This window comes from Chamaea fasciata, unplaced genomic scaffold, assembly GCF_029207755.1.
Source record: "Chamaea fasciata isolate MVZ Bird 193981 ecotype frontalis unplaced genomic scaffold, bChaFas1.0.hap1 SCAF_14, whole genome shotgun sequence".
NCBI lineage: Eukaryota > Metazoa > Chordata > Aves > Passeriformes > Sylviidae > Chamaea > Chamaea fasciata.
In genome coordinates this window covers 13,993,496-14,137,674 of record NW_027094099.1, presented here as the reverse complement: position 1 = coordinate 14,137,674, position 144,179 = coordinate 13,993,496, and the positions used below count along the sequence as shown (strand labels likewise).

General features: G+C 44.3%; 1 protein-coding gene across 1 annotated transcript; it reads right to left on the bottom strand.

The window, feature by feature from the left end:
- Positions 1-63,342: 63,342 nt before the first annotated feature.
- On the bottom strand, positions 63,343-121,493 carry SV2B (synaptic vesicle glycoprotein 2B). The gene is made up of 13 exons (XM_066196430.1): positions 121,443-121,493; positions 93,769-94,608; positions 83,377-83,557; positions 82,611-82,762; positions 80,632-80,765; positions 79,788-79,877; positions 77,555-77,665; positions 76,355-76,443; positions 75,486-75,650; positions 72,800-72,933; positions 71,862-72,062; positions 69,430-69,589; positions 63,343-68,394 (listed from the first exon to the last, which is right to left on the bottom strand). The coding sequence occupies exons 2-13, from the start codon at positions 94,250-94,252 to the stop codon at positions 68,211-68,213; spliced, it is 2,085 nt and encodes a 694-aa protein (XP_066052527.1). The 5' UTR covers positions 94,253-94,608; positions 121,443-121,493; the 3' UTR covers positions 63,343-68,210.
- Between the last annotated feature and the right edge of the window lie 22,686 nt (positions 121,494-144,179).

Here is a 144,179-nt window from a genome sequence, read left to right as displayed (position 1 = left end):
AAAGCCTGCTTCTGAAATAGATCTGACCTGCATGAACCAAAGGGTTTGGTATATATGTTTCTTGTTCCAGTCTAGACATATGGACTACCTGCTATGTTTGGTCTCTCATGTGAGCATCATCATCTTTCACATCTGAGAGCTACTTTACACCTGTTCATAGAATTTATTAGCAGCTGCTTTGGAAGACTGCTTAGAAAAAAACCACTATCAGATCAATTCCTAGAGATGAGACTCAGATCTACTTCCCCAGAACCTAGAAACCTCCCAAATTTCATCTACCTGAAAACAGCACAGCCAAGATCTGCACCTTCTTTAGTCAAAGAGACTCTGCCTGTTCTTCTTATTGTCCCTGCAACACTCATTAACTGTTAAGACCAACTTTGGAACCCACGTATTCTCTTTTCATATGCACACTGCCTTCAAAAATTCATTTTCTCCAAGACTTTCCAGTCAGTACTAAGGAAACCCCACTGTACCAGAACAGCTGATGTTTGTGAGTCACACTTGCTGATCCATCTCCTCAGTCTGTGCCTTCAGCATGGAGCTGCTTCAAGGTTATTTCTTCAACTCTAAGTAACGACACATTTATCCATGTGTCTCTTGCTCACCCACAGAACCAAGAACACCTGAACTGAGCATGACTTGACCTCACTTTTGCAGAAAAAAAAATTTGAAAAAATAGTGCTAAGAAAGAAAACACATTTGCTGCCAAAGTGGTGAAGAAAAAAAAGAAACAACAAAAAACCAACACAACTCACTGGCAGCTTTCTGTATCTCAGTCTTCATCCAGTAGGACTCCCCCAGAGTCCTGCCTGCAGACCAAAAGCTGCAGTCATAAGACACCAGAAACGCAAAGTGAAAATCTTCCCCTCCTTCCTCCTCCATTAATCTCTTTGGAGGTTCCTCCTGGTGCAGAAAGATACAGTTACACCTCATCGCTCCTGCTCTCCTGAACATCGTGTCCATCCTATTGAATAATGGAGAGAACACTGCAGTCAGGAAGGACAGCATCTGTCAGCTGATACCATGTTTATTGTTTTCCCTTGAAAGAGCCCATTATTGTAGTCCTGTAGCAGGTTCACTTACAGACAAACAGAAGCTTTACTTAAAAGAGACAGGATCTTTTGTGCTGGGGAAGTAGAGACAGCTGGGCACTGGCATATTTTTGTCATCTCATGATTTTTCCTTGCTGTTATATATTCACTAATAGGATAGGAAAAGGTAATTATGTGGAATTTGAATAAATTAATGAGATAGTGGCAATAATTTTAAAAGGATGCCTGAAAAAACCCAGCATTTGCAGCACAGAGGTATTTAATAATCATTTGAGTAAAAACTCCACTTGTCTCAACATGAATTCATAGTTGAGACAAGGACATAGAAACAAATGAAATTCAGAGCAATCGCCACGCTTACATCTGGTTTGAATTTGTTGCTTTGAAATAGAAGTGTAGGGCATGAGAACACGTTTGAATACAAGAACAGCAGCAGTGATGGTGACACCCAGAAAAGCAAAATGGGCAAGGTTTTTTATTTTGGTAATTCTTTCCTTTTTTTTCCCCCTCATTCTTCCTTATGACAATATCTCACTTCCCTCCTAAAAATGGAACCTGCCCCTGTAACAGACTACAAAGAGCTTACATGAGTGAACATAAAGCATCATTCCAAGGCTTAGGAGTCCAATTACCTGTGCATAGTTGTCACTGCAATGGAGGACAGGAGTTGTGTGTCCATCTGCAGGCGAAGGATCAGCTCCTCACCCCTCTTCTGACTCCCCTTGAGGGAGCCTGCATGGGATGTGCAGTAAGGAGGGTGAGGATGAACACCTTTCACATGGTGGCTGCCTCCCACCACAGGGTGTGAGATAGGGCTGGCAAGATGTGGGTGTAAGTTCAGCACCATCCCTCTTTCAGTTTTCCAGAGAAGAAACCCACCAGCAAAGAAAAGCAGAGCCATCTTCCTCATCAGCATTACCCACACTAATGAGAATGTTTGGCTTGCAAAGCTTGACTGCAGCTGTAGTAACGGAGCTCAACTCAGACAGAAAAAACCCAGCAAGCTGCAGGGAAGGTGCCCCCAGCCCAGGCTCCAAGGGAATACCTCTCCATTAGTAATCATTAAGCACTGAAGGGGGAAATCAGAAACAGAACCCATTCTGCTTCACTTATCTATGCTCAACTCCCTGATACAATGGCTACCCAGGCTCTCTTTAGCTGCTTTTCACCAGTACTCCACTATTCTCCAGACAGGCATGGAAAGCCCAGGCAGGCTGCAGCTGCTTTGTGGGGAGCAGTTTTGTGAAGGCTCCACTCCCTAGGACTGTCCCCTTCAATAGCAGGTGATGGCTTTTCCTGCTTTGCAAATCAAAACACCTTTCTAGCAAAGGAAAAAATAAAGCAATAAGAAGGAAAATTAACCCCCTGCAGGAAAAGCTGTGTTCCTGGGCCTGAACATCTGCCTTGGACGCTTTGTGAAGCAGCCAAGTACTATTATGAATATAATCAGCCTCAGAAGCTTTGTGGGGTGAAGCTGCCTGACTTGAACTTGAATTGTCCATGAAGCCCTCAAAGCTCATTAGAAGCCTTTTTGAACCTGTTTTTCACATCTTGCTCCCCAACCACCAGCACTTCCCACTTGTCTTTTACTGAGGGCTCAGTCCAGTGCCCACCTGACCCCATTTCCCCCCAGGACTGTCCCTCCCACCTGAGGCACCCTCAGGCATCCCAAACCACATCTTGGCCACCTGTCAAAGCCCCTTTGAAACAAGTATTCCAGGCACCTGGAGCTCCCTTCCCTGCAAAGCCACCTCACCCCTAGTCTGCCTGCTGCTCAACTGCATCTCTGCAGATTTTCCCACCAGCTCTAATAACTGTTCTTCATCAGAAAGGGACCCAAGATAAATATAAACTAAAAAGCACCACTTCAATACAAAATTCAGCACAACCCTCCCCTCATTTCTACTCAGCCAATCCATCACAAAAACCCTTGGGACAGTAGGATGTTCTTTGCAGCTTGATGCTGTGGAACAGGTAGCAAAGCCTGCAGTAATGATGTGATTGACGTCAGTTATCTTGGAGAGAATACCCATTAAAAGGGTTTTTTTCAACCCTTGGTTCAGCACAAAAACAAGTCATTTCTAATTGCAGTTATGCCTGCACCAGCTCAGAGGAGTGTATAAAATCTCACTGTTCTGCCAGGTGAAGATGATTTATCTCATGAGGCCTGAAAAGTATGATAACAAAGATAATAACCAAATACAGGCAGAGGAGAAGACAGAAGTGTTTTGAGGAAGTTTAACTCATTGGAAACAAAGGAGAGAAAGTAAACTGTTATGCTTCCTCTTTTCCAGATGTGGAAGTGAAAAACCATCCCACTTTCTGGAGCTCTGCATATCACAAATGAGGCTTCTTAGGCACTGTTACTCAGCTGGAGGTTAAGAACAACTCAACAGCTGTTTAGGATTTTGAGCATCCTTAATTCCTGCTGGAGTTAACATCATGCTGATAAGCACCAAGAAAGTTTGAAAGATTATGCAAAACTTGCCCAAGTAGACTAAATAAACTCCTTTGATCTGCAAGCCACAGCAGGAAAATCACAGCAAAATCAGTTTTTCTTCTATTCCAGCACTTGTGCTTCTGGCTGGAATTAGAAAAATGCACATAAACAGAGCTTTTTCTAACCTCGAATCTTGATACTCGTCAGAATAAGTGCCACCTTAGGCCACCCTCTTGTGGCCAGGGAAAATTTTGCAGCCACCTTGTGCTGCGTTTCCCATCACACTGCTGGCCCCCACGCCCCCTAAATGGGGGTTACTGAACCCGTGCTTTGAGCTCCTTCTTGAGCTCCACCCCGCTGCAAAATGAGCCTCCCGAGGAGATGCAGCAATTCCAGCAAGGAGTTGTATCTTCACAATGCCCGTGTTTGGGACATCAGATTCCCTGGGGGAGGGTGAGTGGTAATTGTCGGGAGCAAGGGGAATCTGTGCTTCCCTCCAAGCACATCACTGCACCCTGATCCAAACCTCACCACACCGTCCCTGCTAGCTCCAGAGAGGCCAACCTGCTCCTGCCTTGGCTGGAGCTCCCTTGTGAGTAACCTGCTCCAGCTCAGGATATTCCATGGCTCCCAGCACACATTCCACCCTGCAGCAGGGCATCAGGCTGTGTGAGCTGTGTGAGCTGTTCCTCTCTAGGCTCTTCAGCACTGCAGGCTGTGCAGCCCCTGAGTCAGAGTCGGTTCAGTGGGCTGAGCTGACATGAGGAGGAAGAAAAAAAAGAAAGAAAGAAGTCTTCCAGGGGATCAGTTTCTTTATCTAATTTGCACTGAGTGGATGAAGGAGAAGCAGGGGGGGGGGTGATGCTGAGAGCTGGTAGGGCTGCAGTCTTCTGTAGCAGGGTCCTGGTTAGGTGCAGCATCAATTCACATCCTAAACCTCTGCCAGTGTCTGTTTTCATGTCTGGATAGCACACCCAATGCATACCCACACTGTCATCACATCATAAATATGTGTCTTTAGCCAAAGGCCAAAGCAAATTAGAATTTAGGACAAACAGCCCCTCTTTTTACTTAGACCTGTTTGTGGTTTTTTTGTAGAGCAATAGCAACACTGCAATCCTTCCCACAAAATACTTATTAATAGCAACAAAACCAAGTAAATAACGCAGGAGAAACAACCAGGGTATTTTATTCCATCTAATCCTCCTTTTGCATCATTCATATTTATACAGGACAGACACTGATTTTCTTGGTCTGCCAAGCATGGCTGATAGATACACTGCAAACACAGAACAGAGCCTTGCTCACAGCCAGCTTTTTCTGTGTCTCACTAGAGTGCTTTTGTTTTATCTCTCTCCACACCTTTGCAGTAAGACAAGCGATTACGGCTCAGATGGGTGGGCAATTGTTAAAGGAAGAAGAAGAAAATAAGCAGTCAGGCCAATCTGAGAGATGGATGCAGGCAGAGCTAAGGCATAGAAACATCTCTATTGGATTTAGGCACTAAGGAGCAGGTAAAGCTTGTAGACACTAACAGCCACTGGAATAAGGAATTAATGCCCAACTCCCTTTGAAAAATATGAAACCTTTGCCAAAATAAAGGGGGGCAGAAAGGAAGAATTTTGTTCTGGTGGTAAAAAGGTGATGTTGCATGATTCAAGGCAGTAGCTTTTGGCTCCCTAGTCCCCTTTGCACCTGAGGGGACCTCTGGACCATGGTCTTGCAAGTGGCCAGAACTGCATTTCTGCCCCTGCCAGAAATGGTACGTCAAGGTGCTGGTGCATGCACCTGGGGCCTCCTCTAGTCCATCCAGCAGCAAGGTCAGAACTTGTATCTAAATTCATGATGCTTTTTTCTCAGTTTGCAGTTGCTCACCCACCTGAGGTGCTCTCCCAGAAAACCTTAAAATAATATTTATTTTTCCCCCAGAAGAAGTAATCCTACCTTCTTTCCACCTTTTACTGCATATCCTTATGTGCTCAAGGCACACACAGATATTAAATACTCAGTCTTGAGGAATTTGAGCAGCAAAAAGCAAAATCCTCTTCAGAGATGTGTAACTCGAGATGTTCTCAGTCTTGTTTTGCTCTGTGTTTGATTTAAGCCCCTCACAGACAACACAAAGCGATCTGCCTGGTGCTGCAGAGATGGATAGATCTGTTTGTACAAGACTTGGACAATTGTTCAGATAAAATCTTTGTCAATACTCTCAATTGTCACATCCACATTGCATGCACAAATAAATCCTCTCTCACTGGTCCATCTTTCCTTTTGCTATTATATCTGGTATAAGGATAGAGCAACACGTGCTTTAAAAGAGCCTGCTGCAACAAATTGACACTGCCTAAACCTAATTCTCAGAGGGAAGGAGAGAATAAAGCTAAGCAAAAAAAAAAAAATTCTGATGCTTTACACCCGCTCAGTGCTCTCTCAGGAGCCCCCAACATCATGGAAACTTCACACATGGAGCAGAACTCTTGTCTCTCGTGTCAGGAGACCAAACCACACTAAGTGATAACTGTGAGGGCAGCATGTCTTCAGAGGAACAAATGCAGATTTTCCTGCTCCAGGGGTGGCAGAGCCATTGTACAGCAGCCTAACAGGGTGCTCTGCAGAACAGAAGTAAACTTGTGTTACACCATTCTTCCTCTAGACTTCATCACCCAGGATAGAAAATGGGGTCACTGTCCCTGATGTGAAACACAGCTGATTATTCTGGCACTGTTCTGTGTCAACTCCACATGTAGGGCAAGCAAAGCCCAGGATCTGCTCTCTGCTCCGGGAGGATCACCTCTTTGGGCGCTGAAGTCTCAGTCTCAGGGAGCAAGCAAATTTCCAAGAGGATAATAGGAACCAGCTGCCCAGCAGAGAAGTTAGTCAAGCCTAGACTGAGCAAAGAAATATATTTCCTATCTCCTCCATCTCAAGTGCCTAGAAAGCAGACAGCATATCAGTTAGCAACCAGCCCCAGGAGAATCCTGCCTTCCTGTCTCTGTCCTCAGGGAAGTGCAACTTCTGAGGAGGAAAGAAATATTGATGCACAAGAGCTACAGCATAAGAATAACTTGGGCAAAGGTCTCTGCTTTTCCCTCAGATTAGGTATTTCCCATTACACTGATTTATCCCTTTTGCCAAATCTCATATTCTCATTTTTCTTAATTATTCCTGACAAGTCAAAAGAGCTATGAGGACTTCCACAAAGAAATCTAAAAGAGCTTTCTCACACTGAAGAAACCAGGTTAAGTTCAGCAGGTTTTGGTGCTAGGAAGGCAGGGAGGGCAAAAGGGAGGGGAAAGAGGTATTTCTGCATTGCTTTGTAGCACCAGGCACACACTATGGACATGAGACCTGATCCCAGTTGTTTAGAGCATTATGATAGTGGGAAGATGGTAAAAACGTGGCCCTGGCACCAGGTCATTGCTCATTCCTACTCACAGGAAGGACAAGAAAGTAATGACAGTCAAAATGGCTTTACAAAAAATCTGCCCCGATAGCATGACAGCCCAGAGTGGCATGGAAATCCCCTTCCCAATCCCTGACTCTCCAGTCTAAAAAAATATCCATTCTCTGGAGCTGCTTTGGTCTAATTTGCCAGGGGCAAGCTGCACCCAGCAGCTTCAGGGGGGACTGAATACACCACTCATTCTGTCCTGGGCTTGTTAACATGGGCAGGCAGCACACACAAATCAATAGCCAGGGTCTGAAGTTTCACAGCAGGTCATCATTTGATCTGGTAATAAATCTTCTATGGTTTATTACTGGGGACAACAGAAGTAGAGGGAAAACATAGTTTTCACCCTAGCCATGACCAATGGGTTAAAGGGAAGGAATGTCCAGAGTGATGGTCTGAGTTATTTTGTTAGGGAACACATTAAACACTGATTTTGTTCTCTGCAGGAGGGATGGTGTCCAATGAAAATGTCAAAACACAGCAAAATGAGTTCAAGAAATAAAATAACCTGGAAATAGGGAAAAGGATCCTAAACTGACATTGTTAGGATATTCTTTGGCATTGGTACCACCCCTGTCCCTCTTTCCTGTCCCCTTTGAGTCATGGGGAGAAGAAGTAAGCTGTCCAATCCTCTAACCTTGGAGCTTCAGTGGAGTGAAAGGGTTTTTAGCCACCCCACTTTCCATGCTGCTACTGCAGCACCTTTACTTGCATTAAATTGGAGCCACAGCCGTGCAGCTTTCCCCCCCTTTGGTACCCCAGGGGCTTTCAGCTTAAGGTTTAAGTCACCCATGTGTCAGCACCCCTCACAGCAACGGCCTACCTGGGACAGTGTGTGCTAGGGACTCGGAGAGAAAACACAAATAAATCTCTACAAGTTTTATTGTCTCTGGAAAAGTGTTTGTTGGACAAATCTGTGTGCATGCATAAAGGTCCATTCCTTACTTAGCTCTTCAGGCAGCTTTTACAGCCTTGTTTGGATAAGAAAGAATATTGTGACCAGACAGCTGGGCAAATATTTTACCTTGGGAAAACCCCAGCTGACATTTCCTGCCTCCTCACTCGCAATAAGCAGGAAGTTTTCACGGGCTGGCTCGCCATCTCCAAAGCTGCCTCCAGCCTTGCACTGCTCACACAGAGGAGCTGCAGACCCACATGCACTACAGGGTTAAGCAGAAACCAGGCTGTAAAAGCAATTCCAGCCCTTGCTAATCCCATCCACTAAGCTATGAGTCTGTTCCCAAGGTTTCCCAGCACAGCTCACTGCTGCATGTGCCTTTATATTATAGCAGAGCACTTTATCTTTAGGCTGAATTTTTGTAGGGCTGTTGAATATAGTGATGTTTCAAGCTGCTCTGTCCAGATAAAGGACTAGGGCTGGGTTTCTTGGAAATGTAGGATTTGTGTCCCCAATCAGAGTCTTTTTCCTTCTGGCATGTGCTCAAAATGCCCATAACCTGGGGGAGCAAAAAAGAAGTTTCGAGAGTAGGATGCTCTGGATTTTATCATCACAGCTTGACCTATCTAGTGGCCTTTCTGCTGCTGAAAACAATATAGTCTCAGGTATTTAGATATGGTCCTTTCTCTTCTGGGTTCACTCCCCAGGGACTTCTCTGGCTCACAGTTCTCTTGGAATCTCCCTGACTCCTGTGCCTTCTGGACTCAGGGTAGGTGTCCCCTGGCAACCTGGTACTGGAATAACCATGCTGAGGATGCTGATGGTCAGACTCTAATCAGTAAGTGGGGAATACTGAAGGACCCAGGAAAAGCAAAGGCTGATGACTGTCTCTCACCCAGTTGATCTGGATGCTGGGGACCCATGTTGACTCAGAGAGCTTCCAAAATACTTTTTCCATCTTCTTATTCCCATATCCCTGATTGCATCTTAGTCATGGCTGGAAAAGCTGGCTTTCTTTCCTCCCCAAATATTCCATTTACTCTAACAAGACATGCATTGCACTTAATTGTTTATCTGAACTGAGGCTGTAAACTGTTTAAATGATTCATCCATTAATATTCAAGGTGGTTGCTTCTTTCACACGTTTCACTGTGCAGAAAAACAAGAGATGCACGTGTTATTTTAATGAATCAATAATTACTGCTCATAAAATGTTATGAGAATAGAGCACATCACTATTTATTAGATAGTTATTTTAGGTTGTTTTGCTTAATTTGGTGATAAAAGCTGGAATTTATCTGTGAGAGGAAGGTGCTTCTCCCCAGACCACTGTGAGTTTGTTTCTGGTACCTACACAGGGAGTGATGCACGGGAGCATCGTTAGGAGAGGCAGGATGCCGGGCCCCAGTAGTGATATGCAGACCAGCATTTTGCCAACCCAGCCTGCAAATAACTTTGTTCAGACCCAGTAGTTTCTGAAAAAGAAGAAAGGAGAGAGGGGGGGGAAAAAAAAAAAAAAAAAAAAAAAAAAAAGGACAAACAACCCCAATTTCTTGCTCAGGCACAGTGCAGGGCAGCTGGACAGCAATCATCTCTCTCAGCGCAGCATCTTGTTTCAGTCCCACTCACCCCTTCCCTCGTGCTCACTCCACACACTTGGCAATGGGACCCCTCTGTGTCCTGAACAAGGATCAATTCATCATGTGCAATAGGAGTCAAGCCCACTCTCAGGGGTAATTGCTAGGAACGTGGGGATTGAATGACTAAAGCCCCATTTATGTGACAGGAATTCTGCCTTTCATTTCAGCGTGGCCAGGATTTACTTGCAAGAAAAGAGGGGAAAGTTCCTAAGATTTCATTCAATTTGGATAAGTACCAACAGTTTGTTTGGTTATCCCAGAGCCTTTTATCTGCAGTAAATACAAAAAGAAAAGGCCTTTGAGAAGACAGATTGAGAGGGTGTTAAATAAGTTGTTACCCTTTCCTTGTTCTGAGTGCAAGCAGCCAGTTTTCATGGACAGAGGCTCTAAAAAGCTGCCTACATACAATCAAGAAGTAAATTGTATTTAAGACTTTAATGATGGAAATTTGACTTGCTGCTTCGGGCTTACCCTGGCCAAGCCAGTGGATCGATGCATGAGGGTCATGCATTATTTCAGCTGGAGTACTGTTGACAAATGGTGATGAGTTTGCAGAGAATTATTCAAGAGGCATAAGCAGCTACAGGCAAGGAGTGTTTTTCCTTTATCAGAACTTGCCAAAATTTGATTCTGAGAAGCCTGTGCTTCAGTGAAACTTTGTCTCCTGACTTCTCACCTCCAAAAGACTCCAGTTTTTGCCCAGAATGAAACTCTTGTGATGCAGACAGTGGTCTGGTTTCAGTGTAATTCTTCCCTGCTCTGGTGCCAGAGAGGTCTGGAGACTGAATCAATATTTGCAACAATTAAAAAGGAACTTTACCTTCAAGCCTTCTGAGTTCAGCTGGCTTTTAAATTTGTCAGAAATAATTCTCCACCATCCCCTTGCAGGTTTTAGATGGTCAAATCCCAGCTACCTGTGCAAAGGTGACTCTGGATTTGCATGATGCCACTTTAAAAAGGGAGTAAAGGACTTCCAAGAAGCTGAAACACATCTACACAGTATCATTTCAGTCACGTGCTCTGAGCAACAAATATTTTCATGCAGCTAATTTATTCTCCTTCAAAAAAGTCCCATGGGAAGAAATATCATACGGTTGATTGTTCATAAACATTTAAAGAGTTTCCTATCTGGCAATTCTTTCTCCTCCTGACAGAATATCAATCCAGCCATTCTGTCAGCTCCTGTGCTTTAGTTTAGTTACTACCACAGTTACTATTACAGCAGTAAAATTTATTGATCAGACATTCTTGCTTTACAAGGTAGAAATGGAGGGCTGTGACTGCTCATTCCCCTACAGCATGCAGTAACTGTCTTTGGAGGTGAAGAGCCTTGAATGTTTATGGAGCTGGAGACTGCATTTTCCAAACTGGGTGTTAGGAATGACAACCAAAAAATGAATCATTGAGCAAGCACAGGGGGAAAGGAAAAAAAAAAAAAGTTTGGGCTCTCAGTAACCACTGTTCACTTCTGGCTATGGTTATCATTGTCTCCTCCTGACTAGTGTAGAACTAGCATTGAGCTCTATGGGATTCTCCCTTTCGCTCCCTGCTTCAGCTCATTCTCTCCCTGGAAAGGGCTGCACCAGATGGAAAACCCCATTTATGTGAAGTGACACAGCTGCAGAGCAGAGCCATTGGGGTGAAGGTCTGCTCTGCTCCCAAGGCCAGGGGACTGCCCTGCAACCTGACCCAAACCACCAGCTCCATCCCCAGCTCTGCAGCCGGCACGAGGAGCAGGAGGGAGCGAGGGGCACTGCTGCCTTTTGGCAGCTGTTGCCTCATTAGTTCTCCATTAACCATCAGGAACAACATGTGATGCATTCCTACACCCCTCTAGCTGTCAAAGGTATTAAAATGCCCAGTGCCATCTGACTGGGAGTGTGAAAGGCAGTGGTGGGAAGACAGGACACATTAGGCAAACTCAGAAACCGAGGGGCCAGCTGGTGTCTTTAGAGGGTGTAATTTGTAAGGCACAAATGGGTCTAAGTGAGCACAAGGGAGGCTCTGACCCTGAGCACTGAAGCACGTACTTCTCTTTGAGGAGTTAGTAATTCCACTAAATTCATTGGCAACAATATTTTTGACCAACTCTTTTCTGTGTCTAATGTTCCCTAGATAAAAAATAGAAGTGATAATATCAGCTTGCCAGTTGTTGAGGCTTACAGGCTAAATGTGTGCAGAGTGCTTTGAGATAGGAACCTAGGAAACAAACCCAGAGGGGCCTCCAAGGGTACCAAATCTCTCATAGGCACATCCACCACTTAGTATCTTTGATAAATTTAGCAAGCTGTATCCTGAAACCTGTTAAATTTCTCACCCAAATATTTTGGCTAGCAAACTATTAACAAACGTTACCTTTCTGACGATTAAAAGCAGGGCTGTTAGTGTGGGCAAATGATGAAAAGAAAATGCATTTAGGAAAAGATTATCAGCTGCATTATGAGCCAAAAGGAACAAGTGTGCTCTGAACAGTCCATTTGCTTCCTGCCTGCTCTGGGCACTGTTCCCCTGTCCTCTTCCATGGTTTATGTCACTGTTTTCCTCCAGCCATTATTGCCCCATTACTCCTTTCTGTTGTCTGCAGACTGCTCCCTCCCCACCTTCTTCCTACCGATTTTTTGATCCTCTCCTGCTCCACCACTTGATTTTGAATATCAGAAATCCAGTCCCCCCCTTACAATCCAGCAACATGGGCATTTACCCTTCTGCACTGAGCTCCTGGAACCCTGTCAGCATACAGCCACACCCAGGGTTGGGGTCAGGAAAGCCCCTGGCTGCAGAGAAGATCCCCTACATTGCAGGAGACAGCTTTTCTTCCCTTCATGCTGGCTGATGGAATGATCTGTATGGGGTAAAAGGAGAGCCTGATGGAGGAGTGTGGGAAGAGTGGCTGTACCAGCACCCCCAGGCTGTCAATAACCATCAGGATGATGGTGACTGAGCCAGCGTTGCGAACCACAAAAGCAGGAAGGAGCCAAACATACAGCAATGGAACATTATTTTTCTTCTCTTTTCAGTAATTATTTCCTAGGATGAGAATTTTCTTTTGCTCAACATTTTAAAATTGAGGCCACTCTTTGTGCAACGGTCACAATCTGCCCAACATTCACATCTGATGGTGGGGACAGGACCTGTTCTGGATATCATCCATCAATGACAGATCCACACCACTGTGTGATGGAGGGCAAGGCAGGGAGGAAGGAGAGGGGGGGAATGGGAGGCGCAGAGGGCTGGTAAACAGCACACAGAAATCTCATTTTCAGTTGCCAGCTCAAAAACAACCCCAGCTTGCTGTGGCCCAAAGCCATTTCCTGTTGAGCGTAATGACTTTGGTTCTTGCTCTGCACTTATTATACAGGCAACCAAAAGAAAACAACAGCAAAAAGCTGTCTTTGAAAATGAAGCAGGCACTGTTAACAGCAGCTATCCATCTTAGTCTCCATTTCCCCCTGGAAACAGATCCCAGCAATTAGCAGGACACCCGCATCTTTCGTGGAAATAAATAAATAAAAAAAAAGTTAAATAAACTCCAAACCTGCTTCTGCCTCTCTGTGAACCTCAACAGAGGGAGTGAAGGGACCCTTGAAGCGTATGTAGTCCAGCCCCTCTGCAGTGGGCAGAGACATCTTCAACTTGATCAAATTGCTCAGACCCCCATCCAGCCTGGCTTTGAATGTTCCCAGGGATGGGGTATTGGGCAGCCCATGCCAGTGTTTCACTACCCTCACTGAAAAAACCCCTTCTTCCTTGCATTTAATCTAAATGGACCCCCTTTCCGTGCAAAACCATTTCCCCATGTCCTATCACAACAGGTCCTGTAAGAAGCTTTTCCCCACAGATACAAGTTTGTGCCCAGATGCTGAGTCCCCAACACACCCACCCCAAAGAGACAATCTGCTCCTTGGCAAAAGCTCTGTGACCACCCTGGTGTGGAACCCTCTTACAGCAACAAGAGCTGCCCTGCAGCAGCTGTCCCCAAGCTTCCTGCGTGAGCTTGGGTCAGGGGAGTGAACCAAACTCCCTTAATCCTGACCTGGCAGTGTTTGAGGGAGTCTCTGTGCATCTGTGCAGTTCTGCACACAGCACCTTTACTTTTTCTCCCCCCGATGAGCTCCAAATTGGCAGCCAAGAGTGACAGCGGATTCTTTCCTCGTCAAACAGCTGTGCTGGCAGTGCTGATGAATGTTTCAGGATAACTAACATCCTCCTCATCTCGGATTCCTCTGCACCTCTTAGCCTGTTCATGTGGAAATGGCTTAGCCCCGGATTTAAACAGCGCTTCTTCCCGCAGACTCACTTTCCCTGGTATTTGTCCACGTCATGGCATTTATCCATGTGAAAGAAAAAGTATGTTGAGGGTAATGGAGCAGAAGGACAGAGGGTCATCATTATTTTTTAAGCTGCCTCGAGGATTCCAAAGAAACTACTTCCAACTGACAATTATGTAGGCATTTTCATGTGGCTGTCCTGCGGGAGGAAGTTTGGCTCCACCACACCTTCCCCTCGCTCAGATTGCTTTCACCTGAATTTTAATCTTCTGAAAGACTCTTCAGACTTGAGAAAGATAAAAATCAATAAAATGTTTAATGTGGAGAGATGGCACAGGGTGACCCTGAGCGCCGTTCTTTGTGGATGAAAAATGCCTCATTTAAAGTTTTCCAGTTTGTGGATATCCCCCCAGCAATAAATTTGATTTCCTGCCTTTCGCATTCACTTTTCATTTCGGTAGAAATTGGCTCCCACAAGCAGGGCAGGGCAGGGAGATGGAGCTGGACTGACTTGGTGCACAGACACTTCACAATCACCCAAGAGAGGTGTAGCCGGTGGAGTTTTCCAGCAGCACAGACTGGCTTCTCCATGAATAGGAGCGCTGGCATGATGAATACTGAAGCTTTCATCACTACCAAAACATCCACAATAGTTGTTAATTCCTTCCCAGCTGAAGAGGTGGTGTGTAAAGGACTGGAGCTCTTCAAGAGATGAAAAGATATTTTGTCCCCAACAGAAAGCAGCTGATAATGAAATAGAAAAGCACAGCTCATACCATGCTGATCATCTGCATTTGGATTTTAATTCTCCATCCCCTTAGAATCCTTAGTTTTAGTATTGTCCAAGGGAGATAAAAAATTATGCCTTCTTTTATTATGCCTGTGAGTTTTGGGCAGCGAGCCTGTATCTTGCAAACTGATTTTCTCTCTGATGTGAGGAGTTTGGCTGCTTTGGGCTCTTGTAACTGCATTTGCTATTGGTCCAGAAGAGGCAAGAGCAAGAGAAAAGAACTCACCTTGCTGTTTCAGGTAATTGGGAGCCAATCAAACAGGCTGGGGCCCTGCCCAGAGCCTTTCACGGGGACCCAGCCCACACAGGGCTTGGTGCTCTCCTGTTCACTCAGTGCCATGATCTCTATCATGATTCCAAACCGCTTCAAATAACCTGTCTGGATCTTTTACAATAAAGGTCTTTCCCATCTTTTTATACATTGAAACACTGTGGAATAGTACTGCAAAATCTACAGCTGGAGGAAAATGATGGAAACAGATTTTTCTTCGCTGCCAAATGGAGTGAAACTCACTGACTCTTATGATATGTCATGTTTTTCTCAGCACTCAATCTCCTGCAGATGCATGCTTAGATAGAAGTCTCAGCTACAGGATTCAACAGAAAAGCTTGAATTCAATGCTAGGTTTTAGGAAGCAGAAGGTGCACTAAAAAAAAAAGTTGAAATATCACACTTTCTTGGAATCTGACTCATGTGTTAGGGATGGTGGATTCTGGAAATGGTTAATTAGTAAAAACACTTGGGATATTCTCAGCTAGAAAATCTTCTGTGCCAGGATCACCAAGGGCTAAGGTTTAATCTAATAAACAGCAGCAGTGGGAATTATGCTCCCTGCTGTATTTCAATATCCAGTGAGCCATTGCTTGGGTGTGTTTGGATACCTCCATAGCTTTGCACTTCTGGAGCACAAGGGGATTTACTTTCCTCTAAACCCAATTAATCTGTACCTCTGGAAGGCACAATGGATTTCAGTACATTTTGTTAATATACTAAAGGTTTGGGTTTTGGTGGGGTTTTTTTGTTTGTTTGCTTGTTTGTTTGTTTGGGTTTTTTTTACTTATTTTTGAGCAAATGCTCAGTACCTTCAATACTCACTGAATTTAGTTAATTGTGGTTCCTGTCTACAGAGGAATCACCCAAGTGGGGAGCACTGGACCATCAGTTCTTGGGTCTCCTGCACGAGAATGTCCCTCTTCACCAAAGGATTGTCCATCTGTTGCTGAGAGTTGTGGTTAAAGACCAAAAGATGTACACTAAATCTTATTTCTATTTTCTCAGGAGAAGTTCTGTGTGAATAATCAACAATCTGTAAGTGCAGGAGACATGTAGAAAGGCTGAGTGACTGCCAAAACTTTGGATCAATTAAAAATGTAACCAAACCAATAGAGAGTGGGTAAAAGGATTCTACTATTTTCTATATAATATCAGTTTAAAACTGAACTGCAGCAAGTGAAATAGGAAACAAAATCCTTGACAGTTCATTCCAGAGCTACCCTTATGAAACACCAATCCTGTCATTTATTTGCCTTGTCCTTGATAAATACACACAAAAGAAGGGAAGATTTTACAGCAGAAAATATCAATAATGTCTTAAGGGAGTCAGGCAAAATTGGTTTGTCTATTTACAAATCAATACATAAAACCCTCCATAAAGCTGGTACTTATTTGACTTTGATGCCTGAGCATTACTGAGGGTGACAAGGTTTCTTCTCTGTGCTGTGTAATGGCCCAGAGAGGCAAAGATGTCATGCTGTGTTGGGTTTCTGGTTTCCCACATGTCTCCTTGTGCCAGCACAAGCCAAGAGGCTCCATGGGATCATGGGTTTTGGAGATGTGCTGAACATCACTCCTGATGGGAATCCCACAGGGATATTTCTCCTCTGCCCTCCCTGCCCCTCCATGCTGCCCTGATTGCTGCACTGAGAAGTGAAACAGAAGAACTCAGGCCCTCCTGGCATCAGCATGTCCTGGAATATCAGGATTGTGTAGAATTCTGTTATCTCCTCTGTTGTATTCCCTAGGGCTTGGAAATAAGTGAGAAAGGTCACGCAGACTCAACTGGGACAAGTGAGGTGGTTCAAGACATTTACGTAAAACACGGGGAAGATATTATCTGTAAACTCTGCTTCCACTTCCCTCAGGGAATGCCCAGATCTGTCTCTGGAAAAGGGGTGCTTTTCTATCTGTGCAAGACTTTAACTGGGAAAAGATGCCCAGAAAGCCCAAGGGCACCTCTCCTGCAGTTACCAGGACTTCGAAATGTTTCCCAGGAAAGGAGTGAGTGAAAATGCAGAGGGAGAGATGATACCTTTCTTTAAATCAATGGAGCAGAGTAGTTGTGGAGCAGTGGAGGAACAGCAAAAGGCAGGCAGCCCTTCTGCAGGGCTGAGACAGCCATGGCAAACCAGATAAACACAGTCACTAAACACAGCCAAGACCCCAAGCATCAATCTAAATGCTACAATGGCAAAAATATCGCCCTTAACAATTTGAAAACGTCACTTGCAGGATGTACAATTAACCCTAAGAAATCAGTGAAAGAGAAACTGATTGGGTAGAAATTCCATAAAATGGGGGTCAACACCTTTTCTGTTTTCTCCATCAGGATTTAAAAAGACATAAAATCAGGGATATAAAGGCCAGCAGCAAGGAATAAGACTTTTTTTTTTTTCGTCAGCCAGCAGTAAACAACACACATCTTTCAGAAAATGAGACGTGTCCCAAGGAATTTGAAATGGATCATTGCCTTTTATGAAACATTAGATGTGTCTGGAAGTTAACACTGAAAATTAGAATGCAGAGAATAGACAGACCACAGAAAAACATCATTAAGTGCAATGTATTGACTTTCCTTTCACAGTGGGGATAAGAGCATTATTGTTTAGGTAAGTGAATGGGAATTCAAATGGGAGACCAGACCAAATCTACCTAGTTTTGGTTTGTTTTTTTTTTACAAGATGAAATTTCCTGCAATGTCCTGTATTACTGTATTATGCATTACTGCCTGGAGGAAAGTTTCTCTCTAAACAAATAGATGAAAATATTTTGAGAGAGAGCACAAAGGAGCTTAGAGCAATGAGCAAAAACCAAATAGGCAGTGTTAGCATGATTAATTTGTTTCTGCCTGCTCCTCCATTCAGAGACGGATGAGCTGGGGAAAACATGGTTTATTTGCAAAAGGAACAGATTCCTATCATGAAGAGAATGGGGGCAAAACTGCTTTGAATTATTTTTGTTGTCTTTTGTGCAACAAATTCTCTCACACAAAGACGTAAAACTTAAATCTCCCACATGCTGGAACGCTCTCACATTGCTATTTCCAGCAGTGAGTTGTGCTCAGATGCCTTTGTTCTCCATATCTCCCTTCTCCTCTTTGTGTGCTCTTATTTATGGACTTCTACCTGTTGGTTAACAAATTACTGTGCTACATGAATGGGAAAGACTGGATCTCTGATAAAGGGCTTCGATAAGCAGAGATAGTGCTGCTGGATTGTTCTACAAGGTGCTTCCTAAACAATTTGCGCCACAGCAGGAACAATCTCAGGTTAACAACCTTTTTTTGAGTCTTAGATATCGCTGGGAATGGTGCAAAGGTGAGGGAGATGAGTTGGAAGGTGGAGGCTGCCAGGACTCTGCCCCGCTGGCACAGCTGAGTGAGTGGTGGGTGGTGCTGAGAGGTCAGGGGCAGACTGCCCTGAAGTGGTTCACCTTCTCAGCCTGGTTTTGCTGCTGAACTGGAGGTGTGAGAACCATGCCCTGAATGCAGGAGCAGGAGCTCAGTGGTTTCAGGTGACCTGCTTTCCACCCACCCCTGTCCTCATGAAGAAGAAGCTGTGGTGTCTGACTTGGACATACTTCGTGTTGCAGGAATTTTCCTGAATCTGACCCTCGATTTGGCTGTGCTGCAGTTCCTGGGTGAGCAGAGGAGATGCTGCTGCTCCTTCTGCTGCCCAGTAAGGCTTCCAGGGCAGCAGCAGCCCCATCTATCTCCCTGTTTTCTCAGGGGGGACCTGACCTCAGCCCTGTCCCAGCACAGATCCTCCCAGGCTGTCACCATCGCCTGTGTACTTTCCTATCCATGTTTGTGATAACCTGGCATTTGTACTGACAGTGAGCGCTGAAAATATATGTGTGCTTTGGATTCCATAGGGATTTGGTATCACTTTGGTCTTTTTTAAAGATTTGCTACTCTTTTTTCGTCCTTGAGAATAAGTCCTGATTGTGCTGGTGATATGTCCAGCAAGGGCAGCTCCCAGATGAGTGGGAAAACATGTAAACGCCAAAACTTTGGAGGAAAGCAATAGATTTTTCTCAAGGTTTGTGTGCTTTTAGAAGGGCAGAACACCAGTAAAAATTTTTTTTTAAACTTTAGTTAACCTGTATGGGGTAGGATGAAAAGAGGTTTGAATGCACCAGCCACAGGACTCTGGGTTATGGCATTTTTGTTCTTCAAATCACAATATAACCAGCTCTAAAGAAAACAGAAGGACTGAAAACAGTTTTCTGGGGACAAAGTGAATTGCGTATTGCTCGGCTGTGGTTTAGAGGTTTGCTCCCTTTTCCTTCCCCCATTCATTGCTAAGTTATGTCTTCCCTCCTGGTAATTCACAATAAACACTTCAGGGACTGAGGGAATCATTGAAAAAACATGAAAACGTTTGAAAGCCTTGACTCACTGCCAGCAAACCACCTTCCACTGCAGTTGAATATCTGTTTGCATTTGAATATTTGATGGAATCTGGTCGAACTCGAATGAAACTGTTGCTGGGAGAGAGATAATGCTACGGCAATCTATAGTAATGATCTGAAGTGGTGCCATTTACAGCAATGGCCCTGCTATGGCTGCTGCATTGTTAATGAGAGCACAGAAACACACAGAGCCCATTAATGACAGGGAAAAGCCTGCAGGGAGTTGGGCACCCTCAGCTCCCATCCTCTGTGCCAGATGTGGAAATTTCCACACAGGGATTGCCACCCCCTCACACCTCCCAGCTGAGGAGCTCCTGGGAGACCTCCCTACCCCATTCCACTGTGCAAAGACTGGGATTACTTCTTGCTCCTTCTGCCAAGGAAACACCAAGGAAGAAGTTGAAAGGCAGGATTTCCTATCTCCTCTGATGGCTTCTGAAATGAGTTTGCCTGCAAACCACTAATCCCTGTGCTACTAAACAGTTTCACCCTGCCATACCACGACAGTTTTCCCTCCTGCTTTTCCCAAACAGCTACCACAGCCAAGGATGGATGAGTTATAGATTCCCTCTCAAAACATAAAACCCTAAACAAAATGAAAAACTCACTTGACTTAGTGGAAGATTCTAAGATTAAACCTGGAGCTAAAGCCGACCCAGAGGTCATCTTTGAACACCTGCAGTGGCTAAAGATGTGCATCGTTCACTTCTGAGCTGGGTGACATGCTACAGAGGTCACTGAACCGGGGAAGGCACAACTGGTGAGGTGACAAATGGTGCCAAAATTCTTCCTCAAAGAAAAGAGGAGCCAAAGGAGAAGGGTAATCACATCTTTTGAGCAGCTGGCTTCATGCCAAGGGAAAAAGAGATGTTAGCCTGTCACCACTTCCTGCAGCACTGCTGAACGGGTACTGGCAGGAAGAAGAAAGCAGGCATTGCCTCACAAGCTCACCTTGATCTTCTGAGTGCTTGCATTTCCATGAAGTGTCACTTCCTGCCAGCTCACAGGTGTTCCCATCTGGGTTTGCTGCCTGAGCACTCAATGCCCCTCAAAGGGGCTGGTTGTGGAGCTCCTCTCATTGAGCTGCTGCCAGGTTGAAGGGAACAATTCTTAGTTTCCCATCTTTTCTTCCTGCCTCCATTCCATGTACGGCACCACCAGTAAAATTGCTGGGAAAAGCTGGGACAGGGGGCTCTTCCCATTCGGTGTTTGTTATTGGCACTGTAAACAGATGTGGGGAGTTTTCCCCTCCAACTTTCCCTGGATCCAGGAGAGGATTTAACCAGCACAGCAACTGCCCAAAGGGAGATGTTCTTACCTCAGCAAAGAGCTGGTACTGTACCTGGAGAGAGTCCATAAGAAGGTCACTTACAGATCTGCTCCTTGAGAGGCTTCCCTGTGTCTTTTGAAATATCCAGGCTCTGTCCCTCTCCTGGCTGGGAATCTGAGATGAGACAGGTTCTGGTCTTAGCAGATCTGGCTATTTGGGCACTGGTTCCCAACAGCTGAGACCTGCCATCAGAACCAAAAGATGACATTTCTTTCAGCAGTGACCATTTAAACCCAAATTATTCATTTAGGGAATTTATAAATTTAAAGAAGAATTTGTTGGTCGATCAAATTCTGAGAAATAGCATTCACTCAGGACTTGCAATGCTGTTCTCAGCCTTGTGCTGGCATGTGGGGTGTTTATTCAAGCTTGACCCTTGAAAAGGGTCACCAAGCCCCTGTCCCAGGGTATTTCTGTTTGCTTTCAATTGCAAATGAACATTGGATAAGGACTTAATCTCCAGTTTGCCTTGTAGAAATTGATTTATCACTTAATAAAACCCTTGCTGTGATGGGGAGAGAGCAGGCAGAGCCTGAGCAATAGCTCTATTGTGCTGTCAGTATAAATTAGAGTTAAAGATGTTAGTCTTTAACTACCAGCTTTGGGGTTTCTGTTTTTTTACAAGTGCAATTTTCAGCTGACAAAAGGCATCTTGCACAACAGATTCTTTCCTGTTTAGGGTTTCATCCCACACACTTTTCACAGCCTTGCTGCCCTCTGAATCTCCTGCAGGCAGCAACATGCAGAGGAGAGGGGATCAAACTATAGGAAAGGCAGAGTCTGCTTTCTGGGCTGGAAATTGTAGTATACAGCGATTGATGATAATTATAGGGAAAAGGCTCATTGATTTTCACTCTGCTTTCTGAAAAACTGAGGTTTCAATAGAACCAGGGAAAGGAAAAAGTAATAAACTTAGACATCTGTTCTACTTTATCTGTTATTAGAGAGGATAGAGCTGGCTTCAGGTGTCTGAGAGAGTCATGTTAAGCTCCAAGACAGAGTTAAGTCTGAAGAAGGAGCTTTACTTCTAAAGTACAGACTGGCTTTGCTTTTTTTTTTTTTTTTTACTAGGCTCTCACCCCAGGCTGAGCAGCTGAAATCTGGAATGAGAATGCATCAGCTCTGTAGAGATGGCCTTGTCCTGAAACAAAGGTTCAGCTGGAGCCAGGAGTTAGAGCAGGGTGCAGGGACCATGTCTGGGTTTCATCATTTGAAAATTGCCTGAATGTGCTGTCAGTCTCTTCCTCTGTAAAAAGACTAAAAGATGATACAGTGAGTAATGCTCAGTCAGTAATATTGAAATGCCAGATATAGATAGATGGAGTGGTATCAGCTCTGTCTAAAGCTGAGAGCTCTTGATCTCCTGCCTGACTGCAGATGGAAAGATCCTGATGTAGCTGTTGGTACAGGCTGGACATCCAAGGGGACAGGGAGTGTGGCAGTCTGGTGTTTTTATGCAGAGGAGCTGAATTAACATGAGTGGTGGCAATGAATCCAGGAGGCCAAGTCCAGCTCAGGGGTTGTCCACATCAGAAGACTCCTGTCTTTCTTTAATCCCGCAGCTTGTGAACATCAGTTTTGTCTTTTGCATTCAGCTTCTGCGAAGTTCCCATGAATTGTAGATTCCATAATTCCTGATTTCACCCAGCCCAGGACTTGGGGGTGGCTTCAACAAGCCTGTGATTCCCTTGGCACAAACAGAAATTCTATAAAATAATATCAACCAGGGCCCATGGGGTTAACTCACTATGGCATAAAAACTCATAGAGAAGAGGAAGATTTATTTATAAGTTAACATTTTTATATACTCACATACGCATATATATATTCATTAACTTGCTAGAATGTATATTGGGAGCATTTAATACGTTCTTCAACAGCTGAGAAATTTCTGTTCAGCTCATGAATTCATCACCACAGTGAGTGATAATGAGCCTTTTGCTGTAGGATGCAAATCCTACAGCATCTCTGCATCCCTGGTGAAGGACAGAGTAGGAATCCAGACTGTCCCTGATACTAAGCCTAGACTGAAAATGCAAAAAATAAATTAACCCTTGTCATTTTTGCTAAGTGTGTCTATAATGAACTGTATTAAATTTGAAAGGTAAAAGTATTTTAAATAGAAACAAAAATGTGGATGTGATATACTTGATTGCCGTTAATCAAAGAAGAATTAAGACTAAACAAAGGTTTTCTAACATTTTCTTAAATCTTTCCTACAGTTTCTTTGCTCTGGCAGGACAGAGAACAAAATGTTAGGAATATCTTCCAAGTCAATTTATTCTAGAAAAAAAAAATTGAACTTGAATATTTTTTGCCACTATTTCACAGCACTTGCAGGATATCTTATTTCATTCCTTAGTTATTTCATTTGTAGCAGCATCTTTTCTTTATTCTTGTAATGATTCACATCACGGTGATCTTGGAAACAGTTTTCAAAATCACTTTGGTTATCTTAGTCACGACTTACCAAAACTTTTGCATTCAGTGCATATTCTAATCTACAAATTAACATTTAAAAAGCATTCAAGATCTTTTATACAAATAAAAAATAAATATGTGAGGGTGGGGGCTTTGTGTGTCAAAGGCGACTTGCTTTGTATAGAAGAAAGGAGAGGGCAGAGAGAGCTGCCCAGAGAAGCAGCCTGTCAGCAGCACCATTTCTTGCTGTTATGACCACTAGTGACCAAGATCCTCCAAAATCACACCTCTCCTACTGTCTTATTTTTCGAACAAAATGAAAATCTTATCTTTTAAAGATGGCTTTACTGGTGTCTATGATCGTTCCCTCCTCTTCCATTTATTTTGAAAGGAAAACATTATTTCGTAATAATAATTAAAAAAAATAAATTATTGGAGAGATACAGATTTGTATGCCAGTATGGTATTCTGGTATTCTTTGGTATTCTGCACAAGGAAACACTGACCATATTCCTTTTTTTTTTTTTTTTTTTTTTTTTTTTTTTGTCCTGTAGGTCAATGAGATCTTTTCTTTCTTGAAGTTCCCCATTGTCTTAAGAGCACTCTAACAGATAATTTCCCTCCTTGCACGAATAGGACAAACATTCCAGATCTATCAAGCTGAAGGGAAGGCTGCAGTCTTTCATTAGCTGTTGAAGAATGTACCACACCATCCAGCTTCAAACATTCTGTCAAAAACATAATTAAGCCATCTTCTAAGTAATAGTAATGATGTTGTCTTGTATTTTCCCAGATGCTTTTGTCCCTACAAAGAATATAATTCAGAACTCACAGACCTCCTCCTGTCTCCCTTTTTAAAAATAAATTTTGAAAAAATGCCATAGCCACTTTGACGAGATATTTATTTATTTATTTATTTATTTATGTATCTCAGTGTTTATCAATGAGATCATTTTAGTAAAGAATACATGATGGGGTCATGTGCACGTATATTCATGAATATGAGTCAGGGCTGGACCTTCTTTCTCGAATCCTTGAAGTGCATCAGTCTCTTCTGCCACGGTGGAACTTGCACGAATTTTAACCCAAGGAACTCCTTTGTTCAGCTGAAATTCAAAATGTGCTTCACACCCACCGGGTGCTGCAAAAGTACCCAAAACTCCTCCAAACCGGCAACAATTTTTTTTTCTTCTTCTTCTTTTAATCCTGGAGGACTCCCATTTTTTTAATTAACACATTTTTAGGGGCAGGGCTGTGAGTACTCAGTGGAGAGACCTGAGTGGACAGGAGCTGGCAGCAGGAGCCCCACCAGGTGTGTTGGTGCCCAGCCCACATTCCCGCGGCATCTCTTCATCTCAGCTCCTCTCTCCCTGCAGTCCCTGGGAGAACGATGTCTTCAAGCAGGCAGAGCAGGAAAATCAATATAAAGTATGCCCCCTTCTATTTGTTTACTTATATGCTTTTACCTTTTTTAAGGGAAGTTAAAAAACAAAACAAAACAAAACAAAAACAAAACCCCATCTCTTGCTTGGTTGTCCCTTATGAGGGATTTTAAGGTAATCTTTCATCAGCTTGCCTTACCACCACAGGAAAAACTCTCCCTCTCTTGCATTCTTACTTCAGGCAACTGAAGCATGAAATAGGAAATCTCATCTGGAGTGGAGAGCAAATGTGTCACCTTATTTATTAATTTCATGACCAGATGAAGGGCAAGATTTATTGGACAAGCCCAGCCAGAGTGTTTTTGAATAAAAGCGAGAATAAAGACCAGCTCTGGAGAAGGTTGATGAATATTTTCTTTGATTATTTACACTGAGATGCAATGAATAATGTTGTTTAAAATCTAAAATAAAAACACAGCAAAACACTACGAACCAAGAATCCTTTATGACTTTTTCCATCCTGGGGGAACTTTTTCACCCTTTTTCTTTGCCGAGTCTCTCATCATGACCTTAGTCACATCACATTCCAGCTCATGCCTCTATTTACAGGTTGTGGAGTGCTGTACCTTGGATCTGTTTGACTTAGCTAAAGTTGTCTGCCAACGTGATGGGTTGAGACCCTGGAGTCCTGGCCTCAAGGTGCCATTGGCAAAATGAGCAGAATTTAAAATATTTGCAAAGTGGTCACATTGTGCTGTGAGCTCTCAGGCACTCTGGAAGTGCCTGGTATTTTCTTTGCAAATGGGATTTGCATGTATCTGAACATTTAAAATCTTGAAAGAAAAGGTGAAGGCACCACAGCCTGGCAGGAGACAGGCTAAGAACCTCACATTTATTCCACTGCATTTGGAAAACAGAACACATAAGTATCATCTTTCAAAAATCTACATTTTCCTCTTTTCTACAGCAAATATGTAAATTTCATGTAAATTACTTTAAACTTGCAATAATAGTAATATGTGCAGGAGAATGGTGAAGGAGTTCCCTATGCAATGCTGGAGCCTGAGATCTCAGGTGTAAAATCAGGAGAACAGTAAAAGCAGAGAGATGGACCAGGCATGGATGTTGGCTTGGGTGGGTGCATGTCCCAGAATGATGTTCCTGCTTCATTTCGCCCGGGCTGTTAGTGGATTATCTAATGATGGATAGGTTATAATTACGAGTGGACATGTTTTCCAACATCTGATCTCCATCCAGATGTTAATTCAGAGAAACATTCTGGTCTGGTTTATGCAGGGGAGTTGGCTAAGGTCATCTTGACAGTCCCTTGTGGCACTATAATCTATAAGCCTTGCCAATAAATCACACCACTGCTCCAGTCTTCCCTGTGGAATCACACATGCAAAGGATGTGATGAAGGGGATCAAATCTAGCCCTGATTTTTGTTCAAAGCTCTCCTTTTAAGAGGAAATGTGTATAATGAGTGATTCACCCACCCCACTTGACCCACCATTTAATCAATTAGGGGGAAAATACAGACTCTCCTTAGAGATGTGCACATATGCAAATCTCCTGGTTTATGCAATTAAGGCAATTAAGCTCATAGGTACAAAACAACTATGCTGTAAAGTTTGCTTTTTCCTTAAGGGGAAGCCTGGGGCATTTAAAAAACACACATTTAAAATCTTAAAGCCGTTGGTTTTGGTGATGTTTAAGGGATGTGGGGCTAGAGAGTTAACTGAGTTAGATGGCTTTTTAGTCGGCATCAAAAAGAGCAGGAATGAGTCCCCGTTTGACAGCTTGGAGATAAACTGTAAATGTGAGACATAATTTATATGTATTTTAAAAATTCAACAACAACAGCAAATAATTCAAGGGACTCTAGCCAGCTGGTCTTCCTTCTGAAACTGGATACGGCAAGCGGGAAGTTTTTGCACAGCAATGATGACATGCAGAAGCCTTCTATATAAATTTACACATTTATCAAGCCTTTGTGGAATAATAAGCTACAATCTAGCCAGCCTGTGGCAGTCTGCTGTAATTGTTATGATTTGTTTTCCAGATACAGTACAAATTCCTCGGTAATCTTTCCTGAATTTTAATAAGGGGAAGGGAAGGCTTAATTAAAGAATCCTTTGTACCTTCTATGGCAACTGCCATCTGCGAGTGCTTCCTTCTGGGTCTTATCTCCATCTTACAGTCCCCAGCTCTGCCTTTGTGCAGGCTGCTGGTAACTTAGACTCAAGGACTGAAATACCCACACTGAGAGGGTCTTGGGAAGCAGGAACCACTGTGGCATCTTCAGTGGAGAGGCAAGGACCAGAGCCCTTTGATGCATTAGAGCATTTATGGAAGACAAATGGCATTTATTTCAAGGCAAATTAATGGCATTTATTTCAAGACAAATCAGGGAATACCCAGTTTACTTATGAAATAATCACAAAACTTTTTTTTTTTTTTAAGGGATACGTATAACATAATTGACTTCTACCAAGAGTAGTCTCTGGTGTGATAGGGCTTTTTGTATGTTGATATAATTGGGCTTTCATTTTTACAATGAAATAGGGAAATGTATCTACCCATAGAAGCTGGCAGTAAAGAGGTGAGCTTCTCAGATACAGCTCTGTACAGACAAAATTGATAATTTATTTGGAAATAAATCCTCCCCACCACCAGTTTCAAAGCAACTTTTATAATAGGAATTTGTAATTAAGGTTGGATGCCCCAGCTTATAAGGTTCTGAAAATCCAAGTACTATGATGGATTTCTTCACAAGAATGACCCAGAAACTGGCTGGTATTTCAGAGCAGGATGTGTCTGACCACAGGTTAAACGAATGCTAGAAACTAACTCTCCTTGGCTTTATGCAGAAAGAGCAAACACCAGATGCATCTTATGAAGCCCTTGCTCCCTCCTTCAAAGTATAAATATTTTTATGTACCTTTTGCTGTAAGAAATTAAAAGTTTGGCCAACATCTCATTCTTTCTGTTCTGTTAAATGATGCCTGGTATAGCTGTGAAAGCTTTACTAATTTCCTCTCCTTGTTATATTCCTACTCCCTTTTTTACTATCCATCTATCCTATATATCTGTGGGCTGAGAAGCTGCTTTGGTATGGGAATGCTCAGCACAGAGTCCTTTCCTTCCATGTTTATGCCCCTTAGGAGCAGCCAGGATGTAATTATTAATCAGACACTGCAGAGCCAGGAATGTAATCTCTAGATGACACCCATCCAACTTAAGCCTGGCCTTAACACGAGTTTTTGGAGAAATGTCTTGGGACTTTGTGTCTTCTGCTACACCCTGATGTGATCACGCAGGAATCCTCATGGGAGTGGAGAAAAACAATGGCAGAGCTGATAGCCAGGGTTTCATTTCTTCCTGTCTGACTGCACACGTTGTGGGATGCCATTGCTTTAGCTGATGGGTATGTGAAAGCCTGAACTGTGGACAGAGGGGTTCATTTGTTGAAAGAACAATTAATGCCCTTTGTTTTTTTCCTCTCCTCTTTTTATCCATTTGCATCAAAACTCTATCAAGCAAACTACTTTCCTCTACATCTGGAAAAATTTGGTTTGTATTTCATTTCTATTGCACTTTTGTGTCCTTCCAGCTCGGTTAGCATAGATCAAAACAATCTAGGAGCATATGTTCCTATCAGATTTAATGTGTAGACTTTCTTAAATCTCTCAAAAGACCTTTCAGATCTAAGCCTACATTTAAGTAAGCAATTAATTATTGCATACCTCTTCCACTGAAAACACAACTTGTTTTCAATTTAAACTGCTATTCTGGCTCTTTTGAAGTTTCCTGTCTGTTCATTCCAAGCTAGGGATTGTGCAAATTTGATCTCAGACAGCACCTGTCAAATCATCAAAAGGCATTGGGGAGTCTCCACGTGTCAGGAAGAATCTCCAGTTCTTCACTTACCCTCGTGGAGTTCAGGGACCAGGAAATTCAGTCACACATATCAGTGTTCAAACCACTGAAGTAAAACCTTTCTCTAAAATACTTAAAACACAATATCTTGCCTAAAAGGACACAGCCTTCCTATAAAAACAGGGGGAGAACATTTAATTAATCCTATGACACTGTGAAATGTCAGGCAGGAGGGAGTCCTTGGGGAGGGAGAGGATTTGGGAGTGAAGTGTTTCTTGTCCTGGTTTGTGAGCCAGGGACAAAAGCCAGGAGTGATTTTCTGAAGAGAGGAGGTATCTCTGATTCAGCTGTCACGTTGTCAACTGCTCCTGGCAACCCAGTGCCCTGACAGGGCTGGGAAATACCTCCCACCAGAGCTGGGGGTGAAATATGTCTTTCTGCTAGAAGTCTCCGGGCGGTACCACAGCTTGTCATGCAGTAAATCGAGTTCACCATGCACAGCATCACCTGCTGCCAACCCAACAGAAGGCACCAGAGCCTAGCACAGAAAGCCCCATAAATACACAGAAAGAGCAGAGGATTAACATGGGGCTTGTTGTGTTGGTTTTTGAAGGACGGTGTGTAATTCATCACTTGGGGGCAATCACGAGAGGGATGTTTGAATTCCTCAGAGAGCACAGAGCTTATAAATAATAATGAACAGAATAAAATGCAAATGGCCTGGAAGGAATCAATAGTCATGAATGAAATCAGCCCTCAGCTCCTAATTAAAATGAAAATGAGATGCATATTCAATATGTGCTTAATAGAATATACATAATCTGAGCATCCCGAGCTAATGAACAAGATCTTTCCGACATGCAGATACACACAGGCAGGCCCCCCTCCCAAGAAGAGAATGCCAATAGATGCACCCAGCCTCGCCATACCTCCATGAATTGCTAAGTATATATGCATATATATTGAGGAAAATGGAAACAATGAACTTTTAACCTCTGTTAGGTCTCAACCACAAACAGCCACAAGAAGAGCAGCTGTTGTTTCTGAATAACCATGAAACTGTGATAGGTATTTTGCATATTGCTCCAAAATTAATTGAAGCTTTTGTTTGTGTTGGAAATAGCGTGTGCCAAGGCTTCATTCTCCTTTGTATTTCAGGCCATTTTGCAGTACCTGATTAGGTACCCACATGCTAATTGCTCTGGTTCCTTTGTAGCCCTTCCTGGGACCTCACTGACCCACGAAGAAGAGTGGGAGCTGCTGCTCTTTGAATCTAATTACAAACAATTGAATTATTTCCTGCACAGGGCTGAGCTGGGGAATCTCATGTTATCTCAGCAGAAGGCAGATGTGTACTTCTGTGGGGAAGACTTGCCCTGATATGCTAAACACTGGCACACTCCCTTGCAGTAAGAAAAGAGCTCCCTGTTTAAAACCAGGTTTTTGGTGTTTGTGACTTGGAAGAATGAGCAGCAGAGACAGGAACATCAGTGTCACGTGCAGGAGGGTCTTGGCTAGGGCTGCAAACATTGGCTGTCATGAACACAGCACTGCAGAGACAGGAGCAGGAGATGGTCCATAGCCCTGGAACCCAAGGAATCCTGTCAGCTGGGTAGGTGTGAGGCACCATAGCTCACGTAGGATGATCTCCTTGAGGTCCCCCTCCTCTTGGAGAATGCAAGTTAAAAGATGCCCAGTTTGCTGCTGAAATGCTAATTGCCCTTTGCCATGCTGGGTGCCTCACCCAGTGAAACAGAATTAGACATTCTGCTCTTGGCATAAAAACCCAAAAGCCAAAAGTCCTAATTGGAATTCAGCTTCAGTGCAACCTCTCTGCCTCAATTCAACCTCTCTGCCTCCAATTCCTCATCTCCACCCCACATCTGTCCTGAGGGCTGAGTGTTTAACATTGCAATGTTTTGAAAATGTTCTAAATGTTCTGTGCTAAATCCTATCTGAAAGTACCTAACTGTTAAACAGATGGAGCTTATTTTATTGCTTTGCAAAGCAAATGTCATCTGTATTGAATTTCTTGCCTTGTCTGCTAACAGAATTCTTCTCTCTGATTTTATTTTTCCATTCCTGTGGAGACGGGTTTGTTGGGGAGGGAGCCGAACACAATAATTTAAGGGCCAAAAATCTCTTTCTTGCTTTAATATCCAGCATTAAAGTTACTGCCTCATCACTACTGAGCCAGAATCCCAACTGGATATCAGACTGCTGAGGTCTTTATCCCAGACCCATTACTGGATGGAAACACATTCTTCCGAATCTGCACTCTATGACTGAATGGGGGCACTCATTGACAGGAAAAAAAAGTGTGCTCTGAGTGTAGCCGAAAGCTGAAGTAAAATCATCCCTCCCTTAACACAGCAGAACAGCTCTTCTGACACACTGAAGGCTTTGCTAAGGGCCACTCAGCTAAGCTAAGGGCCATTAAGCTGCCATAGAAATCCCTGTGGGTTCTCCTCATGGGAAAAATGGCTGAGAATTATCACTGGTGTAAACTGCAAGGGTGCAGCTTGTGCTCTTGCCCCTCGCTGAGAGCTGAGCGCAGGAGAATGCCTGCAGGGAGCAGTGCAGTGCTCCTGTCTGTGCTGCCAGCAGGGATTGCTCTGCCCCATCAGGCTCTGTCCCTCTGCCCTGTCTCAGCATCTCCATTCTCAGACATGAACACAGCAGTTTGGGAGAGCCTTTGACCAAAAGCTATTCGCACAGCCAGCTGAGTAATACTTCTGTTGTATTCCTTTCTCTTCCAGCAGATGGTTGTCTGTAGCTGTTCCTTTGTAATTTTTCTCCTTATTTACTGACTCCAGGCAGTGGAAAGCCAAGAAAAGGGAGAATATTGAGATGATGGACCTGTCTTCAACACTCGACCTGCATCCTGTCACCCTGCTTCCCAGACCTGGTGCACTGGGTTCCAATCCTTCCTCCCTGAGACCCTACAGCCTCTGCACCTCCAGGAGTGCAGCTTCAAGTCATAAGCAATAAACCTGGAAGGACTTGAATCTATTCTAGGCTGCTGCTGCCAGGTACAGCAGATGCTGTCTGTTAGATTTTACTTTCCCAGAAATTCTTCTGATTCATAAAACATTCAGGATTGTGGACCCCTATTTTGTCAACTCTTTTTTCCTGCTGTGTAGCTTTTGGCAGTGGAAACGTGTATGAATGACTACAGAGCTGGTCTTCTTTATTAATGTCTTGGTTGGCCAGAACATTGTTGGATAACCATGGGTAGTTCTGGGGAGTCTGCAAGACATCAGGAAGTGATTTTCCAGATGAGAAGTAGAAAGAAAGAAGGGAAAATCTGTTTTGAGCTACACACACTAATTCCCATGGATGCAAACAAACAAAATGGAGAAGAACTAATTCAATTAAAGAGCATTTAAGCTTAAGCCTTGTTTTAGGATTTTTTAAGTGTTAACTCATGTAGCTACACTCCACTGGAGCTTCCTTGGATTTTTTTTCTTTGTATTTCTCTTTCCCAAGTAAGACAATCCCTCAGTTAAAAGGATCAGAACACTCTGAAATAATTGTTGAGAAGTAATTCCTCTTCCAGTTCTCCCTGGGGTACAGCACTCCAGGGTGAATGCTGGTCCCAGAGCAGCTGGAGACATCTCATCTCTCAGGATGTGGCTCTCAGCATGTGGCTCTCAGCACATCCCTCAGTGCTGGGATGAAGGAGAGGAGAACTACAGGGATTGGACTGGAACATGTGTTGTTGGGGTTGTAAATGTGAGCCCAGGCTGAGTGCTGGCAGCTGGCAGTGTCACAGCTTCAGAGAAGTTCCACGTTCCTGACACCCCTGTCTGGAGGGGACACATGGCAGTGCAGCTGAGCCCTGGCCTGAGGACCTGACCCCACACCTCCCCTACCAAAGAGCCACTGCTGCTGCTGCAGGAGGGTACCAAGAGCAAACTGAGGGGTGTGAGAATGAAATGCATGAAATACATTGGCTATTTAGCAGAAATTTTGTTCCTTTTCAGCACACCAAATATTCACATGTGATATACACTAACAAGATACATCTATTTCTAAATCCCCCTCATGCTATTAAAATGGGGGCAGGAGACACGTTATACACAGAGGTTGATGGAAAGGGGATTCTGTGTGTTTTAGGGAAAATTCTCACCATAAAACCTGATCTAGAGTCAGTATAGCATACCTCACTGTCACCCCTTCCTCACTAGTGGCCCTCATCTTCTATTTCTATACTTTGTGTGAAGATTATCATCTTTTCTTTTTCCTACAGCAATGCCACTCTCATCTTTTGGAAGGCTTTTGTTGCAGTGACAGTATTAAGATCAGTTTAGCACTTGTTGTGATGGCTTCAGATTTTTTTTAAGCAAAAAAATTATTTTAAACAGTAAAATTACCAGATGGGAAGCTAATTTCATAAGTTGATAATATCTTTTCATTTTAATTAGAAGACTGCACATAGAGCTGTCTTCTTGAAATACAACCTGACACAACTGCAATAATCCTAAACTGCCAGATCTGATTTTGTTTTCCAAGTAGGAACTAAAGAGTACTTTAATTTCTTTAAAAGTACATTGGAGGGGATAACATTTCATTTACAAGGGCATTCTTTAGGGAAGATTGACTCAGGCACTAAGAGACATGAAAGTGAAAAAGTTAAAACCAACTGAGTTGAAAAACAGTTATGACCACCAAACCAAATACACAAATAAAAGCTGCAAAGGAACAGCCCAGTTTTGCCACATAAACCTTTGTTATTTGTCTACAAGACATGGGTAGAATGCTACTGCAATTCACAACACAGAGCTTGTTTTAATATTCTGCGCTGTCTACACATATTCCATGGCTGGGAGAACTCTCAATATTATCAAGGTCTTTCCATCTTAAAAATAGTGTACAAAAACCAGACTGACTGGAACTGAATACAGTATTCACGGAGAGAACAAATATCCATAAAATTTCACCAATGTCTGATGAAAATCAAGATGTACCTTCAGGAGGGAAGATTATGTAGAACCCCCCCTCCCCAGTCATAAGTGAATATTCTATTTTTACATACACCTGCTTCCTAACTCTGTTTCCAGTGAAGGAAATAATAAATTATTTTTAAATTCCATTTTTATCTATGAGGCAATCTCAGAAACTTATTAATGGACAGGAAATGTTGGCCGATAGTAATGTGGTTAAGAAGCACATTATTTTATAATCATTTTACTTGGGTTTAGATTAAGATTTTTAAGCCACAGAAGAAATTATTTCTCACTCTTTTCTTACCAGAGATTGAGTATCTAGAAAAATTCAGATGGGAGATAATACTTGCGGGGTTTAACATAGGGAAAAGGCTGTGGTAGAACATTTCACAGGGAAGTTTTGGGTAAAGTTGCACATATTTTTTTGTGTGGTGGAGAGAAAAAAGGTCCCCACCTCCAGATAATGTTTGACTTATGGGGACAACAGTGATTTTATCAAGAGGAAGTGGGAGCTAGGGAAATATTCCTTGTTTCTAAATAAAAACATCTATTTTTCCTTCACCTCCTAATGCATGGGATGTAGTCAATATGAAATATTGTTCTTCAGCTGCCTCAGCATGCATGTCTGCTACACCAGCACTTTCTTGGCTTGATTTCATTTCAAAGCCCATTCAGACTCTATTCTCTCTGTGCTATAGTTCTGTAACTGATTCAGGTTTCAAGTAATATTTCGCTGTTTTCCCTCAAGAGTAAAAAATCAGAGCTGGCTCCTGTGGGCAGTAGCTGATTTTCACATGAGCTAGAGGCAAACTTTAGGGTTCATTCCACACACTCTCTTTTGTAAGTGTGTCTAGATTGATTGAAACATGCAAAAAAAGCATCACCTACTCCTGTCATCAGCACAGCACTTATCTAGGAAAAAAGGCTTGCAGATGAAAATGATCCTGGGAATAATTGCAAATTCAAGATGAAAAAAAATCAAGTGACCTTCTTTTAAATACCACAGAAACATATTGGCAAACCTTTACCATTAGACTGGAAAATAAATATCCATCCACTCATGGTCAAATTTCAAATGAACATGATCTAACTAATCAATTTTTGTTTATTTAGCATGCTCTAACTACTCAAGTAAATCTAAATTAATGGCATGAGTAATTGGATTCATTTAAGACCTTGCATTTCCTTTCCTTATGCTCTGCTGCTCGCTGCTGCTTAAATGGGAGCAGCCAAACCATTTTCTTCTGTGGGCCACTCAGACAATACACTGATCACCAGAATTCGGGTCCCAGATGCCCTTTTCAGAATTATCCTCTCACATGTGGCATAGCCAATGTTTGAATCTGGCTTTAATCTGAGATAGCTGAGAGCTCCAGAACGATTCAAGCCTGAGATTTCCAGCAAAGAAGAATCATGTATACAGAAGAGAAACTTCACGGTGTTATTCCCACTAGTGGGAGAGGCAAGAGGTTAGTTTGAGGTTAACAACAGGACTTTGGAGGCCTTGGCATGTGGTATAAATGTCTTCTGGCACACAGCTGAGCCTCTGGGCTGTACCTCAGCCTAAGTGGGATGTGATGTCTCCTCCTGCCTCTGCTGGAATCCATGAAGCAAGACACTGCTTACTGGGGATTGCACTGGAGCCCAGGCATGCAAGGAATGGATTTTACAGAGGTTGAGGCTGATGGTGGTTTGTACCTCAGGACCTGTGATCCCTTCCTTAATAATCAAATCTGCTCTCCTGCAGGCCTCCTTCCTCCTCCCAGCATATAAAACTCCTCATGTCTGTCCTGTCCCATGAATCCATGTGCTGTGGTGGTTCCACACATGCACAGTGCATATCTACTGCACTCTTTACTGCGAAATGTGGTTCTGCGACACCATTGGCAACACAGGCTGACTACAGCAGCTTTATCTGCTGTGTAGCAGGTAATTTGGGTCAGCCTTTGTCTTAGGAGCCTGGAGCTTTACATACTTAAAGCAGGTTTGCTTGGCAAGAAATTAAAACGTTTCTTATGTCTTGGAGGAGTTTTTCCATTTACAGTTTGCTAAAGTGGGGTCTAAGGAAAGAATCACTCCATTTTGACTACTCTTGTTTAAGCTGAAGAGGTCTTGTAAGTCACAGCCCATTCCTGTCAATCCTTTTCTGCCACACTCATGGATGAGATCCTAAAGCCCACCTTGCACCAGTGGCCTCCTCTCCTCACACACCCTGCAGCCCCTGACACTCCTCTCCTCCAGCAGCTTCTTCAAACAGCAACAGGGAGCCCTCCACAATCTGCTTCCTGTAGCTGCTCTGTCCCCTTTCTAAGCCAAAGGCACACAGACTGCAGGCTTTCAGCTTCATTCCAGAAACACAGAACGTGTCTTCCTGCCCTTTCTTCTGCTTCTGCTCTAACCAACCTGTTGTAATTTAGCTCTGGGCCAGCTCTTCCCTTCTGTTCCTTTCTCCTTGAAGCTCTCTAGCAGGTTTCAGTCCAGCCTGGAATCATCTTCACTGCCATCCCTAGGAAAATGCCTTGGTGCACTGACAGGAGTTGATGAGCAGGCCTTGCATGGTTTGCAAACTGCATCCATCCTCTGCTGTGGGAGGGAAAATGTCTGCCCAGAGAAGCTGCCTCTAAATACACAGTGGTATCACTTCCACAGCCTTGACTGCAAAAATTAACTTCTTTCTCCCTCGAGTCCTCACTGCCAATGCTCATGCACAGAGCTGCTGAGAACTGGGGAACTTTCTTTTCTGGAGATGAGCGAGAGGAGGAGAGCTCCTCCACAGAACCTGGGCACCATTTAACCCAGCCCTGGGGTTTCTGCTGCCCCTGTAACTCAGGTATTCAATTAGTAACCAAGAACAACTGCATTCTTCTTTCATCCCATGGTAAAAAAGGCTGTTGCTGCCTGTTGCAGTTTTATTTATAGCTTCCCTACACCCCCCTGCTCTCTCTCACAGGCGAACCAAGGAACAAGCTGCTGCATGGAGAAAGGGAGGTTTTAGGTAGGGGTTGGGATATGGGGTTCTGACAATACTGTGTCACTACCCAGAGAATATTTCTTAGAGCCTGTCTCCTCTCTCTCAAGAGGCTTTTTTGATAGATTAGGCCTTTTTATGGAAAGAGAACACTTTTCACCTAAAAGGTTGAAGGTTTTGCAAGGCAAAGGTAGATCCAAAAGGGAAAGAAAAAAAAAATGTTACTTCTACCAGAGTATTTCTGGGAGAGAACAATCACCTTCTGGGCCTTCTCAGCAGTCCTGTCCTCTCTGTGTTGTGGTTAAAATTGCTCGGCAGGGATGCAAATTCCTGGAGCCTGGACCCCTTAGCCCAGATGAAAATGGTGTGAAGTGCGTGAGGTGAACAGGCAGGACAGCAGGAAAAGGCAAAGGGGTTTTGGACCAGGAGCAAACAGAGCTGTTAAAATGGCAGAATTTCTAACTAGCAGCAGAACTGCTGACTCTGGTTTAGATTATTGTTCCTTGCCTTCCATGAGCACTAATAGGCTATAAATAAACCCACAAAACCTTACTGCCGGGGAAAGCTAATTTCTGGTGCATTTACTGATGTTTAGGGCTTTCTTTTCACAGCAGATGAAATCACTGGACTGTTTGCTGTGATTTGGTGTAGAGTAGCTTAAATCAGAGCTTTGCTTGGACCAGCTCCCAGCATTGCCTTTGTTGTTGGATCAGCGATCTTAGCGTGAATTTGCAAGGGGCCAAAGGGATTAAGTGCCCACACTGACTTATTTTGGTCATCAGGATGCCCACATTTGCCTTACAAATGCGAACTTTGAAAAAGTACACCCGGTTTTCAAGAAGAAACCTGCTGAACAGAGTTCTCAACCAGAGATATTTTTTTCCTTAGTCCCTTGCTTGAGTTCTTCCTTTGGATTTTGGTTCCTGCAGCAGGGGAGAGGTGCCAGTGTTGAGGGCACCTGAAAAGCAATTAAAGGCAGCAGCCGCTGAGGGACTGCTTCTTTATTGCCCTCCACTGAAAAGGTTCACGGAAAACTATTTGCTTTCCCTGAGCTGCTGAAGAAAATGTTAGACAAGTTGTAGCTCTGTGCAGAGGTTTGTGCCTCTCTAACCTCTTGCATCCATTTGATATCTGCAAATCTATTGACAAATTATTTCCTATCTGCTTTTCACACTTGCTAGATTCCTGGGCTGAGAGAGTCTTTATTTCTTTGCAGGGCTGAACTGCAGCCAGCTAGATTAGAAAATGTTACTTTCTGATAGATTTTATTTTCCCTTTCAGCTGCCTACAGAATGCTATACTGAGGTGCACTGAAAAAAAAAATAAATTCCACACCAGAGATATGATTTTTCTATTAACCCTCTCACCCCAAACTTCCTCAGAGATGTTCATTCTTCCCCTAGATATCTATACAATTTTTCCATAAAAGCTGAAGCAGTTTGCAGAAATCAGCCATTCTTAAGAGAATTTCTTCATGCTCATATATTTATACATTGCTTTTAAAATCAGAGACCTTGTAAATATACAATTCGACTATAGATGAGGCCTTGTAAGGCTCAGTTGATACGTTACAGAGACCTCCTTTACCAGGCTTTGGTGAAACCCAACTCTGCTATGTTACTGGTAGAAGCTACAGGAAAAGGTGTCCAGGAGCTGGTATCACTCCTGGTTCTCTATAGAAATCTGGTGTCTGACAAGAACTGAAATGGTAAAGGGAATGGTACTTTGGGGACTGTGGAGTCACCAGCCCAAGGGGAGTGAGTCTACAGCACTTCTTGGCCAAGTTGACTAGCAAACGTAAAACATCACCACTGGTTCGAGCAGGGATGTGAAGGCAGGCACAATTAATCAAATTAATTTGAAATATGGAAAAATTCCATTTTATATGCAGCTGAAGACAGCCCTGCAGTAGAGTTCATCCCCGTTCCAAAGGGAGGGTTCCCACATTTTGATTGCATGAGTACTTGAAGAACAATAGACAGGAGCACTGCCATCAGAGAGGTATTGGCAATCAAACGAAGCCTAATGCAACCCTGTCTCTTGGGGTTTTTGTTGGGTTTTTTCCTTCCTTGATATTTGTTCTTTCTCCCACTCTTCCTTTGTGGTTCATTGTGTCCTTTCAAGCACTAATTTCACAACTGATAAATAAAGTTTCCTACTGACTGGGGTGCAGTGGCAGTCAGGCCAGGATTTACACTTCCAGTTTAATAAAACCAGTGAGAATGATTTGTTAAATCAATGCAGGAAAAATGCAGGAGAGGAATTTCAAGGATCTCTGAGTTCATGGGTATGATTGCATAAGATGGAAGTAATGACTTTGATTTCTTCTGATATAAGCAGAGTTCTCATAACCCTCACACTGTTATAGCGGTCCTACATTCCTTCTTTATAATGGATTGATGTTTATTGCCCAGGATTTGGGATTTTTATCCTGAAATCTGGAGAACTATTAATTTCAAGATAACTTATGGCTACACATAAATCTAATGATTCAAGACAGCTTTCAGTAAAGGGCCAGTGTAGTAATGACTCCCTTGAATTCTGGCTATGAATTTGAGCAGGCTGACTTATTTCTGTTCTGCAGGCACCCAACAAATTTATTAATCTTGCTGCAACAGTTAGGTATCAATGCTTTGTGTTGTTAACTATTAGATTGGAAAGTTGGGGATTTGGAAATCTCTCTAATTGTTAGTGGTTGCTGTGGAGAATGGACTAGACCATGATTTTTATCAAGGTAGATGTGTTTGATTTCACACTGCTTTCCTTCTCCCTGGTGTGTTATTGATGGTGTTCTGTTGCACTCATTCTTCAGAGAAAAAAGGAATTCACCAAATCAAACAGTTTTCATTGATGTCCACATTTCACTGTGCTGTAATGCTGTTATTTTTCCCCTAAATTTTATCCATCCTTTGTCTAGGATATGTGGGCCTTTGAGGATAAGCATAGAAAAAAAAAAAAAAAAAGAAAAAAAAAAAGAAACAAAAAAAAAGAAAAAAAAAAAAAAAAAAAAAAAAAGAGGATACTCTGGAGACTCTTCAGTCTTAGTTATAACAGAGACCAGAACTGCATGTCGGGGCTGTAAGGAGATGTGTAAAAGGGATTATGATTTTGCAGACAGATGCCTTCAGAGGTTTTCTTATTCCTGTGCTTTGAAAAAATTTATTTCCTTTAAATATATCCCACACCCCATCCCATAGCAGCTCAGGATACAGGGGCAGACATACACAGACACTGTTACCAAGGCAGCAGCAGCACACAGACATTGGGCTGCTACCATGACAGCAAATGTTATATGGTTTATATATATATATTTGTTTGTGTGCAAGCATCTGTCCTGGCTTTAAGCCTAAATCCCACAAGTCAATGCCAGAAGCTGCAGTGATTTAAGACCATGGAGTTAGGTGAATGTGGTGAAAGCTAAGCACATGCTCGAACTTGCTTCTTGATGGGAAGCTCCTTATCCAAATAAAACTGGGAGGACAAGGACAGTCAGAAAGCCAGGAGCAGTCAGATCATCCAGGGAAAATGAGTGCAAGTTGTTTCCCCCAATCAGCTTCCCAGTCAAACAGGGCCAAATCCTTGGAGCCAGTGTATCCTACAAGGAGTGTCTCAAGTCAGGGTTTCCATGGCCATCTCCAAGTAATACCCAACAGACAGTGTAAATACTTTTAAATTTTGCCCACAATCCAGAAGGCTTGTTGCATTATATTTTTGTCCAAATAGATACAAATATTGCCCCTCATTATCCATAACCCCTGAAATTTTGTGGGTTTTGATTTTTTTTTCTTCAAATAATTAAGACTGTTTTCTGTTGGCAGCCATCACATTTGCCTACATGAGGCCAAGTCTTTCCAAGTTTATTAGATTTACTGTTTCCAAGAAATAGCTTTCATAACCAGAGGTACCCATTAGTTGTCCAGCTATTTCCTGTCTTATCCCCAGGTTGTTGCCCATGCCAGATTCCCATGCAAGGGTGGTCTCATGTTACAAAACGAGCCTCCTTCTCTCTGGAGGACAGCAACTTCTCTGACCCCACACAGATATAATGATGTCTCTAAAACAGAGAGTGCAGCAATTACCCATGCACGAGACACGAACTAGGTCCACAGAATTATTTACTGTCTCTCTGCTTTTAATTTTGTCCTTGTTATGCATCTTATAAAGGTCCCTGTCATGCTGCCAGCCTTTTGGAGCCTGTTATTTATTTTATTTATTGTTGAGAAATGAAAATATGTGTAAATCCATAAACAGCTAATACAAGAAATATTGCTTCTGTGACATAAGACTGAGTTTTTCATGGCTCTTGCATCAAATGAATGGTCCAATGGGTCAGGTGGCTTCAGCCAATCTCCCAGCACCCCATGACATTTAAATATAATTTAGCTTTCAGGGTTAGGGGGGAAGAGGGGAGGGAAAACTGAATGAGTTATGAAAATACAAATTAAACTACACTACTATTTAAAACAGCCTGTGCTGTATTAAATAGCTGACGTGTCTTTTCCAAGACCTTGTCTTGTTACTTTTACATTTATGTAAACTTACTTCAGTTAAAAAGAGAGCAGGAAAAGAAAAATCAATTGAAATAGAAGACAGAGATTTAATTTAGCTGGGGGGAAATCAGATCAAGGAAGGCAAATGATGAAGATAAAAGTAACCCCTGTCCCAACGTAGAGGGAGAGTGGCTGACTGATGTTCATTAGAATTAATTAACACCATTCTGCTCTACTGGGACCAGGGGGGCTGAGGAGGGTGGGATTTGCTGATGTTCCAAGAATGAATTAGAAACACAGACAAATGAAAATGGGAACCAGGGGTTCCCATCCTTTTAAGACTACAATGGGTTGCTAGATCTAGATGTGGATGGACAGAAGTGAGGTGGTTTAAGCACAGCCCTTCCTCACCACAGCTGTGGTGGAAAAAGGCAATGACTGATGGATTATTGTGCTATTTCCCAGTGTACCTGGGAAAATGAGGTTTATGTAATCCACACTGTGTATGCAACTGCCTGCCTCTGCCTCTGCAAAAATCATAATGTCCACTGGCTGTTTGGAATGAGATACCTGGATACTCTGAAGGATATTAAGTTCCCAAAAGGAAATAGCCCAGCAGGTAGAAAAGCATCTGTCTCTACGTTCAGGCTGGTACTAGGAATGAACTCACATTCCTAATGAGACACTAGAGAATAAACCTTCGACAGAGCTAATATACATCCCAGCACTGCCAAGCCCACCACTAATCCATGTCCTCAAGAGCCACATCTACACATCTGCCTGCAGGGTTGGTGACTCCACCATGGCTCTGGGCAGCCTGTTCCAGTGCTTGACAACCTTTGGTGAAGAAATTTTTCCTCATATCCAATCTAAACCTCTCCTGGCACAACATGAAACTATTTCTTCGTGTCCTGTCCCTTGTTGGGTGGGAGGAGAGGCTGACCCCCCACACGGCTACAGTCTCCATTCTGGGAGTTGTAGAGACCAACAAGGTCACTCCAGAGCCTCCTTTTCTCCAGGATGAGCCACCCCAGCTCCCTCATCTGCTCTTTATCAGACTCATGCTCCAGTTCCTTCACCAGCTCCATTTTCTCTGGAGACACTCCAGGCCCTCCAAGACCTTCTGGTAGTGAGGGGCCCGGAACTGACCCCAGGGTTCAAGGTGAGGCCTCACCAGTGCCAAGTACAGAGGGACAATCACTGCTTTTGTCCTGCTGGCCACACTGTTGCTGACACAAGCCAGGATGCCGTCAGCCTTTTTGGCCACCTGGGCACACTGCCAGCTCATATTCAGCTGCAATCCAAGACGATTAAACCCAGGGGGGATAATCCAAATACCAGACACAAAATGGCAGGAAAGAGATTTCCTAAATTCATGGGGGATTTTTTTTCTCCTCATCTCTCACCAAGAAGTCCTGCCAGGAAGCCTGTTCATGCCAGCCCTGAAAATCCTGTGCCTGAACTCAGTGTGTGCTAGAGGAGGAGAGGCAGCCAGCCTGGGAGCACGAGCAAACCAACAGACCTGCTTCCAAGAACACGGGAGGCAGCTGAGTGTGGAAGGACACAAACTTTGTTTGCTTGTTTTGGATTGAAAAGGAAGGCTCATTTTAAGCTTCATAGGGTTTTTTTGAGGGATGGAAGAAACCAGCCTTTACCAAATGGAGGGAAAAACTGACTTTTCTAAACCTGCAGAGGATCAGGGCTTAAACAAACAGAGTCTCTGAAATTAAATCATGCAAATGTACTTGACAGATTCCCTGTTCAGAAAATGGTGCCCAAGAACAAATAGTTCTTTGGCTGTTGAAATGTTACAGGATATTGGCAGCCTAAAGAGATGAAAACAACCCCCTGAACCAAGACATTCTGCAACCCCTGAGCTGCTGTGCTCCTGCCCTGTGGTCAGGGGGTGTGAACACTCTCAAGATGGTGATGACTGAATGATTTATGAAGTCCCTTTTTCAAAGGATGCCTTGAGAGGTACATCTGTGGAGTGATCCCAGTCAGCCATGGCATCAGCCTCTGAAGATTGTTCCACATGTTGTCTGTTCATTCCTTAAAAGCAGAGTGTGGGCTACTGGAATTTTTGTTTACTCCCTCTCCCAGCAGTTTAGAGGGGGGACAAATGTGAACAAGGTACATGGACTGCTCAATTCAATATTGAAAGTAACAAAGTAACAACGAAGGGGATGAAGACAAACCAGAAGATCATATTGATGGCCTGCTTAGGTCTGTCTCTCCAAGCCTGCTGCAACCTCAAGCCTCCAGAGCTGATCCTTCCAGGTGACCAAGCTGAGTCCATCAGATTAAGGAGATGTGATGCTGTTGGGGAAAAAGGCCTCTTCATTTGACCATGGAACCCCATGCATAAGAAATTCCTTAGCTGGACACTGACTTGAGAAGCAGGAAAAGGAGGGGGAAGGAGCAAGAAGCCTCCTGGACTGCACTCTGACAATCTGAAAATTCACCAGGCATTTCAACTATTAAGCTACTCCAAAACACATGAGCAGTATGAAGCATGAAAGTAGAGCGAGATCTGAATTCGATGGGTCAATCTCTTCAGTGATTTGATTGCACTAAATTCAATCTTTAGTTCAGAGAGGTGACACAGAGCTGAAAATTGAAGCTCAGCTACAGAAATTGAGTCTCAGGAAGGCAAGAAAGCAGCAAGGCATAAAGGGAAAAGAAAATAATTTCTTAAATAACTTCCCTTTTGATTCCTCCAGCTAAAGCCAGTGTTTGCCAAGAGATAATCCGTGCATAGCTTTGCCTCCTGTGCTTTGGAAAGGGAGTCACTGGGGGCCAGACTTTGAAACCCCAGCAGCCAAGTATGAACTATATTGTTGAGGAATTTCTTTCATGACTGATCCTGCTGACTGTTCTGGTAGGAGGGGGAGCCCTTCACTCCTTGGGGGAAAGGAAAGTCAGTCTGGGCCATGATTTGCACACAGCAGAGATCCTGAGGGCAAGGGGCAGTGCATGGTAGTTGGATGCCACTGAGATGTTCACCTACCAGGAGCAGGTGCTCACTTTTCACTGGGGCTGAAGAGGGAATGGATTGAAGATAAACAGCTCTCAGTGTGTTGGCAGAGACCCCAGCCAAAGTGGAGATAGTCTACAGGCTGCTTTAATTTCCAGGGCTGTCACCTATCTTGGAACAGTTGTTTTTCTCCAGGAGCCAAGGCCATGGCTCTCTGTGGTCCTTGGAGCCAGTTCATGTCTCAGTATGAGGAGTTCTGCTTTGTCCTATGAAGACATAAAAATTTGGTCTATTCTTCACTCAAAAATATTCAAACAAGAGAAACTCTGAATTCAGCCCTCTGCAGGAGCTTTGGGATGCCTGCCTTCCCAGCCTGGGAAAGCTCTTGCAGGCATGGTAGAGGTTATCAGTAGTAGTTACAACAGTATTTATGCATTGTATTTTAAAACATTTTGCTTGAAGCGTTCTGCAAAGAACCAATACCACAATAATAAGCAACAATTTAGAAATGATCATCTAAGTGGAAAACCAAGATAGATATAACATAAAGAGCCAAAGGGCATCATTAGAAGGAGGGGGAGGCTTCCCTTTGGAATGCAGCCACGATGCAGAAAATGCCTATTCAGAGTAAACTTTCACCTGATCCTTCTTCCCTTCGAGAAAAATGTGCATTAGAATTAAATGTTGCGATTTCCATGTTAGAATTCAAAAAGTAAACACAGCCATGAGCTTCTGCTTGTTCTGAGATCTCATTTGCCTGACTTCTCTCCTTAGATCTTATTCGTCTTTAACAGGTTGTAAAGGAAAACACAGTTCTCTTGACTGCACAGGGGTCAAAAAGGTTTTCTACTCTTGCTTAAGTGAAAGATCAGGATTTGCATTGACTTGGGTCACAGCTGTACTGTGTATGACCACATAGTCCAATGGCAGTGACACAAGCAGAGAAGATGAATAGCTTTAAAGTATTACAGATACAATTTACCATGCTTCTTATGTAACTGTGACTGTACTGATTCTTACAGCAATCAAGGTTTTTCATTAAAATCCATTTTTAAGAGAACATTCATTTTCACTGCGGGGAAAAAATGTTAAAGACATATCTGTTTTCCATAAAGTCTGGGCGTATTATAAAAAATAGTTGGACTCTTAAAGGAGAATATTTTATTTTTCAGCTGGAAAATACTGGCCAAAGTGCCAAAATCTCAGCTTCATACAGAATATAAAAAAGAAATTAAAATGTTTGGTGAAGACTTTTCCTTTGGGTCATCTTCACCCGGTCACTTCTACAAGCTACATTCCTTCTCTTCCTGGACTGCTTCAGGACATTCCTTCCCAATTCTGCTCTTTCTCTGGAATTTCTCAGCTCTACAATTTCAGCTTCACTGTGCCTTGATGCAGCAGGAGCCTGGCAAAGCCCCAGAGGCTGCTGATTTGGGGGCAGCAACTCTGTGGTGTTGTCAGCTGAGAGTCCTCCCACCAGTGCTGAACTGAAGGTGTCCTTCACTCTGCTATTTACAGGGTTCAAGGTCAAAAGATTTAATATTCTCATCAAATTTCTCATTTCAGACTTCTCTAAGCTTAATTCAGTAAAGCTGAACTGGATGTACAAACTGTTCAGCTTATGTGAAACTTCTGATAGAACATCCAGGGGTTTTTTAAAGAGCATGGAAGATGGGACAACCATGACACAAATTATTATGCAGCTTAAGCATTGTTCCTGTTTAAATATTTTTGCCTTGCATTCAGATTGAATTCTTTTAGTATTTTGACTTTTTTTTTTTTCCAAGTGTTTTCCCCAGAACCGTACACAAATCTAGTGGCCATCTGTATTGTAAATCTTCTTTTTGGTCCTAACATCTTTCAAAATTTCTAACTGACATGGTTTTCCCCTTTGGTCTTTTCATTCTCACAGAAGTTTTTCACCATTCTTGACAGGATGATTGATCACACCTCTCATTTTTCACATGTAACACTCTGTGTGGATATATAATGTGCATAAATACATTCTATATGTTTAGTTTTGGGCAGCTGGCTGCCAGTGAGATGCCCTTAGCCGAGGCTGTTGGGTGATGGCTCTGGCCTCATCTATTTGAGACAGTAGGAGCTCCTCAATTTTAGGACCCTATTTAACTCTACTGAACTGTGTCTGGTACTTCTGGCAATTGTGCTGGTCATTGAGTAAATGCTGTAGATAATTTCAAAGTCATTGGCAAAATATCTTCTGGAGGCACGAGGATTGATCCTTTGTGAGGAGCAAAGGCATCTCTGGGTGCACCAAGGGGGCTGTCTTTCCTCCTCATCCAAGTGGCTGAGCACATCTCTGCCGTTAAGAGCTGGATGTGGGAGGCAGCTGGGCTGGCAGGCAGAGCCAGCCCTGTCACGGGGTGCTGGGGAAGGCTGACCAACATGCCACAGGTCCCCCCGTGCCACATTGTGAGAGGCAATGTTCCCATTTAGTCACTCGCACTCACTGTCTTTCAAGCCTCATTGAACTCCAACAGGGGTAAAAAAGTCTCTGTGACCAACGTGATCTTCATCTGCAGGACAGAGACTTGTAGAGGACGTCACTGCCATCACTCTGGCTGGGGGTGAGGCTGAAAGAATTTCTGTCAACCCCATGGTGAAAACAGGACGGAGGAGCACTGCTAACAACAGGCAGCCGTCAACACTTCCAGAACTCTGCTCTGAAATAAGGCCACTGGGCTGTCTCTAAATCTTGCCATGGGTGTGTGTGGTGCTGTGAGCTGCGGGTGTCTGGGTATTAGGGGCTGTCTGGAGCAGTTAGGGGCCCTGCAGCTGCCAGACCCCAGCCGAGGGTGGCAGCTGTAGAGGCATCATTACTGCCCACCTCCCACTGCTCCTGCTCGCAGCTACAGCCGCCTCAGCTCCGTTTGGTTTATGTGTGACATGATTTCCCCATAAAGGAGGGCTGATTGTAAATCCAGATGGAAATGGATTTGCATGAAATGCACTTTAATTAATTAGCTAAATGTTAGCAAAGTGCTTTGAAGATGTAAAACTCCATACAAGTGTTCAACGGTTCTAATAATAAAATAACAATAATTAATTTCCCCAGGAAGCGTGTGTACAGCATGTGCTCAGAATATTCCTATCCAAGAACATTAAAAAAAAAAATAACCCCACTTTACCTCTGACATTTTATTGAGGACTGAGTACTGCAATAAAATAAATTAATTCATTTATTCATCCATGGAGACTTCAGTTTGGCTCTAGTTTGAAAAAGAAAATAGCAGCCATAGTGCCCATTAGTCAATGTGACAGAACAGAAGTATAATTTAGAGCAGTTAAGCAAGACAGGGCTGTTTAGCAACGAGGCATCTGATAAGGGGACCGAGTATCTCTGCTTTCAGTTTTCCCCTAAAAGTTAGTATGGCCCTTGCAATAAGGTGGCCTGCAGTGACTCAAACCCTGGATGTTATTCTGAGTACGTTAACGGTGAGAAAGCAGGCATAATGCCGGGCTGTTACAGATGCGTTTACACATTGCTCCTGCATGAAGTCTGGGAAATTTTGCTCCCTTCCCTTGGAAGAAGTGTTCATTTCAGTGCTCGCATTTCCTTGGATTTGATTCCTGCAAACATTTGGTCAGATTTCTGCACGCAAGAAGTTAGTGAGAAAAGAAAAAACATTGCAAAAGCTCGTGCGAATGTGCATTTACCAGAGGATATGCTTCACCAGCAAATGCTTCCAGCATTTCTTTACAGCAAACCTTTGGCTCAAGAGTCAACCTTCCCCGTGCTGCACCATCAGGATTGTGTTCTCTAAGGGAAACTGGGCTAGACTGTCCTCACTCTGAAGGAAGGAGCTGACAGTGCAGTGCTCCTCCTTCAGCTTCCCGACAGGTTTTCACTTGAAATCACTCAGACTTGTTAATCTACCCGTGACATCCCACCAAACACATCTGCTGGAGCAGGTCACCACAGAGACTCAAGGGCAGGGCAGAGAAGATCTGAGGATGGGCTGATTCCCCCCTGCATTTGTCATGCTTTATACAAGTGCAGAGATGAGTGGTGAAAGTTTGTGTCATTAATCAGTAGCTTACACCCAGGGCATTAGGGATTTTAAAAGCTGAGGAGATAACGTGACAAATGAAAAAAATGATGTGAATTAGCAGAAAACTGACTTTTCCCCTTGATATTAATTCATTTCTGTGGCAAGGGGGCACTTTCAGAGCTCAATCAAATTCATTAAGAGGTTTTGATGGATATAGAGAGACAGGAAAACACCATTTATCACTTGGAAAAGCTTCACAAAGCACAAGATGGGCTCCTTTATGGAGTCATAACTGCAGGAGATGTCATCTGTCAGGGAGCCTGCATGATGGCTCTCCCTCCCTAAGTGGGGATGTGCAGATTGCAAGTGAGGCTCTAAAATTTTCTCCAGAGCCTGAGTTCAGGAGTTTGTTTTTGGTGTATCTTAGAAATAAAATCAGAGAACAAAAGTGAGAGAGTTGAGCTGCTTTCTGCAGAGGGACTCTGCCACCCAATTCAGCAAGGAATTGCGTGAGATTCACCTGATTCATCTGTCTCAGAGCAGAATTTTACGACAAAAACCATCTGTTTTGTTCCCAGTAGTTATGTAGAGTATTATATAACAAGAAGCACTAGAATGAGACACTCAAACAAAAACAAATCTGTACTTTATCTCCATACCTATAAGCAAATGGAGTGAGAGCAAATGATTTTAGATATATCTCTAACCTCCTTACCAAAGCAGAGGAGATATTCATGCTCCACCAGAAGTAAAAAGAAACATTCAAAAGAATAGCTGAGGCCAGCCATTTTCCCTAAATACTTAGCTGTTTGCCAAAAACTGGAAGATTATTTGACAGTCATCAGCATGAATTTTCTTGAAGAGGATGTCTGGAGTAAGTAGAAAGACCTGAAGGTTTTGAGCATGCAAAACTAATATAACTTTACCCTGACTCTGAACTCATCTTGCTTTTGGAGAGAAACAATGGGGAATTTGAAATCTCCATACAATCTCAACACCTTGACTGAATGAAAGGAACACGATTGACCTGCTGCATTTGACCATTATGTTATTGAAAGATTCCCACCTATGAACTAAGGGATTTAGCCTTTGGAAAACCTACTTGTATTTGCAGAGCTGTTTCCTGACCTTTTCTGTAAGCCAACATAGTCATGAGCAGTAAGATCAAAAGCCTGATGGATGTCTGATGTGAAGAGAAAAGAAAAGGCTTCAGGCTCTTTCCCTTAGAGACTGATGAACACTCATTTCCAGTTAATTTAATAGGGTATATGCTGAAAAAGGGACTCCCGTATACAGTACATTGAACACAATCTCTTGTATTTTCTCTGCTTAAGTGGATGGTCTGTTCTAGTGAGCCTCTGTCTTAGCAGACACTAAATATTATGTTTGTCAGACGAATGTACCTCTTCAGGAGCTCAGTTTGCAGGCACTGAGTGCACTTCAGACGTCAGATGTCGACTCAGAATGGACACAGAAACCCAGAACCCTGCCTGATTTGGGACAATTGCAAGAGGTGACCTGAGCCTCCAGCGAGGTAAACCAGCCAAATTTAATTGATTTTAGTGCAGCAGTGATTGTGATCCCTGATGATCCAAGTTGGATGCTTCAGACCAGCTGACTGTGCAGCAATTAAAACAAAGGGATGAAGAAGGAGCATGTTTTAAGGCAGCAACAACACCAGCATCAGGCTTAAAGCTGACAACTGAAATTTAATAATGCATTTCATGACATGTGAGCATTTTGCTCCAGAGCCATCAATGAGGATTGGTTTTTGGCATAGTAACTGAGCCACACGCCTTGAAGGAGCAGGAATGATCCTGGGGGAACAGCCCCCCTGCCTCAGGCACAGCTCAGTGGGACCAGCTCTGCCTCAGCCCCTCAGCACTGGCTCCTGCACATTTCACAGGAGAGAGGAACACACAAATACCTGTCCTCAGTGCTAGTCCCTAGCCCAAACCTCTCAATACAAAAACAAAACTCGGCTAAATTTGACAAAGACATCTTCAACAAGCTTTTTGGCTGGTTCCTACCTGTGGAGTAATAATCTGTCTCTATAGAGAACGACTTTGGGAGGGACATAATGAAAGGGAGGAGGGAAAGAGTTGACATTATTTAAAGAAATCTATTTAGTGAGGCTAAGCATGTCATCTAGATCTTCATTTTGCAAGTGTCAAGTAAATATAAGAAAATGGTATTTGCAGTAGGCAAGAGCCCATGCTCAAGCCCAGGTTTCTACATTAATGTTGCCAACAGCTTTAGGGTTTTCTTCACTGGGACATTATTACAATGCAACCCTTTCAGCTGCTAATTTCCTGTGCTTTGCAGGATGGTGAGCAAGATACAGGGAAGGGAGGAAATTCTTAGAGGGGAATGGGGCATTGTACTGCATTTTACTGCAGTAAGTAATTATAAATTTAATTATTTCATATACTCTGCCTTTGATGGTTATCATCAACATACAAATACTCTGCAGCAGCATAATTTCTCTGGCAGAAGCAAATAAAGAATCAAGTGGTGATGCCATCAACTTTGTCATCTGTGTCCCTGCTTCTTCTGTCAAGTTCCTTTGTGGAGTTCAAGTTTGTGTGGATCTCTCCCCTAAATTCACTGAGCAGAATCAGGGCCACAAGGCAGGCTGTTCCCTGTTCTTTTAGGAGCTTAAATGAAGGCTGGAAGAATAATAGAATCATTGAATGTCCTGGGTTGGAAGGGATCCACAAGGAGCATTGTTAATCTATTTCATTGTAGCTGGGGTGGTCAGGACTGTAAAATGGTTCAGTGCTTAACTGCACTTTTATAACTCTCTACAGGAGACAGAGTGATGCCAGAAAGCCTCTGCATTTACCACTGCAGCGGAAGTGGAAGGAGACATGCTCCTAAAAGTGCAGTTTACCAGGGGAAGCTGCAGCAGCTGTATCTGTGCTACCAACAAGCTCTTCCCTCAAGTACAGCCTAGGATTCACCCTCCCTTTTTCCTGAAACTCAGACAATTCCATGTTGGATCAAACACATATGAGATGCTCCCAGGCTGGTCTCTGACAGCTGGAACAGCTCCAAGGATACCACGGACTGCTTGTGTTGTAGCAGATCTGAATTGCATGAGGAGGAACTGAGAGCTTGCCATCATTACCCTCTGCAAATCAGGACTGAAAGGTTCTGCAGATGTCCCTGCCTGTCCAGTTCACTGCTTTCACTTCATTGTTTCCTTCTCCTCCATTCTGTTTCCCCTTCATTTAGTCTTCAGTCATGAGCACTTTCATGCCACCTTTCCTCTCCTTGGATCAGGTTAGAATGTGGCCCCTGGCTTTAAATAGCCACCCTACCCCACAGGATACCTGCTGTGCCTCACAGGCACTGTCCCCCTTAACCAGCTGGGACAGAACTTTGGCTCCAACCTGGAAAATGGAGGTGCCAGCAAAACGAGGAGCTGCAGTTCTTCTTCCCTCTAAATCCCGTTGTTGGTCTCAGTGGTAATAAATCAGTGTTTAAAACACTTTAGCTTTTCATCATCCATTAGACTAAACATCCGCTACTCATCTATTTTCCTTCTGCAGTATCATTGTCTTCATGAGTTGGAATTAATTGATTTCTTTGTGTTGGGTTGGGTTTCATAAGAAGACTAAATATTCCCAAGAGATGAAAACATGAACTGAGTGGTGTGTGTGTGTGTGCAAAATAGATTTCCATCTAGATAAAGGGGAAGTGAGAGTTCAATACAGAGCTACTGTTATAATCCTGGAGACACAGGAAAACCCCAACATTGCCATATGTGCAGCATGGGAACAGGTTGCTCAGAGAAGCTGTGGCTGCCCAACCTTTGGAATTGTTCAAAGTCAGGCTGGATGGCAGAAGGTTTGGACTAGGTAATCTTAGAATATCCCCTCCAACCCAAACCAGTCTGTGATTATATGGGGCCTCTTTGGTAGGTACAGAAATATCTATTTTATAAATAAAGTAGAAATCCATGATGGAAGTTAAATTGTTTGAGAGAGATCAGACAACAGACAAACTACATAATCCTTAAGAAAACTGAGGAATTCTGGATGTCACTCATGCTCTCCCTTCTGAACCATGTTATCATCTGAATGTGTAAGAAAACAAAATCTACAATAAAACAAGCTTCAATCATAAGTCAGTGAAGCTGAAGGGGCAGCAGGTCTTTCAGTTTTTCCTCTCAAAATCAAAACCCAGAAAGACAAGGAAAGTTCAATTTCTGTCCAGTAAAATGCCATTATTGTGTCTGACAATGCCAGGTTTTGCATACACAGACATACAATGTGCATGCACATAGCATACAAAGTTGTTCCATAATAACAGGTTTTCTGGTTTAGTCTCAAAGCTGACATAAATGAGAAGAGCAGGAGCCTCTCTTCTGCTATTTTACGGACTATGAATAAGATTGCACTTGTCCTGATCATCCTTCCATTTGGTCATCATTCATAACCATCAGACAGACTGCCCCTCGCAAAGAAAGGACACATCCATACCCAGGAGTCTGTCAGACAGAGTCAACATGTCACTCTAAACATACCCACAGTGACCCCACACATGTTTTTCTCCCTTTCTTCTTTAATTTAAAATAGTTTTTTCTTTCCGTTTTCACCTGGCTCATTGGATGGAAATTGCACTGCTAGGAAGGCAGGGACACCAGCTGCTCTGAAACTCTCTCCATTCATCTCTCTGAGGTCCTGAATGAGTCAGGTGCTTTTGTGCATGCTGAACAATAAGCACCTGCTTGAATCTATCCTTGTTCAGTGGAACATTTAAAACTCATTGTAAGCCCCACTGAAGCCAAGCAGAGTTAAACACAGTTAATGCCATACTTAAAATTCAGCCCAGTTGTGTAGTGCTTTGCCAAATCATTATTTGGCACTGGATGACAATGCAGGCTTAAGTGACCTCCAAAAGGCTGCTCATTACAGCTGTTTATAGCAGTTAGGGACAAATATCTTAAGGTGCAGTTACGGAAATGTACCCAACTTCAGATCTTTGCCACTCACAAGCAAAAGCTCAAGGAAGCTGAGAGGAGGAGGTTCATTTTGTTCTCCAAATGTGACATAAACTCTGAGGAATAAATGCACAAAATGCTGCTTTTAAAATTTTGAGGTTAGGAATCATTCATATCTGCCATAAAAGCCAGACAATTTCCTTATACTCCATTTTAGCTGCCTAAAAACTAAAATTCACATGTTACAAAATCTGAAGGTATCTTAGGGATGTTTGCTTGTAGCTGCCTACCTACAATTTCCAACACTTGAAAATTCATCATCTAATAAAATGATTTGAGTGGAAACAATTCAGTGCCTCAGTTATGCTCCTGACTTTCTATGACCAACTGAGATAACTCATCACTACCACAAACAGTGCATGTACACATCAACATCAGCAGAAACAGCCCCCTGGAGGGTGTGCAGTGGGCTGGTTATGAGAATATTTATGCCAGAGTACAGGGAGTGAGGAGTCCAAAGCTGCACCAACACCATCCTTATCCTCAAGAACATAAAGGCACTGAAACTGCCTGACTCTGGTCTACAGAAAATCTGTCTGAGCCATCTATTCTCCAAGAGTTTGTTGACCAGTGCACAACTGGAGTGGCCATGCCTAATGGGAGGTGTCTAATGGGCAGATGAAGAGAGCAAACTAAACAGCTCAATCTCTGACTGTTAAAAACTGGCTTTGGTTGGGCTGCCTAGCTGAACTGCCAAAGGTTCAGCTATTAGAGGGCTCAAGATGCTTATCTAAAAATAGGTTTAGGGCTTTTTGTCAAATTTCAACACTTTGGCTCTTTCTAACCTGCTACAAAATCTGGCTGATCTCTGGATCTGCCTGGAGCTCTGTGAAGAACAAACTAAGGCAATGAGAGCCACAGAAAAGCAATAAATTTAGTGACGGGAAGTATTTAAGCCTATATTTTATTTTCTCTTAGATGCAGCCCCTAGTACTGATAGCACCAGAAACATCTGAGAGTTCTTTCAAAGTGCAAGGAATCTCTCAGGTCAGGTATTAAATGGAAGAAGCAAGACCTCAGCACCAGCCACGCTGTCTGCAGGCAGAATCCCTCAGTGTCCCATTACTTCCTGCTCTAGAAGGAGCCTTATGCCTTGAAAGAGCTCCAGTGAAGAACAGCTAGAAGTACACTCACTATGAGCTCACCAGAGGTGACTCTGCACCATTTCCTCTGCTCAGAATATCTGCTGAGATGTTTATATTTGGCTCTGCCTGTGTGTGAAGCCTTCTCCTCAGCCAGGACCCTGTAAAGAGCTTTGCTGCAGAGCATCGGTGAAGGCCCAAACTGGTGAAATGAGCGGTGAGACAGGAGGCACAACCTCCACAGGGGGGAAATCATGACAACACAGCTTGCAAAGAGTAGCAGATGCCACCATGCTCACCCAGTGCTTGCCAAAGAGCTTGTTTGTTTGAGTTCCCTCCGTTGCCTTTTTCCGTGTACGTGATTGCTCATGCACACAAAGCCAATGATAAACACACACATGCTCAAACCCAACCACACTGTGCTCCTTCTGCCAGCTGGAAAAGGAGGGCTGGAGCGTTTCTTGTTTTCCCTGTTTCTTACCCCCACAGAAAAGCCTGGGATAGCAAACAACAACCTGTGCAGAGAAGATAGAGCAGTTTAAAATGGACAAAAGTACCTGAAATCTCATCTGCTTTGCCCAGGAGGAGCTGCTATTTTACTTCAATGCCTGCTGAAGCTGTGGACGTCTCCCTCAGCCTCAGCAGTGATTTTTGTTCCTTAATTAATCAATTACACATGTAACTGTGGTCCATTAGCAAGGCAGATGACTGTCTTCGGATGCTGATTACTGGTTTCGGAAGAGCCCAAAAATATTTCAGTAGGATGAATAAATTTCCTCTATGAGGTTTTAATGAGACCATTTAGCTTTTATTCTTTTTTAAAAAAACAAGAACTGAAATGGGTGTAATAAACCAACTCCACCTACATGATGCACAGGGGAAAAACATCAAGCCCAGTTTTAGACCCTGTCTGCACTTAATTGTACTTGGAAGAGTATATAATGGAGGACTAATCGTTCCTATGTGCTTAGCTCACTTAGCAGTGCAGAGGGGATGATTTCCTGTATATAGTATGGCACTTTGGTTGGCTGTTTTATAAGATAATGACCAGGACACATACATTAGTAATAGACTGCCATGGTTAATATGTCCTGCTGGTCATGATCATAATTATTAATAATAACAGTAATCTACATTTCTAAATCATATCTGACCCCAAGAGCTACCAGAGTCTGTTTATATAATACACACATTGCAGTAAGTCTAATTTCATCTGTGCATAAATATAGGGGCATTTTTTTCAGTATGGGGACACATTTTCAAAGAAGCAAGAATTCAGTTCTTAGAGCAACTCAGTCTACTGTGCTGCTCACAAAAATACAACTAGGATTTCAGTACTTAATTTTCTGACATCTTCCCATAGTATGCACATTGTGTCTGTTCATTTCATTAATCTGTTATTGACAAGAAGAGCTCAGGACTCTGAGTTTAAATCTCATCTGAGAGTCTGAAAGCCTCTCCTCTCCAGCAACTGCTTGCCCCTGGGTCACTGCTACTATTATACGATGATTTATATTTACATATTCTGCTTGGAGACTGCATTGCATTTGCTTTCTCCTGTTTTTCTTCCTGACACTGAGGATAAGAACAGTAATCAACATGGGACATCAGCAAGGGCTCACAGCTGGCCCCATCCCCATTACCTTCAGCCTTTCTTAATGTTTTACTAATTATTTTCCAAATTGAGAGGCTTAAGCTGTGAAATTCCTGAAAAATTAGTTTTGAGCTCAAGTGCTAAAAATACACATTTCATGTAATGCTGGAAAGAAGACAGGGTGATCCCCACCCTACGTTTGCCAAAGCATCTCTGAAATCCAAATAAATTAAACTTCTTATTCAATCAGTGTTGCCAAGTGGATGGGTACAAGCAGTTCCCGTGGTGAGCAAGTAAATTGGCCATATTCTGGATTTATTCTGGTAGGCTTTTTGCTAGTAAAGGAGGCATCATGGTCTTTTATTCCTGCTGGACCAGGGTCCTACATCCCCCCTGGACACATCTCCAGAACTCCTGTCCGAAGCTTTGGAGTCAATTGGGCTTCCACTCCTCTTTCCTTTAAGGATATTTAGATTCGACTCAGGAGTCAGAAGTCAGGAATATATAGATAAAACATCCCCAAAGCTGGGATAAAGGCAGTAAGAAGCAATTTGCATTGTAAAGAAGTTTTATAAGTATGCAGCCTATTAATAACTGCCTCCACTTGTGACAAATGTCACTGGGCTGATTTGAGCTGCTTTGGAGGCGGAACAGATACAATTATCTATTACCCTGGAAGACACTCTCAACAAATTATTCACACTTGAGGGGTGCTAAGATGGTGTTTTCTTTTGTTTTCTTTAGCTGATGAGCAATTTCAACCCAAAGGTCCTGGTTTTTAAAGGCTTCAGACTCAGGGTCACTTCTGCAGGGCATCTACATCTCCCCAACCCATCAGCTCCGTTTCCTCTGTGTTGCACAAACTTGAAGGCAAAACTTGAAAAGAATTAGAAATCAGTGGACAAGATTTGGACATTCACGTAGCTTCGGAGCTGTGATGACCAAGGAAAAGCTTGCTGTGGCACCTGGAAAGACAGGAGGCTGTGAGCCTTGTTCAGAGAGAAGTTCTGCAATTACCTGGCCCTCATCATGGTTTGACACTTCGGAGCTGTCTTCTATAGAAGTTCTCTTACTGAACCCAAGGCATTTGGAGGAAGAAAACAAACTCCCACACAGGCAGAAAAATCGCTGTAATTCACCTGGTGAATTCGCTCTCAGCAAAAAGCCCATGAAAAAGATCCCATTACCCTGTCCTCAAGCAGGGAAGAAGGGGAACAGAATTGGTCACTTCTCTGGATGTGACTGTACTTGGGAACTGCTAGTCCTCAAGGCTGCATGAATCATGAAAGTCAGACAGCAAAGTCAACAGTGAAGAGCTCCCTCCATCTGCCCCTGCAGCTGCACAGGAGAGCCCCATCTCCTGCCACCTCCCAGGGGCTGGCTCTCCACACCCCCAGTCATGTCCTGCAGCAAGCTGAGAGAGACCTTGCTGAAATCAATGAACTTGGTTCTTTGCAGGACTTGGCTTCCAGCAGAAACAGTCACACAAGGTGTTGTGACAAGACCTCACACCAACCCCAGTCCAAGCAGGCGCTGACTGCAGCCTTAGGCCACATGAGTGACTTTGTGCCCAGTAACAAAGGCACCAGCTCCTCACTGTCAGCCAGCCCTTCCCACCTCTCAGGCAGTTTAGGATACAGTAATGGCCCAGTTACCAACACCTTCACATTTTCTGTTTTGTCACCTCCAGTACAAATATCAATTACACAGTCTGACAAGGAGAAAATGAAATTGCAAAGTGTTAGGCTGCAGGTATTTAGTCCAGTGATTGGGGCTGTCTTTAAAACATGGTAATGACACATCCTGGACGGATGAGAGAGAGATGGGGTATTGTGTGCATTCCTACACTTTGAATTTAAATTAAAATTTGCTGTGATTTAAGATGCTATCTCCTCTGAAGGTCTATACTTTCCTTGGAGAGAATAATTATTCTCAGCTAATAATGTGAGTTGCTAGGCTAGTGATTAGTATATTTGCAACAGGGTAAATTTGCTTCCTGTTGACGAAGGCTCAGGTGTGTTATTTACTGTCTGATAATTTCTATCTGGAATTAATCTTTGGCTTGAAAGGACACCTATTCTTTAAAGCTCATCATCCCCTTGCCCTGCTTTTGCTTATGTCTTCAGTTTCGAAGGTACATTTTTCTTCATGATTTGCAGAAGTCATTACCAAATGCTTGGAAGTCCGTCAGCCAGGTTACCTTGATAATTTCTTTTATGAATAGTAATAACAACAATGTCAATAAATAAAGCTAAATCATGCCCAGAGGAAAACAAAGTGGTCACTTGTGAATTGTGCTTGCAAAGATTGGTAGTTAGAAGGTAGCAAGGACATAAAATGAGTAGGCGGTATTTTCCCCCATGTCTCGTTTTGAAATCAAATTAATCAGGCCACCACCCAAGGACTTTATTAGTAAGTGTAATGCCAAGCAACACGTTCTTGTTACAGAGTCAAGGGGGAACAGAAGAACTAATAGCTCAGGGCTATGACCACTGAGCAGCTCAGGACAGAAAATTTTAGTGCTTTATTCCTCAATCAGCTCAAGGGCAGACATCAAACTAGACCAGGATCCCTATGCGGTAAACAGAAAGGTCTAGATTGTCCTCCACATTGGCTTTAATGCTTTGTACAGTTATTCAAGAGGGCTACTGAGAGCAGGGTCATTGCACTGGAGATCTCTCTAGTACGAACATTTCACCTTGTGCTCATGACTTGTCATGCAAGTGGAAGCCCTGGCTGAGTAATGCCTGGTGATTAGCTCAGCCCTCACTCCTTCCCTGCCATTATCTCACAGGCTGGGGGAATTCATTCTCAGTGATTATGTTGCTGATAAGGGAATTCCCAGGTCTGCAGTGACTGAACATATTGGATTTACATAATCTTGCTTAAAAATCAGCATTTCATTTGCATCGTGTCACCGGATTCCAACTGCATCGAGCAAGGGAGGATACTTGGGGAAGTCATACCTGAAGAGAAAAAAGAAGACCCGGAGAGAAAACGAGACAGAAGGTGATTTTCCCAGATTTTGCTGTGCCGTGAGACACTTCAGAGATCTAGTTCAGAAAGTCCTCTTCTAAAGTGAGAAGGAACTCTCATCTTTCCAGCAAGCCACACCACCACCCTAATTTTCATTCAGAGAGCTTGCCACCCACACCTCCACGGGCCTGGGGCTTGCACACACGGCAGAGATCCAGGCTGAGACCTCTGCCTTTGAAACGTGACCAGTGTGGTACTGGGAGAGCTGGATGGGGCTCTGAGCAACCTGCTCTAGTGGGAGGTACCTCTGTTTAACATGAGATAATGGTCAGAAACGGGTTTGGGGTTGAATTTGGGGCTTTTTTTTTTTTTTTTTTTTTTTGGTTGGATTTTAACATTTCCCTGCTTAATTTTCCCATCTAGATTTCCTCTTTATGAAATCCAGTTTCTAAAGCCTATCAAGGCCATATTTCATCCCCAGTGGACACTGGAAGGTTGCAACAATCATGTTCATGATTTAGGGATACCCTTAACTTCAGCCTTGAACTCTTCTGTGGCTGATGTGGCATTCAGCCAGGCTCTTTTTTTTCTCTTTAACAAGCATTTTTTTCCCACAAGTTTTATACTGAACTTTGACCTGAGGAGAGATGGAAACTGGTTATTTGGAAGCAAATGTGTAGCAGTCACAAGAAAAAGGTGCTTTAACTGACCTGGAGGAGGGGCATTCTGCAATACCAGAGAGAAATGTCAGCAACGACATGGAATAATAACTGGCACCCCGAACCCAAAAATCTCAGAAAGTCTGTCTGAGAAGGTCTCTCAAGCCCCTAATGTAGGTGTCACCTCACAGAGAGCAAGAGATCTGGCCCAGAGACCAACACAAAGGTGACACTATTCCTGTCCTCTTCCAGGTGGGATGTAAAAGGGCACAAAGTAACTTAGCAGGTTCCCATAGCTGTGCTGAGCCAGGGTTGCTCAGAACTCTTTATGGTCTCTTTGGATAGGGTCAAAAGAGGGCTGTAAATAGTTGTTCTAAAATATTTATAGGCCTAAGGGCTCAGTATGAGGCTGGTTTCTTCAGTTTGTTGTTCAGGGGTCTAAGGGAAGGAACAGGTTGCTGGGAAGATTTCAATGCTCTTATCCTAAACAAGAAAGGATAAAAGAGCCGAGTTTATCATTCAAAGATGTATTTTGAAGGGCTGAGTACAATATTCTTTTCCCATTCTGAAGCAGAAGATTTCAAGTCTAAGAAAGGGCTCCCTCTAGAGAAATCTTATCAACTTCTTCTGAAACCCCAGGACAGGAGTGGATCCTGTTCCTGTCCTGCCCACGGCACTCCACTGCTGGACAGGCTGCAGCCCTGGGAAGTTACATCCTTCCTGGAGTGTCTCTTTACTCAGCCAGGGTAACAAAAGCAAGGAATGAAGTCACTCGAGATCTGGCTTTGTTCTCCTCGCTATTAGGTCTCTTTGTGTTTACTGAGCAGCTCTTTTGTCTATTTTCTATTACGAAGAAAAAGCTTTCCAGGGAATTCTAAGCTTGTGGTTCTCAGAGAGGAAAGGCCAACACAAAATCCATGGCGGACCTCAGCTGTATCCAGGTGTGGTGGGAGTGAACTCCCAAGGCTGGGGTAAAGCCCTGCTTAAGAGGATCACAAGCCTCAGGCTGGGCTCTGTCGGTTCTGGAAGCTGTGGGCAGGACAGCTGCAATGTTGACTTTAATTGGTTGATTCCTAGCACCATCAGAATTCTGATCTGAATCATCCATATGGGGAAAGCATCGAGGGTTTGTGGCCTCAGGTTGTTTTGAGGTGATAAGCAAAGTACTTAGAAATACTTGTTAATGGTAACGCCAATAATAATGCTAATACCTAGAAATGACTTACATTCCTCATACAGAGTTGTGGGAGGGGTTCACCAAACCACTCTGTGGTGAGACTCCTCCTTCTAATAGCCCAAATGTTAACTGCAGAAGGTTCTGCCCTCTGGAGAAGGAGAAACTTATGAGACAACGTTGGTGACATCTTGTCATGATTAGCTGGGCTGGAAACCTTCTCTGTGAAGCCCATTCCCTACAGGACCTCATCAGGCTGCCCCAGGGGACACCACTCGTGCAGCCCTGCTCAGACCCCTGCAGGTAAGGCACTGCCCAGACCACAGCTTTTCTCCTCTGACTGCAGTCTCACCACATTATTACAAGGAATCTACATCTCCCCTGAAAAAAACACTCAGGATGTGCAGGCTGAGAAAGCTTGAAAACCATTGCACTAGCCTACTGAAGCAGAAATTCTTATTTTCTCCCCCATAATTACGTTTGCTTTGCTTCAGGTTTGCACAACTCGCATTCCAAAAGCTTTGGCGCTAGTCAGGGCTGTTCGTTCCCTAAACTTTGGAATTACTGCGCTTTTTTTGCCTTTTTTTTTGTTTTGTTTTGTTTCTTTTCGTCTTGTTTTGTTTCTTTTTGTTTTGTTTTTGTGTGTGGGGAGGTTTTGTGGGGTTTTTTTTGTTGGGTTGGTTTTTGTTTTGTTGGGGGTTTTTTTGTTTGTTTTGTTACCCCCTTTTGCCCTGATTTCCCTGAGGATCAGAGCCCTTCGAGCTGTGTCTGATGGCGCTGCTGCAGCACCTTGTCTGTCTGATGGGGGTCCTGGGCACAGCCTGCAGCAGTTACTGATGAGCAGAGACCAGACAATGCTGTGGGCAGCTGCTGCCATCTCCTGGTCTTTCAATCCCCCAAAAAGCTTGGGCATCATCAGTAAAGTCAAGTGCAGAAATTTAATTTTGCATACATCTAATTACATACGTGTGCATATACCTGTATGTATGTATATATACACTTTTTTTAGGTGAAAAAAGAATTGCCAAACAATAAATTTAAATCTGACTTTTAGTATTTTCAAGTAGTACTAAATGGGTTAGTGCAGTAACAACTCTGTACACTTAAAATGTTAAAAATTGTATATAATCCCCGAATTTTTGCATTATCATGGGCCATGGTAGCTGAAAGTTCTTCAGCTAATTCTCATTGCTCACTGAGAATGGTAAGAAAAAAATCTTTTGATAGTTTTTTCTGGTTTATAATCACCCGCTCACAAAAAAACTTGTCTGAGAAGAACAGACTCACTCAGTATCAGCCCCAAAATCATACCATGGTTTGTGCATTGGCAGGATGCTCAGTCTCCAGCAATTTCTGCCCCAAGATGGGAAAACAGGGCTTTATTTCCCATCCACAAGGGCCTAGCCAAGTTTTGCTCTTCCCTTGTCTTTTCAACAAATGTGAACTCAGATTGCCAAGTTTGGTCTCTACTTTTAAAGCCCCCAAATTAGGGTCTGAGATACAGGAGCTCTGGTAAAATGATTTGCCATCTTACCATAACCTGTCTCAAATCACATTCCTAGTATGAAGTCACTTCACAATTCAGAGGCATCACTCAGACCTCTTGGTGGATTTTGTGGCTGTTAGGAATGCCATCATGCCCAGCCTTCTTCCTCCACCAGGTAACCTTCTGTGACAGCTTGGATGAACTTGCACATCCAGGGAATCTGGGTCATTTATTAGTAGCTACGAGAATCTGTGCCAGAAAATCCACATGACAAAAATGAGATGGTCAGGGCAGGAACATCAACATGGAAAAGCAGGAACACAGATTTGCAAAGGTTTTCTTACCAACCAGTTCATCCTATGTGATCTCAGGCAGACATGTCACATAATCCTGCTTTTAAATTCTCTGCACCCTACCTTAAAATTAGTCAGGGGTTTTTATGCCCTGTTTTTATCAGCAACCCTGTCTGAACATTCAAATATGGGATTTTTCTGCTTACTGAGACTCGAGCCTTATGCAGAATGTCAACTAGCCTGGAGTAAGAACGACCCAAAAGCACCTCCAAGGCTTTCAGTGCAAATCTCTGACCTTTATCTAAAACCTCACTTTGTAGAAAATGCGTTCTGATGGTGTTTGCTGATGCACGTTTTCCTACAGGCCAAACACACAGCAGGGGCTCAGGGATGGTTGACTCCATAGCTCTGCACTCTGTAGTTGGACATGAGCATTGCAAAATTCACAGTTGGCAGCTCCCACCTGAGTCCAGTCCTTACTGACTCACAACTGAGACCAGCCCTTACCTGTTCCCACCTGAGATCAGTCCTTACCAATCCCAGACTGCTGCTGCCTCTGATTCCCTCAGTGGAACCCCAGCCCAGACAGGTCCTATGGGACCCCGCTCAACCCAAGCTGAGGGAAAATGCTGGTTTAGCCCCCTAATGATGGAAATACCTTTATGGTTTCTTTATTACATTTCCAATCTCTCTGGCTCTTTATCTCTCACTTTAATATTACCTTTAGCATGTTGCAGTTGATGTGATAAGAGGACTACTCACAGATTTACCCAACAACTTTTCAGCGCTTAAATTTCATAACAACAAGCCAAAGCTGACTCAAATCAAAACCCTTCAGCAGGCCTAGGACAAGTGGTATCACTGCATTTATGTTCTACATAAAGAAATTCTTGCATAAGCCCCATAGTCTGTCAGCCAACCTCCACTGCCTGTGCCATGAGCTCTTTTCCTACACAGTTGCTGCTGTGTGTATCATTGCTCTCAAAGCATGGCCTGGACAGTTAGATATATACAAGAAATAGCAAATAAAAAGAAAGAGCTCACATCCTTAGAAATACATCCGAGAAGGGACTGACTATACTGTGCTCAAATGGTGTGCCAAGCCTCAAGAGAAGTGCTTCTTTGGGGATGCATTCTTGCTACAAAGAAGAATTTAGCTTTTTGGTCTTGCACAGCATTTGAAGATATTTCATGCTTCCTCCTACCAGAAAGATTTTCCCATGTCCTGTGTTTGGAAGTCCACGGTGTGAAAGGATTGTGACAGAAGACAGTCTTAATTGAGTTGGGATTGTTTGAGAGAGGAAAGATGAACAAGTAGCAAGTATCAAAGAAAACCCCCACAGTCTCAGGGTACAAAGGTACCCAGTAGAGCCCTTGTGAAAGGGCTCAAAATGTACATTAAACACAAACACTACAAGAGCCATTCTTTTTCTTCCAGCCTTTTAATGTGACAGAGAGAACAAAAACAAAGTCCATTCGAACAGCTGCAATTTCCAGAGACGACAAGACACAGATCAAATAAAAAAAATAAAAGAAGGTTTTAAATGAAGAAAAGGAACCAAGGGACTGGAATTGGCTATTTCACAACAGAGTTGACAGAACATCTAAATGAAACTTTCCATTAAAGCAAAACACCAGGTGTTATTTACAGTGGGACTTGCAGTGTGTGTACATTTATAGAGCACTAGCATCACATACAGCAAAGAAATTAATTTCATTTTGTTTCCTTCACAGTTCCCAGGCTTGATTCTTCCTAAAAGCAGTATTTGCTAATATAAGGGTGAGAAACTGAGGGAAAAACTTAATGCAAAATAATATGCATAGGGCTCAAATCTACATAAACCTAAAAATATCCTCTCAGGTTTTGTGACTCCTTTGGAAAGTCAAAGGACATAAGCAGGGAATATAAAAGGACTTAGGTCTTCCTTGAGAGAATAGAGTATACTCTGCTGTTGGAGGTCTCAAAGCAGGACCTGGAAGGGACCTGGACATCTGCAGAAAGCTCAGCTCCATGCAGTCCTGCTCTGTGCCCTTGTGTGAACCCAGCCTTGGGGCCGGACCACACCCAGGCTCGGGAGCATCCCTCAGTGCCTCTCCAGTGTCACTGAAGGACATCAGGATGCCTGAGCACTTCCCAGTGTGCAGAACCTCTGGCACTGGATATGGGTGTTCCAAGGCTGACCCTCTTCATAGTCCAAAAGATCCACACACGACCGTTTGTAAGTCTCAGAGCATTTCAAGGAATTTCGAAGAGTGATGTTGATATGGGCAAAGAGGGGATCACCCCACTCAGCGCAAGCTGCAGCCACCACCACTAGGATGTCGCAGAGCCAAAGGCAGCAACAGGAGCTGTCCTGCACAGCTGGAGTAAATAAACCACAATACCACAACCTGTTCAATCAACAGGAAATACAAGGAGGCAGAACTCTTATTGTAATACCACTGGTCTTTAATAATAATATCAACAGTGCTTGGTGTTCCTATAAAAGCCTGAGTCTGCATGCTCAGAAATTCAGCCTTGGACTCATCCCACTACGGTGCTGTAGAGCTGAAGACAGAAAGCCACAGCAGGCCAGTTTGGGTCCCCTAGACTAACCTTTCCCGTGCCACAATGTCCCTGGCTAAGTGGCTGTCCTTATGTGCCACACATGCATGAGGAGATCCAGCTGTCCTCTAGAAGAGGTCTTTGGGATTTAAGGCAAGTCCCCTGCCTTGGTCCTCTGTATCCCTGTTGCAGTAAAGTTCATGAATCCATGGAAACAGTGCTGTGCAGAGACCATCGGGGACCTGTGGTCAGCAGATTTCTCCATGGATGGTCCAGTGTATCCAAGACAGAGACTGTTCACTGGGGCAGTTGTGGGCAGGGGAACTGAGGGAGATGTGCTGGCCCTTGAACAGCAGAAATTAAGCTGAGCCATCAGAGGAGGTGCCTGAGGAGAAATCTTCCCTTGCTTGAGGCTCAAGGATCCGTGACTGAGGCTAAGCCTAGCAGGTAGCCAAGGTTTGAAACTGAGCCCAAAACAAACCCCAGCCAGTGCAGAGAGGTCTGCACCCAGCAGCTGTTTTGCTCTGGAGAGCAGCTGAATTACACCATGGCAAGGACAGCAAACAAACACATTGGGAATACTGACTCAGCCTGTCTGTATGAATTGGGTGGGAGATGTCAGCCCAGGTGTCCCAAATGCAATGCCTGAGCTGGAGCTGTTGCCCTGATCTCTCTGTCCCTGAAGAAGCAGGACTATCCAGGGCAAGTCATGTATTGCCTCTGCCTTTCAGCTGAGAAAAATAGTAATCCATTCAGTCCAATCCTGGGTGTCTCAGCTAGGTGATGGGAATTCTCCTTAGCTTTTCCTTTCTTCCTTCTCTGCCCATTGCTGTCCTTTATCCCAGGCTCTCATATGCCAGCTGTGGTGTGTGTTTGCTCTCTCCTTTTAGGTCACAAACTCCCTAGTCAAGGCAGGGGTAGGAGCCTTGTCCCAACATCCCAACAGGTGCAATATCCCTTAGCCCTCAAGTGACTGACCTATGGATTTTAGGGGTGCAAAGAATTTCCAGATGACATTGAAAATGAGCTCCTATTACTCTTTGTCCCAGCTGATCTGTGAGGTGAGGTTTAGCAGCCTGTGAAAGAGCTGTCCTGTAAGGAAGAAAGGTTTCTAAGATTGGATAATATTTCCTAATATTACCTTGCCATTTCTATCACCTCAAGATTTCAGTTTCTTCCTTCTCTGAAAGTTAACAGGGAAGTTTTGCAAAATAAATGATGTCATTAATGTCACTGCAAAATGTCAATGGAGAACACAAATAGTCAGGTTTGCTGTGAGCATTGGGGGACATGTAAATAGGAATGTTATGCAAAAGAAATATTTATACAAATAGGTTCTGGCTCCTCAGAGCAGCACAAGCAAATAGTACAGAAAATGAAACAAAATTTTGTTCCCCTGCCCAGTTGCAATGTGGTAATTGGTAAGCACAGCCCAACAAAATGGATGAAACCTAAAGGTCATGGTGATCTTTTGTGTTAAAATACATATTTAAACTGTTTCTTATCATGCAAAAGGACCAGATATTCTTAAAGAAAAAAACCCGCATTCTGGGCTGTGGCTCTGAACAGAAGCTGTGAACTGCTGCCAAAGGACATAATTACATTCACTCCTACCTTAGAGAAGGAACCTTGCTGTTCTGAAGACAAATAAACAAAATAAATAATTCGTAAAAAAAGCGCTAAACTACCCATAAAATGAAGGAATGATGCATAATAAGCCCAGTTAGTACAGCAGCTTGTGATTTTATCAATTTCATAAACCTCAGAATAAAGGTCAAAAATCTCCAACAGCCCATTGTAGCCTAGCTGATCCATGAGTGATTATCCCTGACTGACACAATGATAAAAGTGATGCTCATTAGAGGCTTTTGCCTCATTGGCAAGGATTTGCTGATTGTGATCTAACTATGCCGTGAGTCCTTCAGCTGCCCCTGCAACAGCACCATGCTGACTCCCACAGCTGCAGTCTGGGCTGGCCCTGGTGCCAGCCAGCCAAAGTGCAAGGGACTGTGCCTGTGCAGCCAAAGGCAGGGGTGTGAAACATCACTCCTGCAGGATTTCAGCCTAGCCTTGCTTGGTTTTCTTAAAAAAAAAAATCACCAAAAAAGCAAAACCAAACAAAAACCAATGAAGAAGATCCAACAAAAGGTAAATGAGATCACCAGCTAAAGTACAAAAAACCTTTTTATGTCACAAAATATCCTGGTTCGACAAATTAGCTGCACTGTGTGGTGGTTTCAGATCAATTCTGGTCTATTGCTGAGCTTGTTGAAAGGATATAGTTAGTGTTATCTCATCCATTGTAAGCACTGGTGTTACTGAACAGGATGCTTTTCATTCTGGTTTCCCAAAACACACCCCAAAATACACAACTCACTTCACCTCTAGGTGCAGCAGGACTTAACTGCTGTGATAAAAAGGGCACACGAATTTCAGAAATGTTCTCCACAGGATATCAAACTAAACTGTGCCACTTAATGGGGAATTTAATGTTCTGTACAGTGAAAGCTTGCTGTGTGCATTCCCTGTGTAACAAGTTAAATGGCTTTAAGTAACTGTGCTTACAGTGTTTCAATGAGACCCAGGTATATTAGAAAATCAAGCATCATATTCTTCAAATAATATGGCTAAAATGCTGGTAAATTCACAGTAACCATACTGTAGGTATTAGGCAAAAATCCCCTATTTACACTGGATAATATGTACACATTTGGTTTGTGGAATGCTCCAATATCATATCATTTTCTCCTCTGTGAAAAAAAAAACAAACCTCTTAATCATTATAGAAATATATATTCCCAGCCACTAATGCATTTAAATATTTGGTATCTGGATGTAAAGAATGAAGTGCCACTAAGTTGGGCATGACTTCTGATAGTCTTGAATTACTGGGATTTGTTTTTTAGTGTCACTCTTAAAATCCTGTTAAGGGTGCAGAAATTAAAAATCCTAATGTTTAAATAGCTGATCACTTCAATGGGTGTATGTACGTTTGCCAGTAGGTGTAAATACATACATATATATATATATATATATATATAATTATTTAGATATTTCTCTTCCACAGCAAGAAGGTGCCTAGTGATTCGCTGTGCCCAAGACAGTGAAGACAGGAAAGGGCTCTGAATCTCTGAGTCTTCTGGGACAGTTGAGCACCCACCCTCACTTCCTCAAGAAGTCAGGACTCTCACTCTTCCAGGTGGGCGGAGTGATAATCCCAAAATCAAGACACCTCTGCAACTCTTACCCCTGTTGCTGGAGCTCACCTCCAGCAGGTTGGTTACCTGCCTCCCCCTGGATGCTCTGGGTGTCTGAGCACAGCTGATGTGAGTGGCCAAGGGGTGCTGGGCGGGCAGGGCAGGGTCTCACAGCTGGGCAGAGGCAGCAGGTTTGGGGTCTGTCCTCCCGTGTCAATCCCACGCGGGCACACGTGGGCACGGAGCCTCTGTCTGCATCTCGTGTCCTTGCAGGGGGGTGTACAGGGAGAGAAAGGGCTCCCAGTGTAGGCAGGGTGGAACCCAAGCTCTGCAAGGGGTGTGTGGGGGCTGCATGCACCAGTCAGGGCTGTAATAAGGTCAGAAACCGTGAGTTTGTTTATATCCCTGCGGGTTCTTCTTTCCCTCTGCCGTCTCGCTTTGAGGTATCGACACAACAGCATAGAATGAACGTTTTGGGTTTTCCAGACATGGCTCTTTTTTGTTCTTCTTCTACACCTGCCCTCTCCCCCCCACGAGCCCCCTGGCCTCTGCTGCTCACATCAGGACCTGTTCTCGAGTCTCTGGCAGGCGCAAAGCCAGCAGGCCACCTCCAACCAGAGCGGAGGAGGCCAGGAGGATGGGAACCACCTTGGTAATCCCTACGAAGGAGGAGAAGATGGAGTTCCCCAGGATGGCACCAAACTTGCAAAGCCCATTGAGGATGCCAAAGGCTGTTGCCCTGTGGGGAGGAAAAGCAGAAATGGTGAGGAGGGAGGTTCTGGCACAACCACAGAGGGTTTGGATGGGCAATTTTGTGAGTGCTCTTATGTTGCCCAGGCTACTCTTCTAGCAGGTAAAACTGGGCGGAATAAATAAGTAGATAAATAGATGCAACTGTTTTGCATGTCTGTGTGAATGAGGATAATGTCTGTGTGCACACATTTCTCCTTTTCATCCCACCTTCTCCCTAGCCCTAGAGTGGCCCACTCTGTCAGCCTTTGCCCTCCCCAAAGACAGTGGGACAAAATCTGCTCTAGATCTCCTCAAAGCCCTTCCAACGGCTGCCTGGAGTGGGTCATCACCAGAGAAGCAACCACAGCCCTCCTCTAAATCCTGTTTCACCCAGCAGCTAAAAGCACACTACTTTCAACGCACAGTCCTCCTCCTTCATTTCTGGCTTCCCCCAACAGTCTGGAAAAGGTAAAAAGGGGTTTATAATGATGTTGTAAGGAAAGATTTAAACTGCAGGACATTGTCCCAAAGTCTCCTGTTCTTCCTCATGTCCCAAATCCCTCTGTGCACATGATTTTCTCCAGGTTTTGGAGGGGAAGGCTGCCCCAGTGATGAGCCACAATGAGAGGCTTGGGGATGCAGTGTGAAAGGCCAGACCTCCATGCACATCCATGGAAATGACAGAGAACATCTTTCATTTGGTGCCCCTGCCCATGGCATGGGGTTTAGAACTAGCTGATCTTTAAGGTCCCTTCCAACTCAAGCCACTCTGTGATATCATGATTCTATGACTCTTTGATTTATCAGCCCATAGTTTCCATATGTCCACGTGATCCCTGTGTTCAACCTGTCACACATGCAGAATTAGGCTTGCAAATATCTGTTCTGACCCAGAACTACACAGCCCTGAAGGACTGGTGAAAGTAAAATAAATAAAAATATACCGCTCCCCCACCTACATGTCTCTAGGGTGGCTTTTTCCATTGGGAACCAGGAGGACTAGGTAGAGGGTGGGGACTAAAAGGAGAAGTGTTCTGAGCACCTTTTGTCCGTGGGGTAGAGCTCCACGGTGATGACGTCCAGGGCGTTCCAGGCGGCGATGCTGGCGCCGCAGAAGAGGCACTGCCAGCCGATCATCGCCGACTCGCTGTTCCCGAAGAACAGGAAGAAGCAGCACACGGCTGAGATCAGCATCGAGCCGCCTGCAGGGGGAGAACAAACAGAAAAACGTTGGCACCACCTTCCCCTGTCTACAGCTGAGCAAAGGCATTTGTTAAAGACGGCTTTCAAGTGATGGCATTTCATCCCAGTAAGAATTAAATCGGTGAGAATCCAAAAACGCCCTGGTGCTGCCTATCTGTCATTCTCTGATGCTGGAAACCAGCCTGGAAATGTTCTCAATGTCCAGCTGATCTTGCTGATAGTCCTGCTCCACAAAGACTGTGAAGACAGGCTTTTCCAGGCAGGCTTCCAGCATCTCAGACTTCCAGATGGACCCAGGAAGAGCAGAGGCAAGTAAATATGAAAGTCAATAAGGAGGAAGCATCATTGTGAAGGTTTTTTCAACTTGAGTTTCAAGTGATAAGCTTGTGCATTTCATATCATATTGAAGTCACTTGACACATTTCTAGTCCCAATTAGGATAATTTACAGTCACTTGTATGAAGCACTTGAGGTCTCTTTTAATTATAAGAACATCATTAGATTTCATGGCACATTTGCACAGGAGCCATAATTTTATGAACATCACCGAGGGAGAATGTGAGAGCATTCATGCTCAGTTAGGCACAGTTCACATTCAGAAATATTAATAGCTACATCACTGCTTTCTACCCCATTAGGAATTTTCACCTGAAAGATGAAATTTGTGAAAAATCAAACTATTTTTCACCAGAATGTTCTGTTATCACTGAAATATCTCCATATATTACCAGAAAAGCAAACAATTTTCTCTGTCGTTTGGTGGTTTTGGAGTCAATTTAGCGCCATCCAAAATAATTTGGATACTGAAGCATAACTAAAATGCTTCAATTTGGACATTATGTTGCATCTTGCCATTGCAGTGGCCTGCCTATGAAAAGCTGCTGTGCAGGACTCTATGTCCACTTCTCCTCCGTGGTACAAGGCCAAACTACAACCCCACAGTGTGGTGTGGATATTCTCCCTGCTGCAAAAGCCCAGCCCAGCGCTGGTCACCATGAGGGCACCAAGAGATCTGCTGTTTGGTACAAGAGAAGGTTTGGCAGGATGTGATAAAAATGAACTGAAGCCCCAGTGAGTCACGTAACACAAAGGAGAAATTCAGTTTTCCTGTTAAGCTGACCAGAAATAATATGTTCGACAGAGCGATACAGGTGGGACGCCAGAAGGCTCTTTCAATTGGAAATTCCAGAGTGAAACGTTTCAGCATGTCGTTACTAATTTTTGTCCTGTTCTCTTCATTTTTGCAGGAGAGATAAGCATTTAGGGCTCCAGCTGTCATCTCAATTCCAGATGAAAATGCTGAAATGCTGACATGTTTGCAGGATGGACAATCTGATTCTCATTCAGCTTCCTCTCATTTATTTCCCACAGACCCTCTGGTTTGTTTGGGTCTTTTCCAGATTCACCACATGAATGCTCATTTTCCCTCAGTGTACATTCCTGAGACATCAGTCATCTCGCTCTACTTTAACCTGTCTGAAGGTGAGGCTGAGCTAAACCTTCCCTCTGTTCTCAGAGGAGAGAGAGGAGCTCAAGAGAGTGATTCATCCCTTACCCCTGAGCCACATCCCTGATTTTATTACCTTCCTTTGGGCTGTCCCCCAGGGCATGATTCCCATGGTACCTGGAGAGCGAGGTCTGATCCCTGGAGGCTGCAACACCAGCAATTCCCAAAGCATTCATAAAGCTGATAAGGTGATAACTTTTTCCCATGATGCTAAAGGGTGGCTCCTTTCTTGGCTGTGACATAGTCAGTTAATTTACCATATGGTCTCTGAAGCTGCTTGTGCAATCATTTGAAAATCAGACAAAAGTCAAAAGGGGGAACTCCTGGGCTGTCAAGCTGCCACATCAAATAACCTTTGTGAATATTCATTGCTACAAGCAAAATGTTCATTTATTTATACAGAGGCTTTGGACTTCAGCGGCAACTCAACAGGACCAAGAGATCCTTTTTTAGCTCTGACCCTGATTTGCTGAACACTGGAAAAACATGCAGGATTTGACACAAAAGGCAAAATAATAATAAAAATGTTACAGACACAGAGAAAAGCAGGGTGAGGAGGCGGGGAGTAGGTCACTTGCTCACTGCCATGGAGTAGATCACCTGCCTCAGCCTCTAGTCTTTATCCTTCTGCTCCTTTTGTTTCGGGGATGACTTATTCCCACCAGAGCCATGCCAGTGTGCAGACACAGCCAGCCCTCCACACCGAGCAGGGCTCTTTGCAGGGCTATGCTCCTCCTGCCCCATCACCCATTTTCCCCACTCACCAATCATCTTTATCCTCCCGATCTTGTCCATGAGCAACGCAGAGATGATGTTGCCTGGCAGCACGGACAGGCTGCCCAGGAAGCTGACCAGGTAGATCAGAAAATCATTGTCCTCCTCAAAGTCGATGTGGCAGCCTTCCTTCTCCTTCATGAACGTGCTGTTGATGAGCCTGCAGTTGATGAATTTGTGTTCGTAGAGATCTGTGAGGGAAAGAAGCAAAGGCTTGACCCTGCCTGGCTGCTGCACTCCCTTCATACAACAGCAAGGACCAAACCCAAGACCCAAGAGAAATTTATCATCTGATGGAAATGACCAGGAAATATTTATTTCAGTGGAAATTTATTAGAGTGGCAAACTCCAGCTGAGTCCTTGGCTCCTGGTAGATGCAAGCTCATAAACCCCTTTTATTTGTGGAGTCACCTGAACCAGTAACCCCATGCCACAAGGAGAGGGCAATGCAGGTTTTGGTTTTCATAGTGTTATCATTTGTCTTCTGTTAGAATAGAAATTAAGAACTTTTTTGTATAAATTAGTGACTATTTTACTGCTGATGATCTTCAACTGCTGATGACTTGAAATTATATTTTAAGCAAATTTTACTGAGTAGAACTGTAAAGTGCTGAGAATTTTGCCATTACTTTAACCTGTCAGGGCCTGAGCATGGAATTTTGCATTTCCCATATAGCACCCAGAGACACCAGAAGCCATGGGGTTAAAATCACTGCTGGAGCAGCCTGAGGTCTCCTTCCAAATGCATCACTCTTTTCTTCCAGCATCACTCTCATTACCCAGCACACACTCAAACACACAGATCCCTACCATACTGTTTCCCAGAAAGCAGATAAAACAGTTCTGATAAAACAGTTCCAATAAAATAGTTTTCTGATAAAATAGTTCCTAGTTACAGAGATGACACTGCAGCTGGAATTCCATTTACCGGTGTTATAAAAGACTGTAGAGATGATGGTGCAGTTTTCAAAGAAGGTCTCACTGGATCTCACATCTTCAAAGTAGCAATCCTCAAATAATGAATCCTCAAATCTCACTTCCTTGAATTTCATGCCAATAAATCTGTGGGGCAGGAAAAAGACCTTCACTCTGTGCTTTAAGATATTTTCTACGCTGTACAATGTGCAGTGGCTGTTTCAAGAGACAGAGCACTAATTCTAATTTCTAGTGTCATTTACAGAAAAGGTGTTGCTTGAATGCTTAACTCCCTCCAGGTGCTTCTGTGTTTTATTAGTAGAGAAGGGTCTGAAGAGGTATTTTTTTTAAGAGACAAGGATCTTTTAGGATTTGGGCAGTTTTTCTATTCCTCAAAATAACCACACCTGAGAAAATGTGCTTCTAAAGCTGAGGGGACCCAAATCCTCCCATGTTCCATCCTAGTCTGTCTGAAGAAGACAGAATTTCACTTAATGCAGGGCATTTCCTCCATGAGCTGACCTTGCTGCCTTCCTCAGTCTCACCCTTCCTCCATCATAAATAAAACCAGACATTATCAGGAGCCTATTGAGCCATTTGGTGAAAGGCTTCTGACGGTTGTTTAAACTCAAAGTGATTTTTAAAGTGAAAATGCAGTAGGGATTCTGGAGAGAGTGGGGAGATTATCTGAGTTCTGCTTGTAACCATCTCTGTTTGAGCTTTATTACTTATCATGTAATGAAAACAGATTTCACTAAAAATAATAAACTGTGTCGGGTGATTGATTTCTCCTCTGATGGGAAGCGTGACATGTCCGACCTGGCTGCCTGAAAGATGACACAATATTGATTTACCTGTGAGATTTTGCAGGAACACTGAGAAGATGTATTAGGTAATGCACAGGCATGTTTACAAGATGTAAGGAGCTATTAAGAACAAGCATTATTGCTGTAGTTAAAGACTGTCACCAGATTAAAAAAAAACAAACCTTCTGACATATACTCTGCAGCTTAATTGAATTGAGCACTTTTAACACAGCATAACGTGATGGTTGTTTACACCTTTAAATGAGCACTGCAGGGCCTCTTGACTGAGCCTACTAACAGGAATTATTAATGCACAAAATACCACAAGAAGATTATTCAAGTGTTTTGCTCCATGTAGAGGGTCTCAGAGGTTACTGCAAAACTTAAGCTGTTCTGCATTTGCTCAGTGATGTATTTGCCTGTGATGTATTTACTCCCAAAGGCTGTCAAAACCCTCCCCCCCCCCCCCCCCCCCGCAGTTTGCTTTCTTAACACCCAGCTTTGGAAGAGTCAGATAGCAATGGCCTGGTGGTCCATGGAGTTTTAGCTCACAGCCAAGGGCTGCAAGGAAAACACAGCTGTAAACCATACTGAGATAACTTCTGGGCATTGCTGCAATTTAGCTTGATGAGGTTTTGAGTATTGGAAATGGAGAGGGCCAAGGCAGGAGAATAGTGATTTACATCAGTTTTATGTCTTCATCCAGCAAAGTGCTGAGTATCCTTAATTCTCAATGAAGTTAGTGAAAACTCAGCACCTCCTCTAGGCATAAGAAAAATGTCTCCAAGCCCTAAATTTGACCAACGTCCACTTTCTCTCCACTTTCTTTTGGGGAACAAGAATTGTGGGGCTAGGTTTGCATCAAGCTCAGCTCCTGGTTGCAGGAAAGGTGTATAGAAGGACATGAGGACACATGTTGGGGTCCCTCACCAATGTATATCAAATATATAACAAGGAAATGGAGACAAATAGTTTCTGAGGGGATTGGAACAACCTCGCTGGGCAATGAGATGTGGTTTCAGCTGTGAAAATTAAAACAATGAGTGTTTCGTGTAACATTGAACATCCAGTGGGACCTCCCCGCATGGGGAGGAGCTCCCTCCATCCAGGCAGCTGGGGCAGCATCCTGTTAGGTCTACCTACCTGGGGAAATGAGATCACAGAAATTACAGCTTTTATTGGGATTTTGAAAAGTAGTAATGGAATTACTAGGATTTACATTGCTGTGGAACATAGTGATTGGGGTCCAGGCTGGACACAGAAGAAGAAATAACAAGTCCAGCACAAATAGGAGGAAAAAAAGGAAGGAAAGTGATGATGTTCTGCTGGAGCAAATTCACTGACTTCAAAACACTAAAATAAAAGGTGACACACTCATCTATGGGGAGATAATGACTGCAGTGGGAGAGGAACTCCAGTATGGCCATGGCCCAGCTTGCACTAATGGGCTGCAGGATGGAGACTGGGGTAATTCATATAGAGGACTTCAAGAAGAAATTGCTTTTTATTTTGGAAATACAGCAGCAATTTAATTACCAGTGGCTGCCCAGGTCCAGTAGATGTCACTGTGGGCTAAGGAAAAAGAAATCACTTCTGCATCCAGGGCTGCCAGGTGGACACCTGCTGCCCTGTTCCCAACACAAGGCTGCTGGAAACAGGACTCCTCACAGACATCCCCTGGGTTCTGCAGAAGTCAGTGACAGAGGCAAAGGAGGTGGAAAAACAGGATTAAAATGATGTTTTGTCTGTCAAAAACTACCTCTGGGACTTGAGAGATTTGGACTGAGAGAAGAACAACCGAGGTTCAAATTGATGGAGAATGGAAAAGAAAGAAAGAGCTTTCTAGAAATTTATTTCAGCTTGAATATATCAAAGCAAATTATGTTCACTTACTTGTCATTCCTGTATTCCCCATTTCTATGGATCTGGTTTTCCAGGGTGAAATTAAAGGTGAAATGGGACACTTCCTCCTCCTCAAAGATCTTCACTCGGGATTCATACGCCTCATCTTGGAAATACCGGATCATGTCAGGGAACCAGACAATAAGGCCATAGTAACTGCAGCAGGATTGGGAGACACATCAGGGACACAAGGTTCTTCCAAAGATCCACTTCACAGCTTGTAAACTTGTTAAACTCCAAATGTGAATACATGTCTGACACAAACTCCTGCTCAGTTCTGACACAGGACTGAGCAAAGTGTTTCTGCACTCTAAGCACTCTGCTGATCTCAGAACCGTGTAGGTCCTTTCTCTTTCACTTGAAGCAGAACAATTCAGTTCCCCTTGGCTGGAGAATAAAGGAATGTGCTAACTTTGCTACCCAGTGCAGAGCAGAAACAAATGATTTCTGAAAGTGTGCAGTTCAAGTGAAAATTAGACAAAATTTACCTGTAGTTTAGATTCAGACCACCTGAGTGGTTTTGATCTAGACTCAGGAAGAGCGGAGAATCTGGTAGGGTTGTGTCTTTTGTGTGTGTGTGTGTGGACAAGATCAAATGAAAGATCTAAAGGTGAGAAAGTCAGTTTATTACTGTGCTACCAACCACTTCTCAAGTCCTAATTTGTTCAGGGCACCTTGTACTTCATATAAAGCAATCAGAATGATCAATATTTGTAGGAGAGCAAGGCTTAGTTCACAAAGACTCTTTAAAATAAGACCAGGGTCAATTTTGTAATAGTTTATTTACATGTGTAAATAACTGTTCAGACTCTGAATAGTGCTTTAGTTTCCTGAAAAATACAAAGAAGTACCTTCCTTACCTTAAGGCCATTGTAAACCAAACCACAGCCAGCATCAGTGTGTTCATCCTGTACTGGGCTGTTAAACAATATAGCACGTTGTCCCAGACCTACAAATCCACAAGAAGGAATTAGCTGCCAGGACACCCCAGCAGACTCTTGACAGCATAATTTCTGAGTGCATCATAAACCTAATGTCAGAAAAATGGGTTCATTAGGGGAAGGTCAGATGTGTGGCTTACATTCAGTGGTTTTTCAAAATTATATTTGTCGAGTAAATGGCTTACAAAATATCACTTATTCAGCTCAGTGCCAGAGTACTTGATCTGAGCCCTCTGTAATGAGCTGGAGTGCATGATTAGGGCTGGGTATGAGGCAGTGTCTCTCTCAGGTTATATCAGCAAATGTGGATATGAGATTGTTCTCAGACCCTCTGACAACTTTATCTTTTCAAATATATGTACGGTGTCAGGAGTGCTTTCAAACTGCGTTTGAAAGCTCTCTGAAGAGCAAAAACCCAAACACAGCTGGCACTTCAGGAGTAATAAGATTAAATCAGGTAGGGATGAAGTGAAGCAGGAGGCAGACCAAGATCTGCTCTTGACTCCTTGCAGAAAATGCTGCCAAGAACATGAGGGGATGTAACTCCTCAAGCTCTTATCTTGCCACCTAAGTACAGTAATAGTATAGCACCTGCATTGCTAGTAATTAAGAAGAACTTTCCTTTCTTTTCAGTTCATCCTTCAAGACTAGTAGTTCCAGCAAGGTTTTCCACAGTCCCACATGGGCATTAGGTGGGCAGCATAGCAGGTGTGAAAGGTTAAATTAGCCTAGGAGATAATCTAACATTCTTAGAAACTTGGTCTCAGCAGGAACAAAGAGCAAACACTTTCTGCCTCCACTGCAGGTGGTAATTTCACTTAGGCTTGGGGAGAGAGAATCAATATTTATCTGCTCAGGAGGAGAGCCAAGCACCTGGGGCTGTGGCTGGTCCTGGGAGCTCTGCACTGCTGGATGACAGTGATGATCACAGGGACATTTTGGGGCCTGGCTGGCAGCATGGCAGCTTGCAGGGGCACACACCTGCACAGGAAGTGCAGTCAGACTGCAGCTCTTTGCAAAAATCAGAAGATTTTTTGAGATATTTCAGGATTTCAAGGTACAATGACCTAAAGCAAAGAGGCACTGGAGCACTGTGTGAAGTTTTGGTCTTGTCTTTACCTGTTTTAAAGTAGTTGTGATTCTGACCAGCCACCGCTGGTACCAGGTCCCTGTTGAGCTCTGGATTTCAATAAATTCATCTACTTGCTTTGGAGTTTTGATATAGGAAACCTGGAGAAAAAAAAAAAAAAATTGGACAGAGGTTTCTAGAATTGATCTTGGGTGGATTTAAATTCCACTGCTTCTGGGCAATGTTTCCACCTAATAGACCTTATTATTTTTTCCTTGAAAGTTAGCATTAGCAATTGAGCTAATTGATTTAATTACAGCAAGAGACTGTTAACAGAAATAAGCCTTCCTTCCTTCTTTTCATCCATCCCTTCATCCTCTCTCTCTTTTTTCTTCCATGAAATATTTTAAGTACATCATGTTCACTTCAATCTATGATTTGCTGGCTAATGTACCTGTATGCTACCTTATTTCTCTATCTTCAGATTCCTACTACAAATTAGGACTGAGAAAGCATAGTAAAAATTATCTCCAAGATCAGCCACTTGTACCCAAACTGTGTCCTCAGGATTTCATTTTTCTAAGACAACTAGCAGGAATATTTCTCATTCAACATCTTTTAAATACCACTGGCAGAACTTCTATGACAAATGAATGTGTGGATGGGAGTCTTTGCAGCTGAAAATGCATCCTGCCATCAAGTGAGCCCACACAATGCAATCAGTTTGCTTCACCGAAAGAGTCTGAATTTTCACTGCAGAATACCTGAACTGGACTGCTTGGGAAAACTTACAAATGGATCTCAGTAAATATTTGCTTAGTAACTTTAATTAAAGGACATATTCGAGGAAAACAGAGCTGTTTGTAAACACATGGAGGAGGTGAAAATTTGCAGAATAAATTTCAGAGTGTGAACGAGCGCCTTGGCTCAGCTTCGGAGTCTCTGCATTCCTCTTCCTGGCACCCACTAAATGTCAGATCTGGGAACTGTCCCGCACCAGCTGACTCACCACAAACTGACAACTTCTGGCCTATCAGAAAAACACAAAAGCTGACAGTTTGTGCCACACCAGGAGCGCTGATCACCCGCCTGTGCCAGCGGGTGTCAGTACATCCCGGCTCAGGCGGTGCCTCGAGGTGCGACACCGGGCTCAGCCCCTCCACTGCAGTCAGGACTCCGTTCCACCGAGTAACGAGCCCTAACAGAGGCTGTGCAGCTGCTCCTTCATTCTCCTGCTCAAATCAGACTCTCATAGTGCCCTACTTTGTGAGATTTATATATATATATTCATATATTTATATTTGAACTTCATTTCCCAGCTCAGTGTTACGCAAAGCCAGTGATGGATTTAAAGAAAAATCTCTCTCACCTTTGCTATCAGGGCTTGCATTACTCAAATGGTTGGTAGCCTAAAAATACCACATGCTCATTAATATCCTACATGAACCTGCACACGATTATCATGCTCAGATATGAGACTTAAATTTCCTTGAAGGATCACTCCCAAGGGGCACAGTTTCCTGACAACCCTCCTGAACATGGGGTGTTGTCCTCCTTCTTGATCAAAAATACATGTTTCACACACAAGTATCTCCTTTTTTCCCATCCTTTAAAACCATGTGTGCTCTCATCTTCAAAAGCATAAATCAAGAGTTCTTCCCTGGCTGGCTTACGAGGATTTTGCAACTGAATTATAGTAATTTGCAGCTAACCCCAGCACAAACCTTTCCTCTGATTTTACTATTAATGACTCCACTGGTGTGACCTTTTTCACAACAAGCAGCAGACCAATGAGTAATAGCCACTCATCCCACTTTCCCTTGGAGAGATTAAAGACTGGATATGAGGCAGGTGGAGCTTGGAAAGCTTATTAGAAAGTACATCAAGTTTAATCAGACTTTGAATAGAAGCCAGAATGGAGAAAGGAGTGATTCAGGTCTCCCTTATGGCTAATATCTCTCTTATTTTGTTTTGTTTTAGTGTCTTAAAGCAAGCCAATAAGCATGTGCATGATTGAGAAATCACTGGTCTAAAGGATGCAGAGTAACACCAGGGATGAAGAGTACTCACTGCAATTGACAGACTTGACTAATTCTTGGAAAAACAGACTGGCATCTACGTTTAAATGCACAAAATGTTTCTCACAGTCCTTTTTTTCTGGTTGCTGGGGAGAGATTACACTGAAAGAGTCCTGAGGAGGAATAAAGTTGTGCTGTGCTGTGCTGTGCTGCACTGAGGAGCGTAGGTCCAGCTTTTCTTAGCCCATGGCTTTGCTCAACTCACCGTAAACACCCTCTCTGGCTCACCCTTGGCTCGCATGTTGGTGTCGTGAACTTGCTTGAGTATCATCCAAGCTTCGTCATGTTTACCAATCTGAAAACACCAAAGAGAAGGAAAGCAAGTGTTCAAGCTCCCAGCTCTGTAATTTATCAAAGCACAGAGAGAAAGCAATTCCAGAGGTCCAGCAAAGTAGAGAAGCGCACAGACAGCCTGGGCTGCATGAAACCCGAAGAGCTGAAAGCATGGTTGTTATTTACAGAGTGCAGCATCTCTGTGCTGGAGAAAGGAATTGTCCTAAAACTGCCTGAGGCAGAAAAGGGGGTCAGGGAGAGAGCTTTAAAAACAGATGAAAGAAGAAGAGATGGATGAGAACTGGGCTCTCATCCCAGCTCTGTAAAAGACTTCAGGCTGGAACTATGTATTGCTACATTTCCCATCTGTGGAGACACAGAGTACTTGCTTAAGATTTCTGAGGTTTAAGTATTTTACTCAGTGAAATGTATTTTGCCCTTTGCTCTTCCACCAGGATTCAATAGTTCCATGCCCAAACCCTGCGAGATGTTTTCAAAGTGCCTTTGTTGGACAGACAAAATTCCCATCTCCCACTCCCTTCCTTCCGTACCCCATGTGGCAGTGACACAGTAATCATCAGTGATTGACCCCACAGTCTGCAATCTTTGGGGTTTAAGCAGTCTGTGGAGCTGGTGTAGACACGTAGGAGTGGCTTTGCCTCCAAGCTTGTGTTCTCTGTGTTTGATGGGACAAAAAAAGACAGACAGTGACACATTAGGGACCTGCCCATCCTCTGCTGATATCAGACTGCTACGTTTGAGATGAATCATCGTACCTCCAGCAAAAACCGTGGGCTCTCAGGCATGAATTTCAGCGCCACCAGGGAAGCGATACAGGGCAGAGCGCACACGAGTACAAAGACTCTCCAGCTGTGGAAGTGGTACTTGGTTCCCATACTGAACCCCCAGCCTGGAAACAGCAAGACACAACAAGTAAAAATACTGACCGGGAATTCTGAGTTTTTCTCTACTAAAGCAGCTCTGAACTTTGCAGCTCTGCCAGGCGTGAGGACAGGTTGAAAGTTTGCTGTTCTTAGTACTGGTGGCTCTTGGAGGCTTGATAAAATGCTCAGTTGATAGGAGCAAGTTCATGTCCATTACAGAAACTGGAACATGCTTAGGCTCTGCCTTTTAAGAACCTTCTTTTATCTTTGAGTTTAAAAATCACCTAGTGACAGGAACAGCTCCGTGCAGCTGTAGGCAAGTAAGGCTGGAAGATGGTACAGGAATAAGGGCCATAACTGATTGCTTCTCAGTGATGTTACCAAAGGTTTACAAAGGTTAAATCTCTTCTCTGAGAGGCACATAAGAGACAGCTTCTCTCCATCTCCTTCATCATGTATGTATTTCACATTTCATGGAAGTGAGCAAGAAAAGCAAGTGGGGTTTTTTTTGGTGTTTTGTTTGTTTGTTTGTTTGTTTGTTTTTCCAGACATACAAAACCTGAGCTGGGGTTCAAACTTAAAAACATCAAAATCCTAATCCTGCTTTTGAGGTACCCCCTCTCCTGCTTTTTTCCTGGTGTTTACCAAGTTAGGTATTCCCCTGCTCAGAACTGGATAGTACAGCCTCATCTCATACATTACTCCATTCACTCTCCCTAGGCTCAAATCTCATAAGGAGTGTTTAAAGCATTTTTTTTTAAATAAAAACTGTTATTCACATAATAAGGAAATCATCAATCAATGGGTTTTTCAGAAGTATCATCTGAGCCAGTCATGGTGTTCTAAAGATTTCACAAAGTTCCAAAATAGTAGGTGGAACACTGGAAATCAAAAAAGAAGCTAGAAAAACACAGCAGCAAAAAGTCACTTGAAAAATAATTGTAATGTAAATATCTAAGGGCTTTTAAAAGCAAATGTTGTTGCAGGTAATAGAATTATTTCTACCTGAAACCACTGCATTAAGTTTGCCTGTTTCTTCCAATAGTCTCTGTCATGTCAATCAAAAGCATGAATATTTCTTTATAGTGAATGTGCTTTAAATGTGCTAAAAATGAAATGATAGGTAAATGTTAGTGGTTTCCTTTATGGGTTTTGTGAACTGTCCTACTGTTCTCAAACAGAATTTTGCAAACAGCTGGTGTCACTGAATACTGGGGGAATTAATCTTTTCCAGTAGATACTTGCTTCTGGTGTTTTCCTAGGTTATATACACAAATTGCAAGGAATTCCATGTGACATGCAGAATTTTGCTTCTCAGAGCACAAGTAAATTTCAGTTTACAGGCATCTACTTTTTCATTCCCACTTCCAGCTGAGGGTAGGGAACTCATTTCACTCCTGCATCTATTAAGGTGAAGTCAGAAGTGGCTTCAGCCCATCACATGCTGGGCAGATGTGTCACCAGGTACCCAGCCCTGACAGTGTGGACACTTGGCTAAGGGAAAGCACATGTGCTGTCCTCACTGCTATCATTCACAGCATCCAGTAATTCCCTGATTAAAGTTGCTTATTTTTGATAACTGGATCAATTTTTGCGATATAATCTCAGTCAATGTTTTCCCCAAATGAGCTGACATTTAGATTAAGAGCTCAGGCTCCAGCGGTGTAATTCAAGGGATGTATTTGAGGCTTTAGGTGGAAAGCAGCCCTATCCAGTCCTATCTGCAGCCTTAGTATATCCATCAGTGCAGTCCATTTATGAGACCTGTGAGCACTTCAGGTATCTATTTATGTTGGGATGTGTAAGAGCTGTGCAAGGGTTTGGGGTGGCGTAGGAATGTGGGGGTGTAGAAAGTCAAAAGCACCAATTACCGTAATGTGGGATGATGCTCCAAGCCATTGCTGAAGCATAAATGCCACCAATCATCCAGAACATGCAAAGCCAGCTCAGGTGTTCCCCTCTCTTCTCACGAGACAGGAATTCAGAGAAATAGGGAAACACGATGGGGAGGGTGCCCCCAATACTGAAGAGAAAAAACAGCACATGGGAAAAATGAGAGTCTTCTTTAGTATCTTTGTGGTTAGGCATGTTTAACGAGGGAAGGTCACACTCACAGATGGGCTGCTCAGAAGTGAGGCTTGGAGGAAAAATGCAAATCTCTCTTTGGCTGGACTGGTCTTAGACATCAAAGATGAACAAGATTCTTCTCATACTCTAAAAGCTGAATTTCCTGTACAGTTCGTACAAACCCAGAGTAATACCCTGCTCTTCACTTAAACATTTTCTCTTGTTATTTCATGACCTCTCATTTTTGGGAGCCAAAGTACAGGTAGCCAATGGGAACTGATGAGGGTCTCACTGGAGGCCTTGGAGGTGGGCATTTTTCAGTCTCACCCACATTTCTGCACAATTTGGGCAGTACCAGAAGGACACCAATGACCAACCTTTCCCACCATTACAGCTCTAAGGGTCAACAGTGAGCTAGCACAGACACACGTCCTAAATGGCAATGCCATCCCTGCTGGGTACCAGGGATGCATCTCCTGAGCAGCCTTCCTTGTCCCACCCCACACACCCACACTGCCCAGCTGTGCTGGGGCTCCTCCAGGACAGGAGCCAGGTTCACCAGGTACCCACCCGAGGCCTGAGATAAGGCGGCAGAAGAGGAAGAATCCGTATCCCTGGACGAAGGAGGAGAGGAATGCAAAGGCAGCATTGATTGCAAGTGATATGATGAGGCATTGCTTTCTTCCCAGCTTATCAGCGAGGCCGCCCAGCAAGACAGCGCCCACCATCATTCCTAAGTAGACTATCAAGCCTGCAAGTGAGAGAGACAGTCAGCTTGTTAACAGGGTGGAGACAGCACACAGTGTAGAAACAGATTTTAAAGTGCCCGTGTGGCAGCTGATGTCGTCCTGGGATACCGTGCAATAAAGTGGAGATACTCCTAACCACTCCAAATCTCAGAAGCCAGAAACTGCCCATTGGCAGGACAGCAATTTTCCCATTCTGTGCCCAAGAGCTTGCATCACTTCAGGCAATATGGACATACCCTCATTTGACCAGATCCACATCTTTCCTTCCCAACCTCTCTGCTCACACATCCCCTGCACGTAAGCAATGGCAAGGCATAAGCAGCTTAGGATGCACGTGTCCTAGCTATGTGCCACCAACAATACAACAGAAGTCTGATGTCTTAACTCCTCTGACCCCCCTGAGTGAAGCGGGGTGCAGGATGTGTAGGGAGAGGCTCTGTCAGGCTGCCGTTTATGCTCAGAAAGCTGTGGGAGCAGAGAGACTGATGAAGCATGGCTAAATCTCTTTGTGGTGTTTCATCTCTTTCACTCTCTGCTTTTCCCAGCTGTATCTGAAAGGATCAGTCTGTTACCCAGACTCACCTCGTGTAGCTCAGCTACTTCCTTCGTTACTGAGCCAAGATCTGGCATCTAACTAAAGGACAGCTTACTCAAGAGTGCAGTCTTGATCTGAAAATTTGAGGAGAAGGGAGAATCTAAGGCTTGTCTGGACAGTTTGCTCTATAGAGTTATCTCTCTAACATTGCTGAGAAAGATGGATTCTTCTTTTTAATCTGATTTCACTATATCTTCTTCTATGGGGTCCTCAAAAGACAGTCTCAGTGACTCATTTAGTGACAACCTTAATAGGAGAAAATGGGTTTCCACCCTGGGTAGTCTCCCTGTACCCTGCTCAGTTTGTACTTACTACTCTCCTGGAGAACATGGCAGTTGTCCTCTGCTTTTCTACTGCCCCCGCTGCAGAAGGCCCACAGATTTTATTCCCTTTACGCAGTTACCAGTGTAAATAGCACTAGCTAATAATGCTCAAAGGTTCAAGAAGATATTTTTCATTTATTTTATCTACTTTCCAGATGTAGTTCAGAAGAAATTGGTTGCAATCACAGCTTTTCCTGGGGAGCAGAGAGGTACAGGAGGCTGCTCCCAAGAATACCTGCTGCATCATATCGAACCCCATTGAAAGGATTGTGGGCTGTGTCTGTAGGCTGCACAGTCCTGCTGTGGAGATCCTGATGGGGCCTGACCACGGCTGGATGTGGTCCAGATGAGCTGAGCTATTTCAGGATGGGGAACATCTGCTCGCCGGAAAACAGAACTTGCAGCCCAGGGAGTTCTTGAAGGAAAAGGATGATGCTTGAGGATGTTTGGAGACTGGGGAAATGTCAGGTTCAAGACCCAGCTGAGCAGGGGTTGAAGGAAAGCAGCAGTGCTCCCTGCATCTCTGGCCCTGAGTGAAGGCATCAGACGCTGAGCAAGTAAATACACTGCCTTAATAGGAAATATTCCTAATCACTGATTGAAGAAATGCAGCTAAAAGAAACATTTTTCAGGCATGGCTGACTCTTTGGAGGTTCATTCCTCACCTTGAACCAAGTTTGGCTTCTCTTGACAGCCAATGCCTTCCCCAGATCACGTTCTGTCAAATACACTTCGAAACAAGGTGGTAATAAATGTTTTTGTAATTCATTAATGTTTAAACAAAACAATCAGTCTGAACGCAGCTCTGTGCCATCCAGCAAAGCCAGCTAAGGGCTAATGCAGAGTTATCTGGCAGCTGATCCTGTCTTCCTTTTGATTGCAAATGCCTGCTCTTGATTTAAAATGCATTACTAAATTAAAAGCTATGCAGAAGAGATCCATTGCAGCATTTGAAGGACACTTGCGTCACATTGATCAGATGTGGAAAAGTTTGGATTTCTTAAATCTCTCTATTCCACAGTGGGGTCACCTCTCTGTGAGTGATTCTTTTCAATCCACGCAATGTCTGGCAGGCAGGATTTGTGTGTCAAAGGCAAACAAATCTGTTCTTGTCTATTAAAAGCCTTTGTACCAGAACTGTGGAGCAGGATTTGGCCAACTGCACCTCCACCATGAGCATGTGGCTCTGTGCAACCAATCCTTGCACTCGCTGCCCTACCCTCCTGATCCAAGCTGTCCTGGTGAGGAGATCTGAAGGTGTGTAAAGGTTTCAGGTACTGATCTGAAGAGAAGATACAGACATATCTCAGAGTCTGGGATCTCTATTTCTATTTACTTTGACCTCCAGCTTGTTCACTGAGGTGCAAGTTACAAGGATGAGCTAAAGCAAAACAGTTTCAGTACAAAAACTTCCTGAAGGAAGGTTCTTAATGCAGTGCTGGATGGCTTAATGCTTTTGCTCTGGCTCCTGAGCCACATTTAATGGAGCAACTCTGATGGCAGACAGTGGAAGGAAGTGATGATCAGCCCTGTATCTACTCACTGGTGCATCACTGCCACCCATCTGGCAGTGAGCCCTAACAGCACTGCCAGACCCTGATGAGGAAGAAAAAATGATCTGCCAAACTTAATTTTTTGTAATGTTTTTTTCCTTTTTTCTTTTTTTCTGGAGAAAATCCCTGGATAGCAGATGTTCATCCAAATCCTCTTAGTAACAGAAAATGTCCCAGGTCAGGAGGAGGTGGAGGAGATTGCTTCTGCCTTCTAGTTGGTGTTTTACTGCAATGACTGATGAGGGGCAGCCTGTTCTTTGGCCAGGAGAAGAGTGGGCTCAACATGGGATGTGGCAGTGCTTGAAACTCAACATCAAGAAGTGGAGCTGCTTTTGCAAGCAAACTCCTGCAGATTCTGACTAAGGAGCCCAAATTTGTGATGGAAGGGAAGTTTGGATCTCTGCAACACAGCATCCATCAAACAGTGAGAAGGTAAATCCCAGCAGAACTGTTAGTGTCATGAACTCATCTAGAGGATGTTGCTTTAATTAGTCATTGTATATGATAAACCAATTGATGCATGGTCCCCCAGTAATAAAAAGCAATAAAAATCTGTAGTAAAGAAAATATCAGGGACAACCGGAGACTGTCTACTTAGCCAGGTTTTGAGGGAAGGATCCTGATTATGGAAATATGTGCTTCAGGGTTGAAACAAAATCAACAGAACACTTCATTATCACGGAGAGGTCTATTTTTTTGGTGAAGACTGCGTGTTCTGGCCAATGTAATTAAAATTTTGGGGTAGCTGCTATAGAACACTCTGTCAGCTGATGGATCTCGGGATCCAGGGTGCAGAATAACGTCTGCTCTGCAGATTGCTGTGTCCTGGGTTGACAACAAGGTGGCAGGGACTCAGGAAGGAGTGGAATAGTTACTCAAACAGCCTTTTTGCAGGGAGAAAATCTTCCAGAGAATACAGTCATGGCTGCTACCTCTGAAAAAGATCCAGCTTATGTCAAGGAAATTAAAATTTTAAGGAGAGTAGGAACAAGAAAAGTGATCACAAAATGATATTTCTTTTGCTGGGTTAGTTCTGTCCATCTAATATTCTACATTACAACATTACAGTAATATTCAACATTAATTTAATCCTCACCTAATATTCAACATTACAACATCTACAGTACAATATTACAATGGTCTGCACCAGAATCTTGACTTCTAAACTTGGCCTCAAACCACACAGACTGAGACTGTGCTAGGAGGGATCAGCTTCCCAATTGACACATAAGGTGCTCAGATGAAATGTTAAGGGCAACTCTGAATAAGCCATTATTTGCAGGCTATTCCACAAGTCCTGGAGTATAATGAATGCCTGTGGGAAAGTCTGCAACAGCCTCCCATAAAAGTGGTGGAAAACCAAAGAGCTGAAATCCTATGAATAAATTTTGGGTTATGACTCATCCATTGCTGAAGTTATAAGGAAAATATGTGACCACTGACTGGGCTTATTCCCACTGGAAAAGGGGTAACATATTTAGCATTTTCACACTAAGAAATTTATTAGCCTTTACTGAAGTTGTGTGCTCTGTATTAGACAGGAATTTGAAGTTAAAAGCTGAAGTTTTAGGAATAAGGAAAGGAATATACTGCAGATACAGTATTTGGCTCTCGGTGTGTTAAACTGTATTTTTACTACTTCAATAGAGTTAAAAGTAGACTTCTAAGGGTTTCAGAAAAAAACCCAGAAAATTCAAGGTTTGCCTAAAACTGCATCACAAGCTTGAATTTTTTTCTCATTGTTAGTTAATGGGATTAAAGTTTTATAAAAAGAGGCACATCCAAAAATAATCCCTTTTATGACAAGGCAAAACTTGTGGAATAAATACAAAATTCGAGCAGAAAAAACCCAAATAGCTCACTGAGAAGAATTAGTCCCAGAGTCCTTGGGGCTGTCAGGGAGGTGAGGAGGCTGCCTAGGCCCAGGGTTGTCTCTGGTTTGCATGGAACCAGTAACCACAGGAATAGGAAAGCTCCTGACTGCCTTCCAATCCCAGGCGACTACCAGTACAGCTCTACAGTAAAAAAAAAAAAAAAAACAAAAAACAAAACAAAAAAAAAAAAAAAAAAAACCCACAAAAAACAAACCAAACTAAAAAAACCCAGGCTCTTGAAGAGGGAAAACATTTGGACAACCAAAAACTAATAGGACCTTGTATACCTTGTGGCTCAAATTGTAATAAAACCAAAATTGAAATACTGGTACTGATATAGAATCTTTATGGACACAAACAACTTTGTGAGTTAGGTCTGGACAGTTTGGGAGATGGATGTGGCAAGGCAGAGATCCAATTGCAAGTCATTGAAAGAGAGGAATAAAGTAGGGATAGTTCTGACTCTCTTGTACTACAGTGATGTCCCAGAACAGGGGAGGGTCTTGACAGTGGATGAGCTGAAGGCTGATGGTCTTTTTTTCCATTCTTCCTGCAATTTTCAATCTGCTCTTCCTTGTAGGCTTATTAAGGCTTTTCCCAAGAATCAACTTGACCTTTAAACGGGAGTCAAAGGAAAGGCAAGGTTCCATTGCACTCTCCTTCTTGGTTAATACAAGCAGTGAGACTCCTTCCACAGCCAGCAGCTCTGGCACTGAGAAGGGAATCTCCTATGGGAAAGGCAGCGTTGCATTTGGGGAGATCTGTGTGTGGATATTGGGCAAATCTGGCTGCTGGGATGCAGGGGTTGTGCAGCTGGAGCTGGGGTGAGCCCTTGGGGCTGTGGCACAGCACAGGTGAGCCAAGGCACAGCACAGGTGAGCCAAGGCACAGCCGAGCTCGGTGCTGCCAGCAGGGTGTGGGTGGTTTTTACCCTCAGCCACCTTCACCTCTCCCCACAGGACTTGTCCAGCACCACAATATTTGTGGGACCATCTGGTTCTCCCTACCCAACCCCTCTGCTAAAGCAAAGATTTCAACAGAAGAGGCCAAACAAATCCTTTTCTGTCCAACAAAAACTTCCTCAGGCTGGAACACAGCAGATGAAATTCCCACCATGTTTACAGATGGAGACACAGCCACTCATCCTCATATCAGACCTACACAAAATGTGGGGTGTTCTCAAATCACAAATACACTTTTATATTTTTCCCTACTGCTCAGGGTGATGATGCTCCTTGGGCTGCATCTTGGGCTAAACGTTTCTAACTGAGAGCAAATTTGCAGTCAGGATTCTGAAATGCCTGATGGGCAGGTCTCACCAGGGTGTAGGGGCTGCTGTGTTGGGGTCCATGGCCATGGAGGAGCAAAAGAGGCAGCAAATAACCATGGCAGAGCAAGGGAGGCATGGCTGGGCTTGTCTGTGCTCAGCCAGAGGGAAAAAAACCAAAACCAAAAAAAAAAACCACCACACAAAGTGGAGAAAAGCCATGGAGCTCTGCAGAGGGGATTAGGATTTACTGTCAGATCAGGTGAATTCAGGTCAATGAGAAGCTGCGACCAGATTTTATCTCAGCTGATAATAAAACATCCTCTCCACACAACTGAAAGCAGGCATGTTGTACACATTCTATTTAACCTGACTCACACAGCCAAACTTGAATTGCTACATAAAAGCATAGTTACTTATAAGATTTTTTTCCTAGCTTTTTTTATCCGGCATAGTGAGGTCAAGAGTCTGTAATATTATATTCTCCTTAAAAAAATTATTATTAAATCATAAAAAGGAGAAGGGAGTCTGAAAAAGCAATTTTATTCTCCACCTTGGTATAGTTGTTTTACAGTTATGGGCAAAGCCCTTAAAAATTTTCTTGTCTCAGTTTAGTGAACTGTGAAATGACGATAACACAACTGCAGCTCTGGGATCTGGGAGGGCTGATGTTTTAACTGTGCCTTGAGCTTTTTATATGCAGCATGTGAAGAAGTTTAAAACATTACTATGTCATTATCTTTTATACTTGTTGTGTACTTGCTGCTCGGTGCTTGCGAACATAATATTTAGTCCTCTAAGAAATGATTTATAGCGTGTAAAGATATGTATTTATAAGATATTTCTCCAAATAATGATACTGTGTGCCTTTCAGCAACTACAAAAATAAAAATTTCATTACTCTTTTGATTATCCTTAGCATATTAAAAAAAATACTTCCAATAGGTTGTATCATACTGAGAAGTAATATTCTGTTTCAGTAAATTTAAGAACTGAATTATTATTTGACTACTGCTGATGAAAGCTAAGCAAAGTTGATCTGTCAAATGAATATGTAAAAATAATATTGCTACATGTTATCAAACTTAACAACTTAACAAGTTCTTAACAACTTGTATTATAAGTTCATTGAATCAAACTGCTAAAATATGTATACTGTTGTTTCTTTCTTTTTTTTTTTTTTTTGTTGGGTTTTATTTTTGTAATACCCCTGAAATCATCTTTAAAATAGCATTTCTCATAACTGAAAAACTCCAAATATGTGTTTTGTCCCACTCGGGATATTTAGGGCTAAAATAGCTGTTAATTTGCATCTGATGGTGAGATGTTTATTTTCAGAATGAAATGTAAACGTTTTCTAAGATGTGTCATATCCACTTCACACATTTCATGAAACACTGTGGGCATCTGTTTATTTGCAATTTTTGCATAATTTGGCCATAGTTTGCTTGATATTTTCCCATGACTGCTTTCCAAGGGAGAAAAAATATGCAATATGCAGAGTGTTTAATGTAAAATATTCTTTTAACAGAAGCTGAACTTCACTAAATTGGTCTTTAGGAGGCATCTGCTTCATCTCTCTTATTTGTCCCTTCCTATTTCTGCTGGAGTTTGATTACTCACCTGACTTATTTCCCAGTTTTTCCCTCCTGGCCTCTCTTGTTATGGCTGAGACCTTGTGTGTGTTTAAATGTTAGCAGTTGCCTGGAAGTGACCTTAACTGCTCCTGGGAAAACCTGGTTATGTTTCCTTAGCTAAAACGTGGGAGATAATCGGTCCCTTGGGAATAAACACGAGCTTATCTGTAGATGTTTATTGGTACATGGGGATAAGGCAAGGGGCAGCAGCTCATGTGTGGATAATATCCCTGCTTTCCTAAAACTGTGTGATAACCTGAGGGAAAGCTGTGCCTGCTCTAGTCACCCCCCTGATCATCCTGTGCAGACACACTCATGCAAAACCGTCACTGCACATTAGAAAGGGAGGTGAAGGCTCTTTGCCACCAAATCAATCTCTAAGTGTAACTCAGCCCTGATCAATGTGCACTGCCATCGAGCACTAAGGGAATGGATTCACAGAGGGACATGAGCTTGTCTTGGACACTCTGAGCTTTGTGGGAGATACCTTTTTTCCTAGGTGCAGGTGGATGGGAGCTGAAGCTATCCTAAGAAAGATTTTGGTGATTTTGTTCTTGTCTCCAGTAACAGCACTTCCTCAGCCTTCCCCTTGAGAAGCTGGTATCTGCTGTCCTTGTGCCCCAGCTGCTCAGAAAAGGGATGAAACCTTCTTGCAGGGGCAGTATTTGAGACACGAGGCTCTGCTGGAGGCAGGGCTGCACCCAGACCTCACATCCCTGCACTGCCCTGCTACCTGTCAAACCTCCAACACCCTCTTTTCCCTGCTGCTGCCACCCTTCATTTGGCAGAAATGTGTCCTTCCCCTCTCCAGACCCAGAGATCTGCACTGTTCCCTTCCTATGCCCTCCAGCAGACCCCTACCCACCCCAGGCTTGCCACACTCTCTTCTTAGTGCCTCGGGTACTCAGCACTCACATCAGAGCACTGCTGGGCAATGTAAGGCTTTCCAAGCCATGCTTAACTCATTTTCACAAAGAGTCATCTCACAAACCGCAGATCCAGCAGCAGAGAAATGTCCAGCAGACAAGAAAGGGTGTTTAACAAATAAGATGGACTGAATCAGACACCCGCCCCATGTACACCACCAGCCAATAACCACTGCATGCCACCATAACCACTCACTCTCCTCCCTGCCCCAAACTAAGATGAACCAGCTTTTATTGGTTTTAGAAAAATTCTTTTTCCTCTCATAATGAAGCAATGAAATAGTTTGAACACAAGCTTTGACAGCAGATCCCCCCAGACAAACAAGCTAAGGACAGGAGAAATTGTTCTGCAAAATCAGGTTCTCACAAGCTGTGTTTGAAAGTGGGCAGGAAAGGCAGCAAGAAGAGCTCTCTTCCCTCATTAGCAGTCCCAGATTAGCTCTGTCAGTGCGCAGGAGGCTGGAGCTGGGATTGGATACGGACCCAAATGTCTCCTTGCTTATTCAGAGCTTATCAGAACACCCTGAACTTTCAGCCTTGCAAATACTGAGCTGGAAAAAGCAGAACATGCTCTCTGGGGAGATTTCGTGTTCATTTTTACCTGTGGTTGGGCCAGAAATACTTCAAAGATAGATAGATTCCCTTGTGACATTTGAAGTTTTCTCATTCAGGAGCCTGCCAGAGCTTGAACTATACAGAGGTGGATATTTATGGGGTCAGAACTTCAGAAAATCTCAGCTTTCATAGAGTCACCAAAATAAATGACCTGCTTTTCAATAAAGGTCTCATCGCTGAAAAGACACCGAGCCTTGTGTCCCACAGGGAGCTGGTGAATTCCAAAGTCCCTTTGAAATCAGGATCTAATTGTGAGAGGTTTGCTTTTAGATATCTGACCGGAGATATTTTGAGCTAGAATTTTTAAGGGAATTGTAAAGGAAAAAAAGTCAGTACAGAAGTCAGTACAAACCTGGCTACCTATAGAAAGAAACATCCCAATCCTCAAGTCCAAAGAAAAAAGGGAGGAACAGCAAAGTGAATATGACCTCAGTACAGCAAGAGGAGAGATTTATATAGGGATAATTATCTATTGCCTTTGTCACATGAAAATAATGTAAATAGAATGAAGTCAACGTCTGGGGTCTAGTCCCAAATCTGCATTTACCTTGCATCAGGCAGGGCGACTGGGCCAGCATGTAGGACCTACAGTCCCTGATGATTCCCTGCAACCCCAGTACATGTTCATCAAGACACACTCTCTCTCCTCAAGCAGTTATTCCAAGAGCTGTTATTTCCCTTCCAGATGCTCTGTCCTACTGTGTGGCTGGCCCTCACTACAGACCATGCTGGATCCTGTCCTAATTCTTGGAGATCTGGGAGGCTTTGCTGTTTGGGCTGATGGAATTTGGCTTCCCTATTGTTCAAGGGAAAAAATTGTTCGTCCAAACCTTTCCACCCAGTCTCACTCCCAATAACTGAGCCTTGTATTTTGACCTCAGGGAGATGTCAGTAGTGATGCTAAAGGGGTGCTGCCAGTAGCCTCAGCTTTAATCTGCATGCTGCACTTTAATTGCATTCCACAGACCTAAAAAGAACCTCCATTGACAACATCTGATCCAGGATGTATGAGCAAATGGGGAAGTTAGCAGGCAGAAGGAACTCACTGCACAGTTGATTTTCCAGCTGGGACTTTGGGCTGAAGTAAAGGGAAACCTTCTAACAGCTTTGAATTTTGAGTTACTAGATCCACCTTTAACTTTTCACTTATTTATCCCTGAGTTTTGCACACTGTGAGCTGCCTTGCCCAGACCCAGGTCACCGTGACCAGACTGGCAGTGGGGTCGCAGCACATTCTGGTACAATTCTGCTGCTCATCAGCATGTGAACCCCTCCTGAGTCAGATCCACCCAGGCATGACTATGCATGACATTCAACACAAGAAGAAAGTCATCAGAAGATCTTGAAATCAGCTGGTCACTAGAAATAGGTGTCCCAGCTGCTCCTCACTGCATTAGAAGAGCTGTTTGCCAGTGGCACTTACCCAGCATCCCTTTGTTGGAACTGGACAAGCACATATCCTTCTCAGCACTGGGAAGAACAAATCCAACCACAAACACCTCCACCCCATCTGCCATCAGTGCCAACCCTAAAACAAAGAAGAGAGTCCACTGGAAGCGTCCGTGGCCACACTCCTCGATGATGTTCTCGTACTGGTGGGCAAGCTGCTCCTCATCCTCCATCCTCTCGGCCATGAGGTCAGCACGGTCTCTGTACTCATCATCCACGGCAGGGGCTCGCTTCTTCTGCTTTTCTTTAATGTCATCTGGGTGTGGGATCCCTTGGTACTCCCCCTCATAGACCTCATCATCCTCATCGTGGCCTTCTGTAACATCACTCTGGGCATCCTCTTCCTGCGCGGGCTCGTCCCCGCCCCGGTAGTAGCCATCATTGGGTGCGTTGTAGTTGCCATCCTGGTACCTGTAGTCATCTGAGACCTGGTTTGTGTTTCTGTATCCATCATCCATTCTGAACAGAGAATTCTAAATGCTGCAGGTCGCTGCGTAGATGTTCTAAAATGTTGTATGGATTTGTGCAATTCCTGGTGTTGGTTACTTGAACATATCTTCTCTCTGTTCTTTGGAACTGATGGGATGCACAGCTTCCCAGGCTCAAAAGGAGTATTTTATGTAAAGGTTCTCTTTGGCAGAGCCTCACGCAGCTTTTGGTAATGCTTCACTTTTCAGCTGTCATTTGTGACTTGCTGGTTTCTGTGGTTTGGGTAAGAAAATCTGCTGTCTGGGGAACAGCAAATTGCACAGCCGGGGAACTAGGAGGATTTGACAGGTTTTTCCTGGTTCATTGTGGTGCTGAAGGTCATATCCTGAGAAAGAGGGGACAATAGCAATGAGACAGCAGCAAGCTTGCAAGCACACATGCATTTAGTTTAATGCCCAACATTTTAAACACATGCTTTTCCTTTGAAAAAATATGGCAACAGAGGAATGTTTTTGCATCACTAAAACCCAAAGCCTCAGAAAAAACCAGAGCATTAAAATGTACCAAGTTCAGTGGGAACCCAAAGTAGAATGTAAAGTACCAGGTGGTCCCAATTTCTGTCATTCCTGGAAGTCCTGCCTCCCATATGTGGTCCTGCTTTCCACAGAGATCAGAACAGCACTGGGCTGGGTTGCTGGACCAGAGATTTCAGGTTGCTAAATATGTTTCCATCCATCTCCTCAGAGTACACTCATCCCTGGTCCCTACAACTGGCTAGCATCATATTGAGACAAAATATGATCTTGCTTTTCTTTTTCATCCAGATCCCCACATTGATTTTATTTATTGGCTTCTTTTTTCCCCTAGTGTCTCTCCATCTGTATGCCAGATGCACAACTGGCATGCAGCATCTGCCAAGATAAAGTCACCAAAAGTCACACCAAGCTCTGTTCTCTCCATATCTAAACATCAACAGGGGAGGATTTTCACAAAGAGCAAAAAGCCAAAGCTAATACAGGACCACTGCTGTCTGCAGGGAAAACCAAGGGAAGTCAAGACACTCTAAACACATTCTCCTTCTGGACACCTGATTTCCATTATTTTCCAGGCAGTTTCCAGCCATCTGGCTCTCCAGTGTTCCCCTGCCTCACACAGCTGTAGACACAGAGTTTGGAAGGAGAAGCACATGGGAAAGGGAGTGGAGTCACACCAGAGCAGCCAGCACAGCGTAGGCATGCACAGAACGTAGACTTTGCTTTAAGCTTTGAGCTACTTGCCTAAATAAAGTGTAAATGAGGGATGGATTGACATGGGCAGGCACAAGCCTGAGGATGTGTGGGTGTTGTTACCTACACAGTCAGTTGACCTATAGAAGCGCACGCAAATGCACACACTGTAAATAACAGTGCTATATGCAGCTAAAATGACTTCAGAGGAGAAATTCAGTAGCACTCTCTATAATAAAATGCTCAGAGGGGCACCACTCCTCCTGCAACTGCTGTGATTTTCCGGCAGCCCAAATGCTCAGGGTAAGGAAGGAACAGAGGCCTGACTTCCCTGCATGGATTAATGGCCATGCCTTGCCTGTGCTGTTCATGGAGCTGCTCCAAGGAACTTCATAAAAGCTTCCTCTGCACTTCTGCTTATCTACCTATATATTTGTGGCCCATAATTACAAAACAGCCTCTACAGAGCCTGCCATAACTTCTTCCTTTTCTCTGCCCCTCTGCTATTAGTCACTACCTTCCCTTCGATGTGTTTCCTCTTCCCTTTCTTTATGCTGAATCACACCACACATTTTGCATCAAGTGAAAAAGGTAACAGGGCATTCTTCCCAGGGCTCATAAAGGGCAAGCAGTAAAGCAATGGAAAAAAATTTCAAAAAATGCCAAAGGCATTCTGGTCAGATTATAATGATCAGGACTCTACAGTGCAGGGAGCAGTAGAGTATTTGCATAGGCACCAGAGCTGTTCATGTGCAGGGGAGTTAATACATCTGACAGCCATCAGAAGTACTTAAGTGAGTTCTACAGCTCTTGTTTCAGTGCTGGAGTGTTACCTTTAATGGTTAAAAAAAGTCCAAAATTACTTTTGAGTCTCAGAACCTCCCAGTCCTGAAGTAACTTTCTTGATTACACAAAGATTTGTGTCATGACTGAACATCGTGTTCTCCAAGGCAGTAAAATGTCGTTCCACAGAGACATATTTTCTTTTGAAAAGTAGGGGAAAGAGGCTTTTCTTTAAAGAGGAAAAACAAAAGAACAATATGTGCGAAAGAACATTAGGCCTTGCTTTGGAAGTCTCTAAGAATCATCTGCTGGCAGGTCATGCTTCAAAGCGACCTCAAATGTTGGAGCAGGAAGTGCAGTGACCTCACTGTGTTTGTCCCTTTCTGGTTGCTACAGAACTGAATTGAAAACTCATTTTGGGAAACGAAGTAACAATAAAACTAATGATCAATAGCATAACTGATCAGACTCCAAGTCTCCACAGACCTTATCTCTCTTTTCAAAAGCTAAAAGTATGTTTTTAAAGACCAAGTGCTAGAAATCCTTTTGTTCTCTATTTAAAAGCTGCTGAGGCTTAAAGCTGGGCTCTTCGCCTCCCACAACAAGAGGACCAAAGATCACAAACTTAGAAAAGACCTATTGAAGCATCCGTGCTCTTTCACTGACACACAAAGATTGGCATTTACCAGATGGAATCACATCTTGGGCAGCCTAAGAAACAATGGCATGAGCTGATGAGTCTCACAGACCAGTGAGAGTCACCTGTATGAGGAAGAACATGCACTTCAGAGAAAAGGTCATGGCAAAAAATAGTGACTGGGTTCCCATTCAGTTTGTAGGATGGATATTTTCTGGGATCACCCTAGGAGAAAGAGCAGTGCAGAGAGGCAGGCTGTAACTTCAGAACGCTACACTTTTTGTATTTCACACCACTTGTTTTCTTTCCTTGCCACATATGCACAGGCTGATTCACTCCAGACCTGATTCTTTAACACCCTTTCACTCAAGCTGAGCTGCACTCACTCATTAACAGCCCCATTTAGCATTTAGATGCGAAATCATGATGTGTCATAAAGATGGCAGGCTTGGGTTGCTATAATTACCCTTCACGGTGATGCATGAGAACTTGAGACAAATATACACATCACACCAAGCCTATTGTAGCAGGGTGGGTGTCAGTCTCTTCTCCCAGATAACAAGCAACAGCACAACAGGAAACGGCCTCAAGTTGTGCCAGGGAAGTTTCAGACAGGATATTAGGAAAGTTGCATCATCAAAAGGGTTGTCAGGCATCTGAACAGCCCGCCCAGGGCAGTGGTGGAGTCACCACCCCTGGGGGTATTTAGAAGATTTGTAGATGTGGCCCTTGCGGACATGGTTTAGGGTCAATAGATGGACTTAATGATCTTACAGTTCTTTTCCAATCTAAATGATTCTAATTACAACCCTTGGCCTTTTTAAACTGCCAGTTCCCTTTCTGAGACATGCAAGTGAGGTTTAAACACACAACAAATGTCAGTCTCCATAAGGCAGAGTCTGCAGGGGCAGGAAGGCGGAGGCAGGAAAGCCTCATTCTGGGTCTGCCCAAAACAACCCATGAAACTGAGCGTTGGACACAGAAACATGGAATACATCAGAATTCAGATCCTTTCCTCATTTCTTTAAAATACACTATGCACCTTGCAGTTTTCTTGTGCTCTTTAGCTCTTTCGTTAGCTCAGATGTTGCATACTTAGCCAGGAATTCGGGCGTTTGAGCTCTGCAACTTAAAATAGGAACCTAAAGTCTTGAATATCCTCATAATAGGAACAGCATCTACTCTAGGAAAAGGGATGTTTAAAAAAAGCAGATTGACACCTGCATTTGCCTCTGTGAGAGGGCACATAGGTAAGTCTGGCATGCTGAGGTGATAAACTGGGGCCTGGAGGGCAGCAGAGCTTGGAGAGGATGCAGAGAAGGGTGAGCTTCTTGTGGCTGGTACTATATGAAGAGAGCCAGGGCTTGTCAGAGAGCTGAGCTCTATCAGAGATCAGAAATCATGTCAAATTAGTGAGCAGGGGAGATATGAGGAGGGTTTTCTTATGAAATATTGCACCTTGGGGCATGATGGAGTTTCTGGAAAAGCAAAGAGGGTGAGGATGTTGCCTTGTGGGAGCAGGAGCCATGGGTGCACACACATAAATGCATAATGCACATCCATGGTGTGGATCCAGCAGGGAGAGAGCCAAGGCTGGGAGCTGCCACCCAGGGCCTTGCTGCATGCTCAGAAAGGGAGAACACTCAAAATCAACAGCAGGAGGGAGAGGTCATTTGAACACTAAGGAGAAGGAGCAGGACAGGGACACTATAAAAATGCTTTCAAGGGATTTTTTAGTATTCACCAGAATAATCCCTGTAAAACAGATGGCAGAGCAGTTTAATATTCTGCCTGAAGGACAACTCCTCCTGCAAAACATCCTCACCCCCAGAGCTGCTTTCTGCTGACAGCAATGGGAATGTGCCCAGATCCTACAGTGACCATAAGGACATTCTGCAGTCACAAAGATGACTGTAAAAAAAATTCCTGAGAAGAAATTTTTGTCACTGAAAGGAGAAAGATGATTATGTAGATAGGTTTCTGTGAAGTTCCAATCTCAGATTCTTAATGAGGTTGCAACTAATGGATCTGTTTGTACACACAAAGGGACAGATTTTTGAGGTGCCTAACAAATCACAGCTCCCAGGGGAGCAGCATCCTGGATTTCAGGCAGCCAGCAATGACACCAATATTATCAGACAGGCTGAGGACTGTGAGTGTTCAGTGTGGCAGTGAGTGACTATTGTGCTGCTAGATGGAAATGCTGCAGGCTGAGCATCCCGGGCTCTGTCCCTTGGCATCTCTGTGTCCCTCCAGACCCCACAGCAGGACAGCACAGCTTTCCTCTGGCGGGCACTGCAGATCCCTTGCAGCTGTGGTTATATGAATACATGAATATATTCCTATATGGACAACTTGTGTCCCCAAAATCTTAAACTTAAAATAAACCAGAATCTGGGGAAAAGAGGTCTCTGTGCTCCCAACTTCACAGCTGAGGAGCTGTCAGGAAAAGTGCTCCCAGGTTCTTGTCAGGTTTTCAATAAAGTCTTTCAGTCTTGCAATTTAATTTTTTTTAAACTAAGAAAAATGCTATTCTACCTCAGGAGAACTTTGAAAATTTCCCTCTTTCCAAGTACTATAAATAATAATGAGAATTCTTTTAAAATAAAAAAAAATCAGGCTGCAGCCCCATAATTCGCAACAAAAATGCCTTCAGATCAGCTCCATTATAAATTCTTCATCTTATTCTGTCCAAAGTTGCCCTTTTCATTGGCATCAAATAAAAAGAAAAATAAAAGGAGGTGCATGGAGATTTGTTTGAAACTGAAACAAAATATTTAATTTAAGAAATGCCATCCTGTCAGCTGCTTGATCCATTTTTTATTAGAAACATTCGTCGAAACTGATTTTTTCCCCCTAAATAATTCAGGTTTGAAAAAATTGTATGTTTTTATCAACAAAAATTGTGACAAGAATTCTGATTATGCTCTCATGGATGTAAAATTATCTCAGGTGCACCTTTAAGAAGAAAATATAGAGACATATAATATAGGAAAAGTAATCCTGCTATTTACATGCATATGACTAAAAGCATCTGACCTCTGTGAGGTGGAAAAGGGCTTTTCTTCCACAGGACTCTGATTATTGTTGGGGGGGAAGGGGGTTGTTGTTGTTGTTTGTTTGTTTGTTTGGTTAGGGTTTTTTTGCTAACATTAAAATTGCTGCTGCAGCCATACAATTCAGCATCCAGAAGAGAGCTGAGCAATATCATCATTCTCCTGGACAGATGGCAAGGCTGGGCTCTTGGCAAGGATCCTGCAGAGCAAAAAGCAGCAGGATCTGAAGAGAATTTATATGTGAGAGAGGGTACAAAAAGGAAATGAGGGGGCTTGGAATAGAAAAAGGTAGAAACCAAGTGAAATCGGAAGTCAAGGAGCAAGAGCAGGGATTCATGGTCCAAACTGTGCTCAGAATAAAGGAGGAAATGTCCAGGGAAAGATGGAAGCCCTGACATATTATTGTTTCACAAACTGTGGGAGAAATTTGCTTTGTAATAACAGTGGCTCTCGCCTTCATATCCAAGGATTATAAATGTATCTTGTGCCATCTCTGTTAGAGATCAGCCCTGAGCCTTATTAATTCTTGCTTGACTTTTTGCATCTCTCTTTCACTGCCAAAATAACAGAAGAAAAGTCTCAGAGCATAGGACTCTGAAACACTTTTGGAAGAAGTTGGCTGTGGAGAATATCACTCAGTCAAAAAAAACCCCAACCCAATCCAACTCAACCCAACCTAATCCAACCCAACCCACACCAACGACTGAACGTTATTTTAGGGGGTGATTGTATCAAAATAAACCACATCTCTTGCAGGTCTTCAGCAGTCACTTTCCTTCCTTTGCCTCTCCATCAAATATCCTAATCAATGGTGGTGAAGAGCACTGTTTCCCTGAAGAATTTCCGGGAGGATGTTCCCAGATTTGAACACTGGCCAGTGAATTGGTGTGATTTCATCAGCTGAAGACCTGGTCTCTTTTTTTTTTTTTTTTTTTTTTTAATACAGATCAGCCCTTGGGATGCAAGTTTCTACAGGATTTTAGACAGGTAAAGGAACGCTGTATGCATCACTAGGAAAACAATTCCATCCTGATTCCTCTGCAGTCTCACAAGTTTGGAAGTAAAATTTGTCTTTGCAATTAATGTCCAAAAGAATCCATGGTCATCAAGCATTCTTGACAGAGGACTGTATCATAGCCCCAGGTTGAAAACCCATTGCAACTGTAGCAGTATCAGATCCAGTATAATTTCTGAGGGGTCTTTTTTGCTCTTGTTCCAAAAAAATCAAGGAGACTTTATGAATTTAGTTTTCTTACTGAATGACATGGTAGCTGGAAGCAAAAATGAGCTACTTTGCCATCAAAACAACAAAATTACATGGAAGTGCATGTCAATATATGTATTTCAGGTGTAAAATTATGTGTTAATGGCTACAACAATCAACTGCAAACACAGGAGGCTAACTGGGTCTGGGCAGCAAGAGATTTAAAAATCAAAGTCTGTAGCAGAGCTTACCTTTAAAAAGAATTTGCTTTGGACTGTGGAAAAAGAGGTGTCTTTTGTTGTAGCTTCAGAGGAGAGCACTGTATTAAGTGAAAACTAAGGAAAAAAATTAGTTTCTCCTGAAACTTTTTTTATTATTAAGAAATTGTTTGAAAGATGTGCAACACAGGTTCAAAAACTCTCCATGGAGCTTGTTAAGCAAGCTATCTGTGCCACAGATCCTGTAAAGAGCAAGGTATTTGAAAGTCATTGACTTGAAATCATCTGGTTCAAAGAACCGACTTTCAGCAGTACAGATGACACCTACTGATTGCTCCCCTACAGCACAGGTAGGACGCACAGGGTAAAATCCTCTGTGCAGTGTAAAAAACATTGATTTCCTCAAAGATGCTGCCAGGGTCTCTGGGATGGGACTCATTTATTCACGGCTCCCACACTGTAGGTTGGAAAAATTGGTGCAGATGCAGTGCTGGTATATCAAGAAATGCAGGGAAACCAGATCTGGAGTATTTAGTGTGCTACCAGCAGCCCTGATTAATTATTTAGAGAAAGCATTTTAGTTCAAAATTCTCCGCTACAGAGTTTATTGAGCTGAAGTTCTCCTACAGTTTCTGGATAATCTCTATTGATCTGTGGTGGGTTTTACACATTCCTGGGCAGGTGCACACTGTGTATGTTTGTTCCACCAGGAGAAAATATTTATTGCACTGTTTGATCCTACAGTCCTGCATTACACAATTTTCTGTGAGGAGAAACTTTTGTCTTTGAAGCTGAAGCATTTACAGAAGCCTTTCGATTTGGAAGCAGAGATGGACAGGGTATGAACACAAATAGTGCAGTAGTTTGATTGAACTCTCCTGATTTATGCTGAGTAAAAATCTGGCTGCACTGCTCCAATGTCTCCACATTTTTTCATTCTCACCCATCCCACTGGGGGAGAATTCTGGTTTCCAGCACATTGAACACTGAAATACCATTGCCTTATGTGGTGGTGGTGGTGACTCTCACAGCAAAGTGGCTGTGGGCTGAATTCAGCTTGTAATCCACTATGTTATGTTATGTTATGAACTAAGGGACAGAAAGTCCCCGAGACTGTTACAGGGAGATTATACCCTAAAGTCTGATACTCTGCTCGTGCAGATGCTTTAAAAGTCATATCTAAGACAGTACGTGCTACAGCAAGCTGGCACAGCAAACATGCAGCAGATGAAACAAGGAACAAGCATCAGTCAAGCAGAATAAATAGTTTTTCTGAAGTTAGGGGCACAGACTAGCAAACTGGGTGTTCATGACATAGATACAGAGAGGAATGTTTAACAGTAGGAGTTGGAAAGCAATGGCTTAGCAACACATATCTATATAAGGAGGGACAGACTACACATTAGGATTCCAGAGCAAGGCCATAAAAGGTCAATTTGACAAGCTGAATATGGATAATGAGTTGAGACAGATGGTGTAAGAGTATGGTAGCTAATAAATAATGAACAGACTTGCTTCAAGGAGCAAACATGGGGGGAAGTCACAGCCAAGAGCTCAGTCAGGAGGGAGGTGCTGAAGGGGAAAAGAACAAAACCATGGAGGATGGAGGAGAATCACAGCAGGAGGCCTGGTAGGAGAGGAGTGTCTGCTTTTATGTGCCAGAGTTTTGTGGAAATGATAATTTACCCAAAGAAAACTTAGAAATGCATATGCCTGAGCTGGAATTTGGCCATCTTACTGAGATTAACAAATTTTTAACTAAGAAATTACTCATGGTCTTTAAACTTCTTCTAGACATCTATTTCCTCTTGCCTTCCTCTCCCATTACCACAGGACCTAAGCAGCCTAGAGTGCTCCCAAGTCCCATCAAAAGCCGGGCAAAATTCTCAGGTTTGTTTTGCCCATCATGACTTGAGGCAGGGAGAGACTAAAACTGTATATGAATATGGAAATAGAAATGCTGTGTGCTGTCCCCCATATTCCAGGGACCTTGTTGACAAGCAAGTCAAGGATTTATTCCTGTCCTCAAACTCAGCTACCCACCATATGATGACCAACATAAAGGCGAGCTTGCTGCCCCACAAACATTTTCCTTAATGTGGAGCTGAGGCACAAACTCCAACCTGGACACCAAGTAATATTTAGAGGTGTCCCAACGTAGATCAAAATCAAGGAGCTTTCTCAAAGTCACCTGGGGGAGCCATATCAGAGCCAACCAACCAGCTCATGTTTCTGCTATTTCCTTGAATTTTAAATATCATAATGAGCTACAATCTTCGAGGTTTTACTGCTTATTAATAAACCAGCGTCTCTACCAGCATTGCACCTGGCAGCATAAACCAATAGGAAACGGGATGTTTATTCAGAAACAACTGCGCCCTAGTGCCCTTTCATGAATTTAGCGTTTCTACGTGTGTTTGCCCTTGGGCAGCTTATTAGGTTTAACCTTACTGGGCTTGGAGGCCCTGACAAGCTCCCAGGGAGGACTGTAAGCAATAACCTTGGAAGTAAACTGCTTGCAATTCAGCAGATTCTGCCTGTGTCAGACAGCAAACATCCCTGATTAACTATAAACTGCTTAGCTTATTGGCAAAGACGTGCCTCTGGCTACAAAGGGGATTTTTATTTCATCACACTTGCAACCTGAGTTATTAAATAATGAGCCGCTTAATTAACTAATTCATTAATACATGGCAGTGATGAATAGATTTGCTCCAGTGACAGAGCCATGAAAGCAGAAAAGCCCTGAGTGATTTCTGAGTACTGTTTTCTTTCAGGAGGGATTTGAGCAAGTATCCTTATTAAACACCCCTTTTCCTTCTTTTTCCTGCCTCTACCTAACACAGCAGCCTTGAGGTCTGCTGCGTCTGTTTGCCCCCAGCACTCCATGCTCTTGTCCCTTCCTCCTTTCTGCCTTGCTCCCCCTTTCCTTTGGATCCATGCAGCCAAAGTGTCCTCAGAGTGTTGTGCCACAGTACGACCCTTTACCCAGTGCTCTCAGACTGCTGTGGCCAGGATGCCTCGTCATCCCCAGCCACAGATGGGAGGTGACTGTGGTGCTTCAGGTCCTGATAAAAAACCATCAGTTATTGCCCATGATCACCTTCCCATGGCTGGGAGACCAACCAACCTCCCTGCTAATGGAGACAAAATGATTTACTGCACCTCACAGCAGCCTTTGCAGGGTTGTCATCTCCTGTTTTTCTGTGGCATTGGAGTGTGTTGAGAAAGTGCTCTAACAGAGACATTTCCACAAGCTGGAAACCACTCCTGCCATCAGGAACAGCTCTTTCCCAGGCCAGGATGCTCAGGCATCAGTCTCTCGAGACAGCTGCTCGCCAGCTCCAGTGAAGTGTACAAATGCAGTGGCCATGCCAGAATTCTCACTCATTCCCAGAAATCCCCTGCAGCCTGTCACAGACACAGCCAACCTTATGCTTCCATCATGTCCTTTAATAGGCTTGATCCCTGCGTTTCCCTTTGGGGATGCCCAACGATCAAGGCTAAAGGGGCACAATTATTGTGAGATGAGATGAGATGAGATGAGATGAGATGAGATGAGATGAGATGAGATGAGATGAGATGAGATAAAAGGGGTGGTTCTCAAACTAAATCCAGCCTCTTTCTTTTCTGCATAAGACCTCCAAAACAATTGTATTGTGGCCTCAAGGGCTTTCAAAATTGCAAATGCACCATTCATTATGCACCTTGCCTGTGGAGAAATACAAGTGCAAGCAGAAGCAAATTTAAAGAGACTCTTTTCAAGGTTAAGTGGCAGGGAAAATACTGGAGCAATTGCTTTTGCTCCATTCATGTTCATGGCATTTTGATTAGTTTAATCTTTTTTTTTTAATATATGAAACTACTGAGGAGACCTGAACCTTGTAGCAGCCATGATCATTCAACAGATTCCATTATCTAGCTATCAAATTCACTATGTGCCCCACACGTCTCACTGCAGCACAAACAAAACATACCCACAGAGTGATGTCTTCTTCTGTAAGGAGGCAATTTGCAAAGCCTGTCTGAGCTGTACCTTGAATATCTGAGATTCTCAGATCTTTGAAGAACCTGCTTTTGAAACCAGCATCTTGAAGAAAGTCATTAAAAAATTGCCAGAGGGCCTGAAATATGTTGGTATTGACTTACCAGCAACCTTACACAAAGCAACTCTATATTTATACTTATGTTTTTATACTCATGGAGGATTTAGACTCAAAAGAGCACCCAGCAGTGTTTTTGCACCTGCAGAAGAGGAGAATCGGTAATTTGAGTGCCAGTAATGGGTCCCTTAACATTTTGGAAGGTTGGGTTGTCTGGCAGTGGATTTTCCTAAGCCTCCCTCATTCCTTTCTTGTTCTTACAGGAGCCTTTTAGGATAGACCTTTGCAAGAAGAGCTCGTTTACACAGAGCCTTAAGCTTGGCCAATATTCTGACAACCCAAAGTCATGTGGCTTTCAGCTGTGCCATGGGGCATTTGCTGTCTCACAGTCTTCTGTTTGTGCCTTTGTGGAATAGAGAAGGAAAGGTGGAAAATACTGAGACAAAGAGAAGATACTGCAGGAGCCAAAGAAGGAGAGAAAACAACAGCAGAGCGTGAGATATAGGAAAGGAGTCAGGACAAGGTCAGGGATGGCGAAGATCAGAAAGGCAGGGAGAGAAAAAAGGCATACCAGTATCAGTCTCGGAAATTAATGTTGCCTTGAGCCAGTAAAAAGAAACAAACAAACAAAAAAACCCCAATTAGGCTCGGCACTTCATAGCAGTGAGAAGATTCTGCATTTGCTTCCAGAACACACGAATAAATTCCTGCATTCAGGTTGGACATTAATGATGGAAAAGCTTCATCTCCCCAAATTAATAGCCACAATACATCATCAAGCTGTAGCACTATACCCCGTGTGTACGCAGAGAGAAAATCCTCAGCATCACCTGTCGAGGCAGAAGAAGGATTTAGCTGTTATTTATTGCTCAGTGTGACTCATGCCTGTGGGTAGGGGCACGACAGTACAGATGGGAGTTAAAATCAGACTGCCATCAGGGGAATTTATGCCAGGAGAGTTGAATCCAGGCAACTTCTGCTTATGTTTTACCTGGAATTTCTCTATAAAATATGAAAAGAGTAAAAAAGAATTTGAAAAATACATGCCTGTGCAGACATTTGTTAGGACTCAGACAGATCTGATTAGAGGAGAGATGGCTTAGTGACTTGGACAACATCAGGAACTCTGTACAGTTTTCTCTAATGCCACAAATGGCTCCATTAACCTAAGGCAAGCCATTTCGTTACTCTTAGGTTTAGTTCTTTGTCTGCAAAATAGCTGTAATACCTTGTTTTCTCTACCTGTCAGAGACTGTGTAGGGAAAACACAGGTATAACTGAAAAGAGAATCTTGTAACCACTGGTGAAGAGCTCGAAAGTTCACCTTTCTGGACTTCAGATTGTCCTTTCCAAGACCACTGTGATGTTGAAATTATGTTCACATGGACAGAGCCTCCTGTGAATGACCTCCACTGTGCTGTTTCTGATCAGAATCAGCACATTTCACATAGCTCTCCTTCTGTTCCTCTCATTTCAGCCCTAGCAAAAGGAGACATGTAAGAACTCTAAGAGTCATCAGACTCCCTAGAAATGAGAAGGCAACTGAGAGAGATCCTGAAACTCGAGCTACCCATGCAAAGGAGCTGCTCTGGCTTTCAGAGGTGAGAGACAGATATTTTTTGACTTGTCCCCATTTTTCCTGGTCCAAGTGTGCTCCTACCTGCAGATACTGAAGTGAGGCGCACCCTCACCTTCTCCCAAACCCCAGCCTCTTTGACCCAGCTCAAGGAGCTGTACAGCAGAAATGCCAGCTGTGGACCCCCTGGAAGTGAGTTTAGCTGAGGAATACGGCTCTCAGCAAAATTTAAGCAGCAAGGACCTTCATCATCTTCCTTCCTGCTGGGAGTCTGGGCCCTGCCTCATGTACTTATTGGCTGGTCTCCACTTGCCCTGGGCCTGCTTGCAAAATCTTGTTTGGTATCCAGGCAGCCTTTCCCTCAGCCCTCCCCACCCCTCAGCTGGAACCCAGCTCTTTGTGTCAGCAGGCAAATGGAGGGACTGAGGTGGACAGCTGCATTCGGCCCCATCTGAGGATTTCATCTGTCACGGTGTTATTACCCAGCTTCCAGTCCACATCCTGACACGCTGAGATCAAACCTCGCCAGGCTCCTCAGGGATGTTTTCGCTGCCCATGACTGTCATTTTGATAGTCCAAAGATCCAGCAGAGCTGGCCACGCTCTGTGTGCTGCAGAGCCAGGCACAACAGGGCTCAAAGAGCTGCTCTCAAAAGCATGTCAGGGAATGGCTGCCAGGATTTGGGCTTCAAGTGCCCCCCTGTTGCCAACCCTCCCCACAGCAGTGTTCCTCCAGCTGGCCTCTGAGGGGCAGATGCAGAGGATCAGGGAGCATTTCCTCTAGCCCCTGCTTTCCCAGGCCTCACAGGGGAGCTCCTGAATTTGGCAGCACCTGCAGGTGGTGCGGCCTGGAATGTGTTGTCACACTCCTACTGCTGATGCTGCTCCTCCCCACTGAGCTGCAGGGACCATGTCCTGTGCCCCAGCATAGGGCTCTGTTTTCACTCCCCCCTTCAGCCCCAAGTCAGCCGGCAATGCTCCTCAAGGCTCCTTGTCAGGACTGAAGTCACTCACTGGCAGATGGGTCTGGTGGCCAAGTGGCTGCCACATCAGCACACACCCAAGGCACAACAAGGCAGCAGCTTCTAAGGGGTCTCCATGTCTTATCTGCCTTCCTTACCCTCTGTGTGGGCTCTGTTTCCAAGCATGTTTTGGGACAAGGGAAAATATCCCTTGCAATGGGCAAGGAAAAAAAAATCAGTCTCTTTGTCCTCAAAATGTAAACGAGATGGACTTGCAGTTTCATAATAGGAGGCAAAGGGACATTAAAGAAATTGGAAAGGCAAGAGATTAAAATCTTGCACAAGGAAATTCCTATTTACACACTGACCTGTGGGGCTCCTGGGAATAAAAGGCAAGGTCTTGGCAGCATTAGTAAGCGGGGATTGGATGCTTTTGAGGGAAAGAAGGTCAGTATCATCTGAGTTTCTTTTTCTGCAACCTTTTTTTTCTATTGGGAGAAATAAGTTCTTCAAGACATGAGGCAAACATCAAGAGAACTTCACTCTGGTGTAGGCTGATCTGCAAATATCCACCTAGAAGTTTCCTTGGACATATCTGCTGGTGCCAACTGCCAGAGAGGGCATCCCAAGCTAGATATTTCGCTAGACTGTCAGTCCTGGGTAGCAGTAATAGGAAGGCTGTGGAATGTTTTTCCCTTCACCTGCTACACTGGGACTATTGACACAGAAATGACACCAGGAGATAAAGTGATATCTCAGTAAATGGCTTCTGCTCCCCACAGGGAGGAGAGAATGACAGCCTATCACACCTGGAGTAAAGACAAAGTAAATTCAAGACTTTTTTGCTAGAAGCAGGAATCCTGGATGATATATGGGAGACTGCAGGAAGCAGTGGACTGTGAGAGCAGGTGTCCTCCAAATGACAAGCCTGGGGGAATTAGCTGGCAAATTTCAAGGGGATAACAAATACTTCAAGGCAGATCACATTAGTGCCCCTTCAGGGGAGAAAGGATAGAATATCCCAGGTGAAGAAAATGGCAAGGAGGTGATGATCAGAAGTTATTTATCAAAGTGTAACCTCACACTTCCTTGTCAGGGAGCCGGCGAAGAGCCAACAGACAGCAGGGGAATATCAGGCCTTTCAGCTAACCCAGACTGGATAGGCAAAAAGCTGCTTTCTGATGGCAACTTAGTAAAGAATTTAAAGTCTGGTGGCTGCAAAATTATTCTGTTTGCCCAGGAATAAGCAGCCAGAGCACAGAAACCCAGGGTACCAAGCCTGCAGGAACAGATCCTGTCTGCAAGCAATGTACCTTGGGAATTTACTGTGAGATGAGTAGGATTTTCTCTGGGAAATAACTCCCCCTAATTGTTTTGAAATTACTCTCCTCCCTTGTTGAAAACAAAGAAAATGTCTCTCCCTGAGGGTTCCAAATCTGTTGCTGTCTCTGGATGCTGCAAATTGTGGGGGAACTCCCCTGTGGTCAGGGCTGGCTGACAGCAGACTGGTACTACTGTGGGCTGCAAACACAGCAGGGCTTTGTGAGCCCAGATTCATCCCTGATATTTGCCTATATAATCCCAAGGCTGCCTCAGTGCTGCTCCTACAAACCAACAGCCACTTCTGCTCTGCTCATTCAGGGCGCCCACCTCTCCCAGCCAGACTAAAAGCCAGGCTGAGTTGGCAGAGCCCTTGGTACAGGCAGGGAAATTTTCCTCAACTTTTCTCTCTACTTCTCCCATTTCTGGTGCTTTGCAGGAGGGAAGCACTGGCTGTGGTCTCTGCAGCAAGGGGTTCCCCTGCAGCATGACATCATGCAGAGAGCTCCTTTGGCTCATGGACAGGGCTGATTTCTTCTGGTAGAGTAACCCTGGCTGCCAAGTGAAGGCAAAACTGCTGATCCTTCTGCACAGCACCCTCAGCACCTGCCCCCAGCCAGAGACCAGCTCCTTCTCAGACTCCTTTCCACACTAACCTGACAAATCGCCTGCTGTGCTGCCACAGATGGCTCAGGCACTGCTGACTTTCTCTGCTCAAACCTGGCCAAGTTTTCCAGCTTTCCTGCCCTCCCTGGCTCCTTTCTAGCTCAGTCATTCTGCGGAATTTATTTTCTTAACACTTTCCATGCACTTTTTAGGAACATTGGCTCATGTTTCTGGTCTATTCACCCCTGAGCTCTGGGATGCTGATGAGCAATGTCTGTATTCAAAGGGTGTTAAAAATCACCCGTGCTTTGCTGCAGGAGACCATATGAAGAGAGACTTGGAGAATCTGAATGAGCCCCCTGAGCCGTTTGACTCTGAGGAGGGTAAGATCAGAGGATATTTAATTAGGTTTCTAATTGCAACAGGTATTAACTGTCATAAAATCACCTGTGTTGGGATCCCAGGGCAATATGAGCTGGAGATTTCAGAGATATGCATTGCATAGATACACATGATTATTCCTTTGGCTTGATCCCAACTGCAAGAAAAGAGAGCTGCACTATCAGTGACCGAAGATTTAACTCCAATGTGTCATTTATTCTTTCCACGATAAAAGCAATGTAAAGAAATCACACATGGGCACAGATGGGTTCAGCTACCATCGAGACCAATTGCATTTCACTCCTAAAGTAAAATCAAAATATTAAAAAATGGGATCACTATTAGAAATCCCATTTGTTATTGAAGAAAAACCACCTTAGCACTCTTTTCTGCATCCCTTCTAAGAATTCAGCCCTGCTGAGAGGAACCAACATTGTTTCTTCCACATGAGCATGACTAAGAGCGCAGAAAATGGGAAATCTACTAGAAATCAGGGGAATAACTCTGAAGGTTAAAAAAAATCAATCTGTTTTCTACTGCTTGCTTGTTTCCTCAGGCTGATAAAGTAGGGAAAAGTATCAAAAAATAGACTGGTTTTCTATGAAAAAAGAGGTGCTAATAATGCTTTTACTTTACATAAATAATATTTTTCTTGAAAATCTGGCTGGTTTGCCCTGACTCAAAGTTCTGCAATAGGTTCAGTAATTTTCAGTGTAAATGGAAAAAGGGAAAAATTTGCTTCTCAAACACTTCTAATTTGTCCAGAACAGATCCTTTTTCTTTTGAGAATAAAATTTTTGGATGAACATTCTTTGACCAGAGGGCAGGAACATGTCCTTCAAAGAGAAATGACGAGTTTCTCTTTTCCATGGCTTCACTGGGTAGTATAAAGGGACTCTCCAGTTGGACCAAGCTCTGTTGGAACATTGCAGCAGACTGATGCTGAAGTTTAGACAAAGCTTCCTGACAGCAATATTTCTGGGGCTGAAGGACAGCATCTTGAGGGGATGGACAGAAACATCATCAGTGGGGCTGCTGAAAATCAAAGACAAACTGCTGGCAGTAACCTGTAAGTGTGAGCCTGCACTGACTGTCTCGCTGAGCCAGAAGTTTTAAGAGACCTTGCTTTAACCCTTCTATGAATTAAAGATGGAAAAGACACCCCAGCGTGGCAGGAGAGGGCCAGTGCTGCTGTTGGCTTCCAACTTGCACAGGGTGTGAGGAGCAGCTTGTTCTCTACATCAGCCCAGTGGCAGGTAGATTAAACATCAGCTGGTACCTGGCTGCTGAAAAGAGCATCCAAATGTCACCCAGCATTAAGGGGATAAGGCCAAGGCTGCCAGGAGATCTTAAATCCAGGGAACTTCATCTGTCTCTGTGTTTCTCTTGAGTCATTGTTGCTTTTGCAGTGAAGGAGCCCTTCACTGCAGGCAGAGCAAAGGGCTGCAAGCCTCAGGGAGTGTTGAGGCTGATGAAATATAGATGGGAGCCTGGCAGGCTCCTCGGGCTGGGTAAATACATGCACAGTAATTGACTCCATCTTCAAGCAAGAAATGCTCTGCATAAGGATGCAGAACAGGCTTGTTTGGTGAAGTGTGATATGCACATTTGACTCAGCAATCACTGAGGAAAAAAGAAAGAAAATCTCTCCTCCTGTGATGAGTAACTGAGTAGTAACTAACAGGTAACTCCATTTTCAACCTTTCTCCCTTTTTACTCCACCTATTTTCCATCACCCACTCAGAAGATGCTATCTCTGATGTCCTACTGAAGAAGCATCTGATGAAAGCAGATGCGGCACAGGCACAATATCTCTACCCAAACCACTTATAGTCTTCATTACACTCCCAAAGAAAACATCTGCCCACCTGAAGCCAGCAGGAAATGGAGTTGCTGATGCACAGATCATGCCACGGCCAAAGCCAATGGCTAAGTGGTGACTGTGGTAATGAACATTTGGTAATGGCTCTTTTCCAGCTGCAAGGGCAGGAATTCTCATGGGAGTGCCCTGAGTTCATGCAAACCTGAACAGCTGCTCTCTGTGAAATTACTACAGGCTTTGACTGAGGGTCCTGCCTGTCCTTTCTGGGAGATCTCTGCCTTCATGTTTTAACCACACGACTGGTCGGAACGAGCTGCTGCTTCTGCAACCACAGTAAATGAATTATTTCTAGGGACCTCTCAGGAGCCTCTGGTGCTTAACTGGATCTCCCTCACATGGAGCAAGCAAGATTCCCCTTCCTAGTGAGAAGGTGAAACCTGAATGACCACAACCTGTCAAGGGCAGAGCACAAGTCCAGACATGAGCAAGCAGGGCCAGATGGATGTGAAATGAAGCCATGTAGGAAGATTCTGAACTGAAATCTCATGTAGATTGAACGTCATGATGGAATCTCACAGTGGGAACAGCAGAAGCATCTCCTGCTCAAGCAGGAATTTGAAACATTCTGAAACAGATATTGAAAATTATTTTTGCTAACAGCAGGGATGAAATTCACCCCAAACCCACTCAGCTCCAAGCTGCATCTGTGGACAAATTAGTAATGCCTAGTATCCTATATCTGCCACTAATTAACTCAGCAGCCGCTGCCAGAGTTAATCACGGAAGCAGCTCCGTTATCCCCAGTACCCCCACAGGGCAGGGATCTACCAGCTGCCACCTCCCACATCCTGTAAAGGCAGCACAAGGAGCTGCTGGGTTTGCTGCTGCTGAAAGGCCACTGAAGGCCCTGCCAGCTCCCCTGGGGAAAAGTGGGTATTTGTGGGCGTCTGTGGGTGGATGTCCCTGAGCCTTGCACCACAAAATCTTTTCCCATCCAGGGGAAATCCCTCCACAGGGAGTTCCTCCCACACACTTTACACTGACAGAAAGGAGGGAGTAAAGGAAGAAACTGAACTGAATTTATTAATTGGAAAAAGACAAAGCTTGTCTCCTGTAATTGAGGTGCCACAGACTCTGATGGAACCCTGAGCCCCCATCCCACGGCCCTTGGGCTGCTGCCTTCCCAAAGCATCTCAAAGGGAAAATCCTCTCATTCAGGAAGATGTACAGGAGATCAAGACCCCTGGGGAGAATCTGTTCCAAGCTGACCTATTTGCCCCAGGGGGTTTAATTCCAGCTTGTGGGGTTGGCAGGCTGGGCATTCCTTCCCATTTGAGGGAAAAGCTGTGTAGCACAGATGTAAGAGGCTTTTTTTCTTCCTTACTTGCCGTGCATTTCTGCTGGGCCACATGGGCTCAGATGCTGTAAGCCTGCCAAAATCATGGTATTATTTCATAGCATATATGAGGGGAAAAAACCCTCAACAATAGTTAATTAAATAATTAAAATGAGGTCCTGCATTTTTCAACACACTGCTGGGAGATGGAAATTCTGGATGGTTTTTAAATCAAACTGCTTATCTAAATCTAGTAGGAATTAAAAACCATTTCAGAATTTGATTTTTAAATGTCAAAAGAAATACTTTCTTTTGGAAATCTTCCAGATATTTCCCAGTGCAAAAACTTTTCTTATAATTATAAAAAACTAATTGAAATTGAAGAGTTCCATTAGATGCTCTGAAAGAATGAAAAAGATGCCAAAAAGATAGCAAACGACTCTCACACATCCCATTTTAATAGCAGTCTTGATTTTTAATTTGATTTCAATTATGTTATGGACCACAACCTTAGGGCTATAGATTAATCCAGATTTGCTCAGATGAGAATCCATCCATCAGCCCTGCTGTGACTATGTTCTTCTAATCAAATGCAATTAACAACTGTCATAAAACACTAAAAAAACCCACAAACTGCTTAATGACTCCCATAAACTGAACTGATTCATGTAATTTTTGAAATCAAGTTTCAATTAGGTCCAAAGAATAATGAAAACACAGATTCTGCTGTGAACGTATCACCTCAGTCTGAGAAGTGATAAATATGATCCCCTTTTCTCTTACCATTGGGAAAAAAAAAACTAGCTGCTGCTAAATGCCTTGTTTCGTGTAGAAAATGTTGGCCAGTTCACTCAGGCTGTGAGTAAGCAAAGCTTTTCTTGCACATTTACTCACAGGCATTTCTACAGATTTCTCTCCCATAGGATGCAACCATCAAACTCTAGAAATATTTCATAAAATTATGACAAAATTTGACTTAATTTATAGATAAAACAATCAGAAACCAATTATCAGTGATGATTATGTATTAAAATAAATGCAATCCAATGCAAGGACTAAATTCCCCTTGCAGGAAGGATGGAAATCCTGTCTCTCCATCCTCTGTCTGAACCTCTACATGACCCAGAGGGACCAGCAGCTTTTTACCCATCCTGTCCTGTTCCTCCAGGCTGGATGAGCTCCCTGCCTGCTGGGTGGCCTGGTGCTTTCAGGACAGATTATCCTGCATCTCTGTAGATTACAGCAGCATTTTAATCAAGTTGATATCTTTTCTCTGTTTATACTTACACTAATGAGATCAGAGACATTTTTCCAAAGTTTTCCTTTGATCCCAAGACAGATTTGCATGCCTGTTTTGGACACTCAGACAATGAAGGGAGCTTTCTTTCCCTGCTCAAACATGTCTTTTCTGACAGCGTAAAGTGACTAAATGTCTCAGGCCAAGCTGTGCTGCTGTGACACTCCCTACAGTCATAGCCCACAGATCAACCCTTTCAACATCTCACACTTTTGGCTCCTACCTCTAATCCCAGTTCTCTTCCTGCCTCTGTCTTTATCCTATAGCTCATCACGAATCCCTTCTCCCTCCTTCTCTCTGCCTGCACCTCCATCCATCACTGTCTCTCCCGGGGTTTTGGGGGTGTGTGGGAGCTCAGCCTGGAGCTGTTGTGTGAACACACAGACCTCAGGTGTTGGCTGCCATCACAACCAGCCTTTGAGCACCTGCAACAGCCTCTGAATGCCACAAGGTCTCTGACAGCTCAGCCTGACCCCCATCTGCAATCCCCACCTCCCTGAGCATTCCCACACCTTGAAAATCTTAAAAAAATGAGGAACCTAAACCCACGTCCTGATGGTGCCTTTTCCTTAAAACCCACAAAGCTATTTTGGGTCTGTTTGTATGGTATGGCCAGATGTATTCAAACAGAGACTAATTTCACCAGCACAAACTTGTCCTCACATAACTTCATTTTCATCCAGACAGAAGCTTTTCAAGCAACAGCCACGAAACCCTTTCAATATTTAATCAGCTGCATGGCCTGGAACAGCAGGGACGAGCAGCAGCTGCCTGGCACAGAGTGGGTGAGCGGGATGAGGGCTCTCTTCCTCACCAAGCCTCTCTCCATTCTAAAAACTTGCCTCCTCCACAAATGTGCTCTGGAAAAAGCCAAATGGGAGCCCTGTTTCAGCCTTCTGCTTTAGCTGTGACAGCTTCCAAAAAGCATGGCTTTGAAGCACCTTGTTTTTCATTCCTCCCTTCCAAATTCCACTCCCCAGGTGTAAATCTTACTTTCTTTCCTACTGATGGCTGGGAAATTGCCGTGCTCAGTGTCCTGTAATTGTGAGTCAGCAGGACTCGAGCTCTCTCCCATTTCTTTCTGGTTCTAAAGCAGGCAGAGTGTAAGCTTTGGCTATAGACAAGGCTCTGCAGAATTTGCAGGGGGTGTGTGGGGGCAAAATTAGGCTTTTCTTCTTCTTTCCTCATTCCCTTAGTGCCTGTCCTGTGTGTGTCAGAGGGATTATAGGAGTTGAAAGGACATAATCTGTTGTGGGTTGGCTCTGCAGCATTCAGCACAGACTCTGTTGGTAGCCACCATACTTAAGGAGGGTAGTTTGGAAATAAAACCTTAAGGACAGACTCCAATGTGACCTGCTTTAGTCATGCCTGTTCCAAAATCATGTCAAAACACCAAATGCTTTCTGGTCAGAAATGGTCTATGAATGTTTCCTACCTGTGCCCTGATCTCTGCAACATCCCCAGTACCCAGCAGCCCAGCAAGGCTCTGGTTTGTCCCTCCTCTGCTGCTGGGCACTCTGGGCTGGAGGTGTCTGTGCTGCTCAGCATCACCAGGCACTAATCCAGGCACGGCTGCAGCACAGGCAGCATCTCTGAGGGTTTGCAGTGTCTTAGCTCCTAAGACCAAAGCATCCTCTCTTGCTAGAACTATAAAATAGATACTAATAACCAGCCCTAAAAACCCTTACCTAAAAGAAGAAGAAGGGGAAAAAAAAGCACCAAAAGCATATCCAATTAGCGATAAATAATAAGTACATGATTAATTAAAATTACTCTGTTCTTAATTCCCATCCTCTGGCTCTGAGAATCCAAAAGGCATTCCCCATCTTCCCAAGGGTGTCCCAACGTCAGAGCACCACCAGAGCCCCCAGAGGGCCAGTGACTGGCAGTGGTGACAGCAGGATTTGTCATGGATGTGCTGGCCCCACTGGAGATGGGCTCCCTGCTCCTTCCATGCTGGTCACAGCCGGCCTTGGCTCACCAGGGAGGCTCAGCCTGCACCAAGCCCAGCAATTTGGGCTCTGAATTGCAAGTGAACACTCCTCGTCTCCTCCTCAATGCCAGCAAGTCTGACTTTTTCAACAGCAGCCACGCATCAGGAGAAGAAACCACTGGGATTTCTCAATCTGGGTCTGTGTATAAATCATTTAACACCTCATTTACACATGCTTATAATTAATGCACACTAGATCGCTGCAATGAAACAGCCCTGATAAAACATGGGCTGCAAGAAGGACAAATGAACCCCCTCAAGAAACGGCTGATCCCACTGGCTCCCACTCTCACTTTCAGTGGAAGCAGATGAGAGGAATTTGGGTCAGATTTCCTCCTCTGTAGTGCGCTGAAAGCATTTGAGAACCATTTGCCATTTTGTAAAAAGCCCACAGCTCCTGTGGCCACAAATCATCTCCTCTTCTCCTATTTCCCATCTATCAAGTCAGAGAGAGCCCTGGGCTTTGTGTACGGTGCAGAATTATCACTTTTTGTTGTATTGCGTTATCAGGTGTGATATCTCTCGTAGTAGCCCATCTATCTCTTATTCTGGTATAAGTCCAGAGAAATTTTGCTTATTTTGCTGGATTTACAGCCCTGAGAATAACACCAGGATCCAGCGACCCGGGATAGCTTGTAAATCTAAAAGAACTTTTATCCATCAGTAGGAGTGTCCTGTGCAACACACCCTCTGTGCCAGGTACAGCTGGAGAAGAATTTTGCATATTTCTATTCTTGTCTCCCAAACCCTCAGTCATCCCCTTGGAGGCATCAAATCCAATCTGCCTCTAACCTGATTCCCCAGATGTGCTACTCTCCCAGGGAGTGTGACTCAGGAGCTGCAGAACAAGGTGTAGCTGAACTTGATGGAGGACCATGACTGCTTGTAGAACTGCAATATAAATGAGATTCCTCAAAGCAGTCACCACCACCTCCTCTACGGGGGTCTCCTCTGAGTGTCAAGGCATAGAGGAGACACCAGAAGGGTCCTGCATGCCTGAGAAGGGCTTGGATAAGTTCAGGAGGTCAGGAACCTGTAAACTGCAATAATTACAGCAGTTAATCTGCAGCAGCTTGACCACCTGCCACAAAGGGCAAGAGAAGTGTCCCTTGGAGGAGGCAGGTTTTGCCCTGCTGCCAGGAGGATACAGTGGGGCTGATCCCGGAGACACCACTTGTGTCCTGACAGAGGATTTGTCTTCACTTTACCACTGCAGTACCTCGAGAGCAGGAGGGGTGGGTGTACATATCATGTGCACAAGCAGATCGGCTCCCATAGTACCTTCCCCAGGGTCAAAAATGTCCTGCAGGGATCTGTTCACCCTCTCACGTTTTACAGAACACCCCACAGGGATTATCTCCAGGCCAGGACTGGGAAAGTCTCCACGTTGCAGTGCTGCTCAGAGGACACCATGTCTCTTACTCCCAGCCTGGGAGGGTGGGAGGACAAGGAGGCAGCTGCTGTGCTGGGAATCAGGGCTTGAACAAATCCATCCATCACTCAGTGGGGAGCTGCTGAATTCCAGCTTCTTGAAAACTCATCTCCCACAAGAACTGCTGGGAAGCACAGCAAAACACCGAGTTGGACTGGAGACACAGAATCAGTGACAACTGAGCCTTCACAGTCCTGCAGCATCTCCTGGAGGAGCCTGCCCAGCATTAGACCTGACACAGTCCTCCTGCCAAGAGGCATCTTGGAGCTGTACCTGGCTTCTCTTAGTCAGTTCTAATGTGGCCTGGGTCTTGGATTTGAGAAGATAAGTCAGCAGCCCTGCTGACTGTCTCCTCCACAACACAACTTCGTAGATCTCGATCACATCCCTCTCTATCTCTACTCATATCTCCAGGTTTGACACACTAAGGTGAGCAGAAAACATCTCTAAAAACCTGTAGCTCCTCCAACTTTAATGAGGGAGACCAGAATACTTACAGTGCTCTCACATTTCAACCACCTCCAAGCAAGCTGTAATTTCTTCTCCCTCTCTGGCATTAGGGCAGTCAAAAACATGCCCAGGTGAGCTATGTCACCTTAGATATTGGAGACTCTGACATATATTTGTAAAGATTTCCTGGGACAGTACTAGAAAAAGAGAAGAATTGTCCTCAAAGTGGCCTGAGCTTCCCAGCTCCGTTTCTCTGACTGAAGTCTCATTCATAAGAGGTTCTTCCCTCAGTTTTAACCCAGCTCCTCTTTCAAATTCAGCACAGCCAAGGGAATCTGCCAGGCCACCTCAATTAATCCCATCTTCCCTCTCTCCCCAGCACCAGTGAGTTTCCTCTGCTGCTCACTAAGTCGTGACTGCACGGGAAGAACAAGCAGGCTGAGCAGATGGGGAGTGCGGGAGGGAGCCCTCATCTAAAACGCAAATAGCTGGTGGTAATTTAGCAGATGTAGTAAGAAAAATCTGGAGAGACAAGCTTGAGGTGACAGGATTCCAATTTCAATCAAATAATGTGGAAGTCTCCCCGGCAAGGAAAGGTTTCATCTTCCATTTTCTTGATTGCCTTGTCTTGAAGAGATGATGACTGATGCCAAGTGCCATCACAGGAATGATCTGGAGTATTCTTCATTTAAGATCCCAAATGATTCCCTGCCCTTACCAAATGGATTTTTTTTTTCACAAGGGAAATCCATCCTTTATAACCCAAATGTCCATAAGAAAAGACTAAAATTCAATTAAAGTCATAACAGTCATTAATTCTGTAGCACATTCAATTCTGTTTCTATCCAGACACAAAGACTTCAGGATCAGTCCTTCACTTCCCCATTATCAAATCAGGATGGCTCAGGAAATTTGGGACATTATAAACATCTCTATATCCAGCATATTGTAATATTCATTTGGCCCTAGAATTTCATCTTGGCAGAAGCACCAAAGTTATCACAGATGGGTATGAGGTCGTTCTCTTTATAAATATTACAGAGCCATTAATTAAACAGGGGAAATTAACTGTGCCAGGCAGCACTGCAGAGGGACAGGAAAGCACAGTCACCATTGGCCAGCGTGGTAGACTGAATGTGGAACAAGTGCACACAACATCAAACTGACAGCAAAGACACTCCGGCATCAACATTACTGCAGGTTTTACAAGATAATTGAACAAGAAAAAAATTTATAGACATTTCTGGTGCTCAGAAGCAATATTCCAGGAAACATGGAATGAAGGGTTTTCAACCTTCTGAAACAACCATGATGTTTTGGTTAAAGGAAACAAAAGCTTTCTTCCCTAAGATGATTTCCTCACATTATCAACCCCCCAAACATAACAAATTGGGCAATTCCTGCACTTGCACCCTGTCCTTCTTGCCCTGTGCTGGGATGCAAAGTCATGCAAAGCTCCTTCCAGTTTTTCGTGTTCTCTTCACCCCCTGTTTACCACACCGATTTGGTCAAAAGACTGTTCCCCTGAAACACACTTGAAACAAAACTCCAAGTCAAAACCTGCTGCTGAAGAGAGGAGGCTTTTTTTCTTTAAATTTAATATGACTGGTGCTTGAAATGTCTAGGTTTCTCTAAAATAATCACAAACCCCAAAGTGCCCTACTATCAGTGTCACAGAATCTAACTTCAAAGAGTAGGAAATGTGTGAGTTTTTAGCAAGTGGAGGTTTCTGCATGAATACATCATGAGAGGAATATTTTTATAAACAAGTCATCTCTGAAATGTTCTCCAGAACAAGTTTCAATTCTGCCTATCAAAAATAAATCTAGAAAAAAAACCGTTTTGGTATCCCCAAACCAAATTCTGCACCAATTTTTGGGTGAAACGCAGGTCTGTCAAGAAGGTCATATCTTTGAACCTGTTAGAAAAATTGACAAAGCTCCCCCAGTACATTTCTCCTTTGTTTTTTGTTATGTACAGACCTCTACAGATTCAGTACAGCCAGATTGCAAAGGCTGCTCTTAGGTTTATTATTCCCTGATCCTCTTTAAACAAGGGCCCTAAATTCATCCCTGGTATAAGAGCTCTGCTGTCACTCAACTAAGATGCAGGACACCTATTTTGAGAATCCTGTGAGACACTGACTTGCAAACCTCTCACCTGGAGTAATCCCATGTCCAGGACATCAGACAGCTTATGGTCCCAACAGAGTGTCCAGTGAGACCCCCTTCCTTCCAAACATCTTTATCTGCATCTGCCTCTGTATCAGCTACTGGCAGAACCTAGGGGACTGGTTTCAGTGAAAAATGCAGTTAGACTTCAGGATAGAGATAGTTTATCAGCTAGGAAAATTAAGAGGCTTTATACATCAACTCAGGGGCAGGAATTTATGAATGAATTCCCACAACTCCTGCAGTAACAAGCGCAGGGCAGAAAAAGCAGCATTCAGGTAGGAGCTCACCTAGGACTACATGGAAAATATCAGACCAGGCTGGAAATCACAAAGGAAAAAAGATACACGGTGGGCAATAGATCTGCCTGTGAGTGAGATCTGGTCCCACTGCCCAGGCACACACATTGATCTGCTTGATTCCCAGCTTCTCACTCAACAGTAATTAAATTGCTTTGATGAGCACTGACCCCTGGAAAAGCTTCACTACAAACCAAATAAGCTTCATTGGGGTTTTTTTGGTTTGGTTTCTTTTTTTTTCCTGTCCCCTTTTCAGCTCCATCCTTTTGCTTTTCTACCCCGCTAAGCCCTATTGCGCCTGCACTGATTGCCCAGAAAGGGACCAAAGAGAAAAGCATCATTGCTTACCAGAACTAGGGAATATCTCATCACAGCCGTTCACCAGCCATTTCCCCTCTCTCTAGACCGTGGAGCTGCTCCTGATAGGGCTGCCCCTTTGTGCTCGGATGTCACAAGCCGGAGATTAGAAGTAAATGCTCTGCAAGCCAAGCCGATCATCCCGCTGCGACCACATCCAGGTAGTGGAGCTGAGGCAAAGTCCATCAGCCAGCAGAAAACACCCTGGCACGCACACACCCCCAGGCACGGAGCAATGGGAGTGCAGGGAGGCTGCAGGCAGGAGGGAGAGCAGATGGGAGGGGGGTGGCTTGGGGAAACCAGGCAGCGGGCGATGCTAACGTGACAGATGTGTTGACTTTAAGTTAAACAGGAAATTGAGGATGTTCGACGCAAGGAGGAAAGACATTAGCTCACATTAAAGGCAAAGACTTTCCATGGTCTTTCCCTTCTTCGCTTTCCCTCTTCCACCCAGGCTTTCTCCAGTGATTTCTAGCTCTGCCTGCACAGGCAGAAAGAAGCCACGGTTGATATTGACTCTGCCTGTGTGTCTGGGCAAGGCAGGAGCTGCGGGGCCATCCACAGAATTCCCCATCCTAGCAGTGAGTTGGGGGACAGTTCTTTTATTCCCTCTTCAACTCAGACTCCCCTGACATTATTTAAACAGCATCCTCTAGATGATATGAGTAAAAGAGGGGGATGCTGAACAGCAGAACAAGGCTTTCAATTTGTCCCAGTTCAGGGCAGGGGAAAACACAGGGTCAAAATCCTGATTCAGCTTATGTAGGATAAGCAGCAGAGAGTAGAATAAATTGATGTAAATGCAGGGGAAATAAAGTGTCTTGGTGCAGTCAATTTCCCCATGAATAAACCTGATTTTTCCACAGTCCAGACAAGGGTGACCAGGCTGAGTCTGGGGGATAAGAGCTGTACTGTGAGGGTGCCCAGGCTCAGGGGGATGTAACTCCAGGGCAAGGTGGCTACATGTCTAGGCAGCAGTAAAATGTGAAGAGGATTGGGGAAATCAAAGCCCTGCGCCGATTTCTTAGTTACAGCCTAGAAAACTGAGTGAAGGAAGGCAGACAATACTGGCTTAGAGCTAGACCCGCTAATCTAGAGACTGGGGGAGGAAGAGAGTGGTCCCACCACAAACCCATGGACAGAATATCAGCTAGGACACAAGGACTCTGTTCCTGTTTCCTGAACTGCTGGCTTTTTCCACTGCCTTGGGCACAAAGAGGAAGAGCTCCCTCGTCATCCTTGCAGAGCTGGGTGTCAGCCACAGCCCAGCATGCACAGTTGAGCCTTTCTCATTCATCTCCCCACCAAAGCTTTGTCCCAAGACCCACATCTGGAGGGTCAAGAATCTCTTCTGTGGCATGAATGGGACCCCAGGGTGAGATTAGTGACAGGACTCCTTTTTTTCTAGCAGCTGTGCGTTAGGTAAAGAACTGAAATCTGCTATGGGCGCTTACTCCATAATGGAGTGAAATATTCAGGTTTTGGTGCAACCTAGCTTTCCTCCCTGCTTGCATCCCATTCTTCCCCACCCCCTCACTGTCCCTGAGCTGTGCTGTTGGCCTCCCTTCAACATTTTAATGGAGTATTGACAGTGATCCATTCGCACTCCAAATAGATAAGCCTGACTTGCATCCCCAGAATCACATTTGCAGAGCCAGCCCAAGCAGGTGGGTTTAGAGCATCTCCTTGGATGGATCAGCTGCAGTTCCAAAATCATCCCTTTTTCTGGTTAGAGAAGCAGCTTGGAAAAGTCTAGCGAGGATATTACACTTTGGAAAACTGCTGTCTCGGGTCTCTTGTCCCTCCTCCTACCTGCTGCCATGCTCCTCGTCTCTGCAATTATTTATAAAGCTCCATGTTCTTTCCTAATTGGGATGTTCCCTTTCGCCTTGCACGTCACTCCTGTGTCACTCTGCGTCTGGGCCCCTGGTGACCTCTTGGAGTGCTTTGGCAAGGCTGGCAGCAGCCAAATGAGTCATCAGCAACCTGCTGCCATCTCCCTCCCTCCAGCCATTGCCCCCCTGGCTTCCACTGAGCCTGGCTGTAGTCAGGGAGGCCTGGGGGAGTTTAAAGCTGTCTAATCCCCTGGATAATTCATGAAAAGAGGATTACCCATTCTGTGCAGAGCCCTTAACCTAAATATAAACCAGCCTTCCCCTTGCATTGCAGCCCCTGTGGCACAGAGACGTTTTCCCTGTGCTGCTTCCCTGTCCTATCTTAGGGGTTAACTCTGCTCTTGCTCAAATCTGGGACAACCTGGTTCTAACCCATGGAGCTACAGTGCAATAAAACCAGGGTTTGTAAAGCAGAGGTGAGACTGTGTTCTGAGAACACCAGCAGGATCAATGCAGACTCATCCCCAGAAGAACATTCCCTGCCTAATAAATGGCAAACTCCTTTGTGGAGGGTGTCATGGAATGTACTTTCTTACTGTATATTTGGAAACCAGCGTCATGGTGCCATCAGTGCCTGACAGCAATGCATCAGGAAGGCAGAGGGAAGTGCTAAACTTGGATGATCCCATGGGAGTTACAGCAGCCTGCCCCAGGACCTGGGCTCTGCTGTGCTGCCCACCATGGGCCCTGGGTCGCCCGGACCTGGGTTGTCCCTGCTGCCAGAGGGTACAGCCAGAGAGATGGTGAAAAGGGAATAGTTAACATGCTACCATTCCTGCTTGCATTCAGAGATGGAGGGATAAACTGGGGAACTGCAGGAGGGATTCCTGATGGATTCAGCAGCTTCCTGGAAGACCACAACAAGCCTCACCTCTCTTCTCATTTTCTCTTTCCTTATTTTCCTGAGTGTGTCTCCTCATCTGCCTCTCGTTTTCCTCCTTTCCTCTTCCCCAGATGGTGAAATGAGGTCTGACACAGCCACGACAGGCTCCCCTTTCCTACAATGGCTTTTTTTTTTTTTTGGCAGTTAAAGTCCTTATGGGACTTTAGTCACCGTAACATTAAAGCATTCATTAGCACAGGAGTAATTCCATAATCTCTTCAGAAGAGAACAATTTCAGAGGTTCAGCTCATGATCTGGAAAATCAATTTGCCAGCCTGATGATGCAGGAAGAGGATTTTCAAGGCTGGCTTTGGCTTCCCCAGCAGGACTGTTATCAGCCCTGGGACTTGGTGGCCAGGAAGAGGCCACCCACCACAGCTCTGAGGGGAGGTGGCAGGACCCAGGGGGTGTCATTTGGCTCAGGCAAGGAAGGGAGCTGTGGAAGTTGCAGGATGAGCCTCAAAACCAGATCTGTCTCACCAGGTTTTGCCCAACAGTGTGCTGGGCACAGGTGAGACAGCATCATCGTGGGTCATGGGGAATTTTCCTGCCTTTTTCTTCTCTCAATAATTCATTTCACCAAAGCAGTGCTCCCAGCTCAGAGCATGAAAGGGATACGTCTCAAGCATCCTGCTTTTTCCCTTCAGTTACAGGCTAAACTAAACTCTTGCACCTCCTGTACCAAGTACCAGCCCATGTGCTCTCCTCATGGCATTTTTCACACTTTGACTGTGCTGTCAGAAGCTGGGGCCCACACCCTGCCTGCAGGCACACAGCCACATTGGCAGAAATCATCTGCAGGTGCAAGGCTGACTTTAGGAAAGCATCCAGTTCTGCAGGTTGGGGGCTGCCTCAGAACCTGAGTGGACTTCCTCCTCCAGCTCAGCTCCTTCAATCAGAAGTTGTCAGGAACCAGAGACTTTCATTTAAGGATGTTCCAGATCATAAATAGGCGCAAAAAGCTGCTCCATGGGACAGACCTCTCAGAATCTGGCAAGCTGAAGTGGAAGGCTGTCTCCTGTCAGCTGCTCTCTGGTTCTGGCTTTGATGCTCCCGAAGGGTTCCCCAGCACCCGCATTATGCAACTGCAAAGTTGTGTTAGGAATACCTAAGGTGTCCTTGAAGGTCTGATCTCCAGCTGAATTCATCTAACAGCGGTGGACACGCTTTTCACAGCAGGGCCGTGAGGAGGAGAAGAACATGAGTTATTTAGGTCCTCTTGGAACTCTTGAGACCCAGCGCCTCAGTGTAGGTGCTGCTACCTGTGGTAGCTCTCTTAGAGTGAAGGGAGATGTTCCCCTCCTCTTTCTGATGGAAGAGGGCTTTTCTATTGTGATGAAGAAATAGAAGACGCCATGGATGCTGCCCCTGCTCCCATTCCTTACTCCAGGTTGTCCTGTAGGAGTCTGGCCATAGACATCCCACTGCATGAAGTGTTAGGGCCCTGTGCCATTTAGGGCAGAGGCACTAAGGTGTATTTCCAAATGAGCAGCAGACATTGGGCTCAGTGCCTGGGATAATCAGTGCAGCACTGTTGGATGTTTAGTATCTGGCTAAGTAAACCAGGGAATTAACCCTTTTCTTCTCCCTTCCCCCAAGTGATAACAGCAGGGACACAGAGGAGTCATGAAACAGCAATTTTCATGCCATGTCAGACACATGAATTTCTCTTAGCCTGCCAGAAGCTTCTACTCTGGCTCGTCATGGCAGGAGTCCCCCATAAGCTCTAGTGGATGCTTACAAGTATCCCACCTAAACACAGCCAGGGATCCCTCAGCACACATGGATCACTGCATGCTCCTCCCCTGTACATTATCACCATCAGGCTGTTATTCTCTTCCTTTTTTTTCTCAAGATGAGGTCATCCCTGACAAGTAATATCCTTGCAGGGCCACTTTTACCCATTATTTTTAATGGGATCTTGGTGTCATGGATCATATTGCTGCAGTTTGACACATGTAATAAAATTTTCCCTTGAACAACACTTGTCCTCCAAAAGAAAAATAATCCCTGCAGAGATGTATGCCTGGATGTGTTACAGGGTGTGCTGTGGACATGCACACATGCACGGGAACTTGTCACCACAACACCTGCATCCCACCACAGCCACCGTCCAGAGAGGCAGCCCTGCCAGCTCCCAGACCGCTGCTTTCTCTCTGTGGCTTCATTTAACCCCTCCTGAGAGGAGAGGCTCACTGCAGTTTGTATCGTTAGCTGCAGTTGACCTCTCGTGGGGAGGATGGTGAAGGGAGGGCAATGGCAGTGGGTGCAGGACAGCCCGGGTTGGTGCGCACGGGCACCGGCACACTCAGGCACAGCCCCGGGGTGCCACCACCGCCACAGCCCCGCACAGCTCCGTGCCGACACCACAGCCCCTGCCCCCGGGCAAACCCCTTCTCCTTCTCCCTCCAGTCCTTCCCGGGCGGACACACACCAGGAGCGCTCTGGTCCAAACTGCTCCAGCCCAAGTTAAAACTCTACAGCGCAGCAGCTCCCGGACTCCCAGCAGAGAGGGAAGGCGGCACAACGGGGCCAGTTTAAATTGTTCACAACTGCCCTGACCCCTTCAATCTCATCACACCGACGCAGCCCCTACAGCTCCCACCCATCCCTCCCAACTCCGCCACCGACTCCGCGCCCTTGCGCATCTTCTTTTCCAGCGGCATCTTTTTAGTTTCTTTTCCCTCCCCGGCACCGACCCCCTCCAACCCCGGGGTTCCAGCTGTTTCCCCGTGTTCCGTGGGGCAGAGGCAGAGCCCGGCTCTTACCTGGAGCAGCGCGGGGAGGTGCGGGGGGAGCGGCGGCCGGGGCGGTGCGGCGCAGCGCGGCTCTGCACTCGCATCTCCGCTAGCACTGATGCAGTCCTGCCGGGCGCCGCATGCCAATGATGCAGCCCCGGGGATCCCAGCCCAGGAAACCCAGCGCTGGGAGGGAGCCCAGCGTGTCCTACCTGCTTCCCTGCCGTCCCCAGCCCGCGGAAGGAGCGTGCGGAGGCAGTCGAGGAGCGGTGGAGAGAGCGAGAAGCTGCACAGCAGGCAGGGAGAGAGAGGCAATGCTTGTGTAATTTCATGACGGTAATAAAATCCAACCCAGAGCCTAAGTGTTGCAGCTCTCTAGCAGAGTTCTTCATTACATGAGGGATTTTTTTTTTTTTTCTGGTGTAATTGCTGACATACAGGAATGTTTCTAGCTGGAAGCGGAGGGGAATCCCAGCATGACTGGGCATCCTTCATTTCTCCACTTCATATATTAGAGCATTGCTACATTTGAGATCCCTCTCCCCGGGATGGCTAGGGTAGGGGCATGTTTCAGACAAAATCCTGGGAAAAGCCTGTTCTGTTTAAAATTCCCTTGTGTTTATAATTTGTGAGTTCATTGCCAGAAGAGTAGCAGGAAATATCCTACTGTCCATGCAATTTGGTGCTGGAAAGAGACCATGTGGACACAGCAGCATGGAACACAGCTTGCCCTGGAAATCCATCCCCAGTACTCTGTGTTATTAAAAGAGATAAGCAGTAACATGAGGAGGTCTTACTGAGGAACAAAGCCTGCAGCTCCTAAGAAAGCCTTCCCAGTGCACACGGGGGGCATGTCCACACCCAGCAACATCTCTGCATGCAGAGGTGTCCGAATTAGTCCAGATAATGAGAGGAATATTTTCACTGACAGATTTTCATTGCTGCCTCTGCTAACCTAAAACTAAAACTAAAGAGCAGCATGGATCCACAGGCCTTTCAGAAACGAAACAGGGGCAGATTTACAAGGCAGCTTGAATTGCTTGTACTTGAGCAGAGAAGTGGAAGTGCAACCCCAGCCACCCACCCTGCCTCTGTCAGCAGGTGACATCTGGAAATCCACTTTCCCACCCTGTGCCTCAGTTTCCCTTCCTGTAAACCAGCACTGGCACTACTGGGCCTGCCAGGCTGTATGAGCACTAGAGATTGTCTCTCCTTTGCTGTTTCCAGGGATCCTCTAGACACCTTCTCCACTCTTCTTCCCCGGCCTGTATGTTACTGCGCACCCCCAGCTCAACTGATCTGAATCTCCAGCTCAGGTGTGCTTGTTCTAATTGACAGCATTCCAAATTGGGCCTGTAAATTCTCTGTTTATCCGATGGCTTGCTGATACAGTTCCTGTGACTGCACTGGTGGCATCGCTGCCATAAGGGAAACGCAGTAGGTGATTAATTCAGATAGGTTTTTTTTTTTTTACGCCCACTCATAAAAATTGGAACTCGAATCTAAGGTTCAGCTTTATTCTCCCTTGCACAGTACATTAGCTTAATTGCATTCTGTGTTTGGTACAGTGCACTGATCACTTTGATGTGGGAGCACTTCAGAAGTCTAATTATTACCAGAACTCCTGCACATTACAGGCCAAGTATCAAGGCCCTGGCAAAGCTATAAAGAGCCAGTCTATCACCATGCCACTGAGCACTGCTTGCTTGCCTGCTTCTCTCAGTCCTCCAGCTCATTAATAGTTCAAGTTCCTCTAATCACAGCAGCTCTGTTTGCAGGTGTCAGATCCATGCATGGGTCATGCTCAGGGAGCACAGCACCCTTCATGCTGTGTTCTCCTGGAAAGGGCTTGGGCAGTCCCACCTCCATCCCAGGGGCTGTTGGAAGGAGGCTGCTCTGCCTCATGTAACCTTCCACTTGCAGGAGGGATTGGAAGAGAGTAGAGACAAGGCAGGCTGGACAAATAAGCACCTCAGTGTCCCTGCTGGGCTTGTCTCTATTCCCAGAAAAGTCCCTGCATATTCTTACTGTTTCCCATGCAGCAGAGAACTAATTTGGGTAAACTTGTATTAAACCTCCCTGCAGAATGAACAGAGAGGGAGGCAATGAATCTGGGAGGTGTTCTTTGCCAATGCATTGCAATTATCAGAGTTTCTAATTACCTCTGCACCCTCCTGTGCTCTCTCTGTTAATCACTGCCCCCGTATCCAGGTACCTCAGGCAGACAGAGCCATTTTCCGTGGTGCCATATGGTGCCAGTGGGGAACCTCACAGGCTGCCTGACATCCAAGGCAGCAGGACAGAGAGGCCTAACATCTCCCTGTTCAAAAGAGCACATTAATGAAATCTGCAGCAATCCTCCTGTCTCAGAGCTGCAAGGAGCAAATGGAAAACAAAGCAGAGCTGCAATGAATAAGTACCTGGCATGGAGATGGATAAAATTATATAAGTTCTTATATCGCAGGGAAATAGGAGACTGTGTAAAGGCTGATCATGAAGGTGTACTTACCAACACGACTACACAGGCAAAGAGAGCTTGTTCTAACCCCATAAGCTTGATCTAACCCCATAAACTCACTGAGCACAGTGGAAAGCTCGCTGATCTACTGAGCAGGTTGGGATGGGAGATCTGGCCAATCCATGAATGGAACAGAGCTTCACAGTTAAAATCCAGACATTTTCCTCTTTTATCCCACCTCAGCAGTTTCTCTTTTGCCTCCTTGCATGAACCAGACACCAGGGACCCTTGCACTGAGGTGCAGAGCTGGCCAAAGCAGGGTGCCCTCCTTCAGCAGTGCTCAGATGCTGTGGGAAAGGTGTACAAAGCAAAACAAGAAGTCAAGCGATGAAGGAGCAGCCTTCTGGGATGGCTCACAGGCTTTGGAATGAAAGGAAGGTAATTAGAGAGAAAGCACGACTCTAAAAATACACAAACAATGTGTTTCTGTTTGTGTGAAACAAAACATGAAACAATTTCATGGTTCTGCCAGAGCCATAGCTTACATGCCCAGGCACTTGCTGTGAGAGGCACTCAGCACCACAGCGTACTGTGTGACCAGGAGGGGGGCAGCTCAGGGCTTTTAGGCTGTTTTTCAGGGCTCCCTCCACACACTGACACTGATACACATGTGGGGGTGCACACACAGCACTCACGCACTCCAGTGTCCCTCTCTCCTGCCCTGAGCCCTCCCACACAATCTGCATGAGGAGCCCCAGCTGACCTGTCCTTGGAGGTGTCCATGTCCTGACAGGAGCCTAGAGAAATCAGCTTTAACATCTGTCAGGGGTTAAACACGTCTGAGGGGTCAGGATTTGAGGCTGGGGGCTGCAGGGTGGTGGCAGCAGGAGCTCGGCGTTGCCACCTCTCCAAGGTGTGCAGTGACACCAGGCTGGTGGCTGCTGCTCCCCACTGGCGACAGCTGTCCAGCCAGAAACAGCCCTTGCCTCTCCCTCCCTCCGCCACTCCTGCTAATCAAATTTGCTTTCAAAAGCCAGAATCTGGCCTTAATAGAAGAGAAAGTCCCAGGCAATATTTGATTGCACCTTTAATTACACCTGATAAGCAGGATTAGTAATGCAGATAACAAATACAATGTAAAGAGCTACACAGGCATTAAGTCCAATTATTGGTATTGCTGCCTGATCACTGGCAGATATAGATAAAATGCGTATGGAATCAATCTGGATATCAATAAAATAGCTGTCAGTCTTCTGTGCTATGAAGGGATTGTGTTACCAAAACCCAAAAACAAATTAGGAGGAGAGAGCACATGGCAAAGGGCCAGAGCCACACCATGCCACATTGTCTCCTGCCAGAAAGGGACTTGGCTGCTGCCTGGTCTGGGGAAAAGGCCAGCTTCAAGTGGGGAAAAGGGGTTTTACACTGAATACACTGCAATGTGAAATCCTGCAGAAGTCAGGGTTTGGGTCTCTGCAAGGCTTCCACGCCCACTGCTCAGATGGGGTGTGTGGATACACAGACACCCACTGGATGGGCCCTGCTGCTCAGTGCTGCTCAGGAGCAGCAGCCCCTTGCAGGGTGCTGTAACTCCTGCAGCACCAGCCTTGCCACCCACATTATCAATGTGTTGCATAAAAGGAGAGATGAATTACTGAACAAAGGAGAAATGGGGGAAAACACCTCAATGCATTTCATATTTTCCTCCAAAATGCTGAGCTTTTCTGATTAAGGCTCTTGTTTCCACAAAGCATAATAATTTTTTCCTTAAATTAGCCTGTTACTTTCTGCTTGACAGGAGCTCCTGATTATCATGGCAACCCAAAGGGCTGCACAGCTCCTGGAAGACCAGGAAATCCCAGCACCAACTGTGCTTCTGAATTCTGGCCCCATTGCTTTCTCAGAGAGGTGGTTTATGATGTACAGGCTGCAAAATACAATCTGCGTTTGTGCCCTCCAAGCCAAAGGGGCTCCTCAACTATCTAAAACCCACACGACACCACTGGTGCTGAGATTTCAGGGCAAAAGTGCTGTCACCGTGGCAATATCAGCTTACCTGAGCTGGAAAGCTGAGCTGGAGAGGCTATACCACACTATTAAAATAGGAAATTAACATCTAGTGCTTCAATGTAAAGATGAGGGTGCTCCAATGTCTCTAATCCAGCAGAAACCACGCTGTAAAACAGTCCTGAGTGAAAAAACATGGGGACTTTGGCAGGTCTTGGTGTGAGGGCCAAGCCAATGGGCACAGCAGGACCTGTGCTGACAGCACTGGACTAAATACATCACCTAAGAGCTGCATCCTCCAGGCTCACTTACACATTACTTTGTTTTGGTTTTGTCCCCCTTTTCCCCCTCTTTCTCTAATGGTTCTGTTCTATTCAAAAATCCCAAGTACAAGCACAGCAAATCATTAAAGAGCAGCTCACACATCTCTTTTCTTCCCCTGTTTTCATCTTTCAAAATGAAGGAATATATTGTCAGGTTAACTCTGACTTTGCAGAGCTCTAATGAGTTAGTCACAGTTTATTTATGTGGAAAGGATGAATGGTTGCCTACATGTTAATAGCACAATCAGCAGCAAACCCCTCAGCATTAATATTTAATGTCCTTTGTTATGTACATGCCTGGCTGTTATTCAGAGAGGGCTGAGTCAGGAGAGCAGAAGCTGCTGGGAATTGAATGAGCATTATTTGTGGGATTTCTCTGAGTGGAAAACGGAAAGTAGAAAAGACATTGTTTTTTATGTATGGAGGCCCAATTGTCAAGAAACTGCATTTCTGGAGAGTGTATAATACATGCAAGGAACTGCTGCAATGGAACTCTGTGGCTTTTTGCATTACCTGATTTCTTTAATGTCTAGGTATTAATTGTTATGTTTATTAACCTTGCACATCCATAGCAGAGTCTATCTCCCCCCCTTTTAGCTAGATTTCCTACAAGTCAGACAACTAAATAAAATGAGGATGTGAATCCTACACCATTAGCACTTCTTCACTTTTATATACACTGAAAAATATATTGTCTATATATAATATTAAACAAATATTAATCTTAAATCTGTTTGTCTTCTGTACCCACTGCAATACAGCTGCCAGATACAGATGCTTCCATCCTGCTCCCCTGTACAGAACAGATATCAGCAGTCTTTTTCCAGATAGCAGAGCTATGCCTGTTTTTCAATTGAAATTGCCCATAAATGCTCCACTAGCAAAACCTTTCCATATTTCCATGATTACTCTGTAACTGTAGCAAATGGCCTAAGCCTGGTGTAGAACACTCATTTCATCTGAGTGATTTTTAGGAACACTCTGATAGATGTGGGCATCTAAGGGACATGAAAATGTGCTATATTGCATTACAGAGAAATTAAATACGAAGCTGTAATTTCAGATCCAAAGGCTCAGGTTTCAGCTTTTTTCTTACTTGTCTGGAAGGGCTTTTATTCTTGAAGCTCTGCTTTCTGGGGAATTTCCTTGAGGGAAGCAGAGGGGCCTCTCCCTCCTTCAATAAAAGGCAGAGAAAAAAGAAGCTTTAGTATTTTCAAACAAAGTCACCCTCACCTTAGCTATTCACTGATGTCTTTGCCTCTCTCCCAGGCACAAAACTGCTTGGAGCTGGATCAGAAGGGACTTTAGTGAGTTTAATGTGCACAGGACAGAAGGCACCACAGCCAGGCTGCTTTCCAGCAATGCATCTGCAGGGGGAAATGGATGGGGAGATGCAAATCATGCGGGGAAAGAAAGAATTGTTGATAATCCCAGAAACATTTCTGGTGTTTGCACCACCGGGTTGTGACTCTCTGGTATCATCGACCACCACTGAGGCTCGATGTGAACTGGTCATTGGGCAGAAACTAGGCGTAAAAATGGAGAGGAAGGGGAACATTTCCCTGAGCTGAAGTGAGGAGGAGGCGGAGGAGAGCAGAGAGAAGCATCGCGCTGAAAGCGCAGGGAGAGAGCGAGGAGCCGGCGCCTGCGAACGGCAGCGCTGCAGTGCGGAGCCGCCTACGGCAGGTGGCAGCACAGAGACGGACGGGCGGACGGACGGACAGAGACGGACGGACGGACGGACAGACGGACGGAAGGCCCCTGCCGTGACCAGGGCACCCAGAACTCCACAGAGGCCTAGGGAAAATCGTCAGCCTCCTAATAACTCCTGTTTACCAGCAAAAAAATTAAACAAGAATGCAATGAGTAAAAAAAGTCACAAAATCTACAGACCAGTTGGTGAAAAGAGGTGAGACGGCAGCTGGCTGATGTGCTGGAAGCATCACACCATTGAAGTAGGAGACATGCCCAAGTGACTGGTTGTTTTTTATTCTGTGGTTATTTTTTATTCTGTAGTTATTTCAGTAGTTCTGTCCTAGCAACCAGGTGTCACAGTCCCCTGGGCTCACCCCTGAGGAGCTGCATTTGCCTTCACAAAGCTGCTTAGTGATCATCTGCAAGTGTGGGCCAGCAGATGAACTACTTTGAAGAAGAAAATGGAGATTTGCTTTTATACTTTCAGCCTGATTTTGGTATAATAGCCATGCTCTATAATATCAATGTTACATACCAACAAACACGATGAAACATCTGTATTCATGTCTGCACTCCTGTTACCTGAAGATCCTTCATGATCCTTCAATTCTGCATTTGCTGATCTCCAAAACCCCAAGATTTACTGACCTTTTCCCAGTTCATGTTTTCCCTCTCCTCAGGATCCATCTGCACATGCATGTGTGCCTCCTAAAAGGTATTTCCCTAGAAGGGATTAGATGAGGCCCCCTTTCATACAGCCCCCAGGGTAAGACAACAATGAAATCCTCAAGCTTTTGTCTTTGTAAAGTGTGTGATGGCTCTTTATTTGAGTCCATGGAGAAAACACACAGTTTGGGAGTTGCAAGTCTTGTGTTTATGTCCTCTGCAGCTACATGTAAAACCACAGTGTCAGAGGGTCTCATCAGGTTGTGTGACAGGTCAGCATGTGACCACAAACACCACTGGCAAGGCACACAGAGTTCAATATTCTCAGGAGGGATGGGCACACAGGCTCGCTTGATGCTAATAAAGATGCTTTTGTCTTGTCCAGCTGGAAGCAGGAGTGACTAGATGCCCCATGAGAAAACTGGCTCTCATGTGACTTCCAGATTGTGTTTTTCATATCCCATAATCTGAAATCACATTAGAGTCAGGGCCCAGTCCTGCTCTGATCTTCTGGGGCATCCAATGGCTCTCTGCTCCTGGCCCAAGGTCACATAGACGGCTTCTCTACACACAGCTGTGCAGCACCACTGTAGAACAACAGCCAAGTATCCCTGCTCAGTGGAAAACACAGAGCTGGAATTATTAAGCAACATGCAGAAACCTAAACTGAGTATCTAAGAGATGCCTAAGTACCACCTGAGTGTGGTGGGATTGCCAGGGCACTGCAGATTCAATTTCTGGCCTTCTTTTGAGCTTCAAGTAATTCAGTGCAGGGAGGTGGAAATGGTGCTGCAGAACAGAACAGGGACACTGTCCACCACAGGCAGTGCCCAATATTCCTGTTGCTGCTCCATGTGTACAGTGGAGAGAAGACAGATGTGAAGCAAATGTAAACTCAATTTCTTTTCACTTTTCACTCCCTCTACAAGCATCTAAGCACCACTTAACTCCCTGGGACTGCTGGGTCCATGGATCTGCTCCTCTTACTGGAGCAGCTGCCTGCTGAGAGTTGAGACTCTTCAATGCTGCAGCCCTCACCAGAAGGAAGCATCTCATCCTCATCTCTAGCAGGGATGAGATGCCAACCAGTCAGCAGCCTCATTTGTCTGGAGTCCAGCCTTGTCCCTGCTTTGTTTACCTCTTCTCATGGCAACAGACAAGCTTCAGAGAAGATTTTTCACCCACTCATTTTACCTGATAACAGCCTTGAACCAGCATCTGTTTGCCTGCAGGCACAACTTCTCTTGCTGCTAGTTGGGACCTATTTCTTATGAATTGTTGCTAAATGATGTCACTTTGGAATGAGCTTCCAACAAGCTGTGTCCCTGCTACCTAAACTGAAACTCCTGAAACTTGCTACTGCTGGTGTCCAAAGCGTACAGGGACAACCAGAGATGTCAAACACATGGGATTCATCCCTCAATTTGCTCAAATGGCACTAGGCAAGAATTTGTTGTTTGAAAAAGCCTCCTCCTGGGGGAGTAGGAATGCAAGTGTAGGAGACTGCTCTCTGCTCACCCGGGGATCCCTGAGCCTGCCCTTCTCCTGCCCATGGGAACCTTCTGTTCTGCTCCCTGCTGTGGCTGGGTGTGCTCCTGTATCAGCAATGCCTCTTCTCCTCCACAGTACACACCTGGCACTGCCGGGCTGAAGGAGTAACAAAATGACAACCAAAGGCAGCAGATGAGCATTATCTGACTGATCCCAGCCAGCACTGGTATTTGAGGTGCTCTCTCCAGGCCACTGCTGCTGCACACTGCTCACCCTGCCTCTGCTGCTCTGCTGGTGCTGGCACTGACAGGAGAACACAGGTGATGCACGGTGGAAAGCTGCACTCAGCTCCTTCCTCAGCTTTCAGGTCTTCAGTGGCATTTGAGAAATGTGGCTACTTCAACACCTTGCATGGAGCTGGTTCAAGCACAGGCACCACTGTGACTTTCAGTTTGGGGTTGGTTCTTGCAGAGCCTTTTTAGATTTCAGCTTCTCTGGCTGGTGGTCAGATGTTAAAAGGGACCAAAGTGCAGCTCAAACACAATAGTGGCAAAAAGGGCACAGTGAATAAGAGGGTTAAAGTGAGGCCAGGTCAGGGCAGTAGTATGGTCACCACCCAGACAGGGCTGAGCTGCAGGTATGGGGCTGCCTGTCCCTGTCAGGGGGGATGGTTGCCCACAGAAATGTCGCATGGATGCTGCCAGGGACGGGCAAGGGGACCTCAGCCTGCCTGGGGGAAGCAGGCTGCAGCAGAAGAAACATCAAGTGTGATTTTTTTGAGATCATGTAATTTTGTAAGATTGGCACAGAGAGCAGTTAGACATCATGGACACTCTGAACATCACTGAGAGTGTTCAAGGCAAGGCTGGACGGAGCTTTGAGCATCCTGATCTAGTGAAAGATGTCCCTGCTCACGATGGGGGGTTGGAATAAGATGATCTTTGGGTCCCTTCCAACCCAAGCCTTTCTATCATTCTGTGATCTGTGTTGAGTGTGGATGTAGTTCAGCACAGCTACAAAGCACCAAGGGTCCCAGCCCTGGTCACAACTGCCTATCTCCAATTTTCAGCACAACACAGCATCATGTTTGAACTCTTGGTTGGACTGGCAGGCTGTCATTCACTCCCACTGGTGTTACTGTAAAAGTGTCTCTGTTTCAGACAATTTTAGGAGGAAAAATCCTGAAATTAACGTCTCCTCTAAATAGTGACCTAAAGTACAATACCCTTTTAAACACTGCTCTGTCACATTTTGGACCTGACCATGTTGGGTGTGGGACCAAAGACAAACACAGTCACACACAGACACACACTCCTACTTGTAGACACCCTTCACAGCCTCATGTTTCTTGCTGGCTGATGAACAAGGGACCAAATGATCTGAGGGAATGTAACTTTGCACCAGGGCCCAGTGCAACACAAAATCCCACTTGGTGCCAAGGACTTGTGATTTATGCTTTTGTTTCTGCAACAACAGACAGAGGCATAAAGTTTTTTTAAAAAAAGGAGCTTTGCTGGATTTTCCATCCCCTGCCGAGACACAAAGCCAAATGGCAGCCAGTGTTCCCAGCAACACCCACGTTAAGCACCAGTGCTGCTGCCAACTCCTGCAATCTTATCACAAGCACCACAGCATTTGCTTTCCTTTCGTAAAGCTCCAACTCCTGGAGTCATGGGATTAGGCAGGCAACTCAGCTTTTGATTTTAATAGCAGCTTTTATCCCTCACTGTTAAGAAGAAAAGCTTTTGAGTGGGACAGGTTCAAACCTACAGAGACAATAAATAAGAGTATCGGCTTAAAATCTGGTAATTTTAAAGCCAGTTTTATTTGGAGAAAGTTTTGAACACTTTGGAGAGCAGAACTTGTCAGCAGCTAAAGGAGTCCCTTAAAGAGCTAAAAAAATTAGTTTCAGTGGAGAAGATGCTGCAGGGGGAAAGTAGACTTGGGTTTTAATTTCTTTATCCTGTCAGAAAGATCAGCAAAGGGCGAACATGAGGGTTCATTAGCTAAGGCAAAACAAATTTTGTGTAAAAAAGTCAACATTAAATTTCAAAATGTGAAAACTGAGACTCCCTAGAAAGGGAATTAAGCTCAGTAGATAAGCCTATCTTTGTCCCAAGCTGAGACTGGTGGATGCTATTGGTATATCAGTGCTCTAGAAGAAGGGGGAGAGGGATCAGCATCTTCCATTTTGCAACACTTGCTCCATATGTTGTAGTCCTACAAAACTATCAGAGGGATGGACAGATGTCCCCAGTGCTTGCAGCCCCCAGACCCTCATGGGTGATCAGCTCTGGATCTTCTGCTTGTATTGAAGCTTATTTGGATTTGGAGCTTCAATTTTTTGTCCTATCAAATGCCAAAAAGCAACTTCAGTGCTTAAGTAACTGAGAGCAGTAATTATGCAGATGCCCTCAGAATGGGGCCATCCACTGTTTTCCTGCAATATTTAATAATTTTAAGTTGAAAAAGCTTGTATGATCCTTGAACACAACTATATCTTTAAAGTACAAAATGGGATGCTTTAACAGACCCTGGCGAAAATTGTTCCCATAAATGATGAGAAACGTTTAAATCAATAAAACATTTGTTTAGATGTCCATATGGAGGAAAGATACAGTCTGTTGCTCTTCATATTGGATTGATCCCACTGTGTTAAATTACAGCTGGCTACAGCCCTTCATCATTTACTGCACAGCTTGACAAGCATGTAAAATATTCACACAGCGCAAAAATTTTGAGTGTCTGATCTCTGCATTGTCCTTGTCACTTCCTCCCAGCCAGGGCCAAATAAAAGGCTCCTTAATACAGGGGAAAGCTTTGCTGCAGCTCTCCCACAAGCCTTTAGCCACGTTACCCAATATCCTCCCTCTGGCCTGCAGGAGCCAGCAGCTGGGCAGCAGATGCAGGCAGCCTTCCACACGTGATGGCCTGTCTGCCACAGCCCCTGCACTTGGGCTTTATCAGCAGCTCTGGGCTGCTGATCATAAATACAGAAATGCAACAGAGACCTGGTCTTAAAAGAGTAGCTGCTGCTGTCTGAAGGTGTCTGGTCTGTGCTTCTCAGAGGGTGACAGCAGTGACAGTGGATGGTGGGAGGAGCAGCCAAGGCACTAAAGGGGATCCGGGAGCTCTGGATGCTGTTGCCATCCAATCTGGGTGATGCAGCTGGTGTTTGCCCGCCTGTCCCTCTCCTCAAAACACAGCACTGAGTGGGGCGCTCCCCATGAGGACCACAGAAAGAGGCCAGGAAGGTGAGTGACAGCAGCTTTTAAAGCCATCTGAAATTCTGAATTTCCAAAGGACCTGTGAATCAGAGTAAGAACTCTGGGCACTAATGGATCTTGAAATTGAAGATGTGTCTGTAAAAGCAGCTGCCTGCACATCCCATTGCCCTGTGAAAGCAGGCAGGCCTGTCATTCTGTCCCCAGGCAACTCCAGCAGAGATGTGGTGTGACCAGCCAGGTCCGTCAGGGAAGGCAGGTCCTGAAAGCCCCATCCATCAGTGATGGAAGGAGGAAAGCCCTTGTGCTCCACTCCACTGGAGCCTCTCTCCCAGCAATGATGGGCTGGGGGAGCATTAAGGAAGAAGTGGGGCTGGATTAGAACCCTAATCCTGCCTTGGGGCACAGTGCTGATCCTGGCCCGACTGGCAAGGCTCAGAGGAGACCTCAGGCTGGGCTCAGACACAGGGAAACTGTACAGCCACAGTTCTGGCTGTGCAGCCTCAAAAGGCAGCACATCACAGGTTCTACTCAGGAACTTGGATCAAGCTTTGCAAAACCCTTTCTCAGTCCAATTTTGGGATCCCGATGAGTGCTACTGTGCATCCTGCAAACTCATTCTTCTCAAGGTTTTGCTTTTCCCTTGGGAAATGGGGATCTGTGCCCTGCAAAGCCTGGTCACTGCTGAGGCATCCCTATTAGAACAGGGAGAGAAGCAGGAAAAGGAAGCACAGCTAATGTCCTGACTGGAGCTGGCAGAGGCACTGCTGTTTGCTTAAAAATGACTCCAGGCTGAGGTCTCTGATGTGGGCTTCACTCCCAGGCATGCTCCTCACTCCAGAGTGTGTTTTTCTCTCCTCTCTGTGGTGTCATGTCTTGGCTCCAGGATCCCCAGGCGTGTTGCAAAGCTCTGGGTCAGAGCCACGCTTTCTGCTCTCTGCAAAGGGGTGATGTCAGTGTCTGTGTCCCTCCCTTCCTCACCCCCAAACTCACCATCGTCACCAGACAGACCATCAGAACCACTACTAGGAAATGCAGGTCCCCAAGGAGCTACTGCACTCCAAACCAGATATCTTTAAGGCAGTGTGATATAAAAACTTTTTTTTTTTTTAATGAGAAAGAAAGCAAAATGAAATCTGGAGCCTCTCAGACATGGTAACCTCAAAAACGTGGCCACCTTTCACCAGGGCATGGTCTGCTCTCCTGCCTGAGTGCCCACTGCAGTAGCTGGCACCTGCCCTTCCAGCTGGGGTGATGTTGCTTTGGGCTGACCCCTGTCAAAGCTTTTAACCTTCCATGCGTTTACTAAGGTGATATAAAAATGATACAAATTGGGCTGAACAATGAAATCCATAAAAGTATTGCTGCCTTTCTGCAGTTCCACAGTTCAGGTCTGTTTGAACATACCCGGTGATGATGGAGCAATATGTGAGGTGCCTTTGATGCTTGAAATGGCTTGGATCTGTGAAAAGAAAGCTGAGCTGTGCCTTTACTTTAGTGAAATGAACAGAGAGGTGACTATAAATGCCAGTAACTACCCTTAAAAAAGGCAGCAATGTGGAAAAATAAGTAGGGCAGCATCAGTAAAGTCAACAGTTCTTTCTAAAATAGCTTAATTTCTTTAAATAGCTTTCAATAAATTTTAGAATAGTTTAAAAAGTTTGGGGTTTTTTTATGAGACAGAGGGCCTTTTTCATTAGAGGATGAAAGAGGGTGTTAATTTTTCAGAACTCTGGCAATTTTTCAATGTGTGTCTTTCAGATTCATGAAGACAAACTTGCTCCTTGTGCCTGTGTTTTATCATCGCATTACTCCCAGTACCAGGGGAAACAGTGTGCTCTCTCATAGTGTACTCGGGTGGAAATGTTGTGCCCCAGACTGTCTTGGTCATAATGAAATGTGGCTGAGCACATTCAGCTTGTTCCAGCTGATGTTACACCTCTTTTTGCTCTCCCAGTGGAAATGTAGTCATCACAGGGTGTGTATGTGTGGGGAAATGCCTTCCCAACGGGCCCTTTGGGATCCAGACATGGAATTAGCAGTGCTGCTTAATGAAGGAGCTGTTAGATGTGGGTGTAGATTCAGCCTGGAGTACTCTCAGTTTTGTGACCAAACTTGTAGGACACATAGAGCCACAACCTAAATCAGAATAAGGTTTATGACTTTCTGTCAGCTTACCAATTTGTTCAGTAATTCTGGCCTCTTTGATTAGCTATTCCAACATTTCTGAATGCAAGTATTAATTAACTGCATTTAATATAGATGGGTCACTGTTCATTTCCCATCTATGATTCTGCATAGTCTCATTCCCAGTTTGACAACTGAAAGTGTCGCTTCACAACCTGCTGCCAAGGTGGTGCCAAGAAGTTAACCATCCTCAATTATCACTTTCCCTTCCATCCCTAAATGGAAAGGACATGTGCAGCAGCATAAGCATTATCTGCTCAATTGTTTTGTGTAAGCAGCTCATTTCTGGAAGAGATCTCTAGCTCGCTTATTCCCAGCATGCTGTGTTGCAAATAAGTCCAAACTTTCAGTCCCCTGCCACAGGAAATTAGGTCCAGAGAGAATTATCAACACTTTTCTCCTTGTGAATATTTGTATATTTGCAGTCACTGCTTTTCCAGTTTGAATCAAAGTGCGGGTGTATTGGGTGAAGAATTAATGTTAATCACTGATGCTACACCATCAGTGCTGTGCCTGAATTGCTCAGATAATTTTAAAATGCTACTTCTAACCCATAAAACTGAACTGGGTCTGGCTGTTGCATCAAAGTACCAGAGGTGATAATCTTTCTGCCCCTGCACACTCAACCAGAGTAGGCCCAGCTGTTTATTGTGAGGACACCACTGACCTGTGCACCTAAAAACATGGCACAAATGTGGGGTGTAAGCTTGGTTTAGAGAATCTTCTAGAGCAAGTGGCAAGGAGAGACAATGGCTGGTTGGACAGGAGTCCAGGGGTCAAGAAGTAATTGATGGGAGAAATGTGGAAGATATTGGGATCCTTATGACAGCAGGAGGAGAAAAAAGCAACAGCAGCAAGATCTGCTCTAAAAGCTTTAGGAATTAGTGCTTCAGGAGGCAGCAACACCCCTGGGGATCAATAACACTTCATGATACCCTATTTTTTTAATTCCTTGTACTTGTTTCAAGCACTGAGTTAAGCAGCTGATGCTGAGTTAGAGGGGAAATTGCCCAGGGAAAGCATGTAGTGTGCATGTGTGTGGAGGTAATGGCTTTATCATCGCAGTCCAATAATGGCTGCAAAGAAAATAAAGGGCTGCTCTTCATCTAGTGATGGGTGTGGGTCACCCACAACTAGCTGTCAAAGAAAAGGGTTTCAGGCGCGAGAGTCAGACACAGCTCTGCAAGGTGTTAGGTAGCAGAAATCTGCAAGGGGAAAAGAGGACGGAATCTTGATTGCTTGAGATACTTCAAGTTCAACTGATATAACACTAAAAACAGACTCTGGGGAACAAACTGAAGTAGCAGAAGTAGTGTGAGGGTGTGGGGAAGCCTGATATGTGATCTAATGGATGTTAACTTCTGTGATCCTACAAAGTCATAGTAATGAGACACATCATGCGCCTCTCCCTGTCAAACACAACCAGCTCCCCTCCTCACTCAGCCTTTCAGCACACTCTCCATCTGCTGTATTGCACAAACCATACAGACAAGAAACCACTGAAAACAACCAACACCCTTTATAGATAAGGGGAGGTGATTGTCTACATCTTCATTTTCACTTTTATAATAACCATCACAATGCTCTGTTCCAATGCACAGCAAAGCATTATGCACAAAGAACAAAATCCTCTATACTCCATTAAGTTTCTGCCCCTCGTTCTCTCTTCCAGACTCCTGAAAAATTATATCAGGGTGAGCTGTTAGATGATTGCTGCTGGTAGGAAAACCTGTCAGGGGCCTGTAGGGCATTGAGTTTCCAGGTTCTTGCTGCCAGTGCTAGAAGAGATGGGTGTTGAAAGCAGCATGCTCAGCTCTGAGGAGCAGGGAACACCACAGGTTATTCTCCAGACTGGTGCTGACTGATGTCAGTAGCTGAGAGGATGCAATGGCTATAGATGAGAAGAGGGGATCAGCTTGATTCATCTGAAAACAAGGAGGGATGGAAAAAATCGTCACCCTGCAAAGATGTAGATATCAGCAAAGGCCCTGATATTTTGAAGCAATTGCTCTTCCATCATTAGCTGTCACATCTTGCACAATTAAATTGTGTGTGAGAATAAACATATTTAAACAAACATTTGCAGAAGTAATTATCAGATGGCATATACAGTCACAGTTAATGAGCAGGCAAATTCTGCCCATGAATTCTTAGCTTTACAATTGTTTTAAAACTACAGATTTTTTCCAAATAGCCTCATATATGCACAGCAAGATGTCTTCATACACAGCTGTAAACTTCTGACCCCAGGCTATTTTCTTTGCCCAGTGATTTCAGCATAAGCTGCAATATTTGCTTTATTCTTCTGCCCACTACAACAGCTGAAAAAGTAAGTCAGTTCCTTTTTTTATTTTAGAGATGCTCGGAAAAGGAACCGAATGTGATTACAGGAGTAACCTGATGGGGCCTTACATCGGCACAGAGGGGTAAGCCTCCTGTTTCATTTTTGGAATGAGATGCTTTGTGTGGCAGGAGTGTCTGTGGTTTCAATAATTACACAGTTGTAAAGGAATTGCAAATAGTTTTCTTGATATTTGGATTAGTGGGTAAATCGGATTAGTGATAGAGGGAGAGATCTGTTTGTGTGTGCTCATATAGGCTCCCAACAATTCTTCATGAGCCAATCAAATAAACTCCTCCCAATTTTTAAAAAGTGTCATTTCACTATCTTCAATGAGAAACAGTCATGTTAACACCATTCCAAGACAATTATAGCTTTGCAGGACAAAGTTTGCCATGGGCACCTTTATTCCCAACTTGGTGCGATAAATAGGGGCTATTTTCAGGGATGCTAATTTGATTCTCTGCCCATGTAACACTAATCCCTCAGATGTGGTTTGGAGTTGAATATATACATGCATCAATGCTTTGGCTTGTGACAAACATGAGAAAATGGATGCCAACATTTGAAAACTTAGTGCAAAAGAGAGAGTCAAAATCAAAGCAAAGGATTTTGAAGGATATAGTTATGGACGAGAACCAAATCTTATGTCTATCTGTGTAGCATCAAAGGGGTTTTTTTATATTTGAGACCTTAATTATGTGAGGCATTTAATCTCCTGTTTTGTTAAGCGATCTTGCTTGATGAGGTGCCTCTCAACTTTGCAATCTGTTACTGTAAGCACATAAGTGACTTTCAGCTAACCCAGGCAGGCAGTGGA

Excerpts from the sequence above, each read along its gene's own strand:
- SV2B (XM_066196430.1), bottom strand. The coding sequence starts at position 94,252 with ATGGATGATGGATACAGAAACACAAACCAGGTCTCAGATGACTACAGG. Across the intron at positions 80,766-82,610 it reads GAGCATCATCCCACATTACG|GCTGGGGGTTCAGTATGGGA; the intron begins GTAATTGGTGCT and ends TGCTGTTTCCAG. Across the intron at positions 69,590-71,861 it reads CGGGAGGATAAAGATGATTG|GCGGCTCGATGCTGATCTCA; the intron begins GTGAGTGGGGAA and ends CTCCCCCTGCAG.